The 143,541-nt window shown below is 46.5% G+C and overlaps 5 protein-coding genes across 12 annotated transcripts; 2 read left to right on the plus strand and 3 right to left on the minus strand.

Moving 5' to 3' along the window:
- Nucleotides 1-4,805: 4,805 nt before the first annotated feature.
- On the minus strand, nucleotides 4,806-15,877 carry LOC133344873 (mucin-5AC-like). Of its 3 annotated transcripts, XM_061555154.1 has the most exons (8): nucleotides 12,856-15,877; nucleotides 11,903-12,131; nucleotides 11,378-11,499; nucleotides 11,018-11,167; nucleotides 9,938-10,092; nucleotides 9,169-9,295; nucleotides 7,232-7,420; nucleotides 4,806-5,542 (listed from the first exon to the last, which is right to left on the minus strand). In XM_061555154.1, exons 1-8 carry the CDS (start codon nucleotides 15,698-15,700, stop codon nucleotides 5,523-5,525), a joined length of 3,837 nt encoding a protein of 1,278 aa, XP_061411138.1. In that variant the 5' UTR covers nucleotides 15,701-15,877; the 3' UTR covers nucleotides 4,806-5,522. The 3 variants fall into 3 exon arrangements, 2 of the variants coding, with proteins under 2 accessions (XP_061411138.1, XP_061411139.1); XM_061555155.1 differs by lacking the exon at nucleotides 4,806-5,542 and having other exon boundaries at nucleotides 7,247-7,420; nucleotides 9,169-9,345; XR_009755387.1 differs by lacking the exons at nucleotides 4,806-5,542; nucleotides 7,232-7,420; nucleotides 9,169-9,295; nucleotides 9,938-10,092 and having other exon boundaries at nucleotides 11,036-11,167; nucleotides 12,821-15,877.
- Nucleotides 15,878-17,346: 1,469 nt separating this feature from the next.
- On the minus strand, nucleotides 17,347-21,092 carry LOC133344525 (uncharacterized). Its single transcript, XM_061554499.1, has 3 exons — nucleotides 20,477-21,092; nucleotides 18,212-19,383; nucleotides 17,347-17,358 (listed from the first exon to the last, which is right to left on the minus strand). Exons 1-3 carry the CDS (start codon nucleotides 20,562-20,564, stop codon nucleotides 17,347-17,349), a joined length of 1,272 nt encoding a protein of 423 aa, XP_061410483.1. The 5' UTR covers nucleotides 20,565-21,092.
- A 643-nt stretch (nucleotides 21,093-21,735) lies between these two features.
- LOC133344875 (alsin-like) lies at nucleotides 21,736-62,160 on the minus strand. 4 transcript variants are annotated; one of them, XM_061555159.1, is made up of 33 exons: nucleotides 62,005-62,160; nucleotides 54,994-55,091; nucleotides 53,363-53,508; nucleotides 50,225-51,655; nucleotides 49,042-49,225; nucleotides 47,864-47,960; nucleotides 47,438-47,515; nucleotides 46,467-46,646; nucleotides 45,675-45,849; nucleotides 44,259-44,553; nucleotides 42,746-42,808; nucleotides 42,391-42,559; nucleotides 42,140-42,271; nucleotides 41,699-41,827; nucleotides 41,041-41,111; nucleotides 40,542-40,608; nucleotides 39,334-39,713; nucleotides 38,364-38,429; nucleotides 37,700-37,798; nucleotides 36,201-36,362; nucleotides 35,579-35,690; nucleotides 35,083-35,160; nucleotides 34,449-34,579; nucleotides 33,062-33,238; nucleotides 32,136-32,259; nucleotides 31,660-31,817; nucleotides 31,130-31,216; nucleotides 30,394-30,570; nucleotides 29,903-29,945; nucleotides 29,736-29,794; nucleotides 28,657-28,806; nucleotides 26,476-26,572; nucleotides 21,736-25,128 (listed from the first exon to the last, which is right to left on the minus strand). In XM_061555159.1, exons 2-33 carry the CDS (start codon nucleotides 55,017-55,019, stop codon nucleotides 25,090-25,092), a joined length of 5,382 nt encoding a protein of 1,793 aa, XP_061411143.1. In that variant the 5' UTR covers nucleotides 55,020-55,091; nucleotides 62,005-62,160; the 3' UTR covers nucleotides 21,736-25,089. The 4 variants fall into 4 exon arrangements, with proteins under 4 accessions (XP_061411143.1, XP_061411140.1, XP_061411142.1 ...); XM_061555156.1 differs by having other exon boundaries at nucleotides 42,391-42,562; XM_061555158.1 differs by lacking the exon at nucleotides 62,005-62,160 and adding an exon at nucleotides 61,573-61,604 and having other exon boundaries at nucleotides 42,391-42,562.
- Nucleotides 62,161-62,711: 551 nt separating this feature from the next.
- On the plus strand, nucleotides 62,712-73,898 carry KIF9 (kinesin family member 9). 2 transcript variants are annotated; one of them, XM_061555162.1, is made up of 21 exons: nucleotides 62,712-62,835; nucleotides 65,047-65,136; nucleotides 65,802-65,967; nucleotides 66,278-66,384; nucleotides 66,579-66,800; nucleotides 67,022-67,105; nucleotides 67,355-67,447; nucleotides 67,680-67,827; nucleotides 67,967-68,031; nucleotides 68,222-68,299; nucleotides 68,425-68,493; nucleotides 68,873-68,977; nucleotides 69,401-69,456; nucleotides 69,718-69,808; nucleotides 70,254-70,408; nucleotides 70,913-71,032; nucleotides 71,196-71,404; nucleotides 71,726-71,905; nucleotides 72,918-73,036; nucleotides 73,234-73,338; nucleotides 73,597-73,898. In XM_061555162.1, the coding sequence occupies exons 2-21, from the start codon at nucleotides 65,053-65,055 to the stop codon at nucleotides 73,708-73,710; spliced, it is 2,370 nt and encodes a 789-aa protein (XP_061411146.1). In that variant the 5' UTR covers nucleotides 62,712-62,835; nucleotides 65,047-65,052; the 3' UTR covers nucleotides 73,711-73,898. The 2 variants fall into 2 exon arrangements, with proteins under 2 accessions (XP_061411146.1, XP_061411145.1); XM_061555161.1 differs by lacking the exon at nucleotides 62,712-62,835 and adding an exon at nucleotides 64,138-64,348.
- Nucleotides 73,899-80,478: 6,580 nt separating this feature from the next.
- On the plus strand, nucleotides 80,479-120,946 carry SETD2 (SET domain containing 2, histone lysine methyltransferase). 2 transcript variants are annotated; one of them, XM_061555163.1, is made up of 22 exons: nucleotides 80,479-81,205; nucleotides 86,983-86,998; nucleotides 87,178-91,766; nucleotides 92,082-92,210; nucleotides 92,678-92,806; nucleotides 93,367-93,490; nucleotides 93,624-93,701; nucleotides 96,748-96,845; nucleotides 97,431-97,569; nucleotides 102,123-102,257; nucleotides 103,223-103,351; nucleotides 105,621-106,697; nucleotides 106,819-106,873; nucleotides 107,162-107,327; nucleotides 107,791-108,178; nucleotides 109,410-109,850; nucleotides 112,264-112,413; nucleotides 113,116-113,264; nucleotides 114,472-114,583; nucleotides 117,263-117,343; nucleotides 118,542-118,643; nucleotides 119,706-120,946. In XM_061555163.1, exons 1-22 carry the CDS (start codon nucleotides 81,171-81,173, stop codon nucleotides 119,868-119,870), a joined length of 8,487 nt encoding a protein of 2,828 aa, XP_061411147.1. In that variant the 5' UTR covers nucleotides 80,479-81,170; the 3' UTR covers nucleotides 119,871-120,946. The 2 variants fall into 2 exon arrangements, with proteins under 2 accessions (XP_061411147.1, XP_061411148.1); XM_061555164.1 differs by having other exon boundaries at nucleotides 107,791-108,127.
- The last annotated feature ends 22,595 nt before the right edge of the window (nucleotides 120,947-143,541 follow it).

Below are 143,541 nucleotides of genomic sequence, written 5' to 3' on the forward strand. Positions count from 1 at the left end.
TGTGTGTGTTTTAGGGCCCCTTTAGAACATATGCTACAGGCCCCGCACTAGCTTAATCCGGCACTGCTTCTACGGCCGTCTGGAATGCGCTTCCTTCCATAATTAGGAAGCTCCTGGAGCTATGCACGTTTTAAATCTAAATTGAAAACTAATTTCTTTAAAACTTCTTTTGTATTATTTTGTTGTCCTTCCCCTGCACCTCCGATTAGCAGGGTTGGCTACGTACGGTGCGAAAGAAGTTCTACATAAATACATGAGGATGACCTTGTGGCCTGCATCTCACAGTGAGCACCCAGTGCCGTCCCCAATTAACCACCAAAATGGCATCGATCATTAACAAAACATTAACGTTATTTTTTTGTTCCAGTTACAGAGTGGAGACGGTTAGTGTACGTTGAGAAATCTAACGATCACTGACAGTATGTATATCGGGCTTGGCTTGCCAATTAGACTTGTATATATAGATGAAGCCGATCATCAATCACCGAGGATGCACCTGATCTCCCAAGATCTCGGTGTTGAGGCTGGACGGTGCAAACCCCATCGGTAACAAGGCGCATCGGCTGCGGGGATGAGCGGCGGGCAGCAGAGGGCAGTGCAGTAAACTCAAACATGTGTCCATAATCCAAGTTTTTGTTGGCTTAGATCGCGTAAATATAAATGTGCCGTTAACCCCTGCCACAGCCAATCAGTAAGGTTTGTCACGTAAACATTAACAACCTGTAAATGTTGTGGATTTACTCTCCAACACACTGGTGTGCCGTACTAGTTAACGAATTGGCATGTTCTCTTTACGTGACACCCCTTACTAATTGGCCGTGTCGGGTGGTGGCGGGTTTAACGACACGTATTTACGCGATCTAACCTAAAGTAAGCCTGTATTAGGGATGATATTGGTAGCGCAAGCCCACGTGTTAAACCGACGAACCTTTATTTTGCACTGTGCCTCTACGTTCTTTGCTCCCCACCTTCACCAACCCTCACTGACCAGCGTGGTGAAGTATGGTCAGATAACCCCCACAACTAACATGGGGCATGATGGGGGGGGGGGCGCATTCAGCAGCCGATTGACACAGATCGACACGTACGCTTGTAATTACAACGAATATCAGCACGTTCACAATGAGTCCATTATTCACTTTTGCCGTAGAAAGAACCGAGCGTGTGGAATCTGTGCACAAACACACAATTTTAATACCCGACTTCCTGACCTTTGAAGCGAATTTTCTAAATCTTTGTTGCCATTTCCTGCGGTTGCCATCGGGGGGAAGGGGGTGGGGGATGGTTTATGACCCCGACAGCGTTTACTCTCGGCGTGTTTATACGAATAACAAGAAGCCACGTGAAGTTGCGTTGAGACGAAGCGAAGCGCAGAGCCGGTCTCCTGCCACCACCTCGCCCGTGGCACGCTCCGGTGAGCTTCCCTTGCAGCCCCGAAAAGCCAGGCGCGGGGGGGGGGACAGACGGCGCCTCGTGGAGGTTCATGTGTACGCTGAACTTCTTTCGCACCGTACGTGGCTAACCGTACCCATCGGAGGTGCGCAATAATCGCCGCGTGCGCGGCAGACGAGGCACGGGAACTGAACGACTGAACAAGCGGCTCCACCGCCATCTCTCTCCTTCTCTCTTCAGCACCGGCATCGACAAACACATTCCCGCTGCGGAGGGAGCTGGTAGGAACGTGTTGGGTTGCTCGGTCAATGGCCAGGGTCAACGGCGGCGTGGTGTATTCCGCAAATATGCCGACTGTGAGGGCGGGCACAAGCCGGCGTGAGTGGGTTAAACGTTGAGTTTTAAAAGGGCACCACGGGGTGACCAGCCCCTCCCCACCCAGCCCCACCCCTCACCCCTCCCCACCCTCCCCACCCAGCCCCTCCCCACCCTCCCCTCCCAGCCCCTCCCCACCCTCCCCACCCAGCCCCTCCCCACCCTCCCCTCCCACCCAGCCCCACCCTCCCCTCCCACCCAGCCCCACCCTCCCCACCCCTCCCCACCCAGCCCCTCCCTGCACGACAGACGGACGGACACAACAATCCCCTGTGGGCTGGTTGGGACCAGGTGGTTCCTCCCAGTATAATTATTATTACGTGCCTTCTGCCTGCGTAGAATACAATATTGTCGAGGGCTGTGCCTAATCGTGGTCAAATAAGACACGGGACATGCTGCTGCTGCTGCTCTTCGTGTCCGCGCACCTGGAGAATAAAAAAGGATGCCCATTTGCGAATGTGTCGAAGTGCAATCCGTTCATCGCTCGAGCGTGCACTGGCCACTCATTTCGCATCTTACACGGGGGTTGGCACGAGCGCGAGGCATCGAGCTGCCCCCGATGCCCTCGGGTGGAATTGCCAAGACTCAACACGCGCCTTTGGCCATTCTGCCAGTTGCTTTTGAAATGAGTAAGAAGTAAGACAGAGGAATAGCACAAGGTGACCCGCGACATTGATTGCATCTGGAGAACGAGCCACTTTATCCTCTTTCCAAATGGGAAACCGCCTTGGCTAAAGATCGCACAGCTCACGACATTGTGCAAAAAATACTTTGAGCTCTTGGAAGTTTCACTTTGGGTAGACGTAAAAGTGTCGCGCCACGAGCTGCCGGGATGCTGATATGATATACCTGGATACGGTAGAGTCCCATAGCGCATCGCAATCTTTCTCCGTCTGTATGTAAACTCCTTTGTCAAGGCGCTCTGCTCCTCCCACCCAGCTTAAAAATACGCTGCCAAGCTTAGCAGTGTTCATTAGGACGCTGTCTTTCCGACAGCTCTGTTTCTTCACGTGAGGACGGCTGATTGCGTTGTGGCCGAAACGTCGTGAGAATTTTATCATGTTTTATTTTTATTATTTCATTATTTCCCTTCTACGTGACTTTACCGAAAGAACCAAGAATATGAATCCCTGCAGTCACGAAAGCTTTACATCGAAAAAATTCCTCCGTCTGGATAGAATGTTTCATTCTATGGTAGCCGCTCCTGCTGTTACTACTACGAACATTCTTTTGTTATTTTACCAGGTAAGGCCAACTGAGCTAAAGAGCTCCACGAAGTGGCTTATCTCGTGGAAATGTATTGCAGCCAAATACCCCAAACGCATGTTTTTAAATGTCGAGGGGAAACAAACGGAGGACCCGGAGAAAAATCCACGTGACCACAGATTTGTTAATCCTTCGAATAGAAACAGGAAGCCGTTTCGTTTTTTTTATGACATACCTTGTAACAAGGTAGAAATGGTATATTAAAAGTAATGTTATGAATTCATAATTTTTTTTCAATATATCACATCAAAAACATACTTAATATCTTACTGTGTTATGACATCATATGCACACCGTATAGTGACTGAATAATGCAGCACGATTTGGATTAACAGAGCATCGAATTACAAGTGTGGTGGAGCGGTGGCGCAATGGTTAGCACATTGTAATATGAATCTGGCGACCTGCCTTTGATTCCAGCCAATGGCTACCATCAGTAGTGACATCTTAAGCGTGATAATTATTTTATGTTGTATTTTTATTATTTTATTACTTCCCTTCTACGTGACTTTACCGAAAGAACCAAGAAGACGTTTATGGGCTCTCCCCAACACGCCTTCACCAACCTGCACTGACCAGTGGTATGGTGAAGTGTGGTCGAACAGCCCCCACGACCAACACAGCGTTGGGAGGCGGCCTTCATTCAGCAGTGGATTAGACACAGTGCTGTGAATAATTACAGTATTTATAAATGCAACGGCATGAAGATGGGGTACCATATAAGGTGGCACGCACATCATGAGGGGGAAAGGTGGTATTTTATATGGAATATATAAATATAGATGGGCAAAGGAGATGAGACACGTCTTGAGTCTGGACTTGAACGAGGCAGGAAACCAACAGTCTGGATGGATAATGAGATCGTGTTGTGGCTTTTTTTTAAATCATCGTAAAGCAGACGCTCATCGTATGCATGTCAGACAATCTCATCAGATGTATGAACAGAGCAGATGTAGCAGATGCACTACTCTGGGTGTGATTTTACACGTTGAACACTAACGCAGGCTCCACTGCACACGATCGGTGGGAATTCTGCACTCTACATTCCCCCGCAGAATCAAAATTGCTCTTCATTCACGTTACGCAAGAGCGTAATGAGAAGATTGCAGGGAAAACAGTCGTGCTTTGACGCAGGAAGCCGCTGGTTAGGCGCCCGCAGTCGTGAGAATTCAGGAATTTCAAAGGCGTTCGCGCAACCATTGGTCAAGCAAGTCGCTCTCGTCACGCTCAGGGATGGATTGAGCTTAAAGGGGGGCCCCTAGGCAGTTGTAGTCTTTGGGACCCCCTCTTTGTACATTCAGTTTATTCCCTCTGCTGTTTCACCACCACTAACCACCACCACTGCCGCCCGTGGCTGATGCCAATCATTCCCGTTGTTATTCAATTTGGTTATTTCCGGAGCGTTTTTTTTTTTCAAACGTGATGTACGATTCGAAAATCTAAATCTAAGGACAAAAATTACGATCAAAGCTATTTTCATTTTCCGCACGTAATCGGTAGTAGTACACGCGGTGACACTACGGCTTTAATTAAGAAATGACACTGTAGGGATTACATCATAGTGCTACATTATTGCGTGTCAACTGTTATAAAGCAATGCATTTACAAATGTTTTCGGGAAGGGGGGGGGTCCTTCACAATCTGAGGCCTCATGTTGCAGCCCGTAAAGCCGCCGCGTGAATCCGGCTCCGCCGCTCACGATCGTCCGAATACCAGCGCCGACTCGGCTATTCCTTTCGTAGCGTTGACGAGTTGCGAACACAATATTTTTATTTTAATCTGTTTATTGGTCGCAGTTACACAACAACAAAAACCACTGGAAGTAAAGTGGTGCATAAAAACTCTCTGAATAAAACTGCACAAGACAAATAAATATCGGCTCATGTCTTTTTTTGGTTGGAGGGGGGTACAAGCTTAAAAAATAAATGACACTGTTAGGAAATGAACAAAACAGCTGATCATTTTCTTGCGTTAGTTCAATGCAGGGTTTGTGTATTTTCCCCTTTCAGCATATTTGTGTCATGATTTATTACGTGCATTTGAATGACGGTTTCCCAATACTGAATGTTATTTGCATTGCACTCGTTGCAGTAAAAGCCACTGACGGTGGAGCTAGAGACACGCGTGTGTTGTGTGTGTCCGTGTGTTGTGTGTGTCCGTGTGTTGTGTGTGTCCGTGTGTTCAACTTGCGTGGGGAATGGGGTCATATTGGTCCATGCCGCGCAATCCTGACTACCCAAGTTTAAATCCTTGTTATGTACAACACCGGCAACAACTGCTACGTCATGACTCTAGGTTGACTCAGCCCAAAATTGTAACCGCGTGCAGCGAGGTCCGGCAGCAGCACCTGGAGAAACAAAGGCAGCCAGGCGTGGTGCTGGCCCCTTGTGCTCGCTAACAGTCCTTGCACTGACAGTCTATTGTATTCGGAATGCGTGCGTGACACCACGTCACTTGTCAACGTCCACTTGTGCAGACAGCTGGCGAGTCTACAGGCCCCCGTCAGGATCTGGAAAAATAACACAAAATGGGGAAAAAAAAAAACAGAATGCGCAAACGGAATTATTCTTTCCAACGTCTTCTTCGATATCACCCATTACATACGTAGACCATTGCTAGCTTCACCAGAACACATTTCAGGTCGTTCAAATGAACAGGGGCGCCACGGTGGTGAGATGTTAACTACACCTCGCCCAGTATACAGGTCGTGGATTCGATCCCGACAATGACGCCTGTATATTTGGAGTTTGCAGGTCATTTTTCTCGGGGTCCTCTAGTCAGAGTATTTGGCTGCTATACATTTCCACTTGATAAGCCACTTCATTGAGCTATCATTTGTGGCAGCCAGGTCGCTTCTGAAAAACGAGCTACAGTATACATCTCAGTGGGCCTTACCTGTTAAAATAAAATAAAAATGTTAACGTTAGTTAACAGCATTGCAGTGCCAAATAAAACCACTAACAGTGCCTCTGGGGAGGGCACGCTCAGTGGCAGTGCAACACAAAACCACGACAAGCCCTCACAACCAACTCACGCTTGCGTCCCACGCCAAGAGAGAGCGCACACCCCAGACCAATGCTCCCAACTTGAGTTGTTCACACAATTCGTTTCCTGCAGTACTGTACTGTCTTTGCTGGAGTACTGTACTGTCTTTGCCACATGACAATTAAATGTTAAAACTTTCGTGACTGCAGGAATTCATATGCTATGGTTCTTTCGGTAGTCATGTAGATAGAAAAAAAATGAAAATAAAGTGAATAAAAAATAAAATATCACGACGTTTCGATCGCAACACAAGTGGTTGTCATCAGAAACACTTTTTTTTCATTATTTGATTGTTATTATTTTTTCTATCTACGTGACTTTACCAAAAGAACCATAGAATATGAATAAGTCTTCAAAGGTTAGCGTTTGGGTATTAATCTTCCGGTATATAACAGTGGTCGTGTTATTATTATTGGTGACAATTCTAGGAATTCTCACGAGCTCAGTGTAAACAACTAAGCCTCGGAGAGGCAATCAATGCATCCTAGCCAGACAAATGACACCATCCACATTCAAATCCACCAAGATAAATGATGGAACACAAAGTAAATAATATTTCAACAGAGTTGTAGACGTTTCTAGTTTGCCTCACTAAACATTCATTGGGCTTAAGGTAGATGACAACAATAACACATCAGACAGGTCTTGTAGATACAACCTCTGGGTGGTTTAATTCGCAGCAGTTGTGCGTTGTGTTAATAAGAACAATACGTAAACATGTGCTGCCAATCGCGGAATTATAGCGCCGTGGTGTTACATCACCGTGACATTATTCCTAATACACTTTATCAAAACGTAAATTCAGTGACGTCGTCGGAGTGAAAGCCTCTGGTGGGTATCCGCCGTCCGACTGCGTTCAATCCAGTCATAGCTGCTGGGTAAAGTAGAATTTGGGGGAGATTAAAGAAACTTGCCCCCATCACTTCAACCTGCCGTATCGCCGGAAGATCAAATTCAACCGACGACCTCGGATTGCAAGTCCAGCGTGCTAACCGTTTCACCGTGGCAGACAATCCGGCCCACGGGATAATCAAGGAGTTAACTCCACACGTGTTCAGTTTTACATAAATATAAACAAATATCCATTAAGATGGCATTTGTGTCGCGCCGTTCTCCCCAAGCATCGCTGCGGCGGTGCCCGTGAGGTCGTTACCGGCCCTGCCGCGGCACCGCAGCTTCCCAATGGTGTGGTAGGCCATCTCGAGCGGCGCGTCGCGCGTGTCCCCCAGGTGAAGGGCGCGCAGCGGCAGCGCTGCCCGCGACGTCAGCAGGCCCTCGTCCCCACGCCAGATGTGGTCGTTGGCGTCGCAGTTGCACGGCTTGCCGGGGGCATAGCAAGAGTCTGCAGCAGCGGCAGCAGACGTTGGTCAACGTTCACTGTTACTTTTGCATGCATGCATGTTGGACTTCTTTCTCACCGTGCGGAGCCAACAGTGCTCAAGGTTGAGGTTCAAGGGGTTATCAAGTCGTCTCTCTTAGTTGAAAACGCAGGTGTTCTTTTTTTGTATAGGGGGTCCCATATTAATGCGCCGGACTCATCCGAGTTGATTTTATTTGCAGGTAAAATAAGTTCGCTAATGAGGGCATGTCGACGCGTCGGCAGAAACAATAACAATCACGCACGACTGGCGATGTCTCTGGCCCTGTTCCGCACCGGTGCACACTAAAGTGTCCGCGGAGAAACGATGGATTAATTGACAAAACATTGAGCTGAACTGAGATAAGCCGATTGCCTTCAGACCACACAAACCAAGAGGCAGCCCCTGATGTAGATTGACAAACGAAGACCAAGAACCCCCGTATGTCCTTAACAGGCATCTGGGGCAAGTGCTGTTAGCACCTATGAAGGCCGGCATGGCGCACAAAGGAGTGGATGGCCAGCACCACGCTCTGCTGCCTTTGTATCCCGAGTGGCGATGTTTACACACCACACCAGGTAATTGTTAGAGACTAAGTCGACCTAGGGGAAGCACAGAACCGGTTCCGATAAACGTCACTGGTGTTGGCCGAGAGCTGGAATCAAACCCGGGTAGCCAGGTTCATAGCAAAGAACGCTAACCTCTAACACCGCTGGTGTCCCTACATTAATCCACCCTCCTCCCCCCCCCCCCCGTCAACCCTGGGTACAATGTCAGCAACTTTTGGGAATTTTACTTTGAATAGAAGTGTGTTAATGCATATGTGTTTGACTTTTGCACGGTTTTTCTGTCACTCAATGTATTTTCTTCATGTAAGACTGCTCATCTGGACACAATATTTAAAGTGTATTTATCTCAGCACCCTGTGGTGTATATCAGAGTCTCCAACTATTACTCACTCTCTTTGACCTCTCGATTATATTCTTGAATATGATGGCAACATCTTCAGGGGCTCAATGCCAACATTGAGATCTGCTAGCCACGAGTGGGCTTCAGGAGAAAGTTCGTGCAGTGTTGCTATTCCTCCATTTGAAGGAGCTATGACTCCGGTGATCCATTGTTTGGGTTGCATGGCCAAAGTCGCATTGTGGTTATCTCTCTGTTTACGTGCTACGAAAGAGGCCTATTGCCCGACACGTCGGCCATTATATTTTTGTTCACCATCAGGCATGCTCAATCCACTGATGTATGAAGACCTCACCAAACTGCAAACACCTCTCACAACCCTGCGATGCAACAATATATTCAGCAGCTACAAATTAACTGATTTCATTTATCCATCTCCGAGATGGACATCCCCTTGGACGCGTTCCATTCTATATGGCTGCCACTCCGTTATTATTCTTGACCATCATCCAAGCCCAACTTTTTTCCTTTTAGGAAACACAAATCACGGAAGATGCGGATACCGAATGCGCAAGTGGAGAATAAGACTCGATCTCCTGTGTGTGACTGCATCTACAAACTCCAATACATTGACCACATAACTTGACACTAAATATAAAATTGAAGGCCGTGGGTTTTTGCAGACAAACCAACTGAATGGCTAAATTCCTTAGAGATCATTCTCAAATAGTGGCTCTTCATTGACCATACGAACTCATAATCATCATCATCAGGGCAGTGTTATTGACGCACGCGTCGAGTCTGTGCGTCTGACGCTGCGTCTCACCGGTCATGCCGCACGCACACTTCCCGCTGCCCGGCTCGGCCCCTCCCCAGTGGAACATCCTCCGTCCGTCCCACGACACCCACCATCCCCAGCCGGCCCCCAGGAAGCGGATGTGGCGACAGTGGAGCTGCGACGGAGCGAGAAGGTTTCGCTCATCCTCGGCCGCTCCGCACATTGCTGGATCGATACGACGACGACGACGCGCGTGCATGTGTGTGTGTGCGGCGTACGAGCACCAATGAGCGGGAACGTGCAACCAGGAAGACCAAACTCAAGTTAAAATTGAGGTCAATACTAGGAGAGCCAATTCCACGGCTGTCCAGTCGCATACGGCATATCCGCCGTCAACGATTGACAAGGAAGGCAGCCGTGCGAAGAAAGCTATGCTGTTTATGGTGCGTAATATGTGACAGCCCGCTGCATGAATGCGGGGAGCAAGAGAGCGTGCAACACATTGTCTCTGTCTGTGAAGTGGGTCATAGCGTGCTGGGCGGACTCGTTGTCCTGCACGTGCTGGGGGCGGATGCTGTCACATGGCTCTGTGGCTACCTAAGTGTGCTGACGAACATTCGCATATAACACCGACATACATATGCGTTTATTGAATTATATATATTTTTTGTGTAGCTTGTGCTCCAACTGTATGAAAGTCACGCGTAAAAGTATTCGCCAAATAAAAATATGGAAAATAGAGGTGCGAACATTCGATAGCAGATGTCTCGTGTCTGGCGCTGGCACAATAATGACGACGAATTATTGGCGCGGTCACCTTGACGTGCTGCTCGCAGTCGCTGGAGACGGCGACGAGTGCTCGGATTTGGTGGAACTTGGCGTCGTAGCGAACGTCGCGCCGGTAGCAGCCGGCCTCCTCGCACGGGGACACGCGCATGCGCGCCTCACTATCGTGGCCGACCTCTGTGACCCCTGGTGGACGCACAGGCAATGGGGGATCCGAGATTTGAGTATTGGGTTAATCTACGTAATGATACGATTAATTACGTGTCGTGAACCCCTCCTCCACCCGACACAGGCGTTTAAATGCACCAATGATTATATTTATTATTACTGAGCGGGTAGAGTCAGCGTTTAAACAGCAGGCGACGTGACACCGGCTTAGTGGAGTGGTGGAGCAAAGTGGTGTTGCGCTTCAGACCATTTGACGCTACAGCACACGGGCCGAGTGCTGATAAATAGTTGACGCTGTAAATTTTGAAGCGGAACATGCGTGTGAAGTATTCTGTGAGGTTTCTATGAACCCTGTAAAAAGGGAATCTGATTCAGGGAGGCATGGAAAGAATAACCCCCTCCAGCAAACTGATGCATTGTCACAATTCAGAGTCTTAAAATCAACTCAAGAATTGATGATTGGTTTTTTTTTTGTCTCGCTTAGGGGTCAGCAACCAAAATAACAATAAGATTTAAAAAATTCGAATTCAGTAGAAAATGCTTGTGAATACAAGACGGTGGTTCTTGATAAAGAACGTGACGAGGCATGCAGCTGCGGAGCTGCAGCTTGCCGACCCCCTGGTCTTGCTTCGAATATTTAGTTTCGCATTTTTTCTCTAGTTTTTGTGCTTCGTTTGTATAATTTTGTTCCCTCGATTAAGCTGAATGGAGCATTACCGTATTATTTTTCCTATGTTTTGTATAAATTCTCAACAAATAATTCTCACAATCATTAATCGATGCGTGCATAGTGAGCGTAAGAGATTGATTAAAGTCGCTCAATTGATGTATCCTTACAGCCTATCTGCTCATAATTAAAATGTATTTGTGTGGTGGCAGCGGGCATCTGTCTGGGCTGAAGCATACACTCTGCCCACGGCTGCCCACAGTCGAGCACGGGCACCTGAAGCGGGGTCGGAGGTCATGTCACAGAACACCTCGAACGGGGCCGCCTTGCCCCTGGGCCCGTCCGGGTCCACGGTGTACCTCCCGGACAGCAGCACGCCGGCCTCCCTGAGCGCGGCACACGACTCCAGCACGGCCGGCCTCGGCCCTGAGATGGCAACGCGACACCACCGCATCACGCGCCGCCGCGCGCCGCTCGACCGCGCGCTGTGCCCGTTGCATGCATTATTTACGGCCGTCAAACGCCGCCGCCGATGCTGCCCCCCCCCCGCCCCGGCCTCCCCTCCTTCACCCCGCGCCCCACGGAGCGGCGGAGGTGGCGGCACCACCACCGCCATCGGCGTCGTCCCTCGCGTACGTTTCACGAGGGTGAGCTTGGCCGAGAAGCCCTCGTGCTCCACGGAGGCGTCTGACTTGAGCACGAGGGTCAGAGAGTTCCCCGAGCTGTGCAGCGGGAGTGGCAGCTTGAAGCCGCAGAACCTGGAGCCAGAGACACAAAGAGACACAACGAGACACAAAGAAACACGAAGAGACACGAAGAGACACAAAGAGACACAAAGAGACACAAAGCAAATTAGAGCCAGCAACGAGAGCCGAGGCCATTATTCCGTGACGTCTCCACAGCGCTTGTGCCAGGCTCGAAATAGATTAGAGGTCGTCACGTGAAGTGTCGAAGGCTGACAGGTCATGGGACAGACAAGTGCCATGGGTTGACTGTCCAGGACAACTTGCAGACGTGCCACCTGTGCTCCCGACTGTACCAACTCGCTGCATTTTAGCCACCCGGCCCCTCCACTCGTTGCCGTAAGCATCACTCCAAAAGACGCACACACGCTCGTGCACTGCACCGCCAGTAAGCGGCAAGTCGGTGGGTGGCGAGTACCTCCCAAGGAGCCTCCTGCCGGCCCCCGTGCCGTCGTAAACGCTGAGCGAGTCGTAGTCGCAGTGGCGCCGCTCCTCCAGACCCAACGCCTGCACGGCCAAGCGCAGCGTGAACTCCGGCGGCGCCCGCACCTCCCACGTGCAGTCGGCGCCGCTCGGGTAGGCGCGCGGAAACCCCGGACTGCGGATCTCGCCGGCCCGCGTCCAGGCCAGCACGCCACCACATGTGTCTACCGAGACACGGCCACCGTAAAATAATATTCGTTGCATCAAATTTGGGAAATTAATTACCGCGGCTGAGACACGCTGATTTTTCAGTTCAAGCCGGGTTCACGTTTCGCATGTAACACGTGCACAGGTCACGTTGTGCGGCCCTCTCGAGAAGGCGTCATTCTTTAGTTGAAACTTTGCAAGGTCAGCCAGAATTAAAGCATCACAGGAAAAAAAAAACCTGTGAAGTCAAACAAGGCTTAAGAGCTTAGCGAGTAAAGAGTAAATATTGGTTTTGTCATAACCTGCCGTTGCGCGTTATTACGCGTCACTTTTTTTCACAGCCCTTTGTCAATCCACTGCTAGATGAAAGCCTCTACTCACGCCGATGTGGACAAGGTGATTGTTTGACCATACTTCACCCTGATCAGCAGTGCGAGTTGGTGAAGGAAGGTTGGCCCAGGACCGGTTGAGATATCACCCGCCTGCTGATGTTATAGCCCAGAATAGAACTGAGGACGCCGGGCTAAGAGGACAGTGTGGGAAGCACTACGCCACCACTCCACCCCCGTTATATTACAATGCGTAATTGTGATACTGTCAGCATTATATAATTTATAGCGTCCAGTATTGCCAGCTCTTCTGCCATTTCGTGAGAATGAAAACAATTGTGCCAGCTCCCCCCCCCCCCCCCCCCCGAAAACCTCACAATGCGCACACGAGCCCCCGCCGGTCGCGTTATACCGACGGGGAGTGGCTCGGAACCGTCAGGCGGTGGCTCCGCGGTGCTGCCCAGCGGAGGCTCTGGATGCCCCCGGGACGAGTCCGTCGGCGCCGGCAAGGCGGGGGTCTGCGTGTCACCTCCGAGATTAGTGCCAGACTCCCAGCGGAGCTCCGCTCCAGATGTGCTTGAAACTAATTTCTCGGCGTCCGTTGTTGGGCGCGAGACGACAGCGGCGTGCCGCGTGCCGTGCGGGCGGCGGCTCGTGAGCGCAGTCGCGCTTTGTCGAGCGGTGGTGCCGAGTTCTCCTGCGATCGGGCCGGACGGGCTCGTCACAGGCGGCTTCCCGTGGGACGCGGCGTGAATTTCTTCCGTGGAAGCGGCGATTAGGTCAAGTTTGGTGCGAGTTCTTGGGAGACTGGTGCTCACCGCTCGATTCAAATGCGGCTGTAAATGTAGAGTGGGTTTGGAGGTGAATTCTGGCGTTTCCTGTGACCCCGCAATTGGTGTCCGCAATTCAGGCATATCTGGAGGCTGTGTGTTTAAATGCTGCTCAGAGAGACGTGGTTGAGTAGTATCCTGAGGGTTTTCTGGTCTTTCAGATCGCTCATGGAAAACACTTTCCTCCATGCGTGTAGCGAGAGACCCTGTGAGCAGCCCAGGTGTAGTAACACCGATCGAACTGTCCATGCGGTCCATAACATCAGAACTACTGTTTTCTATTGCGCCTGCAATCGGGTGGAGTGTGGTCTGCGATGCTCCACCATGAGCGGGACCGGCCGAAGCTGTTAGGCCGGGTGTCAGTGCCGCCAATGTCGGGGTCACGACGCTGTCGTGTTCATTCGTCGTGACCGCTTGTGCCTGCACCTGCGGGACGGAGCCGAGCGAAACGCGAGCCGTCGCGTCGTGCCTTGGCGCAGCCCAAACTTTCGATCCGCCTGAATAATTCACGTTGCCCCGAGGGCCGCCGGTCTCGAGTCGAGTTGCCTCATCCGCCCGCGCGGGAGCAGCAGCAGCAGCAGCAGCTGTTGTTGTTGTTGTTATGAGACGCGAGCTCGCCTGCTGCGTGGGACGAGGGGGCGGCCACACGCGTAAACGTGCGGCCGCGGTGCGCGCACTCAGCGATGCCGCTCCGAGAGACGTTTCATCGTCAGCGTGTTTCTGCGCAAACTGTGGCACCTCGCCGTCCTTTGCTCGCGCGGACGGCGTTACCGTTGGACACGGTGTTTGTGCACGGGTGTTCGGGGTCGACACGGTCTCACTGCTGTCAGTCGGCTGTGGTTTTTCTTGCGCCGCTGTTTGTGGGGTCGCGTGGCGACCCGCCCACGGCAGCGTCGTCGGCGCCGGCGCAAATGTTTTGGAAATGTTGCCGTGGCTGTCGATGACAGACAGCCGAGAGGCTGTGGGCTCAGACGAAGGTACAGTACTGCGGGGCGCTGTGCCACTTCTGACGTCCTGCCACGCGAGCATCCCAGGCCTGAACAAAGCAGACATCAAATGACCTCCCGTGACACGAGCAGGCACAGTGGGGTGTGCTTGAAGTGACCTTTGTTGGGTTGTGTTGTCTTCCAAAACATTACCCAACAAACGATCATTAGCCCCAGACTGACGGCTAGATGTTAAATGCTCATGGCCATGAGAGGTAATTAACAACTGAACTGACTGCGTAGGCTTAGAATCATCTGCTACTTGTAAAATCTTTGCTCCATCACTTAGCCCAAGGCGGGACTCGACGACACCCGCTGTCAAATGAACCTCGCCGTGTGCGTGCGTGACCTCGTCAATCGAGGCTCTTCCTCCGGGCCCTCCTGGGTGTTTGACCTGAACCGGCGCCGCTGTCCGTGACGGCGTGGCGGCCTCGCGTGCCACTCCGACCTCGTTCGTTTTGACAGCGTCCAAAAAAGACAAGCGCAGCTTTTCGTAATCGCTGGCAGCTGCTCGTGTGATTTCGCGAGCGGTTCCCCATAGGATATGTGACGTCTCCTCCCTCTTTGTATTGGCAGCAGCAGCTGCACCGCGATGCTCAGCCGACGAAGGCTGCGCGAGAGGCGCCGCGTCTCCACTGGTAAACGATGGCACCGAGGGCCTCCCCCTCTGCTCAGTGGCCACGACATCCCGCGCCGCTTGCAAATCTGCGTGCGATGCAGAAAAGGGTGACGTGGGCGGTACTTTGTAGATGTCATTCAATTTGTTAGTTGTGGGCACCGGGACCGTAGTGGTTTCGGGATCAGGCATTTCTTGACCCCATACATCCTCTAATTTTCGAGCAAGGGGAATACCAGCAGCAGCAGCAGCAGCTCCACTTTGCCCATCAGGATCTGGAGAGGCTACCATTGTGACTGAAGAACTTTCACTCGTGGCCCCAGTTGTGGCGCAGCACTGAGAAGCGTGCACGACCCTCGAGCTCTGACCTCGCGTCGGGTGCGGAGGTCCGGGCGGATTGTGCGATCGCTGCGCTGACGTTTCCGAGGTCGTCGAGGTTCGGTCGACGATCGGGACGGAATTACTGCGGCCCTGCTCGTCGCCACTCAAGAACAATCTCGCTTCCTCCCGAGCATCTCCCGGTGCAGTGAACGCGCGTAAATCTGAGTCACCGGTCACGGACAGATCCCGTGAGAATTGGGCCGGGGCCTGCACGCTGGTGGCAGGGCTCTCTGGGCCGAGCGGCTCAGTCGTTGCCGCTGATGGTTTGCGATTGGCAAACGTCTCAGGCCTACTGGAATTGACATCGAATCGGGGCTGCGGATCAACCGCAGTGAGGGCCGGTGGCAGTGACTCTGCGATCACTTGCTCAGCTCCCGCGAACATGGGCGAAGTGTAGGGGATGTCATCCTTAGGCTGTGGCACAATGCCTGGAGGCAGAACCATCACTCGGGGCAGGAACGTTACTGTCTCCAGCAATGGTTCTGTCACAAGCGATGGTTCTGTCAGCACTGATGGTTCTGTCAATAGTGATGGTTCTGTCAATAGTGATGGTTCTGTCACTAGTGATGGTTCTGTCACTAGCGATGATTCTGTCAATAGCGATGGTTCTGTCAATAGTGATGGTTCTGTCACTAGCGATGGTTCTGTCAATAGTGATGGTTCTGTCAATAGTGATGGTTTTGTCACTAGTGATGGTTCTGTCACTAGCGATGATTCTGTCAATAGCGATGGTTCTGTCACTAGCGATGGTTCTGTCACTAGTGATGGTTCTGTCACTAGTGATGGTTCTGTCACTAGTGATGGTTCTGTCAATAGCGATGGTTCTGTCACTAGCGATGGTTCTGTCACTAGTGATGGTTCTGTCACTAGTGATGGTTCTGTCACTAGTGATGGTTCTGTCACTAGCGATGGTCCTGTCAATAGTGATGGTTCTGTCACTAGCGATGGTTCTGTCACTAGTGATGGTTCTGTCACTAGTGATGGTTCTGTCACTAGTGATGGTTCTGTCAATAGCGATGGTTCTGTCACTAGTGATGGTCCTGTCAATAGTGATGGTTCTGTCAATAGTGATGGTTCTGTCAATAGCGATGGTTCTGTCACTAGTGATGGTTCTGTCACTAGTGATGGTTCTGTCACTAGTGATGGTTCTGTCACTAGTGATGGTTCTGTCAATAGCGATGGTTCTGTCAATAGTGATGGTTCTGTCACTAGCGATGGTCCTGTCAATAGTGATGGTTCTGTCACTAGCGATGGTTCTGTCACTAGTGATGGTTCTGTCACTAGTGATGGTTCTGTCACTAGTGATGGTTCTGTCAATAGCGATGGTTCTGTCAATAGCGATGGTTCTGTCACTAGTGATGGTTCTGTCACTAGTGATGGTTCTGTCACTAGCGATGGTTCTGCCAATAGTGATGGTTCTGTCAATAGCGATGGTTCTGTCAATAGTGATGGTTCTGTCACTAGTGATGGTTCTGTCACTAGTGATGGTTCTGTCAATAGCGATGGTTCTGCCAATAGTGATGGTTCTGTCACTAGTGATGGTTCTGTCACTAGTGATGGTTCTGTCACTAGTGATGGTTCTGTCAATAGTGATGGTTCTGTCACTAGTGATGGTTCTGTCACTAGTGATGGTTCTGTCAATAGTGATGGTTCTGTCACTAGCGATGGTTCTGTCAATAGCGATGGTTCTGTCAATAGTGATGGTTCTGTCACTAGCGATGGTTCTGTCAATAGCGATGGTTCTGTCAATAGTGATGGTTCTGTCACTAGTGATGGTTCTGTCACTAGTGATGGTTCTGTCAATAGTGATGGTTCTGTCACTAGCGATGGTTCTGTCAATAGCGATGGTCCTGTCAATAGTGATGGTTCTGTCACTAGCGATGGTTCTGTCAATAGCGATGGTTCTGTCAATAGTGATGGTTCTGTCACTAGCGATGGTTCTGTCAATAGCGATGGTTCTGTCAATAGTGATGGTTCTGTCACTAGTGATGGTTCTGTCACTAGTGATGGTTCTGTCAATAGTGATGGTTCTGTCACTAGCGATGGTTCTGTCAATAGCGATGGTCCTGTCAATAGTGATGGTTCTGTCACTAGCGATGGTTCTGTCACGATTGAAGGTTCTGTCAATAGTGAAGGTTCTGTCACTAGCGATGGTTCTGTCACTAGTGATGGTTCTGTCACGAGCGATGGTTCTGTCACGATTGAAGGTTCTGTCAATAGTGATGGTTCTGTCACTGGCGATGGTTCTGTCACTAGTGATGGTTCTGTCACTAGTGATGGTTCTGTCACGATTGAAGGTTCTGTCAATAGTGATGGTTCTGTCACTAGTGATGGTTCTGTCACTAGCGATGGTTCTGTCACTAGTGATGGTTCTGTCACTAGTGATGGTTCTGTCACGATTGAAGGTTCTGTCAATAGTGATGGTTCTGTCACTAGTGATGGTTCTGTCACTAGTGATGGTTCTGTCACGATTGATGGTTCTGTCACTAGTGATGGTTCTGTCACTAGTGATGGTTCTGTCACGATTGATGGTTCTGTCACTAGTGATGGTTCTGTCACTAGTGATGGTTCTGTCACGATTGATGGTTCTGTCACTAGCGATGGTTCTGTCAATAGTGATGGTTCTGTCACTAGCGATGGTTCTGTCACTAGCGATGGTTCTGTCACGATTGAAGGTTCTGTCAATAGTGAAGGTTCTGTCAATAGTGATGGTTCTGTCACGATTGAAGGTTCTGTCAATAGTGATGGTTCTGTCACTAGTGATGGTTCTGTCACGATTGAAGGTTCTGTCAATAGTGATGGTTCTGTCACTAGTGATGGTCCTGTCACGATTGAAGGTTCTGTCAATAGTGATGGTTCTGTCACGATTGAAGGTTCTGTCAATAGTGATGGTTCTGTCACTAGTGATGGTTCTGTCACGATTGAAGGTTCTGTCAATAGCGATGGTTCTGTCACTAGTGATGGTCCTGTCACGATTGAAGGTTCTGTCAATAGTGATGGTTCTGTCACTAGTGATGGTTCTGTCACTAGTGATGGTTCTGTCACGATTGAAGGTTCTGTCAATAGCGATGATTCTGTCACTAGTGATGGTTCTGTCACGATTGAAGGTTCTGTCAATAGCGATGGTTCTGTCACTAGCGATGGTTCTGCCAATAGTGATGGTTCTGTCAGCACTGATGGTTGTGTCTCTAGCATTGGTTCTGTCACAAATGAGAATTCTGTCAAGATTGAAGGGTCTATTACAGGCAATGATTTTGTCATAATCGATGTTTCTGTCAACAGTGATGGTTCTGCCAATAGTAGTGGTTCTGTCACAAGCGATGGTTCTGTCTCCCATGATGGTCCCAGTGATAATCCCGGTGATGGTCCTGCCCTTGGTGACGGTCTTGTCTCCAGTAACGATTCTGCCTCCGGTGATCTTGTCGACAACGGCATTGTCATCTGCAGTGACGGCCCTGCCTCTGTAGAAGTCTCCACTTCTGGAGATGGTTCTGCTTCTCGTGATGGTGAAGATGCCATTCCTTTCCCCGGTGACGGTCCTGCCACTGGCGATGGCCCAACATTCAGTGATGGTCCTTTCTCTTGCAACGCTTGCGTTTCCACAAAAGATCCTGTCCCGAGCAATGTTTCTGTCACAAGGGACGATCTCGTCTTCGCCGTAGGTCGTTCCGCCCCTCGTGATATAACTATTGACGCCGGAGAGCTCCTGGCCGGCACGTTGTCTGGCCGCGAGCTCACGTCGCTGACGGTTTTAGCTGTCGACGCGAGCCCTGTCGTGGCGGTCGATGCGACGGCCACCTCGTCGTCGTCGTCACCGCCACCGCCGTCGCCAAAGCCGTAGCAGAACGCGTCCCACCTCTCGGTGCTCGCGTTGCGCACGCCGTACGAGATGATTCCGGTGCGGTGCTGCCCGCAGCGCCACGTGGCATGGATCCTCGGGTAGGCCACCTCGCGCGATGCCAGCCAACCGGCGCGGCAGTCCTCCATGCCGGCGCGCAGGGCGGTCGCCAGCTGCTGGTGAGACGCCAGCTCTGCCCCAAACACCTCGGCGCACGCGTGCCGTGCCTCGGGGAAGCTCAGAGAGTAACGGCGGCCCTGGTCGTAGTGAAAGACGCCGGCCACGCGCCCTGCCGCACGCACACAGAGAGACACATCCGGACGGCTATTTTGACGAGGAAACTTCATGCGTAAGTATCATTGTCCTCTAGCAAGACGAGTTTCTCTGGTCTTGCAAACAGTGATTAATTTTATCCGGGGTCTATCCAGGTTAGAAAGCTAGAACTAGTCCACACGGGCACACCGCATCCACATTGCAAGGAAGACCGCAAGCAGGTAGTCATCTTCTCCCTGTTTTGGATTCGTGAAAATGTCTGCGTGGAGTTTTGAGTGTTCCACAGGTTTTCCGTTTTCCTCGTTCATGTCTAAACACTCAATAGATTCAGCCAAACGTCGCAATGCAGGACCCTCTTGAGAAAGTGTTTTGAAACTCTGAGGCTTTCCTGCATGAGTAAAGGGCATTATTATTATTATTATTTTTGCAATAGGCACTTGGCACCTTCCCTGGAGCAACGGCTCGCACGCATTTCTTTGTCTCGTCTTTAACGTTTTTTTTCTTTCGCTCATAAAAAATCATGAGCAAAGTTACTCAAGGGGCTATCACAATTTTAGAGCACTTAGCAGGGTTCAAATATGGGCACAGCTACCCACGATTAAAGGAGTTTCTCATGTGCAGCAATGTGATGGTTTCAGCCAGGTCACAAACTACAACACAAGAGCATGTTTTTCCTCTGTGCTTTGATATGCAATGAATATCCCATTTTCTGGGCATGTAAAGTTCGTCTCGAGTGTGGATCGAGGTCTATTATATTTAAGTGACTTCCCATTTAATGCTGTGAAGTTCTCTTCTGGGCTCATTCTGTCACAGGGTGATACACCGTTAGCTATGGGAGTTCTAAACGCAACTTCTCACAACATTATGCCAATAGCATGTCATTATAATGGTAACAAAATGGTTCTGCAAAAAATAAGTTTTACATTTCAGTTTAAACAACACGTTGTCGTAACTGACAAGGCACAAACGCATCATGCACATATGTATAATAAAAAGTGATCATTGTTCATGGCAATGGCGATGCATTTAAGTATATTGCAGCTCAAATGCAACGTTCCCATTGCACAGCAAAACAATACCCCCGATTTGTAAATGCACCCAGTCCTTACTTTTCAGGTAGAATTTTGCAGGCAGCGCCGCGCTCTCCGTCACGGGCACCAGCGCAGCCAGCAAAAGAGCACATGCTAGGGCACCCATCTCTTCGGCACCACCACCTCACGGCACCCGCACGCCGCTGATGCACACTGCTGCACGGGCGCCTTTACGGGTGAAAAGTTGACGGTGCCGCGGTGCGGTTTGGATGAGCACGTTTCTTCACAAACCCTCGTCACATCGACTAGCTTCCCGTCGTCAGCATCCAGCGCCGAGTACAGGCGAGCGGTTTCATCAAATCCCCAAGAGAGGCCGTTTGCGAACGACCGCTTCGCTGGGGAAGCATCAGAATTGGCGAGCGCCGCCACCACCACTGCACAGTTAAGAATTGTGAAGCAGTGCTCAGAAACTTTGGCTGCCCCCCTTCGTCAACTCGGGCTCCTACCCTGCGCTTACCTCATCGGAAACCCCTGCCAATGCAACAGCCACCCACGCAGAACAGCAGCACGCCACGTGGCCTCCGAGGAGAGGCTAAAACGCGCGTGCACACACACACAACATAAGGCACAGACTGAAGCAATTTGAAGACATGCGAGCGCTCGATGAGGAATGTAGCGATGCTGGGTTAAAACACAGGCGACTGTGGATCGGGGCTGAGACAAGCGAGCGGCAGAGCCAGTTCAAGTAACGCTTGTTTGCCAGCGAGGTGCTAATTAGGAGCTTTCCCAGAGCTGCGCGGCAGCACTCAAGGCATTCCATGCGGGTGAGAACAGAAGCCAAGGCCAGTTCACTGTTTTCGTGGGAAAATTCTACCGGTAACCATACATTCAGTCGTGTACTTTAACGATGTATTTATATACGTGGAAGCGCAAGACCAAAACCAGCTGGAAAACAATATCATGCAACGTTTTAGCGCTAACAGAGTGCGGCGCTCGACTCGGCGCTTCGGCGGCAAGGTTTGGGGGATCGAGCAGACGTGTTAAAATTCCCAAACTCAGTGAGCGAAATGCAACTGAAGAGGAGAGAGTCGTCAAGCAGATGGGCGATCTGCAAGACATTTGAAGGTTCTCGTGAGATTGACTGGGCAGTGTGTGGCAGCAGCAGTAGGTGCTACCTGCATCACCTCTTCACATAGGTGGTGCGCGCCACCTACACCTCTCCCAGATCCTGCGTCTTTACAGTAAATCCCCAAAGACTCTAAAGTATGACTCAATGGAGCAGGGACGGCAGAGGAGACGGACAATAACGCAAAAAACTTGAAAAGGTCAAACGCCGATGAGGAATGCCCACTGATTTATTGAGTCGAGTGTTTTTAGGGAAATTTTACGATACCATGAAGAAAAAAAAAACTTTACATTCAAATGGTTTTAGCAAATCAAACCATTGATAAATCGACAACCATAACTTCAAGCAGTTTTAACTATAACCCTGCATTCCAAACCAGTGGTGGAAACAAATGTAAACCTCCACGTAATGACTTGCAATGATCCCTTTTCTTTATAGGTTATAGACGAAGGTATGGATATAGTTCTTTTAAAATATTTTCTACTGTACTTAAATTTGAGGCAGCATACAGATAACTTTTTTTTTTTACAATTCCTTAAAGGGAATTACAATACCAATCTTTATGTCGAGATAGCAGCACAGGCATCTAGATTTCTTATCGTAGTAGTAAAGTTACTTAAGTTTAAAGTCACTTAAATCCAGCATCGTAAAATGATCATACACATCAAACACAGAGTAGAAATCAATGAACAAGGAGAATAATGCCGTTTGAAGTTTATAAGTTAAAAACAATAACCTGGCTGTGAGAACACAAAGTCATGATTTTTCCCTGCAATAGTACAAAAGAAAACAAATCAGTAGGATTGCAATTACTACAATACGTGAAAACATTGCACACAATCATCTAACTTGCATACATGTGAGATACATTCACGCGCTAGACATACATAGGTATGCGAGTGTTCTTAGGATGAGCGACGTATTACACCACTAGCGAACGTTAAGCAACACATACATGGCCCGCGAGAATTAACAAATAAAACGAGTTTCATGAATCCCATTCATCCCCAGTGACCCAGGTACCATTTATCCTGTTGACAGACATGTGCCTAGGGTCTGTGTTCAGCACCGTCCAAAGTAGAGTTTGATATGTTGTAAATGGAATAAAAGTACCTAAACATTATGGTCAAGTGTCGTCCTTCCCACGCGAAAGATGTTCAACATACATAATAACAAGTGTGCTGCAATAAGAATACTCTACTTGCATCGCCCCACTGATGTAAATCAAATAGGTGTGTCGATGGAGAATGATGTTACAAGAGGGCGAGAATGAAACACACTTGGATGTAGGTTTCATGTTCCAATTCACCAAGGTTCAAATGAGTGTCAGATAGTACGGGATGCACAGCGCAGGCACATATCTACACGAGCCATTTGAATGTCGAGTTGCATCACATCTGGTGTATGCCAACCTGCTTGTGGACTAGGAAGAAACCCGAGACCCATCAGAATGTAACAAAATCGATTACAGCGAAGGGCATTGTATAGTTCTCGGCGCATTTACGACGATAGCACTGGTTACAATTCCAGACCAGCAGTGCTGGGGAGAAGGGAGGAGGAACCAACATAGATTCAATCATTATCTGTTTTCACAAATCTCTTTAGATGTTGTAGAGCACATGAATTAAGCTTTTTTCAGAGCTCTGGGAACCCACGTAACCCCAGGCAGGACAAGAGGAATCTCTCGGGTGTGGGCCAAATGTTACAAAAATGTGCATTCGGTACGGTGCACGATGACACTGAGCAACTTGTCAAGAGGATACCAGACATGGCGAGTCAAATAATTGTCATCTTTCAGCATTGTGATTCGATTAAAAAAACACCCGACACAATTTAACACTGCAGTGAATTGTAGGCTCTAGAGCCTCCGGGGGTGGGAGTGATGTGAACCTATTAGAGATCACACGGGAGTCAAAAACAAATTCGTAAAAACACATGACACATCAAAATATTTTGTGAGATCAAGCGTCCATATTGCTCAATTAAATGGACCGGTCCATCGTTCCAATCCGAGGGTTGGCCACTCGGCACATGCTGCGATTCGTTAAAGCCAGGTATGCTGTCCAACAGTTTATCTTGAGCGGAGGCCGTGATTATGGAAGAGAGAAAAAGCCTAGCACCCCATCCTGGTTAAATCCACGCCCACCTAACACCCTGCCTCAACATTCAACTGTCAAGTAGGGAGGTGGTGCGAGTCACACCGCACCGGAGACTCAATTAACTGTCATGATTTAGAGTTTCCAGGTTGGAGTTGACAAGGGTCAATACGTTTAACATTGTGAACAATGTAGAGGCCTCTAGTGGCTGGAGGGTTCACATTAAGTCATTACATGCAAAATAATGCAGAACATAAATCTAATATATGCGTTTCGATGCGGATAATGCAAACTTAAGATATTTTTATCGATTTGTTTCAAGTATCGCTCTTTTTTTTATCCACTGCTGGATAAAGGCATCCCTACCTTGTGTGGGTCATGGTATTTGAGCATACAGCACCACCCTGGTCAATGAGGGTTGGTGAAAGTGAGGGGGGCACAGACGTTGGGGTCGAGTACAGTGCAACAACAAGACAATCTTTACCGCTCGAATAATTTACAAAAAGCACGATCGATCGACCGTCCAATGTTCCAGCTTTACAGAGTTTCAAGCTTGGTCCAAGATACGTTTTTTTTCTAAAAACGATTTGGTCAAAGAGACCAACTACTGCATACCAAAGGGTAAAAAGGGAACTTGACAAATAAACATCGGAACAATCAGACAAACATCACCGAGCGACGAGGAAACAACGATTACAGCAAAAAGATTGAAGCGCGTGCCCACGGAACGGCCACGCTTACGTTGCCAAATACTATTCGACAATGATATTATTTCTTATTATTACGCAGTCCAGTAGTGTCACACTTGATTTACTTTATAAAAGTCAAACATGATGATATTTTTCCCCACGCAACCCATCTTACGCATGACTATTGGGTTGCGCAGTTTTGCTTTGCTTGCACGCGGAAACAACTTTATACCGATTCGTGAAACAGCACACTTTGAGAATACAATTCAAGCTGGTGATGTGGGTTCTCCTCAAGAAACCTTGCGAGGATGGTGTCTTGTAACCTCTCTCCCACTGGCACATCCAAACCGCGCTACGGCCATGTCGGGCAGCCCGGCATGTTTTTCCACTGCATAAAGCCAGGCCGTGCCACCGACGTATGCAGACGACGACTTGGTCACGCCGTGTTCTTTGAGTGCACCGACTGATGTCCGATGCGATGATCACGTTCATTAGCCCCACCCTTGGCCATGCACGGCCCCGAGCCAGATTCATGTCTTGTGAGGCAAGTGTATCACGACATAGTTCTGGCTTGCGTTGGCAAATAGCCAGTGAAAGAAACAACCCATGATGAGAGGACCCTGCGCTGGTGCGGCTCGGATGCGCGAGGGTAAAAAGGGCATCTCGGCCCCCAGGTGGAGCGAGTACACTCGGCACGAGGACAGCAGCATGGAGGGAAGAGGAGGCAGGCGCGCTCACCGTCACCCTCCTCCCAGCCAGTGGAGCCATTCCTCTGCTGTCCTAGCGGGAGTTCTCTCGCTGGATCTGGTAGCAGCAAGCCTGTAGGGACACAGCAGCCATGTAACCGTCCGCCCACCCACACCTGGCAATTTCATTGTTACCATCCAGGGTTGAGAATCAATTTCAGTGCCTCGAAGTGACAGCAAAGGTCACATGAAGCTGTTCGACAAGGCATACGAATAATATATTCTCACACGCACAATCTGATGCATGTTCGTCGAGTGTAAACATTAATTTTAATTGACGAATCGATGCATGCACTCAGTAGCCTCTAGACCACGTAAATCCTCTACGTGACGAAGTGAACAAAATAATATCTTTGCCGAGGCTCAGTTTTGCCAATATCGCTACTTCCAGGCACATATTTTCTAATTGTTGGGACTTGCATGTAGAGCCAAGATAGCTAACTACTGGCACATCCAAAAAAGATACATCAACAAAAATCTGAAGGGCAGGTCTACAGAAATATTTTCCATCACGTTGTATCATTGAGTCGTGCTATTTTCAAGTACAATGATTGTTTGGTACTAAGCAGTTCATCACAAAACATGCAATGCAACTTTCTCCAGGTCATCGCTATTACATATGCATGTATAAGGATCTCATGTGTGACTGTCAATTCAGTTGACAGTCACACAATAATAAATGCAGGCCCAAGGTGGTCCCCAAACTTCGTTGTCACTATCTCCCTCCATGAAGTTTATTCTTTAACACATGGCCATATCGTCCGTGGCTCTCCTCTCTTCTGCTGCACTCACCTCCAAAACTCCATAAGCATCTCCCCTTATTTGGACAGCTTCTTGAAATGTGGTCGCATTTAGGTGCCATACAAATCTAAAGTTTAATGTTAACATGATAAAAAAAATCTATTTTGGATGGTGCCTTTCACAAAACAAATGTTCCAAAGCACTGTACAACCTGAAACAAAAAAACAATTACAAACCAAAAACACACGCAACTAAAAAATAATAATCTAACTTTAAAAAGTCTGAATACAAAAATTAATTTTAAGATTGAGATTTCAAATTACTGACGGTACGCAGAGATTCTAACAGCCTTGGAAAAAAATTCCAGTCTTGATGTGAGCAGAGGAACAGAACTGCTCTGTCACCCATGGAGCGAAGTCTAATTTTAGGAACAAGCAAGAGTCCAGAGTCTGATGAACGAAGGTCAAGTGTGGGTGCATAGCAGGAGAACAGATCTTAGGTACGATGGAGCCACACCATTCAGGGCCTTGTATGATAGTAACAGGCTCTTAAAATAAAACCTATATATCACAGGCAACCAATGTAAAGATGCCAGAGCAGGAGTTATATGATCATAGGATTTAGTTTTAGTTTGATGTGAACACAAGCAAGGACAGTCAGGGCATCACACCCCACATGCCTTGAGGGTGATGAGCATGATGCCCTGTTCCCCGTCTCTCAGGTGGTCATCCATCAGATCCTCAATGAGCTGCACCTCGGCCCCCAAGTGTCGGATCCTGTGCGCGCACAAAAAAAGACACTTGAAAAAGATCCCCCATATGGCCTTAACAGCCTGTCAGCGAACACCTTAGAAGGCTGGCCCCACACACGAGGGGGTAGGATGGCCAGCACCACGCCTGACCGCCTTTGTCTCCCTAGCAGTGATGTTTACACATTGCATCAGGTACTCATTTGAGATTGAGTCGATTTAGGGAAGGCCCATAACCGGTCAAAATAATCGTCACTGGTGTTGGCTCTGAACAGAAATCAAACTTGGGTCGCCAGGTTCGTAACATAGTGCGCTAACCGCTGCATCACTGCTCCCCACGTACACACACACACGGGTGGAGGCAAGGTCACCGGCTAAACATTAACATGAATACATGTGCATGTACAGCCCTTTTGTCAAGCCACTGCTAGATGAGGGCCTCCCCACAACATGCGATTCAAAGCGGATTATTTGATTTTGGGTCACCACGCTGGTCAGTTTGAGTTGGTCAAGGCAGGGCAGACGTGAAAGCATAGTACAGTTTAACAATGGATTTTTCTGCACTGCCTTCTGCTGCCAGCAGAGCTGTTTTGTAAAACGTGTTTCTACGTTCTCTTGCTACAGGGTGACCCAAAAAAAACGGGCCCCGTGCACACTTTATGTGATATCTCCTTTATTTATTCACCGATTGCCCTTATTTTACAGGACATGGCAGAATCAACGACCGTGAGTACACCAAGACCCCAGTGGGAGCTGGGACAAAGAATACACTGTGTTACATTTTACTACAAGACAGGCTCGTTTAAGAAAACCCAGGACAGTTTCATGCGTCAGTTCGAATGTGAAAAGGCTCCATCCAAAAGCAGAATTCAGAACTGGGTGGACCACTTCGAGAAGTATGGGACCGTGGAGAACCTCAACGCTGCCAGTGAGAACCGTCCAAGCAAGACGGAGCAAGTTCTCACACCTCAAACCTGTCCCGAGATTGGCTGAAAGAGAACTTCGGAGGCCGAGTGATCAGTCTCAAGACTGATTTTGAGTGGGCACCCCATAGCCCGGACCTAAGCCCCCCAGATTTTTTTCTTTGGGGCTATCTTAAGGACAGAGTCTACGCAGGGAAACCCAGAACCATCACGGAACTCAAGGAAGCCATCAGGGAGGAGATGAGAGCCATTGCCAATTCAGTCTGTAAGAACGTCATGGACAACTTCGTGCTGCGCCTCAAGAAATGCACGGAGCTAAATGGAGGCCATCTAGAACACATGCTGTAGAACGGAGAAAAAAAGGCCAAAGACCCTAGTGTTTTGATGTTTTGAATATAATAAACTAGTTATGACCAAAGTTTCATTTCATTCGGACAAAACACTAAGAAACGGGGCCTATTAGAGTTATTAGAGTTGGGGCCCGTTTTTTTTGGGTCACCCTGTATACAGGTTTACTATGTCCTGCAACCAGGGCTTAATTTCAGCCAGATCTGTCCAGGCAGGCGTTGAGGAAGATATGTCCACACCCAGAACAGCACATCCAGAAAATATTCAGTAATCAAAACAATAGCCACCGCGTACTTGGGCCCATGAGGAAGGCCCATGAGGAAATGTGCGTAGCATTGCAACATAATTGTTTTTTTATCCTTTATCTGGCAACAAAACTGACACCTTTTTTTACAAGGAGTCATGTTTGCATAGACCACAATACCTGCAGTCGTAATGCAAACAAAAAACACAACTCTGATAATGTATGCACTGTCCTTGAAGTTGATTGGTCCACACCCGAGACAGCTTTCCTTAGAGCCTAGTCTCACATGGTGTTGGACCAGATGACGCCAAAAGGCGCACAACTCAAAGACAATGCACCATCAGAGTATGAGAGCTCGGGGTAAGCATTTACACCATTGTAACCTCATGTTTCTGTGTTTGCTTCGTCTCAACAACAACAAAAGCCATTCACAACGATGCCCACGTATGTGCCCACGTATGTGCCCACGTATGTGCCCACGTATGTGCCCACGTATGTGCCCACGTATGTGCCCACGTATGTGCGCGCGCGGGGGCAAAGCGGAACGAAAGCAGGGCGAGCGTGGCCGATACCGGCGCTCGTAGTGGTGGCCCCCACCTTGCACGCAGAACAACGAACATGAAAACGGGGATGAGGTCGTCCATCGCCCACTTGCAGCGCTGCTGCCGGGCCTCCTCCACGGCCGCCGTGATGGCACGGAACGTGTCCCCCAGCACCGCCAGCTTCTCCCGCGGCGTGAACTTGGCACTGGGGAGAGCGTGGCGGGAACGCGGCACGGAGCAGAAATGTGAAACGGTGAATCGGCAGACGGGCCCTGGAGAGTCAGCGTGTTTAACGATTTGGATCTCCTGTGATGTAATGAACTATTAAGACTCTAATTCGTTTTAATCTCAGTTTTACTGCGTGGCCATGAATGTGTAACTGTGTTTCAGACACAATGCATCGATGGTAATAGAAATGTGACAATTCACCACACCCCAGCGATTTTGAGTCATCACGAGTCGAGGTCACAACTTTGAATCAAGAATCAATTTCAACCTGATAAAGAATGTAGCAACCTCTAGTGACTGCAAGGGGGTCAAGTGAACATACAACCGTGCCACATTTCCAATTAAGAAAATACTCTTGCACGCATAATCCTTGTTCCAGATCTGGCGGCAATCCATTTAAAATATTACTATGTGCAGGAAATGTCGGTACAGCGTGGAACACGCCTGTAATCCACAACTTTGCAGTCATATAGGTTTGTAAAAATCAGATGCACTGCACTGCGAGGTGACTAGAAGATGGGAGAACAGGAAATTGGTTAATAAATACACCGATATGAACGTTTCACTGTCATCGCCTCACATGCACTAAACACAGAAACATAAATTGGCCAGAAACATAAAGATCCAATAAAACTTTTCTGGATATAGGACATGAATATTATTATAAAAAAACGCACCAAGATGAAGAATTTTCCTGCTGTGCCGCATTGAAGGCAAAACGTTCTGCCATCTGGGACATGATTGTTTGATTTTTCCTTTTCGGCAAAACATTTAATTCCAGTCCGTTAGGAATCTCATTGACTGGCAGATTGTTGTGGAAAGCCTGCTCATGCAAGACTTAAGATCACAAACGCCTAATATAAACGATTGTGAGAAACACTTGAATGAGAAATACAAGTGTCTCACCTGATGAGTTTCAAACAAGTCACCGCCTTCCCAAAACACTGGTTCTTCTGCTCCTGCATCTGCGTGCAGCACAACAAAGGGAACGAGTCTCAGCTCTCTGCATTGACGAATTTAGACAGCCAGGTTTTTCAGAATAAAGTCAAAAGTGAAAATGAGGCTTCGTATACCTGTTTGTCTGCCTGCTGAGCATCGGAGAGTGGCCACAGCTTCCTGTAAAACAGGAGACATCAATAAAAATAATGTAGCCCCAATTAAACCAGCAGCGGAAAGATTGTGCAAAACATTTTTTACCAAACACACCTTACATTTATTTGCTAATGTAAAGCAACTCACATTTCATCACTAAAACTTCCCTGAGGAAAACTTCTTTAAAAGGTAACTTTTAAGGAATTGGCCATTCTTCATAGCAGACAGATACGTGCCAATGCCAGAAATGTCCGTATTTTTTTTACGGAAGTGTTAACGACAAATGTGTTGAGTTTGTTTTTTGTGCGGCACTGCCAACAATTTAGCTTTTTTTTTTCCCCAAGGTGATTCTTTCACCTACTTCTGAAAGAAAACCCTGCGAGTCCCCCACTGCACAACATTGCCTTTCCTAAATAAATCTCTTTGGGTGCCAAGTGTGGTCACGGCACAGAGGCACGGCGTTTGAGCGTACGGGTTCGCCTCGAGGTAGCGCAGCAGGGCCTGGTCCGGCTGCCGGTTGAGGTATGTGAGGTTGGCCCAGTAGCAGGTCACGCTCTCCTCGTCCTGGAGCTGATAGAGCGCCAGCAGCTGAGGGTAGAGGCCGGGCAGCAGCAGGGGCAGGATGAGCCCGTTCCGTGTCACCACCTCCCTAGGTACAACACGCACGCACACCGAAAAGTCAGCGATTTCTCGTTGGTTAAACAAGTGTTGCATGTGATACATTTCCAGAAGGGGTCCCGAGAACATTATCGAAATTCCACATGACTATCATAGTGACAAGGTAATCACAGAAGACCAGCTGCTGTAGCCTTACATATTATACACTGCATAATGTGTAAGGCTACACGTTATGCAGTGTAGCCTTAAATAGTGGGGATAATTTTTTGCCAACTAAAGGGATGGTTGGACCAAATCAACATTGGGCTGGCATATGAACTTAATACAAGCCTTGGTGCTCTACCCAATGAGATACATTTCTGCTATAATGTAGAAAGTAAACACACGTTAGTGAACGTTTATTTTAATCCGGTTTTTGCTGAAAATATAAACACGATACAATTTGGATTTGTATGGCATCTAACCGTGCAAATGGCTCCAGGACCAACAATGGGTGGGAATAAACAATAAAAATCAGCAAGGCAATGGCTTACGCCCACTTCATCTTGAAGATAAAAACACAGGGACATCTACCGATGTGCCTTCCTTACCAGGCCTCATCAGCACTGCCGTCAGGGTCAGAGGAATTCAATTCTACAACCCTGCTTTCTTCCTCCGGCAAGTCTGGAAACAGGAACCTTCACAAAACGACACACAATCACACTTTGATGAAGGGGGTCTTGGCATGTGAAAACTTAAAAAAGTCATCATCATCACAATCCGTGGGCAGATAGCCTGTAAGTGTCCACTGCACATTTCGTCGTTAGTTTCCACTTTCCTCTATCTTGTCCAATATGCTCAAGTAGTGCCACATCTTTCTGACACTAATCTCTTATGTCGTCGTTGTCGTCAAGCCATTCTCTGTTAGGTCTTCCACTCTTTCTGGTTCCTTCCATTTTTCCCGAACAACACACTTTAACATTTTCTGTTGTTGGCCATCCATCATGTGTCCAAATAGTGCCAGACATGTCCAAATAGTGGCAGATTATAATGAATGTGTGCAAAAAAAAATAATACACATTCATTTTTTTTTTTTAATCCACAGCGTGGCACAACAGTGAAAATTGCGTGTGGCACTTGCTGGATGATGGCGAATATGCGCTCCACGTAGTAGGAAATCTCGGCCAACGCAGTGCTCAGAAGCCGCCGGTCGGAGCCGATACCGACGTAGGTTGCTCGGAAGGCCGTGACGAGCATGTCGAGCAACCGGCCCAGTGGGTGCTGCAAGCTGCCGAATGCCTGGAAGGGAAGGGGGTGGGGAGGGCCAACCGTCGGACGTTGGGATTGAGTTGAGACCACATCACCTAAGTCAGCCCCCGCCCCGCCCCCTGCCGGCTCCCAATGTGATCCTCGCACTGACAACAAAACCGCACTGGCACCATATTTAAATCTCCGTAAGACAATGTAACAAGTAGATAACCCAAAGACAATACATCGCATCTGAATTAAAAGAAGACAATACAGCACTTTGATAACCCCAAGACAATGCTTCTAAATAATCGTAAGACAACACAAGGTGGAATTTGGGCTGCGATGGTCACACGCGGGAGCCCCTACCATCTTGAGGTATGCCTGCATGGCCTTGTAGTCCTGGAGAGTCATCATCTTCCCTTGCTGGTAGAGCGGCACTGTCTGCAGAATGCTGTTCTCCTCTCCATCCGACTGTGGCTCCTCCGTCATGCTGGCACCCAAAGGAAAGATCACGATAACAGCCAAGAACATTACACTCAACAGGGTGGCTGTGCATGTCTGAGCAGCACCACGCCCATAAGCTGCGTGAAGGGGGAAAAAGCAGAGCCCTTCAGACACATCCAGATGGCCCAATAGTAGCTGCAGTGATGGCATAAGAGTAGTGTGCATTATCATGCTAAAATCAGGTTTATAGTACGTGAAAGAAAGACTCGTACAGCCAAAGAGGGCTTCTCCGCAACCCATGTGTGTCATGGGGGTTATGTGACCGGTTGAAGGCGAGGGGCATATAGTATGTGGAAGCATGGAAGTAAAATACAACAATATATTTTGCTGGATTGCCATCTGCCGCTCATCACATAGCTCCGCAGCAGCCTACAACAACCTGGTGGTGTGGGCAGGGGCCCTTCTCTTAGTTTGAGACTGCCATGAAAACGCAATGCTTCACAGATGAGTAGTCTATCAGTAGTGTGTGTGTGTGGGGGGGGGGGGGCAAAGGGCTGACATGTGTACATATTTATTGAATAAAACGAGTCGGAAAATGGGTGCCAAGTATAGCAGCCCATGTGCATCAGCCCATGTGCATCAGCCCACGTGCAGCAGCCCATGTACATCAGCCCACGTGCATCAGCCCACGTGCATCAGCCCACGTGCATCAGCCCACGTGCATCAGCCCACGTGCATCAGCCCACGTGCAGCAGCTAAGATGAAGCAGACCGAGCGCATCAGATCGTACACAGCAACCCACACCCAGCAGCTCGCGCACAGCAGCCTACACAGCAGCTGGGACGTACATCGAGCTGTTGTGAGTTCTGTCCATGGTGTAGGACATGACGATATTTTCCCAGGCACGGTGCAGGTCCCTGTTGCTAGGAGTGGCGCAGCCCATCTGGGCCCAGCACTCCTGGAAGATGCCGCTCCACTTGTCCCGCGCCGGCACTGCGAGGGACAACACCCTGCCGTTGGGCGGCCTGGGGGACGAAGAGACGGTGGGCAAGCAGAGGTCATGCGCTCAGGAGGCATGCATGCGCTCACAAATACGCAAGCAAGCACTGCGGTCACACTCGCCGCGACATCATGTGTTGCTGAGCTTGTTAAAAGTCACACTCCCTGTCAAAATTAGACTTGAGGCTTCAATCAGCTCTCGATTTATAGTTCTTTGTCAATCTACTGTTGGATGAAGGTCTTCCTACATCTTGTTGGTTCTAGGGAGCATCCAACCTATTTCTAAAATTAAGGTCCTTTCTTTCTTGCAAAAAAATGCAATGGCTAAATGTATGTCTAAAATATATCTAGAATTTTGACTCTTGAGTAGGTGGTTTAGAAAAAAGATGCGTGCATTCTGGTAATGTTGTAACACATGACGGATGGTTAAGATCACACCTTTCGCAGCCTAGAAATCACGCGTTTGCAAATATTTAATATTATTAAGGTGTGGTTGCATTAATAATATAGGTTAGCGCCTCTCGGCGCTAACCTATGACAAATAAATATTGAAAGGGTGCACACTGTGAAGACTGCCAAAATATTAATGCACCAATCCTTTAAATTTCGATTTAAAGCTTTCGTGACTGCAGGGATTCATCTTCTTGGTTCTTTCGGTAAAGTCACGTAGAAGGGAAGTAATAAAATAATAAAAATAAAACATAATACAATAATTCTCACGACGTTTCGGCCACAACGCAAGCAGCCGTCCTCAGGTGGAGAACAGGTCCGTCAAGTAGACAGAGTCTGAATGGCACGCTCCAGGCTTGGAGCGACTATTTATGCTGGGATGGAGGAGCGAAGAGCGTCTTGACAAAATAATTTGCATATCAAGATTAATTTAAATATGCTAAAACATGCTAAATTCCTCTTGATATGCAAATTATTTTGTCAAGACGCTCTTCGCTCCTCCATCCCAGCATAAATAGTCGCTCCAAGCCTGGAGCGTGCCATTCAGACTCTGTCTACTTGACGGACCTGCTCTCCACCTGAGGACGGCTGCTTGCGTTGTGGCCGAAACGTCGTGAGAATTATTGTATTATGTTTTATTTTTATTATTTTATTACTTCCCTTCTACGTGACTTTACCGAAAGAACCAAGAAGATGCACCAATCCTTCTCGCAAAGGCCGAGGGAGAGAGAGAGAGACCTCATCGCGCCAGCAGGAGGCAGCAGTGCCAAGGGGGGGGTCACTCACTGTGGCACGCCGTAGTCCACTGAGTCGGACGGAGGCGCCGTCTGGAAGGTGCCGCTGATCTTGATGCCGCTGCCCCACTCACCGGTGAAAACGCCCTCGATGTAGTCCCCGTTGGGCATGGTGAGCACGCCCTGCAGGTCGAATGGTGGACGTCACGCCGCGGATCAGCAACGGCGAGACTCGAGAAACGACGACCAAAAGCGTTGGAGCGGTTACAGCCAAACGCGTCGCGCCAATCGTGCGCTCCCGATTGCTTATTTGGACGCTTTGACCATGGCAGGCGGTGTTATCAAGGCAGCAATTTATGGAAATGTATTGCTCAAGCAAACATTTGGCTGGAAGCAAAAATCAAGGTGTGTGTTAATGAGCAGCGCAACCATTGTTCGGGAATAATGTACCCTTGGAGAAAGCATGCACCCAGCGAGAGATTTTCCTAAACAAATCATCGGCACAGTATCTGGAAACTGAAGCTGAAGCCAGAGTCACCATTGGGTCCAGTAGGAGGCTTCTGTCAGCGAGTCATTGTTTGAGGTCAACCGAGATTGGCAGCGAAATAGGAGCCTCGGGCTTGGCCTCAGTTTCCATTTACTCACGTGCAGCTCATTGCCTTTCTTATTCACATATCACCCCTTACCTTCCCATTGAGAATGCGCTCATCAGAGAACTCCCCTTCAAAGAAGGTGTCGTCATCTGTCATTAATATGCCCGATCCCTGCGCGCACAATACGAGGTCGTAAACAACTAAGTACATATATTATTCGGCAATGCTGATTACATAAGAAAATAATTACTATTACTAACGTAATTGTGCTCACAGGAATCTGGCATACTTTTAAAATAAGTTGCAATAACAATTTCATGACCATCTCGGATTTTTTCTACTTGAAACATTCATTGCAAAATGTACATTCCCGTCACAACGTTTGAATCAAAACAAAACCTCCACCTTTCAGGTGGTGGGGCAAGTGTGTTACCAGCGTGATGTTTGAACCCCGCGTGCATCGGTTTAACGCCTTGGCACAGGGGTCTGGTTTCACAATGAGACACTCTAATAAGCCCCCCCCCCCCCTCCTGTGCCTCCCACCCCCCTGTGCCCCCCCAGACCCCCCCCCCCCAACCCCGAAGCGTACCACCATCTTGTTGCGGATGAAGGTGCCCTGGTAGACGATGCCATGCTGCGTGATACAGAGCCCATTCCCGTGCCGCGTGTCGTCCTCCCACGTGCCCATGTACTTCTCGCCCCTGCACGTGCCAGCCACACGGGCAAAGTCGCATTCGCTCGTCTCTGTCGCCCCCTAGTGCACACTCGTGTGCTCAAACACAGGTCAAGTTGATTTTGTATAACCAGTTGGGTTTGCTACAGTGGCATGGGGCATGGGACAGACCCAGGTGTTATGGGTTAACGGAGATGCAAAACCAGTGTTTTAGTCACACATACAAACACAAAAATCCCCCGAATAACCATAAAAAAATGTTTGTGCATGAGGAGGTGGTGTGGCCAGGACCACACCCAGGCACTTGTGTCTCCCCATTGTTGATGTTTACACACGTCACCAGGTACTCATTTCAATGCAAGCAGACTTAAGGATGGCCGAGGACCAGATCAAATAATCACAACTGATGTTAGCCGTTTGCAGGAATCGAACTCGGGTCGCTGGTTGGCAGCGCAGCGCGTCGACCACAACATTGCCGCTCCCCTACACGGATATGCCCAAGGCATGTGCGTGCGCCGTTGGTTCGTGATGGACAGACCTGCTCACATTCTCGTAGACGCCGTAGCCGGCCCTCTTGCCGGAGGCCCAATGCCCCACGTAGACACCGCCGGCGTGTTCCCCCTTGCTGCTCAGCAGCATTCCGTGGCCGTGTCGTACACCGTCCATGAGGTAGCCCTCGTACACCTCCCCATCCGTGTGTCTGCATGCCCACACATACACACATACTGTATATCCAATGACACCCCCCACCCCTCCCGCCCCGTTGGGGAAAATGCTGTTAGAGAGCACCTATGAAAGCCACCATGGTGTACAGAGGAGTGGTGTCGCTAGCATGACAAACCACTGCCTTTGACTTCCTTATGCTGATGTATACTTATTTTAACGCTGAACAGACCTAAAGGCGGCCGAGGATTGGTTCTGCTGTCACTCGCCATTGATGTTAGCTATGGCCGGGAATTGAACTCCGGTTTCTCATGTACATTTAGCCTAATAGAACGACCAAGACAATGCAAACGGGACAGTAAAAACAATATAAATAAGACAAAAATAATATATCTTGACTTAAAGCTTTCGTGACTGCAGGAATTCATATTCTTTAGGTCTTTCGGTAAAGCCATGTAAAAATAATAAAAATAATAACAATGTCACCTGATGACGATTGCTTGTGTTGCGATCGAAACTACGTGGCTTTACTGAAAGACCTAAAGAATATAACATATCTTGAATTTAGTAGTAACCCCGAATCAGATAATACATCGAACAACCAGGTGGGTAAATATGTAATACTAGCTTTTTTGCCCGTCCAAGGACAGGTGTATATTGCAGTAAATCAGAAACATTCAATAGAAAAATTGTTCAGCTCCTAATTATTAATGAGGGGGGGGGGGGGAAGGTTGCACCATGTGGAGTGACGTCACCCGCTAATTGTTATTAGGGAGGGGTGCGGCATGTGGAGTGACGTCACCCCCTCATGGTGTAAATTTTTACGCGGGCATGAATATTAATGAAGGGGGGGGCCTCTTTTGCAGTTACGTCACACACGGATGTAGCACTGTGCTGCGTAGATTTATTTTTTACCGTCACTTTCTGTAAATAAACGTCATATTTGAAGCGACTTTGCGTAATAAATAATTTAATTCAGCTCGACCTTCCTCTGCGTTTGTGTAAAAATCCACCCACTCATGAATATTAATGAGGGGAGGTGGGCTTCATGTGGAGTGACGTAACGCGGGGGGGGGGGAGGCCTCATGTGGAGTGACGTAACGCGGGGGGGGGGGCCTCATGTGGAGTGACGTCACGCACGGGACGGACAGACATTTCTGGGTGATTATAGTAGGTAATGCCTCGTGCCTGACCCACCACAAATCTTGACATTTCATTTTTTAATAAGTCACAATAGCAACATTCATTCAAATGGTTAATTCAGTCGAGAATGACGGAACTTCATGAACTGAGTAACATTGTTTACATGCAAAACTACTGAGATCTGTTCATATTGACACGTGCGGTATACGCTGGACGACAAGACCCCCGTACTTGTAAAGGCCGTATCCGTTAATCTTGCCTTCTCTCCAATCCCCGCAGTACTTCTCCTTTTTCCCCGTGCTTGCGTTGACCACCGTGTACTTCCCGTACCTGCACACAGAAGCAGCAGCTCACTCGCACCCTCGCTCGCACTGGCTTTTGCAGAACTGCAACATGTGGGCGAAATTAACGACTGCCCTAACTCTAAAAGATTTACTTACACATGAACAGCCCTTTTGGTAATCCACTGCTGGATGAGGACGGTTTCCGCATGTCCATCGAGGAGGCTATCCGACCATACTTCACCACACTGGTACAGTGCGGGTTGGTAGATTTGGGGGGCATAAACATGGCAGAATTGCAGTTGCAATTGACTCTGCTGCACTGCCCTCTGCTGCCCACAATGTAGATCAACAAGCCCCGAGTTATGACGATGTATGCATGTTGAACTTCTTTCACACCATACATAACCAACTGTGCTCAATCGGAAGTACAGGGGAAGGTCACAAGTTCGCCCATCAAACCATTACCCAGGCTCAAATCTGCTTAGCTTCCAACATCTGAAAGACTGCACATTCTAAGTGATTTGGTCATAAGCCTCGGAACTACATTGCACTGAGAATGCAGCAAGACTCAAATGTTAATCATTAGCAGCGCCGGCAACGACAGGACTCACCCATGCTCAGATCCAAACTTGAAATTTCCTATATACGTCCTCCCATCAGGCCATGTCATCCTTCCCCTAAAGGGAAGAACACAACTGTTAGTACATTCCTGGAAGTGCTGCGCTAAAACTATAACACAACGTTGGACATAAAGTTGTAACTGAAAATCAACGAATATCTCTGATGTGTCAGACGTTAGTACTCTTATTGTCATGGGCAGTTCAACATGAGATTAAAGCTTTTGTTAACAAAAACAAAACTTTAAAATTGCAAAGAAATGTAGGCGGCCAGAAGGATCAGAGGTAAGCAATATTGAGCCAGCACCTCTGAGATCCTGGCTTCCAATCCAGGAGCCATCCCCTAATAAAACCAGGCTCTCAATTGTAGCCAGTTACAACTATAAACTAAACTATATTTTTTTATTTTACAAGGTAAGACCCACTCAGCTATATAGGTCTCTTTCAGAAGCGACCTGGCCACAAATGATAGCTCAACAAAGTGGCTTATCACGTGGAAATTTTACAGAAGTCAAATGCTCTAAACGCAAATGTTGATGTGCTCAGCCCCGTCAATCGATGACTGCATCAACATTTTTTTCTAAAATTTGGTTTTGCACTTAAATTTGGCTAAATTTCAGCCCTGAGCATTAAAACTATCGGTTTGACTGTTGTGTGACAGAGTTAAAGCAGAGTGTGTTGGAATGTGTGACTTCCTCTATGTAAAGGATAAAGACCACAAGTATTGTGGTGAATGCAGACGTGATTCCTTGTAAAAGGTTTCAGTTTGGTGTTTAAATATCTTAACACCTGTTTTGTTATTCTTGGTTCTTTCGGTAAAGTCACGTAGATAGAAAAAAAAATCTAAATTAAAAGCAAAAAACCCACGACGTTTCGATTGCAACACAAGAGGTCTTCTGCCAGAAAAAAAGGGGAAAACCTATTCTCAATTTCAGACAAAGCAATGAAAGCAGATCTGCCTTACCAGCCGTGGGGTTTCCCATCGCACCACTGGCCGTAGTAGTGTGCACCGCGGAGTTGGGGGAGCTTGCGGAACGTGTATCCACAATCCGTGCGTAGGGAGAGGCTCCCATGACCCCTGTGACCTGGGCTGTCCTGTGGCGATGAGCCCGAGGCTGTGCTCGAGTGCCCAAGGCTGAGCAGGCTGCCTCTCCGTGAGTTCGCTGGGCTCGGCTGACCCACACTGCCCAGGCTTTCATTCCTGGAGAGAGCCGGGCTGCCTTGGCCCGCACAGAGCAGGCTGCCCTTCCGGGAGGCCAGGCTGAGCAGGCTGGTGGCCCCTCCGATGCTGGGTTGCCCAATCGACTCACGGATGACCCTTTCGAAGGTATCTCTCCAAGTGTCCTGTGCGTCCATCACCCATCCACAACGTCCGTGATAACATCCAGGCCTATGTACTTTTTACAGCCCTTTATCAAATAACTACTGGATGAAGGCCTCTGCATGCCAAGTCAGACCCAGGGGGTTGTTTGACCATACTTCAGCAGGCTAGTCAGTGCAGGTTAGTGAATGGGGGCAGGGGCAATAATGATTCAATTTTCACTCGTCGCCACCTATTAGCCGTGGCCAGGAATCGAACTTAGGTTGCCTGTCTCATAGTCCAGTGCAAAACCACTGTGCCACCACCACTCCCCATCTATGTCATTTCCCTATTTAATGTTAAATTTATCACAGCAAATGCTTTGAGGTTTGTAAAGTTTGATAAGCTACTGCACTCATGGAAGGACAAGACGTTTGGAAACTGCTACTAGAATAAGCTATAGATTGCTGCCACGTAACAAAAACAAATTAATTTACAGTCCTTTCTTAAGCCACTGTTGGCTGAAAGACTCCCCACACAATCGGGTCATGGAGGCTGCATCACCATATTTCATCACGTTGGTCACCGTGGGTTGATGAAATAAGAGTCCTCAGGACTGATTCGGTTCGCACTCATCACTGGTATTAGCCATGGCCTGGCATCAAACTCAGGTGACCTGGTGCAGAGTGCAGTGTGCACTGCTCCTACCATACCACTGCCCCATTACCACCACTGCCGATCCATCAATTAATTCATATTATATAAGAATCCCTTGAGACAAAATATATCTTTGTCGTAGGACAATGCTCTTGTAAATGGCACATGGCACACTGCATAACGATAAATAAATTACGAGCCATGCTGGAATGTACCCTGTTCAAAGCTGTTGAAGATGCCAGATGCAGCTCTTCTTCAGGAGTGTAGACCCTTAGGCCATACCTGAAAAAAACACAAAGAGCCACAGGCAATGCACGAGGGTGATAGCAGGGAATCTGTCATTAAAATGCTAAGATGCCATTTAGTTATTCACGCTATTCATGAGCTTTATTGCCTGGGACAAGCATGGCTTAACCCTTTAATCTCAAGAAAACCATAAGCATTCTAAGTTCATCCGAGTGCATGCCTGCATGTGGAAAACGCATCCGATTGAACGGTCATTGTGAGACGCAAGCTCTCCAATGTATTTATGGGCATACTGTCCCCGATGTTTCACTTCAAGTACCAAGAGCTTCTTCATATTCAGTTCCTGAAGAAGCTCCCAACACATGGTGCGAAAGGTTGAACATCATGCCGAACAACACGCGGTACAGCGAACACCGATGAGCTGTACTACAGCACCAGCGCGAAAACCGGGACACTGAATGAACGTACACATTTTGGTTGTTGTCGTTGAGCGTTTCCACCCATATGGTCGAAACACAGTAGACGGTTTGTGTGGCGCCCTGCACACGGCACATCAAATGGCATGTGAGAGATGGAACAGACGCGGAATTCACAGTCTCAAATCAGTCATAGGCTGGCCTGTGTTAGTCTAACGAGAAACACCTGTGGGAAACTGCAAACGCATGCTTGTGCAACGTCCCACAGAGAATAATGCCTGACTGTTGGGTATTAAACCGATCACTTTGTCTTCACCCTGAGCAATGTGAGCATTGCGCAATAAAAATATATTTATATTATGATCACGTATCATGTTCCGCTTCAGTGAACCTATACATAAAATATGAAGTTGATTAAAGCAGGGATTTTTTTTTTTTACCAATACTGAGTGGAAACAAATATCTTGACAATTTAACCAAGTGGTCTTCTTAAGGATGTATATATTAATGAATGACCTCTTCTCTATAATTGCTAGTACTGTACAGGCAAAGTAACTTGATAAAGTGCTATGGTGCGGCACTGTGCTTGTTCAAATCCACCAAATACAATCAAACACACTTCCATCGCTAGGCATTCATGCGCAGGCAAAAGCAGCGACACTGTCGGGCCTTGGTCAGTGCTGCACACAGCAGACAACTCTCCATCCCACCTTTGTGTGCAGGAAGATGTCGTTAAAGAGGATGTAGCGATGTGTGGCGAATCGAGAGGTCTTGACAGGCGATAGCGGAAGCGAGATGCTGTCCTTGATGACCCGACGAGTGGGCACGCACAGGTTCTCCTGGAAAAAGTTGATGTTGCGTTAATGCAGCCACCTTCTTAAACAACCCCGCAGTGTTCAAATTACTGGTCGTTAAGGACAAGTGCAGGGAACATTATTTATTTGACATATGCATTGAACGATCATTTGAAAACAGCAGACTGCATTTATCAATATTTAGGATTATGATTTGCATTCATAGGGTGCTTAAATGCATTGCAACTCATCTCATCTCAACCATTTCAATTCCCTGCTGCAAGTCTAGCCAGGGGGATCATCCCCGATGGAAATTGTCCCTGTGTGGCACAAAGTCAGAACACACATTTTCCATACCAGGCTCTTGCTGGTCTTATGAAGCCAGAACTCCCTGGTGCTGTACGCTTGTTCGATAAGGTTCTTGACATCATTGTAGAAGGTGTCCCACTTCAGGCTCACGGCCTTTGCCCACTCATACTGCGGTGACTCCTGCACAAACACGGCCCCGTCCGATCACCCACGTCACTCTCGCCATCCAAAACCAAGCTGATCCACGCATTCCGTAAGAGCGAGCGTGAGCAGGGAGCGTGTGAGTCAAGACGACGAACCATGGGGAAGCACGTAAGCAGGCAGGTGGCGAACATGGAGTAGTTCTGCATGTGGGTGGCTGGGGCCATGAGTATGCAGTAAAGTGTCTCCACCACGCCCTGGCTGCTGCCGAGGGTCTCCATGAGCTGCGCCAGCTCCCAAACTTTCTTCTCTTGTTGCCGATAGTAGCTGCTGTTGAGACGACAAGCAACAAAAGGTAAAATTCCTTCTGTACAGACTTAAGACTGTTGGAGCAAGTTCTGTTTGCGAGCACCTAAGAAGGCCGCCATGGCGCATAGCACCTGTAAGTATAACAATGAAAGGTTATAGGATAACTGTCCCAATCAACAGAATAGTGAAGTGAACATTGCATACCTGTTGCTGTTGATGCTTTCTAAACCCCTAATGACCAACAGGTTAGTCAACGCTGAAAAATACCTGCAGAAAATAAAGGTGATTAGGTTTCATTGCATAACACATGAGTATTTTCAGTCACATTATTATACAACTTCACACTGCTACGGACTTGTAAATTCCTGTGAATGTGATTAGCATAATACATGACACACAATGCTGTATTCAAAATAAAGCAACACGTTGAGTCTGTGCTTGATGTTGATATCCTTCTCAGAAGAATAATCTTGTCAGACTGGATTTATATTTAGATGTTATTTGGTGCGGCTGTGTTGGCAGTGATGCACTCGCGCACGAGCACCACTGCCAATAACACTGTGGTCTTAAAAGTTAAAATTAATAGGCACGATTCTGGCAATGGTTCTTCTTCATAGAAACGTCAATGACATATGCATGTTATATGTATGTACATACGTAATTCATTTTATCACTTCAGCTAACAAATCTCCTTATATACCTGCTTAAATGAGGGTGGGTTTTCACCCAATTCCACTAATGGCCCTGGGTCAGTGGTGAAAATTCCACATTCCTATGACAGGCACTAGTCTCTTCAAGGAAATATAATTGCCCAAATGAGTACTTCTCACAATCCAGCACTCCTTTGATCAACTGCATGAGATTAACACGAGTCCCCGTCGATCGTCAACGACACATGACGGTGGCATGGCCGAGTGGTAGTGCGTTTGCCGCTAGTTGCAGAAGTTCATAGTTTGAGCCCAGCAACTGCCTTGGTAAGTAGTGTGGGTAATTATAGATTTGAAGCTTTCGTGACAGCAAGGATTCATATTCTTAGGTTTTTTCGGTAAAGTCACGTAGGTAAAACATCAAAATTAATGAAAATAAAATAAAATAAAAATCACGACGTTTCGGAGGCAACACAAGTCTCCGTCATCAGGTGGGACTGTCACAGCCGGATTAGCTGCATCAAGTGAGGCAGGGATTCAAGATGTAATCCCTTAAAAGCGAGTTGAGGGGGGAGGAGAGGGGGGGGGGAGCTCATCAGAATGTGGTAGCCAATGAATGGAACGTATCGGGAGGGAGGGGGGCGGGGCTCATTAATTTTGATGTTTTACCTACGTGACTTTACCGAAAAAACCTAAGAATAGTATGGGTAACATAAATCAAAGAGAATGCAGTCCTTGACAGTGGACATGAAAGTTCTGGTCAGGTTATATGGCAATGTGTGTGTGGTTAAAATCTTCCAAGTAAAAATATTTATATCCATATCCTGAAATTACTTAATAAAAAAAAAACAATTGCAACATCGGCTCGTACCGTCACACTAATGGCCACTGGCCGACCAGTGGTAGGTTCAGCTTATGCTGCACAGGGACAGCCACCACCGGTGATCACCTTGACTACAACAGGACGTTTGAACGAATGAGAGAAGATGCGACGCAAGGTGCTTTTGGGTTTCCGGGGCATTTAAGTGCCCCGGTGTGCAATGCAAACCCTAAAGCTACCCTCATCTTACTCTGAATAGGCGTCCTGAATGGCAGTCTGCTCCGTCACCACATGCACGCTCCGGATGTGCACGTGACCCGCAAAGGGGTCCTCCGTGGCCGAGGTCGATCGGCCTAATGGCGACGACGTCATGGGCTGCGGAGAGCTGGACGACACCTCCGAGGTGCCGGGCCGGGCGGAGGCCTTGAGGCTGGAGGCCATGGCGGAGAGCGCGTTCTCCAGCATGGACACGAGCGAGCTGAATCGGCTGAGCAGCAGCTGGACGGACGTGGCCACGGCAGGTGGCAGCGTGCGGTCTAGCCCACCTGCGGGCAAGGACACGAGCACGAGCACACCAGAAATGCGACCGCTTTTCGTGACGGTTGATCGTAGTTCCGAATTTCACATTATCTTCATGAACAAAAATAACCACCGAATGAAATGTCCCTTTACCACATACAGGTACATGTATGTGTTTCAAAACAGTGACAATATTTACATTGTGCAGAGTATGGAGATTCGAACACCTGAAGATTTGTTTATTCAGCTGTAAAGCCATTTATACATATTACTGATGGTCAGGATGACTTAACACGTAGAGTTTCGCGACCAATATCATCCATAATATTTTTTTTGGGTTAGATCGCGTAAATATAAATGTGTCGTTAAACCCGCCACCACCTGACACAGCCAATTAGTAAGGTTTGTCATGTAAACAGAGCATGCCAATTCGTTACTGGTACAGCAACACCGGTGTGTTGGAGAGCAAATCTACAACATCTACAATCTTAGTACTTTTTGGATAGTAAATATTGTGGATTTGCTCTCCAAAAGAAAACTGTCTCTGGTGTGGACCAATCAGTTTCAAGGACAATGCATATATTATCAGAGTATGTTTTTTGTTTGCATTCTGACCACAAGCATTGTGGTTAATGCAGACGTGATTCCTTGTAAAAGGTTTCAGTTTGGTGTTTTAACATCTTAACACAACTGTTTTGTTGCCAGAAGAAAGGGGAAAAACCTATTATCATATTTTGGTACTGGCAAAGGAGGTCCCATGATGTAGAGAACTACAAAACCCATTACCAATATAAACATTTCAAGAGTTAACAAACAGTGTAACAATTTTAAACGTAACTTTTATTCCAATAGGGAACATTTTGCTGTGATATCCTCAAGGCCCTTTCGTATTTATCGTGAGAAGAAAGGCCGGTGGCCAGGTACCACTTTGGGTTGGCAGGGGACAACTGCATGTGACAGAGCATTAGCAAAGCACAAAGTCCAGCATGGACAGCACACAAATTCATTATTTTAAACACAGTTGCTGAGCATAGGTCCAGAGGCGCAGCATGTCAAGTGGCCAGCAACAAACAGCACCATCGAAAGTTGCAATAGATAGCGGTTAACACGTATTTGTTGTAATGATGGTCCCACGGACAACATTCACCTTCTTGCAGCAGAGGATGGAAGACGACATCCTTCATGCGGCCGAGAACTTGCACGTAGTCCCTCTCGCTCTTGAAGAATTCATGCAGCAGCTGCGAGTACGGCGGAGGTGCAGTCTGCAGGGCGAGCACCAGGCTCTGCTCACCGCCCGCCTGCACCTGGGTCACCTGCAGCTTCTGTGATTGAGTCACATCAGTGGCATTCCGTGTCAAGAGGATGACTGCACTCGGCTCAATGGGCTCTTCCCTCCCACGACAATAGCACTGTAAAACTTACAAGCCACGGTGATGTTCAGTTGATGCAGTGAGATGAGCCAATGCAGCCTGAAAATTACATCCTGTCCTTGGTTAAAACAGTTGCAGGATTTACATATGGCAATAAAATCATGCAATAAGCTGGATTATATAACTGTTCCCCACATATGCAGCTGCTTTGGGAAATAATGAAATTGTAGAATGGAAACCGACAGGTAGAATTCTTCAAGAGCGAGGTAGACCTTGTTTGTGTCTTCAAGTTTGTTCAGGTTGGCTGCTTTTCAATAAAGTCACGAATAGCAACAACTTTCGAATACAGATTTGGGCAGAATGCGATTATCTTTACAAGAATTGTAGGAGGACACACCCCTCCCACCCGAGCGTTATGCACAGACGGAGCTAACGCATGAATTATTTCAACCTCAGTTGCAAAGTATTAAAAATGAGGTCATGTTAAGTATCGTATTTCTACATCTACCCCTCTTGCTGCTGCTGCTGTTGCTGCTGTTGCTGCTGTTGCCGCCACCGCCACCACCTACCTGATTAGGCAGGGGCAAATGGACGATTGGAGGACCCTGCATTTCGTCCGCCCCGGAGCCGTGCCCCGCCAGGCGGCTACAGTAGTACACACGGCTGTCGTAGGAATCCTCGCGGTTGATCGCAAACAGCGAGTGCTCCTCCGCCGCTGCCACGTCCAGCACCTCGCCGGCCGGCAGAGTCTGTCGCGCACACGGGGGAGCGACGTAGAGGAGCACAACGGGAAACGTGTTGTCGTGTTGTTATAAATACATTGATTACGCATTGATGCAATCCAATATGGGAAAATAGCAACGAACCCTGCAATCTGAATTTTATTTTCAACTATTGGCCGACATCGGCGGTGAGTGATATCCAAACCAGCTTCTGAGCACCACCGCCTGACCAACCCACGCTGTCCGGCCTTGCAAAGTAAGGTTGAATAACCCCCCTGTCTGAGACGGTGTGGAGAGGCCCTCCTCGTTCACAAGTGGATTGACAAACACCTGTGTTTGTCTTCTTGTTTCTTTCGGTAAAGTCACGTAGAAGGGAAGTAATAAAATAATAAAAATAAAACATAATAAAACAATTCTCACGACGTTTCGGCTACAACGCAAGCAGCCGTCTTCAGGTGAAGAATGAGACACTACCAAACTAGGAGCTTATATATAAGCTGCATTGGGGGTTGAAGAGCGCCTTAACAAAAAGAATGTGCATGTTAAGGCGCTCTTCAACCCCCAATGCAGCTTATATATAAGCTCCTAGTTTGGTAGTGTCTCATTCTTCACCTGAAGACGGCTGCTTGCGTTGTAGCCGAAACGTCGTGAGAATTGTTTTATTATGTTTTATTTTTATTATTTTATTACTTCCCTTCTACGTGACTTTACCGAAAGAAACAAGAAGATGAATCCCTGCAGTCACGAAAGCTTTAAATCGAAATTTAACCTGTGTTTGTGTCTGCGAAGTTTAGTTGTTTTATTTGTGCCACGGGTACCTCCAGTAGGTGCGGCGTCAGACAGCGCAGCTTGTCGTGCCCCAGCTGTCCACTGCGGTTCCTGCCCCAGCTGTACACCTGCATCCAACATCACACCGCCCATAGGGCACAATTTACAAGTACACTAATGCCCAGTGCCGAAAGTGTTCAAATATCTAAGGACAAATTAAATGTGTATATCTTCTATTAGTATAATGAATTAAATTTGTCAAAATATGTTTCATGGAGATAAAGAGTTTCAATAAAGATTGAGGTCAAAGCTGAAATGTAAAAAAAAAATTCCTCTCTACAATTCACATTTCACACAAGCTTTTGATTTGCAGCTATGTAACAAAATGTTCACCAACTTGTAAAATAATAAAACGTTTATTCGATAATCAAGTTCACAAAGTTCAAAAGCAACAATCAGAGTAAATGAGATGTTACCTTTGAGGTGCTGGTAAGTGCGAGGGAGTGGAAGTCTCCTGCCGCCAATTTGATGATCTCTTCACCAACCAAACTCTGAATACACTGAGGCATCAGCCTTCACAATGACAGTTTCAATACAAACACATACACACCCCGTACAGTGCATCGTCATTCACGGTGTGATGATAGCTACCGTGTAAAACATTCGCCGGTTTCTGAACAGCTACGACACATCCAAAAACACAGGCCGTAAACCGATACTTCACAAATAACTGTCCCATACCTACAGTCTATAAACAGTACATGAACCGCTAATCCTTGCCTGGTTTACTCTTGTTCATTAACTTTGGATCTGTTTTTATAGGGCAGAGTTGTGCCGTTTTCTGTGTGACCCAACTCCCTACACAGCACTTGCGCCTGTGGTGTCTGTTTATTTTTATTTGAGCTCCTGCGAGGGGTGTCCTCTGCGCTTGTTCTGAACACGCCAGGCACATGGGGGGACATGCCTCAACTACTTTACCGTGAAGCCTGCATAGATCAGTCGGTGCACCGTATAATCAGCTCAATAATCTTCCCTGGGAAACGCACGACAAATATGGTGCGCGCATATAGAATGTCTGCCAATCTGGCTTTATTCCACATGGAAGGTGCACCCGGTCTGGCTTTACAGTGCGCTGGTGTATGCTATAAACGGCACCCGCCATGCTCTCTCAATAAACAAAATGCCAGAGTTACACGTGCGCACACACACCATGCTTCTCTCGGGAACAAGAAAAGCATGTTCATGTGTGCAGGATAACCACGTTCACAACTATGGTGACATTTTTACGAGCACCACAGTTTGTGCACGTGTAATTACGCAAGTCAACAACTCTGAAGCCTTTTGTACAGGATTATCCATTCATCCCCGACTACAATAACTTGGACATAGATTGAAAATGAAGCATTGTATTTAAAAGCCTCTATACATCTCCCACCAATCGCAACACATGTATTCAATCATGGAGCTATGGCTTTCACGACATTCAATCAGCTATAAATGGATCGGCCTGTATTTCAAGTGTAAACAGCTCGAAGCAGCAGCAACCATTATTTTCAAACACCACAAATGCTATCGTCTGCCAGCACAACAGGTGCGCCCCCCCCCCGTCAGTCCACGACGAGTGCGTGTCTCACGCCCCCGAGCCGCATCCCACCTGGAGAGGGTGTCTCCGAGTCCCAGCTGCCCGTCCTGGCCGTCCCCCCAGCTCCACACCTCGAGGCGCTGCCGGCGGGGCTGGGTGCTCGTCGTCTGCCACCCTCCCTCCCAGTTCACAGTAGTGCTCGTGGCGCTAGGCGGGCTCTCACCGGCGCTCGCCGCACCACCGCCCGCCGCGAAGCCTGGCAACAGCGTTGGCAAATCGTGTAAACCGTACAAACCGCTTCACACAATGCGCCGCGTCGTTCGTTTTACGAGTTACACAAATGTGGTCAGGCAGTGAACGAAACAGTTATCATTCAGTTAATGAAAGCAATCGGTCTAACATTTCCCTAACATTTAAAAGTTTCTGGATAAAATAAAGTCTAAATTAAATTGGTGTTTTTAAACTGAATGCTTGCCAATGCTTTCCAACTAGGTTGAAATGTTTCCGAAATAGTTATATCCAAATAACAAATACGTATTATAAAGTGCTGTTTCTTTTAGGAACTCAGCCGAAATTAAAAAAATGCCAAATTAATCAAACCATTTCCCAAAGATGGACAAAAAAAACAAGCACCAAAAGGACCTGCTTCGGAATTCTAGGCCTGCTGCCAGCCGAGGTGCACACGCCCTCCCCGTCAAAGCAGCTGCGCCCCATCGTCTCATTGTGGTCTACAGACCATAGCACTATTAAAGATGATCCAATATGGAAACGCAACCTTGTGCAGCTTAAATATACAGTACGCTCCAAGCCTGGTGGTGTTTCATTCAGACGCTGTCTTCCCGACAGACCTGTTCTTCACCTGAAGACGGCTGCTTGCGTTGTGACTGAAACGTCGTGAGAATTATTTTATTATGTTTTATTTTTATTATTTTATTATTAACCTTCTACGTGACTTTACCGAAAGAACCAAGAAGATTTACCTTGTGCTATTAGGGACTTGCCCACAAAAAGCGCCAAGTATATCATCAGGTCGCCTTGCTCCCTACCCGGCAGAGCCACTACCTGAATCGCACTGTCTCATCGCAGATACACTGCTTTTTGTGCACTTGGCACGAGCACTAGCAGTATTATCGCTAATTAAATACATCAGAGGACAAACACGTGTGGGATATCATTACTGAAGCCATGCACATTTGAAACTAATTGTGTTACAATAATATGACTGTTGACGATCCACCGACGTTATAAAACTTACCATGATCAAGCTCTGGTTTAAATTCTTTGGTGTTGCGATTGTGCCCGAGCTGGTTCGTGTCGATGCTCGCAGAATTTCTGCACTCCTCTGCTTGTGCACCTGTCCTCGAGGCCGCTGCGCATTCTGCCGGAATTGCTGGCCTAACCGCGGGGTTATCGGGGGTGACCTGCAGCACATTCATTCCCCTACCCTTCAAGCTCTGACTCCGTGGCACCTCTGGCTGCCTTCCCATTGTCTCCTTCCTCCTGGTGCTCCTGTGGCGAAAGCGCCTGATGTGCTCGTACACAGGAGACATCTGCTTCTCGGAGACGCTGTCACTCGAGAGAAAGTGCTCAGTGGATGAGTCCAGTGCTTCGGAATCGAACGCAAACACAGAGTTCGCCGGTGCTACAGCCGGACTCACTTTCTTCTTCTGTGAAAGATGCCGGACGCACCTCATCACCGCGACTTTGCCAACTTCTGAGACCTCTTGGTCAGCTTCATCAACATCGGCCACGTTGACTTTTTTCGGGTTCACATTATGAAGAGGCTCATGGATATTTTTCTCAATGTTCAAATCATCGTCATCAGATAACCAGATATTAGTGTCAATTTTCAAATCATTCATTTTGAAACTATCCTCGAAAGAACTTGACAGGTCATCGCTCACAAATGTCTTAAGGCGCATTCCTCTATCGCTACGATTTGAATTTTTACGATCCTCTTTGGCCCTGTCTTCAATGCGAATGGAAATCCCTTCCAGCGCATCCTCAGTTAAACTCATCCACTCACCGCTTGCAGTAAAATTGTCACTACCAGCCGTCACGTTTCTTGACAGCACGGGTTGCGCCGCAGGCGGCTGAGCAAGCCCTGGTGCATGGTTCTCATGGAGCACCTCCACGAGGGCCAGGTTGTGCAAGGCTCCACACACGAGCTGCCTCACCTTCACCCCCACAAAGTGCTCAATTCTCCGCGGCTGGTACTGAATGCGGCTTGCGGAAGCGGCCGGCGGGTCGGCGGTGGCGGCGTGGCATAGCTGCGAGCTGTTCCCCCAGCCCCACATCTCGTCAGACGTCTGCGACCAGGCCAAGGTGTGCGTGTGCCCGCATGCCAGCAGGGAGACGTGCAGGCGTCCCCTGGAGCCGGCACAATTCCGGGGCGATGCGGACGGCTGCACGGCTGCCCCAGACGCGTCGGGGTCCCTGTTGGGCTCGAACGCCACGAGGGTAGGTCCCTGCACCTCCTCGGTGTCCCTCACCGCACACTGGCCGTGCAAATTGCTGCCCCACATGTACACGTCGCCCAAGCTGCCGACAGCCCCACTGTGACGGGCTCCGGCGGCAATGTACACCACCTCCACTCCCGCCAGTCCCATCTCCCGACGGGGCTCCTGCGCAAAGACATACGCTTGGTCCTGCCAGGGCTGCTGGCCAAAGCTGTACACGGCACCATCTGCAACGCAAAGGCATGGCCTGATTACGGTGAATGAGCAACTGTTATTTATTCCAGGTCATGCTCTTGGATTTTATTGCAGGATAATTGTATTGATCATTATCGTCATCTGTCTGCCGGGGTCTGTCATCTGTCTCGTCGATTGTGTTTTGGCCCAGATAAATCATAATCTGCTTAGCACACTGGAATGTAGCCCAGAAAGCGATAGGAAATGCAGAAATGTCTTATAAATTCTACGGGTGTCCATTGTCTCCATTTAAAAAAAAAATTCACCCAAGCTAAAACTGCCGAGTAAGAATATTGTAAACACACGCAACTAACATGCATCTGATTTGTTTCAGTTCATGCTCTTGGATAAATGGTAACACTGTATAGAACATGATGATCATCATCTGTGCCTATCGTGTTTTGGCTCAGAGAAACCATACGTCGCTCATACCACTGGAGTGTAACTCAGACACTGTAAAAAATACGCATAATTAGTCAAGTGTTGTAGGCTGTGGACAAAAGGGAGACATCAAGTTAATGTGTACATATTAATTTGTTACATCTTCTCGTGTTTTACATGTACAGCTCTTTGTCAATCCACTGTTGGATGAGGGCCACCCAATGCCGCATGGATCATGGGGGTTATTTGACTCCAGTTCAACATGCTGGTCAGTGCAGCTCATACCAGTTATATTACCGAGCCGCCAAATAATATCCACCAGCTGCAAATGTCCTGAAATGCGACTACTGCACAATGCATGTAGCTAAATATTTCACACTGACTAGACGAGTAAACTCCGTGTGCTCACATCACCCCGCCAGTTCTGTGTTCGTGTGTAGCGACTGAGATTGTCACTGTGTTTGTGCCGGGCTTACGAAGCCACGGCGGATAATGTGTTGATATGTGTAGCCCGCTTACGGAGTGTAGTACCAGCCCTAGCGGGGCATGGGTGAGCGCTGGTCAGCGCGGAGGCACCGCGAGCAGTGTGCGGTGCGGGCTCCCGGTGAGGGAGCGAGAGGGAGCGTCAGCCAGCCAGGGTAACATTGGGGCATGATACGCTGGTTGACCTGCTGACACGTGACCGGATGATATTGGAGGGGGGCCACTGGGCGGTCACGTGGTCTAAAAGAGCTCTCGGGAGCCTTCGAGAAAGAGCGAGAGATCTGGAAGGTGGGCGGGGCGGAGCCAGCCCCAGCCCAGGGGGATATAACGGGGCCCGTGATGAGCTCGAGGTTCTTCGTGTGCTGGTGTGAAGAAGATCCACGTCGGGGAGAAGAAGCCTCTAGCCACGCGGTCCGGGACCCAGCTTGTGGTCCGGGCCGGGATAGCAAAAACGTGTCTAGTTCTACGGTAGCGTGGTTAGATGGGCATTCAATACCCGAGTGTAGATTGTGTAACGTTATGTTGAAGTTGCTAAATAAAGTGTTTCTCCCAAGACAATGTCTGCAACTCAGTTGGACTCACTACACGTGCACATGTGCAGCTCATTATCGATTCACTGCTAGATGAAGGTCACCCAATGCTGCATGGGTCATGAGTTATGCATTTTTGAACCCGTCCATAACCGACCCACAACCAACTAAATGTTTGACACCACGCACTTATCACAAAAAAGCATCAATGCACAATGATGTCAACATTTTCTGCCTACCCAAGCAGAACACAGCCCTGATATATGGGGCTCAAACACGGTACGTGCCTCACACTGAGTAACTCACCGCGAGTGAGGAGCAGGGTATGCGACCAGCCCAGTGCAGCTTGCACCACCGGTTTGCCGGACAGAGATTTCAGCAGCCTCGGCACCATGAAGGGCCCTGGTCCCTCCCACACCACAGCCAATCCATGCTGCTCCTCCACATCCTCACTTGCAGGGGGTAAAGAAAGCAGAGTAGGGCCAACAGCATAAGCAGCTGAGAAGCGGCAAGTGTTGGAGTCTTCCATTGGAAAGTGGGAAAGATGGGACTACATCAATAGATTATTGATTCTGTGCGAGGTTTTGGGTGTCTTCCCAGGCAGGTACTCTGTGGTTTTCTCTCACATGCTAAATACCTTGGATAATCGATTATCTGGCTGCTTCGGGGGGAAGCGGGCGCCAGATTATCAAAGACGCCGGATAATCACCTCGTTATTTAAAATAGCTTATTTTTGCACGTTCTTGTATAACATGTTTTTAGGTGTTGTGTATATGTATTTTGTGTTTTAAAAATGCGTTTACTATATGAAATAAACATATGAATAGACGAAAAAATATCTGCATTAAAAAGTTACTGTATTTACTGTACCGTACTTACCACTCCAATCTCGAAGACTCTGCATGGGGTGATGTACATACTATGCTCTTGTTTCAACAACATGTTATGGGCGATCGCCGGACTGGTACAGCCCTTGAAGCGGTTTTGCCGGATTGGCCTGGGAACGCCGGATAATGTTGGACGCCGGATAATAAGCGATGATCAACTGTACTTGTTAAAAAAAAATTGTCGAGACATTCCTATGCAGCGCTCTCCTATAAAGTGTTGAGACTCAGCATGGCTCTCATTAGGTCAAGAATTGGTATTATTATTGTTATTATTAAAGGTCACGTTTGCATGCACAAGCATCGTATTTATATAACCTCAGGTGTGGTTTTGATATGCATTCCTTGAAATTTTCATCTAAAAACACTGCCGGCCAGAGTGGAGATGTTCATGTTATTTTAGAACAGTTTTTTATCAACGAATTGCTTGATGTAAACCTCCACCTCATGCCATGTCAGTCATGGAGTTATTTTACCATAAAATGCATACATGCACAGCAGTGCAGGTTGGTGAATGGGGGTGCCCAGGACCAGTTCAAATCTCTCACCACCGATGTTAGCCTTGGCCAAGAATAAAACTGGGTTTCTGGGTTCACGGTGCAGCGCACTAGCCATTGTGCCACTGCGCCACCGCTCAAACAACATAATCTTGGCAACACACCTGGAGGGAAAATTACATGAAGGAATCTCTTGGGATAGTGAAGGCAGCATGCTGGGGCATGTCCAGGGAGTTCAAATAGGCGGTGAGTGTTTGGGCATATACATTCTCTGCATCTTCCATTGGGCGGTCCATAGTCCCCATTTACAACCACAAACAGGTTTTTCCCCATGCCAAATGTGAGCACACCACAGCAAGCATCATGCATGATTATCTCATAATCAACTACTCCCTCCCATTGGCACCTGCGGTTAGGAATGTGGAAAATCCAATTTATCAGCAGACTTCTTTTGTTGGGTCTAAACAAAGCAGAAGCACAAGTCTTGTGCATGTATATTGTCCCATAAAGATCACTGTTGTGTAAATGGCCACAGTCTCTGGTCGCATGTTCTTACCCATCTGCGCTGGCAAAATCTTCCATCCTCCGTGATGTTCAGGCCAAATGCTTGCTCCCAACGGTCTTAATCGCAGCCCATGAGTATATTATGATTGCCTAAACCAAAGACAAGCGACGTTATTATACAGCATAAATGTGGCTTCAGTTGCTATCGGTGAAAGAGGAAAGTAATGCAGTCAGCCAAAAATGTTAAAATCATTATTATCATTACAAAATCATGCATAAAGAATGTACCCTTCCTTGATGATCAAATGACAGTGGACAGACTGTTTAATAATTCCACGACCAAATTTGCACGATTTTTCAATTGGATCACGGCAAAATATTACGCAGCAATGCTCACAATGTGCGCAGTAAAAACACAATCGGTGACACGAGTCAAATTATCAAAGCGATCAAGATGTCGTAAACTCCTGTGTATGTTTTTGACATTTGTAGCTGCACATTTCTCCAACGTGTTTTCAGGTTGTACCGCATGTTTTCGGCATGATGTTTCGAGGTTCAACCAAATTCAGTTACGGAAGAAGCTCCCACTCGCAACACATGCAGCAAAACGTAAGATACCATGAAGGACAAAATAAGCAAGCACGTGTTCATGACACACACAATCATTTTGCAACCTCCGATTAGCACGGTTGGCTCTGCACGGTGTGAAAGAAGTTGTTCAACACACAATCATCCATTAGGTATAGAGTACAGTTAGTGGTATGCAGTGTATTTACACCACTATTACAAAAAACGCCAATGCAGCTTAATATGTAAGTTTGTCAAATAACACACTTATCCACGGCAGACACCAAACCTGTTATGGTGTTATGGCCATTAGAGAGCACGTCTGAAGCTGAACACACTTGCCACAACAAGCACGTTCGTTCCTGCCTCCCCACAATTAATAACGCATTAAGTTGCGCCCTTCATCAAAAAATTCGCTTCTGGGCCTCCACTCTTCATGCTGGTTTCACAACAGTCACTGGCAACTACCCATCCACACACTTTCAAAGCCTCGCCCACTGCTGTACAAATACACACGGTATTTGCATTAAAACACACACACACAAAAGAGGTGAGATAATTAAATCAATTCCGTGTTCTTTGTTCAAATTGTAAATGATCTGAACCTTTCATATATATGTTAAATAGAGAAGTCGCCAGCTGGCAAGATTTGGGGGGGTGGGGGAGGGTGTTCGCGTTTGTACACAATAAGGCGCTCTATATGATGATGATAATGTCCCACATGGGGGAAGTCAGCTTCCGATTGCTGTGAGCGCAGCATCGAGGTCTGAACACAATGTGCAGACATAAAGAGACGCGTGGCAGTGGTTCTACGTGTTCTTTCATGCATTGAACAATACACTAATGCGTTTGGAGTGAATACTTTTTTCCGATGTATAGTACTACAAGTATTGTCATTCTAGAGCAGTGTCGTCACTCTTGAGGAGTGTTTTCTCAGTTTTTTTTGGCCCCCGTAGACCACTCAGCCAAAGCAAACATTCCCACGGACCACACACCCCTGGTGATACAACGCATTCACTTCTAAATACCACAGATACAAAATTATTCATTACCGGAATAAAAAAAAAAGTTATTTTTCTGGGGTGGGTGGGGATTCGCATACCTTATCAGTGCCTACCCTCTTATGACAGACCAATTCAGACTGTATTGGTCACCCCGTGCCCTTAAAAATCTCAACGTTCATCCTACAAAGTCCGATCACAAAGGAGAAACACAAACAAATAGACAAAAATGCCCTTTGCCCGCATTGAAACGGTTGTACGCCGTATGAACATGAAAACTCAATTTCCCTGTACAAGAATATGGCTAATCCGCATGTATTGACAGGTTATGTGTTAGGGTAGTTTACCTAGATTTTTTTAATTAAATATCATCGGTAAAATATTAATTGTTGTCCTAAACAAAAGGGTCAACCTGCATTTGCATCACAACCCACGGCCCACCGAGAGGGCCGTCGGGGTCCACTTTGAGAAGCACCGCTGTAGAGCCAATTAAATTATGAAGACGATTACGCACACAACACAAATTATCTACTCTGTTGCCAGATGGAGATTAATACAGAGTACGAGAAATGTAAACTGAGGACCACTTTGTTTAGGTCAGTGGTTCCTTTATTGCAGCCTGCATCCCCCCCCCCACCCCCTTTGGTTCTCAGAAAGGCAATCTAGCACCCAGGTTCAGAACCCATGGTTTGAAGCTTTCGTGACTGCAGGAATCCATACTCTTTGGTTCGTTCGGTAAAGTCACGTAGGTATAAAATAAAATAGATCACGACGTTTCGGGCGCAACACAAGCGTCCGTCATCAGGTGGGAAAGCATGGTCTGCTGCTGATGCAGACTGTGTATCTACTCTGTTGCCAGTCGGCCTCAGCAGCAGTCCATGCTTTCCCACCTGATGACGGACACTTGTGTTGCGCCCGAAACGTCGTGATTGATTTTATACCCACGTGACTTTACCGAAAGAACCAAAGAGTAAAGAACCACTGGGTTTATGTGATTAACTGATTGTTCATTATGACTGCCCACTGGCTCATGGGTAACACTAAGCAAGAGCCGAATGGCTCACAGGGCTATACCTAAAAAATGAAACTTGAAACATGCACAACCCCCCCTCCTACTCTTCCCAGTGCTATCAACGCATGGCACCTTTACCTTTTCACTGCCAAGACCGTTCCATGTACTGTATAGTAACCCCTCCTTTGTGATGAATGATTAACCGTAGATCAACAGACGACAAGTGGCCCAAGGCCGCCAGTTTTCTTGCACACTGACGACATGTGTGTGTGTATTGCTCTAACAAGGCTCCCATTGGACATTTTTACAAGGACGTTGATGGCAACATTGGCGGAGGAAAAAATGTCACACTCGGCAAAGCTTGAGCGAGTTTTTTTTTTGAAGATCACTGTATTACAAAGGGTGCGGTTCTGCATGGGATGCTATTACGTCTGTTGGTAACCTCTGTTTTGGCTCAGTCACGGTGCTTAAGAATAACCTGAAAATGTCCTCTCCTCCATGCAGCTTGTGTCGACTGTTTCTGTCAAGTGCTGTTGGCAAGCACCTATTCAGGCCGGTACGGTGTAAGAGTCAGCACCACTCCCCAGACCGGGTTCGTCTCCCATCTGCTGATGCTTAAACACCACACGAGGCACACTCATTTCATTCAGTCTGAGTCAACTTGGAAAGAACCTGGAGTGGTTGAGAGGCATTCACCACTCATGATGGCTGTGGCTGGAAATCAAACTCGGGTTGCCACGTTCATTTTAAAGTAGGCTAGCCACTTTTCCACCGCATTCCACAATGATGCTTGGGAACAGCTCGAACACTGAATCACAATAGACCTCGTCACATTTACTGCCAGACTTGCTTCACAGGTTGTCTTTCGGCTAATACAACACCGCCCCATTCTCAGCTATGCCAGAATAATGAATGTCCTACTACTGTACAGACGAGGACAGCTGCAAATACAGAAGTGCTCTTTGGGAGAAAAAAAACACATCCGCATGGGAAGTTTTGCGTTTTATCAAGTGCGAGGAGAAAGGGAAGTCACACAAATGCCCTTGACGACAGCATCATTTTCGCAGTCACCAACAAATGTAAGTGTATGTACGGAGCAGACCGTGCTAATCGGAGGTGCGGGGGAAGGACAACCAACTTAAAAAGATGAACTAATCAAACAGATGTGGGGGGGGGGGGGGGGGGGGTCACTGGCACATCATAACTGTTGGCAAAGTTAACCGAAACTTGTAGAATTTATGTACATTACATGGTGTTAGGCAAATATTTCTGATTTCAAAAGAGGTAATAAGCTGATCACAATGAGGTAATGTGTAGCGAAGTACATGACTATTGCAAATATTACATTGACAAAAATATTTATTTAAGGAGTAATCTGGGTTGCTCTGCTTGAGAAAATTTATTTTCTTTTTTACAAATAAGAGAAGTTATACATTGGAGGGAGCATTTATTTATACAATTTGTGCAAAGTTGGAATAACAGCCAGATCGTATTGCAATTTTGTTTTTACGCAGCGTTCGCGTCACTGCTGAGAATCTGTATGAAGACCATTCATGGGGGGGCTCCCATCTAATCCCATTGGAACATTGTCACAAACGCATATCATTACACGTGGAATGAGATTAGCCAGAGCAATTAGAGTGGTGGCAGACAAGTACACACCCCTTAACAATGATGATCTTAATCCAATCAAATGTTTGCGTAATCCACAGAGCGATATCTACTACTTTGTGTGGCCTGGTCATCAAAATCAAGGTCACCGCACCCAATGCAGTCGACATCACCACACCTCTCCATAAATCCCTTCTGCTGGAGCCGACAGCTGTTGCTCAGCCGACTCACAAACTCTGCTCTGAGATTCAACATGTGATTGTTGCTCTTACCCTTGGTCTGCAAACTCTGGGTTAATGCATTCTCGAGTAATCACCATGCAGATTATGGGGGGGGGGCGAGTTCACAAATCACATGCAACTAATGTTAACCATGGCTGGGAATTGACCGCAGGTCACCAAGTTCACAGCAAAATACACTAACTCGATGTGCCACCACTCCTAAGAGGGAAGACATCAGTGAAAAAACTGTACGAGATTTGGAGGGAACACAGCAGATGTCGCCCCAGTTTCTAAGAATGTTCCTAATGTATCAATAAAATGTTCCTAATGTTAGAGTCTTGTTCTCATAAAGCCGTTTATAAATGTACTCGTTCCAAAATTAATTTTATTCCGACACATATAAGCCCTGCCTCACCTTTTACTAAAGTTCAAACATAAGAAAAACTGAATTTCAATAATAATAATAATAATGTTTGTTAGATGTAAGACAAAATTATTATCCTTTGTGACGATTTAAAAAAAACAAAACACTTGTACAATAATATCCTTAAACACATTACGTGACTACACTCTTGAAAATGTCACGACCTCGAAAACCTCGGTAGTGTTTGGCTTGCACGTATGCAAAACCTGGAAAAGGAATTGAAAAATAAGTTGTGGTAATTTTACAAAAATAGATCATGCTTTTCATTCATTACTTGCCATCAACTGGCTAACTTCATGTTAATAGCTGGAGATGCGCACAGGTCGTGGTGTAGGTCTACATTTGTATGAAAGACGTGGTTCATGTGAACTATACCAATTAAACGCTTGAGATGTATGGTGACTCAAAGCACCCACGTTGTCTCAACAGTAAACACCAATTCTTTACATTCTGTAAATGTGCTCCCTACCACGTTCCCCGTGCTTGGAACTATATAGTATTGAATCTCGTTTAAGTCAAGTGCTTTTGAAGCATACATATTACAGCATTTAAAATGTATGACTAAAATTGTAGTATTTTTTTACTTTACAGAGATTAGTGGGGTTTTTTTACGTCTTGTATCCCAGGGTTTTATTAAAATTACTTTATATTTCGACACTATACTGTGGCACGATGTATGAAGCCACCGACAACGTGAGTTCGATTCCCGGCTCGGGCTAACATCAATGGCTAGCGATGTGTGCATGACCCAGCAAACCCAACGACCAGATACAAAAAATCATCATTATTATTGCATTAGCTTAATACAAATGTATACTCTACTGTTTACATTCTAACCACAGCTCTCCCTCGAGAGACTTGAGTCTGGAGGGTCCCCCATCCGGTGCAAACAAAGGATAAGTTGCATACATGTAGAATGGCAACATGTGGTGGTGCCAGCTGACGTCAACAATCAGGTGAATACGTTTTGAAAACGGGATTTGGTGGCAAAAGTCGGTTCAGTATAAAAGGATTACACCAATCCTATCATAATTATTTGGCCAGTGCTAAAACAATTATCCATTGCTGCACGACGGCGTCTCCACTCCGTGGTGGTCATGATGGGGGTGTGTTTGACCATACTTCACGGAAAGGGGGGGGGACCTCCCAGAACCAGGTATCTAACTCAGAGTCCCACGTTCCATAGCGCGCCAATGTTCCAGTTGAATAATTTAGGAATTACAAAACGTACTTTTTGGAATATACATGTTGGTCCAAATGTCTTGCGTCCTTTAATTAATTTACCCCTAAATGGCGGTCACAAGACATCTGGACCACCCTGTACATAAAATCGTTTTGGACGACCTTTGAAATGCTCAGTCCGTCGTTTTCAAATACAACTTTTTACTGCAAACACTATTGCAAACAAACGCACATTGTGCGATTTAAATATATTATACGGAATTGTATACAATAATTAGATACAAAAGTCTCATAACACCAAGCAATTGCAATGTTAAGGGTTCCACGTCAAATAACGTTAAAGAGTAATGTGTATCCAGCCTTACGAGATCACAACTTGAGAAAAAGTCCCCAAGAGAAATGGGAACATAAACCTGTCCGAGGTTTACATACTGAAATAAATGCTAATTGTTTAAATCAGTCTGCAAGGCGGATATGCTGATGGACTAAAAACTTATTTCGTGTTCATGGACATTCGCTTTTTTACCATAATAACTTGGGTTTCACGTAAGACATAGATAAAAAGGCATTTCGTTTTTAAATGATTCTTTAGACAAAGAAGTGTGCCTCCTACCTTGCAGGTGACTTGAACAGACGTTCTCGCGGACGACACAGATACGCGGAGCACCCAACACTCATCCAGACCACTTTGCGCCACTCAAATGTACCGGTTCGCGTTGATTAGAGCGCATGGAACAATCAGATGCAATCGCGCACACGTCAATAGCCAATGGTTAACACGGCGGCAGCACAGCAAGTAGGTCCTGGGGAATACAACCTGGCCAAGTAAACACTACGCCATCAACGTCACCACTTCGCAGTCGTAAAAATACAACACAAAGAGCATATATCACACCTGCACTCCTGGTTATTAACGCATAATTACGGTGATGACTGTGATGACTGCCAATCCAGCAATTTTACTCTGCTCTTACAGCCACCCCACCCACCCACACAGACGTCGACAACACTCAAGTACTGTGGTGTAGAAGCCTCAATAACTTACACACACAACAGACGAGGGACCCCGTCTATATAAAGATGCTGCTGCTGCTGTGGTTGTCACACGCTCCACTCGCTGCTACTGCTGTGGTTGCTGTTGTTGTTGTTTGGTGCCGCGCTCGGTGGCACCGCGCGGAGCGAACTCCGCGCCGGGGGGAGGAGACTCGGGACCCTGCCCCACGTCGGTGGGGGGCGTGGGGAGAGCAAGGGGGGTCGGGGGACGGGGGGCGGGGGGGACCGGGGGGTGGAGGGAGGGGCGAGGGGAGGAGCGGGGGGAGGAGCGAGGGGAGGGGCGAGGGGAGGGGCGAGGGGAGGGGCGAGGGGAGGAGCGGGGGGAGGGGCGAGAGGGGGAACGGGGGGAGGGGCTGGGAAGACGGAGGGACCGGGGGACAGGGGGATGAGGGGAGGGGCGAGGGGAGGAACGGGGGGAGGGGCGAGGGGTAATACGGGGGAGGGGCGAGGGGAGGAACGGGGGGAGGGGCGAGGGGTAATACGGGGGAGGGGCGAGGGGAGGAGCGGGGGGAGGGGCGAGGAGAGGGGCTATGACGGGGGGCTATGACGGGGGAAGGGACAACGGGAGGCCGGTACCCAGTGAGGGGTGGGTATCGATTCTCAAATAATCGATTGCCAATCGATTCAACAAAGTAGTTAATCCATAATCGATTCAGGATTTGTGTGTGTGGGACCTTATTGTTTGTACAGGGACCGTTTGAAAGTGAATTGGAAGTTGTTAGTCTGCATCTGCATCAGCCATACGAAAGAGGACGTTTGTACAGAAGTGTCTCTCGATTGCCTCCCACGACTCCACCTCTCCCACCTCGTTGAGACACCGAAGGTTGGTATTTTCCTGGTAGGAACCTCCTGGTTACACCAGCCCACAGGGGATTATTGTGTCCGTCGTGCAGGGAGGGGCTGGGTGGGGAGGGAGGGGCTGGGTGGGGAGGGAGGGGCTGGATGGGGAGGGAGGGGCTGGGTGGGTAGGGGCTGGATGGGAGGGGTGGGGCTGGGTGGGGAGGGGCTGGATGGGGAGGGAGGGGCTGGGTGGGTAGGGGCTGGATGGGAGGGGTGGGGCTGGGTGGGTAGGGGCTGGATGGGAGGGGTGGGGCTGGGTGGGGAGGGGCTGGATGGGGAGGGTGGGGCTGGGTGGGGAGGGGCTGGGTGGGGGGTGGGGTTGGGTGGGGAGGGGCTGGGTGGGGAGGGTGGAGCTGGGTGGGAGGGGTGGGAAGGGGCTGGGTGGGGAGGGAGGGGCTGGGTGGAGAGGGGCTGGTCACCCCGTGGTGCCCTTATAAAACTCAACGTTTAACCTACTCACGCGGCTTGTGCCCGCCCTCACAGTCGGGCATATTTGCGAAATACACCACGCCGCAGTTGACCCTGGCCATTGACCGAGCAACCCAACGTTCCTACCAGCTCCCTCCGCAGGAATGTGTTTAAAATTGATATTTAGAATTGACCGTGGCGTTGTTATTAATAACGCCTGTTTAAGCGGCGCGAACACACAGGGGGGCGGGTCACATTGCCCCCCCCCTCGATCACCGCTCAGCCAATGGGGAGGCGCAGAGACGTTCACTTGGGATCCTTAAATCAAAACACGTGTCAGTGTGTGTGGGTTCCTCGATAACGCTCGGCGCGTGTTGCCTTCAGAGGAGCAGATATATAATAAGCGACGTTTCGGACGATGAGCCTTTATTGAGAGCACATAAAAGGACCATTGCCCGAAACGTCGCTTATTGCATATATATATTTTTCACTTTTAAGGACTCGCACAGAGTGTGTGATTGACGACGAACGTGTTGATAGTTTTGATTTAAAGCTTTCGTGACTGCAGGGATTCATATTCTTGGTTCTTTCGGTAAAGTCACGCAGAAGGGAAATAATATTGTTTTATATTTTTTATTATTTTATTATTTCCCTTCTACGTGACTTTACCGAAAGAACCAAGAAGATGTGTTGATAGTTGTTTTTATTATTGTCGGATTTTTAAGTTTAGACTTGCACCCTTCGGCGGGGGGTGGGGGGGGCTTTGATGACGTCACGAGAGGGGCGAGGGGTGGGGGCGAGGGGGTGGGGGGGGGTTTACGACAATTTTACGACAGATCGCTTGAGGGGAGGGGGGCGGGGCACGTTTCTGCTGCTTTACGGCAAACCTCGCGACGCCGGTGGTGGTCGCCGTGGCGACGCGGCGGCTCCTAACGCGGTATTTGATTTGGTAGCGACGCAAAGTTGTTTTGTTTTTATTTTCTCCACATGCTCTTGGTTTTAAGTAATCATACGATGAAAAGCACCCCTTAACTCCGAGCAGGAGTAACTTGTCAATAAACTGCGCCTATCACGTGTCGGATTTAAAGGTAATTACTTTCTGTACATCTTGATTTAAAGCTTTCCTGACTGCAGGAATTGATATTCGTTGGGTCTTTCGGTAAAGTCACGTAGGTCTACGTGAATTTACCGAAAGACCCAAAGAATATACTTTCTGTACGTTTGATAACGCACTCGTGGGAGTCTAAACTTTATAGGCGTTATATCGAAATGTATTGCGCTATGTATACCTTTCAGAAGTTTGCTAAACTAATTGTGTGAATTGTTACCGCTATCACTGATTAAACTTCTGCAATAAAAGTCTGTAACGTGGAATCTTTCCCCACCGATTCCAGGACCAGCAGTGGAGGTGAGTATCATAGCAGATTATCAATACATTGACCTTTTAATTCATATTGCCATGTGCAGTGAATTGTTTTAAGGACAAGGGTTTGTGAACCCGTATATGTGCGTACATTTGAGCGTATCTCCTGGAATGCCGAAAGGATTTCTCCGCTTTCCTCCATTCAAAACGCCAATTTAAAGGGAATTGATTAAAAATCCTCTTGCAAGAAGCATCGAGACTCTGTGAGGCTTCCAGGATGATATATGCCATGGGATTATTATTATTCATCGCTCGTCAAAAGTGAAATGCTGAAGTGTAAAGTATCTCAATTGACTGCTGTATTTGTTTTGTGAATAATTAATAGTGGAGGTATCACCATGTCTGCTTTGTTCCACTTCGCAGTGCAATATGGGCTGTGTGCGGGTCGTTTTACGCACTAAACCCTCGCCAAGGTTTGCCGAAAGCCAGATTGGCATAAACCCAACTGATAAGGTAAAGTATTACATTACTCATACAGCAGCCAATCCACTTCCCGATGAGGGCTCTCCGCATGCCGTGGGGGTTATGTTACCATATTTAACCATGCTGGTCAGTGCGGGTTGAAGGTGGGGAGCATACACGGGAGAACATTGTACAATACAACACCGCCCTCTGCTGACAATATATCCCAGCATAAGCCTACAACACACGTTCTACATGCATGGTTGTTGCTCGTACATATATTTGCCTTTCGACACACTCCGGATGATTTAACCATAGGCAAATTAGTAATATTCCTAACGTGTACATTATTTTGACCAAAAAATACATCCATCCAACCAGATAATAGACAGTCAAACATTAATGTTTAATTTACTTATCCCAGATAAATAAAAGGAGATTGAGAGCAGCATATAACTCGGCATCATTATCTTTCATTTTCTATCCACTGCTAGATGAAGGCCTCCTCAAGCCATCATCTCTCATGGTTCTCACAATGCAACAATCCATCTAGCTCCTAGACTGAAACACTAGCCATTATCCCTTTGAGCAGCGTGTCCTGCCCAATTCCATTTTTCTTAACATTCAAGATATTGCTACCCAGCAAAATAATATACTCAGACATCTATATAAAAGTGATATAAATTTTAGCGTGTTTTATGCTTATCTGTGTGAAGACGGTAAACATCCGCTTGAAGGAACACAATCAAAAGGAGATTGTGAACAATCAAGTCACAGAATGGAGCTTCAAGTTGGATGGAAGTCTTCACAACACCAACCAGGAAATGGTGTACAGAGAGACGGCGCGAGAGGTTGTCACGCGGACACTGGATGGTTACAACGGTGTGTGGCACCACTGACGTACCGCAGATCTATAAGCTCATAATTATTGTATGAGAAATCTTATAATTGTCAATGCCAAAATACAATTTTGCTACTTGTGTAGAATGCTTTTAAGAATATGAATATATTGCACAAAGGTAATAAGTATTTTTATTGAGGTATAATTTTATATTCCCGTGACACTGTATTTCATGTTGCGTGATGTAAAATATGTATGACAAACTACTAAAGTGGATTGTGCCATTTTGTAAAAATGCAGATTTTAACTAGTGTTGTAAATAAAATTTGCCACACCACTCTGAATTCTCAGGAACCATAATGTGCTATGGTCAGACCGGCGCAGGGAAATCATACACAATGACTGGAAGCACGGAAAATTTCTCTGAGCGAGGCATCATCCCGCGGGTTCTTGAGCAAGTAAGATAAAATGAGAATTTTTCCAGCATCTCCCTACCAACTTTCAGTGAAATTAGTTTAAGTCTAATATGCATGTTTTTTTTTTACAGTAGTTACTGTGTATCTTTCAGGAAAAAATATATGTGCACGTAATACTGCTGTGTTTTGGTTGTTGTATTCCAGGCATAACAAGGAATGTACTTTATATTTGTTAGGTCTTTCACGATATTGAGGAGCGTGTGGAGCAAGACATCACTGTTCGCGTCTCCTACTTGGAGATCTACAACGAAAGTCTGTGTGACCTGTGTGCCATGCCTGCGTGCCAGGCCATCGATAAACAACTGTCTATTATGGATGAGCGTGGTATGGTTTCTGTCAGAGGTCTGACTTGTCAGTTGGTCAGCAGCCAAGAGGAGGCCCTCAACAAGCTATTTGAGGTGCTTAACAGCAGTTTCATACTTTTGGGCAATGTTATAAATTTCGAATTTTCTATCTGATAAAATACATGCGAATGTTACTACTGTCTAGAATGGCTATTGATCAGTATAACTAAGTATACGAAATTTTAAGATATATTATTACATTTTAATAGTTAATGAGTAAACTACAGTATTTGTATTTTAGTTCAAATTTGTTGACATATGTTTTACTCTTTTAGGGTGAAATGAATAGAGCAGTTGCTTGCCATACGCTCAATAAGAAGTCTTCAAGATCTCACTGCATATTCACTCTGTACATAGAGGTAAGAAACTACACAATTGTTTGATAAGCTTTTAAAATGAATAGTTTGTTTAAAAGTTGCCATAATATTTCGCTATTTAAAGTAACTTTGTGCCATCACATTTACTTAGAATGCAAATTGCATATAATGCAACAAGCATTGGATATTTTACATTTTCGTCGCATATTTTCGATGTTTACATTTATCTAAATAAAGCTTATCTGGCTTTGGTATGCGCATGTCTGATATTGGTCATTTTGTGTGTTCCAGTCCCGCTCGAAAACAATCACAAATTCTAAATACACGATGTCTAAACTCAACCTGGTTGATTTGGCTGGCTCTGAGCGTCTGGGAAAAACTATGGTTTGTTTTAATAGACACACTTTCACAAATGTTCTTTATTACGCCATTAATTGTGCTATATTTGCATATTATTGCCATATATATTTTGCACTTGTGACTAAAGTTGACATCCCCGCGCAGTTTGTAATACCATATTACTAATGAAATACTGTAATTGTTTTTAAAATGAGAGTGAGCAGAATAGAAATTGGTTAATGTTTAATTATGATGGGGCAATGCTCACCTGTTACAGTCAGAAGGACAAGTGGAAAGAGAGGCAACATACATTAACAAGTCGCTGTCCTTCCTGGAGCAAGCTGTGATCGCACTGGCAGATCGCAGACGGGAGCATGTCCCTTTCCGTCAAAGCAAACTCACACATGTTCTTAAGGATGCCATCGGTGAGTCTCGTTTGCCAGATTAAACGGTACACAATCCACAACACTACACATGGAATACAGCATTTGCAATTTCACTATCTGACCCTATTTTGCACAACATGCTGAATTTATATTCGTTTTTTTATTTATACCCATTCAGGTGGAAACTGCAATACTGTGCTCATTGCCAACATCATCGGGGAGACTGAACAGATAGAAGAAACGGTACTGTTAAATGTCATATTCACTTAGACATATAATCTGACTTTAAAATATGTATAATTGTCTTGTGTTTGTAGTGTTTGTTGCTAAATTAGATTTTTTAATATATATATGATTATTTTATGAATGCTCACCAGAACTGGTTCAAGTTATGAAAAAATGTTGTATGACGTGTTGTCTGTACCCCATACAGCTCTCCACGTTGAAGTTTGCTGCTCGGATGGCCTGCGTTCCTGTGAACGCTGTCCCCATTGAACTTCATGACCCACAAGTACCCGCCTAATTTTAATCTCATAGTCAAGAGGTTATATTCAATGATGGCTACCACTCATGTTTTATTGCGCTGTGCTATAAGTTGATCGAAGGAAGCTTCTAATGCTGAGCCTTTCTCCACAGCGGACAGTGAAGGATCTAGAGAAAGAGATCAGGCTGCTGAAAAATGAACTGGCAATGCATGACATCTTGGTATGGAAAAGTTCTGTATTTTTGTTGTACAGTATTTGGATACTTGCAACAGCAGTTCGGTCAACCTTCCACATGTGGGTCAAAGCTGGGAGCATTGCATGTAGTTGCACTGGCATGAGAAAGTTTTTTTTTACACATTCTAATGTTATTTAAGGCAAGGTTAGAAAATTCATGGCAACAAGGTTTGTGAAAATAAAATGGACTTTGAAGTGGCAATAAAGGTTACTTAACATACGTGAAAAAGTAACTACAGTTGTAACACGTTCGAATAAACAGTGCTCTTTTATGTTTTTTATTCAGCAAAATTCTGATCAAATTAAGTGTAAGTATTTGTATGCATGTGTATTTACTAAGGTTTATGTTTGATTGCATGTGGCAGGCAAACCGTAAGAAAGTGAGCTATGAGCCACTTTTGGAACATCAGGTGGCTGAGATTCAATCTCAAGTGCGCCGCTACTTAGATGGCTCACTCAACGAGATCACCGTGAGTTGAATGTCGACTTCTCTTCTGTGATTGTCAACAGTTTTCAACAGTAGAACTCTCAACGTAGCATTGAGTTGTTTCATGCCAGTGTAAACCTGCCTCCTGCCCAAACCTAGTCTTCGAGAAAATGATTTATCTTCTTAAGTTTTGATTCCTCAGTGAGATGAATTTATTTTTGCTGTGGCTGGCAATACTCTTAGAAAACGGAATCCAACAAAAAAATGTGTCAGTTTCTGTTGCAATTTTTAAATTAGGGCCCAGGACAATGAATGCCAGGTACAGTATTCTTATGTTTATTGGTTTATAAACAACACGCAGCCTTTACTGCAAACATATTCCTTCCCGCAGTACAATTGTGGATTTGTATAGGTGTGTGTACATTGAGTGGTCACTGTGGTAACTGCTTGTTTGTCTCTATTGTAGTTGGCCAACGTAAGACAAATTCAAGAAGTGTTTGCACAATTTAAGGTGATTTTCCTGTAAGTATACTGTATTTTAATTATTACTGTGGCAATATATTTATTAAACCTTCTGGTAAATGGCAGTACATTGAGAAATACTACACAGATTATGATGATGGTGACACAAATATGCATAATATAAAAAGCACAACTCTGCAATTGTATAGTTGGCATTATTAATTACTGCACGTTGAATTTGCAAGCTTATGGTACAATATGGCATGCTGGTATGAATGGGAAGTGTACTTGATGGCTGCTTACTATTTTAACTTTATTCAGTCAGAAAGAGGAAGAGGTGGAGGCAAAACTAAGGCAAAAGTTCAGCTTGCAAGAGAGGAGAAAGGAGCCTTCTCTAGATGTAATTCAGAAGGTACAGTTGCCCAAGCTATGCACAATGTAACACGTAAACATTGTGTAGCATATAACCCTCCCGTGCACATCACCATTTAGTGTCACAAGACATATCAATTGGGCTCTTGCCTGGTTTTAAAGGACTTACCACTATAATCTGTTTAATTTATTAATGACAAACATTATCTTAACTCTGGAAAATCTCCGAAAATCGCAGTGTTTTGTTTGTATCATCGTTGTAAGAATTGGTTCTTTTCTTACAAACACCTGGCTCAGCTTATTGCTAAGCCCCTTGGTCAAATAAATAAAAGTTCATTAGATTCAAGAAAAAAACATAATCAACTTGTACTTCAAGGGTTTACAATCTAATGCTTAAGTATATAGTGTTGTACTTATACTGTTTTAATTTGTTGCACTTATGTTAATGAAGTAATCATATTTCATCCAATTCCTAACAACCTCAGGCTGGCTCAACAGAAAATGAAGTGGTTCTGGCTGGAGAGTTGGAGCGCGATGGATTTGGACTTGGGTTGGTGCCCACCTCATCCAAGCTTTACCTCTCGCCCGTTGTTACTGCCAAGAAGAGTAGGAACAAGAAGTCACTTAGGGATAGTGCCAGGTAGTCATATCCATTATTTTGATGACTGAAATAATATTCATTATGCTGTACATGTACGACACTTTTGTGAATCCACTGCTGGATGAGTGCCTCTCCACACCATGCAAGTCGAGGAGGTTATTTCACCATATTTCACCTTGCTGGTCGATTTGGGTAGGTGAAAGGTTGGACATAGACGTTGGAAAATTGGGAAGTAAAACAATGGATTTTGCAGACTGCCTCCCGCTAATATTTCGATAGAATAAAAAGTTTGTTGAATTAAAATATTAATATCACTGAACTATTGAGGACTGATGCATGGAATTTAACACTAAAATATATTTAAACCTTTGCAGTTTTTTGTGAACTTCAAGACTGTTGAAAATATTTGTCTACTGCAGCATTTTTATATTGGATTAAACTCACAAACATGTATGAAATGTTTATTAATGCAGTGTGTCTCAGATTGCAACATGTTGATTATGCTTATCGCTGACTGGTGTGTTCTGCCAACTCCATAAGCAGAAGGGAGAGGCCAGGAAGCCCACAGCTCCGAGAGTCTCCCTTTGTGGGAGAAGGTGGCCAGAGAGAGCATGACGTGACCAGCGTAGCCTCAGAGGTCTCTGAACAGCTAAACCGTTCAAAGTGAGTGTTGAAAACATCAACCTGTTTAGCACCTACTCTGTCAAAACACCTTAGCACACAGGGATCAGATGTGGCCTATGGGTTGACAATAAAATACTGCAATGTTCGTGGAATGGAAATGTTCATTGACCTTGATATATGTTTGTTATTGTATCTATGGCAGCACTCCACCAATGCCAGTTGTTGCATTTGAGGAATTTAAAGCAGAGCGAGGCAGTGAGATTAACCGTATCTTCAAAGAAAACAAATTGATTTATAAGGAGAAGCAAACAAAAGCAATAGAACTGGCAAAACACATAAATACTTTGAAGCAAGAAATAGACGTTGCCAGAGAGGCACTGGAAGCCAAGACAAAAAAGAGACAGGAACAAGGTATTAGTGTAATGGCAACAGCTGTGTTTATAGCAACTTACAATTTAATGATAAGTACTAGCACATATAATGAAACAAGCTGATGTATTTAAAACCATTAAACACCATCAGGCTGTATATTAGATGCAACTAAATTTTCAAATATTGTACACTTTATTTCAACAAAATCACAAGCTTTTTAAGTTAACTGCAATAAATATAATATCCAGTTAAATATACACTCGACACCTAACGTGCATATGCCTGCATGCGGCACTTCTGCTAATTACATTTACACACTGTGCCTAATGTCGATGTGCTTGTGTATGGCATTGATGCCAGGTGAATTTATGAGCAGCGAGGGCCAGATGGTGATTGACGAGGAGGAATATTGTTTTCTGCTGCGCATGCGTGAGCTCAAAAGCCAGTACCGTTTGCACTACGAGGAGCTGTGCGACATAAAGGCTGAGGTGCAGTGGTGCCAGCATCAGGTCAACCTGTGCCGCCAGAGACTCGTCTCTGGTATGACCTGCTGCCATGTTACATTTTTCATTGCACGCACCATTATGAAGGCAGGGGCACCATATGAAAGACTCCATTTTAATACAGATGAGCAACAGGAAACAGCAAATAAGAACAAAAAAATATATACTCTTAGGTTTTTTCGGTAAAGTCACGTAGGTAAAAAATAAAATAAAAAGTATTAAAAATAATAATAAATAAAATAATAAATCACGACGTTTCGGAGGCAACACAAGTCTCCGTCATCAGGTGGGACCGTCACAGCTAGATTTACTGTATCAAGTGAGCCTCACTTGATACAGTAATCTAGCTGTGACGTGATTTATTATTTTATCTTATTTCTATTATTACTTTTATTCATTTTTATTTTATTTTTTACCTACGTGACTTTACCGAAAAAACCTAAGAGTATGAATCCTTGCAGTTACGAACGCTTAAAATCTAGAACAAAAAAAAATTGTCCTTCGTTGTAGAGGTGGCTGGGCGACATGAGCTGACTGTTGTTGAGATTTTAAGTTCAAACCCAGGCAGTCATGTGTGATTAAATTGGGTTCTCAAGTATAGAGTTGATTGTCTCAACCATGCCACCATAATTGCACAAACCACGTTAAATTTAGTTGTGCACTCAATTTTATTTACAAATATGGTTGACTGCCATATGACAAATATTAATCTTATTTGCAGTTGGTGGAAACGTGATGCCCTCTATTTTGGGATCTAGAGGCCATATGAAGGGATTTCAGAATTAGCTCTGGTTTCTGCCTCCAGTGGGCCGTTCTGTAACATGAATGGTTGAATTGCTTTTGCAGGAATGACACTGATAGCATAATCAGAGTAATATTAATGAAAATGTACGTATTTATACTGTTCATTCATTGAAATGGTTTTAGTAATTGATATACAGTTTAGACACAATGGAAAAGTTAATTTGCAGTGGTAGATTTTTTTTCTTGTGTTACATTGAGTTGAATGCAATTGTCATATATGTGATCTATAATCTGTGTTTTTACAGAATTTGAGACGTGGTATGCTGAAGCATACCAGGTGCCTTCAGAAAATGTGCCTGCTAATTCCATGACTACAGCCACACCTGTGGTCGCTCACCCAGCTGTTGGCAAAACCCAGCCATTGGTAAATAGTCCGCTAGCCAGAGTTATTGTACTAATGCTTACTGAAAGTGTATTTTCTAGTCTTTAATTGTAAACGTTCATTGTATTTTTGTCGATTTTTATATGGAAGAAAAAAATGCCCACTGACATAATAGGCCATATGTAGAAAAGCTTTGGTTCTCATAGGCCCTAACCCCCATGATTGAATATGCTCTCCAGATGGAAGGAGAGCAAGAAAAGCTTGAAAGAATTAATATGGAGTTCATGACTGAAAATCCTGATGCTATGGCCTTTTATGAAGCCAAGGCCCGCATAGAGAGAAAGGTAAGCGTTATTAATGTATATAGTACAGAATTGCCATTTAAAATAGTATGATCATATGTTGTATTTATGGCTCAATTGTTATTATTTTCTGTGATTTTATGAAATTACATTTTATGCCTTTTAAAAATAACATTTGGACAACTATTTGAAGTCATCCAACATCTAAGTTTCAGGGTGTGTAATAAAATTAAAGAATGTTTTCACAGATACTGTATTCAAGAAGTATATGTGCTAATTGCCATTGTCTTTGGTCTCTAGCACAATTATACCAAAGCCGCTGCCCAAAATCAAACAAAAAATATGAAGGAAGACAACATACCCGCATGTGCAGTTGGAAATAGACTGCCCAAACAGATGATGGTGCCATATTAGTCATATCCATGCAAGGCATTTCTCCAGCACTACTTTACATTAAAACAATGATTTTTGCATATTTTGGAGTAATTTCACAAAATAAGTAGTATGACATTGTACAATGTTTGCAAACATATCTTTATACAATTGATCTGTAAAAGCAAAGTATAATCAAAGTTATTTTTTATAAAGTGTCTGTGCATCTTGATGTTTGCCCTGGCCACAATTCTCAGAAATGTGTTTTATGCCATGCAATGTTACCATGTCCAATTGAAAACCTTCAAAAAGCTACCAGGGCTATATTATTATTATATGAATTAATGCAAATGTTGTGAGTTCAACTGAGTCGCAGACTTCCTCTTGGAGGCAACACATTTAACACCAACACACGGGGTAACTGCCCCTTAATAGAATAACCTATGGTGGTGACCACCAGGCTAACTATACTAATTACGTAACTCGCTACAACGGACCGGACCACAGCTCGGCTCCAGGTCAACGTGTTGGAGACTCGGTAGAACGTAGATGAAGGCTTCTTCAAGATAAACAACGCCGGTCCCTCTGGGGGACCCGGCTTATATTTTCTGCGGCGTGGCTGGCTCCGCCCTTGGCCACGACCACCTTCAAGAATCTTCGAGCAGGATCTGGACCCCTACTACGTGACCACCCCTAGCCCCCACTTGGGGCCCCTTTGTAGACTAAACCGATCACGTGTCCTCTCGGGTCAACCAGAGTGCCATGGCCTTTAGTAACCACGGTACACCGACACCCTATCCTGTAGGGCTGGCACTGCACGCCAAGCGTGGTGCCATCCAGCGCTATCAACCGGCGCTCACCGAGCCCCTCTAGGGCCGGTACTACACCCACATCATAGTGGTGTCCGCGATGTTGTTACATCGCACTAGGGCCGGCACAGCACAGTGACATCCCGTGATGTCACTACACAAATATAAGAAAGAAATAACTCGGAAAAACTCAAGATACATAAGCTCATTATTTATTGCAGCAAACAAAGACCGGAAAAACCAGCAAGGTTCAACTTCGCAGGATAATCTACCGAGCTACATATACACTACACACACACAAAGATGCCAGAAACCATGCGATCACCGCAGCCTAAGTTGCTCATAAATCTCCTTGAGCTTGGCCGGTGCAGTAAGGCTTCTGAGAAGCGAGTAATGTCTCATATCGATCATTCTATCGAGTGCAGCCGTCCGTCTTGTTCATCTTGGTTGGTTGACAACAAATAACATGTTAACAACTCTCTACAATGGAGGGAAAGGTTTCTGTCGATTAATTAAATGACACTATGGTAAACATGAAAATGATGCAGCCACCTTTGGATACCACAGAAAATATAAAACCAAAAAGAAATCATTTGGTGATTAAATACAATTTTGATGACTACCAGGATAATACATTGTTGCAATGATAAGTGAGGATCTGGCGAAATCTATATCCCATACTTTTCTCCAAATTTCCTAGTGTCCAATGGAAATAAGTCGGCACAACACAGAGACAAAAGCACATGGTTTAGTGTAATAAGCAGAACCCAGAACAACCTTCAGGGTTCAACTCAGCAGCACAATTGGCCTATACGGAAAAACGTTACAGACAACACCAGAAAAACCATAGCCCCGTGCCATGCAATACAATAAGTAATATTTAAAAATACTTTTAAAAAACACGCTTTAATGAAATGTACCGTACTCGTAATGGCAAAACTCAACGACTCCACGAAGTGGCCCCGAAGCTTGCCATATCGTAAGGGACCATGGTGATTTATAGCCAACATCAGTTGAGTGTGGACAATTAGACCCAAGCCGGAACATAACATGTAAAAAAAGGTGGTTGAAACATATTTTAATTTTTTTTATTATAGAATATAGTATTGTCATCATTATGACGTAAGTATACCAAGTTTGCAGTCGATAGCACATTGGGAAGTGGGTTAAAATCAGAGGTCGCAACCGGGTACCCGATACCCGGCTACCCGTACCCGGCTGGGTACGGGTACCCGTTTGCGACCCTGGTGCGGACGGGTACGGGTACGGGTAGGCCGTGAGTCACTGGTGAGTCACCGTTTGTCACTCATTTCCCAACGTTTTGTCTCTTCTCACAATTCAAGTTCCTAGAATCAACCCACCCGCGCCTACAACATGGCTTCATCCCAGAGGTCGCAATCGGGTACCCGTACCCTACCCGATACCCGGCCGGGTACGGGTAGCCGGGTATCGGGTAGGGTACAAGTACCCGTTTTCGACCCTGGTGCGGCCGGGTACGGGTAAGGAATCAAAACCCGTTTGCGACCTCTGGTTAAAATTGAGTTGCAAGATTTGAGGATACGACAACAACAGAGTGAGTTTAATAAAAGCGTGCCATAATAAAAACCACACATTCCAAACCAACCACTTGCGCATCTGGTAACTTACAAACATGTTTGCATCCTGGTCGTCCATACCTGTCAACCCCTTATCAGTGCCTACCATGTTCCAGACCAATTCAGACCTTATAAATCTTAACACATTCCTGCGGAGGGAGCTGGTAGGAACGTTGGGTTGCTCGGTCAATGGCCAGGGTCAACGGCGGCGTGGTGTATTCCGCAAACATGCCCGACTGTGAGGGCGGGCACAAGCCGACGTCAGTAGGTTAAACGTTGAGTTTTATAAGGGCACCATGGGGTGAGCAGCCCCTCCCCACCCAGCCCCACCCCTCCCACCCCCCACCCAGCCCTTCCTCACCCCCCACCCAGCCCCACCCCTCCCATTTTTGGATGCACGACGGACGGACACAATAATCCCCTGTGGGCTGGTGGAACCAGATGGTTCCTACCAGTAACATTCATCCTACAAAGTCCCATACCAAAGGAGAAAACAAATAAACAAAACAATTGTTTGCCCCCTATTGAAACGCCTGTACGCCGTATGGACATGAAAACTCAGTTTCCCTGCACAAGAATACGGGTTAACCCGTGTGGGTTGACACGGTATGTGTGACTGTTAGCAGGAGAGTTATCTTGTAATGTACGAGCAGGAACCCGGTAATACTTGGGCGGTAAAAGGAAGGCGAATGTGTGTGTTGTAACAGCACTCCCTCTACACCTCACCAATGTCGCGTGACGTCTAACCAGCCCCCTCTCCCCTTCACCACCAATGCACATGTATGTTGAACTTCTTTCGCACCGCACGTAGCCAACAATGCTGATCGTGGCGTCATGACGCCTATGCTCCTCACCAGTGTCGCGTGACGTCATCTTCCCTCTTGTTCCGTGACGTCATCAACGCCACACCCCCCCCCTTCACAAATTCACCCCAATCTTGCGTTGACGTCGGTACTCATCTCCCCAAGAGCCGAGTGACTCTGAGGTCATCGGCCCTCCCCTCCACCTCAGCCCCTCCCCTCCACCCCAGCCCAATCCAACCCCTCCCCTCCACCACAGCAGCAGTGTTCACCACCCGGCCAAACTTTTGTGTCTGATTTCCCAGTGTTTTTGGTGCGTTGCAGACAAACAAACAAGTGTATTATTATTATTTTCATAGAAAAATGCATGCCCGTATCCAACAAAATGCATGGCCATGTGCAGTACATCGTGTTTGCAAGTTGCATTTTGGGAAGTAAAGTAACAAATGCACTTTCCAGTGGTTTGACATTTTATTCCGCTTGTTTAGCCGTGCCTGTGGACTTGCACCTTAATGTTCTCGTTGTTTTAGATTTTAAATATGTAACTGTTCTGTCAGTGATTGGCTTAATTTTAAAGGAACATAACATACACGTTTTAAAGTGGTCCAAATAAATACAACTAAGGAAAAAATGTAATACTATTTGTATTGTGTTGTAATGATTTGCAGTGTATTATGAATGCCGTTTGGAATTTTGTACAGGTGTTTTTTTTTTTGCTACACGTGCTGGATAATGAGTGGGATGTAGGGTTAATAAATATCCAATAACGTCTTACAAGAATACTATTTCAATCATTATAGGCCAGTGACTCAACATTGTGGTTGTTATGTACCCCCGACCGGACGGATCAACTGTCTATTTACCCCACTTGCAAACAGGTTTTGTACATATTTTTTAAGTACACCTTTATTGCATTTACAGTACACGTAATTTCAGTTTCATTTTCAGTTTCATTTATTAGGTATAGCCCTGTGAGCCGTGCGACTCTTGACTCGGGTGCAACCGCAACAAACAAAAACATTAACAAAGAACATCTTAAAGTGACTATGCGTAACAGAAAATCCAGGAAAAAATAGCAAAGTCTTCAAGAAAAAACCCCACCGTATATCAACGCTGTATGCAAAAATCCCAGTGCGATGCAAGTCAAACAATAACCATAAGACAATTTAGATTAAAGTTATCAGGCTAATTCTGTACTTCAACAAACAAACATGGCGAAAGCATACGTTTTCTAAATCACCAAAATAAATCTATAAAAACAATGTAACAGTGATCATAGGAACTGTGATTCAAATTTAACAAAAATAGGATATACATAACAAGTACGACCAAACTTTGCAGCCATAGCTGGCATGCATGAGTCACTCCATAACAGCAGGAGTATCAAAAAATGTCAATGTACCTTTAAAGATCAGCACACTATAATCAATTAAAACACTACATTGTGTTTACCACTGCAGAAGGCTGAATATATTTTTCTGATGTTGAAGAATTTAGATACATTGTATCTGTAAAATAAATGTGACAGAGTAAATGTGAACAAGAGCAAACAGCACATGGATGCCCGAGGCAACCTGGTCACATGACCAAATATACCTCGCGGTGCAGTTATGGTTTGGACGAGGTTATTTATAACAACATTTTCATTGTCAATTTATCTTCCTCGTGAACATGAGGTTTAAAGTCGAATTACACGTCTTTGGAGGTTGTATTTTAGTCATATGACAGGGGGAAGCCAATTACACTACAATTAAGAATATATACGCTGGGAATTGTCTAATCACAGGAAAAGGCTATTCGGGTCCAAGGGAATGGGTTGTAGGGGATAGATCAGAGAGTCACGGTTGGAGAAAATGCGAATTGAATCCCGTAGGAAGCCACGGGCTGCCTCCCTTTATATAAAAAAAAAATTCGCTAATAACACTGCATTAAAAGAGGCATTAATTCTTGACTAGAAGCTTCGTCGTAGTTTTTTGTTATTTTCTTTAAACCTATCTACGTGACTTTACCGAAAGACCCAAATAATAAGAGGCATTAAGGCAACGTTTTGGGGAAAGCATCTTATTTACAGGGTGCTTCAAAAAATGTTAACACTTTTATGTGACTGTCGTTTTTAATGGAAAAGGAAAGATAAGGGGCCGTCCATAGAAGACGTCATGCACCTGGGGGGGAGGGGGGGTCAGACATTTGTGACGATGTGTGACAAGGGGGGGGGTTGAGAAATGTGACGTCACATCAGAACCATGTGCTTTAGAGCATTTTGGCTGCTATACCTTTCCAAACGATAAGCCACTTTGTTGAGTTATCATGTGTGATAGCCAGGACGCGTCAGAAAAAGAGCTACATTAGATAATTATCTAATATTTCGGAGGGGGGGGGGGGGCGCCGGATTATTTTAACACGTTCCTGCGGAGGGAGCTGGTAGGAACGTCGGGTTGCTCGGGCGGGCACAAGCCTGCGTGAGTAGGTTAAACGTTGAGTTTTATAAGGGCACCACGGGGTGACCCCCGCCAGCCCCACCCTCCCCACCCAGCCCCTCTCCACCCAGCCCCTCCCCACCCTCCCCCACCCAGTCCCTCCCTGCACGACGGACACAATAATCCCCTGTGGGCTGGTGTAACCAGGAGGTTCCTACCAGTAAAAGGCCGGATATCGCATCATTATTTAAAATAGCTTACTTTTGCACATTCTTGGATAACATTGATTTTAGGTGTTGTATATGTTTTTTTAAATTTGGTTACTATATGAAATTGGCATAAATATACACAAAACAATCCTACCTACTGTACAAAGTGTATTTACTGTATCGTACTTACCACTCCAATCTCGAAGACTGCATGGGGTAAATGTATATATACGTGCAGTATTTTAATTGTTTAAGTTGTATGTAGTGTATAATGTACTGCGCATAATATTTAACACCCAAATCTAAAGTTAGCTACTTTTTTGTTGGTCACGCCAGATGGTGCCCGATCGCATTTTGGAGCGGTCTTGCCGGATTAACGTTAGAAGCGGGATAATCGATGACCAGCTGTGTGTGTGTATATTGAGGCGGTGGGTGAGCCTTTCCATCGGTGAACAATAATAATACAGCTCCGTCGAAGTTTTAATTGAACCATCCCAAAAGATTTTGATTTAAAGATTTTTTTTGCTGTTGATTTCACACCTGATGATGATTTCTTGAGTTGCAGTCGAAACGTCGTGAGAATTTTTATTGTTTATATTTACATTATTTTATTATTTCCCTTCTACGTGACTTTACCGAAAGAACCAAGATTATGAATCCCGATTTAAAGCTTTCGTGACTGCAGGGATTCATCTTCTTGGTTCTTTCGGTAAAGTCACGTGGAATGGAAATAATAAAATAATAAAATAAAACATAATAAAATTATATTTTACTATGTTTTATTATTATATTCTACGTGACTTTACCGTATTTTATTATGTTTTATTATTATATTCTACGTGACTTTACCGAAAGAACCAAGAAGAATCTGAATCCCAAAAGAGTGTTTGGTTAGTTTGGTGGTCGCCTGTGACGTGCGCAGAGGAATTCCCGTGACGTCACCACAGGGTCCCGGATGCAGCGTGCGAGCAGCTGGCGACCGCCAGGGCCTCGTGTGGCGCCGCAGCCCCCCGCTCACCACCACCTCCACCACCTCGAATCTCTCGCTCGCTCGCTCGCCCGCCGTGTAGCTTCCACCATACTTCACCGCAATTGACCTCGACATCTCAGCCGCGTTTGTTTCTAGTTGGGGGGGGGGGGGAAGGGGGGGGTGTAATAGTTCCTTGGTTGAAGAGAGGGCCCTTAAGCGATTCAGGGCGAGCGCGTGTGTGTGTGCTTTTAGATTTAAATAAAATTCCCTCGAAATCATTCAGATCCTTAATTACCATTTTAAACAGACTGGAATATATCGACGCCCTCTTTGTTTTTTTATTAAATCGTCAGCAATATACGCGTGGCGCTCATTGCCATTGGGAGCCCGGGCTTTGTGTGCCGCGGCCTAGTTCCTGCCCGTGAGCCTACGGTCTTGCCTAAATTCCTCCCCGGCGTTGCGCTCGAGGAAATCGGCAGGAGAGAGCGAGGAGGCTCGCGCGCGCGTTTGCCGGAGATACTGGGATTGGATCGGAACATCATCATGAGACGGCGCAGCATGTGAGCCAACCCGGCCCGAGTCATTTGCGTCCGGGAGATGCCACGGAGCCGGGCCGGGAACCCTTCGTGCCGCCACAGCCACGGGGAGAGGAGGAGTCCAGCCCCGAGATCCGAGCAGTAGGAGGCGCGGGAGGGCAGCAACATGGGGGACATCTACGACCCCCTGAATCCCACGGAGTAAGTAGTGCGCTGGGGTGGTGGGCGCGCTCACGGGGGCTTCCTTGCAGGTACAACAGCAGTGGAAGCTGTGGCATGTTCGGCAGCAGCTGTGGCACCGTCAGCTGTGGCACTGTCTGCCGCAGCTGTGGCATGTTCGGCAGCAGCTGTGGCACCGTCAGCTGTGGCACTGTCTGCCGCAGCTGTGGCATGTTCGGCAGCAGCTGTGGCACCGTCAGCTGTGGCACTGTCTGCCGCAGCTGTGGCATGTTCGGCAGCAGCTGTGGCACCGTCAGCTGTGGCACTGTCTGCCGCAGCTGTGGCATGTTCGGCAGCAGCTGTGGCACCGTCAGCTGTGGCACTCGACAGCAGCCGTGGCACGTTCAGCAGCAGCCGTGGTATGTTAAGCAGCATCTCAACAGCACCAGCAATGCAACAGCTCAATGCCAATTCCAGCAGTTGCATGAGCAAAAGCAGCTGGGGCAGGAGAAGTAGCAATCGCAGCAATTCCAGTCGTGGCCTCAGTATCTTCAGCAGTGGCAGCTGCTGTATAGAAAGAAGATGTGCACCTTTGTGTTGCAGTCATGTTACTTGGCAGCAATCGGCACCTTTTTGAGGAGCTAAGTCTTCACGTGTCGTCTAGAACATGTCTTGAGGAATGAGGCCTCTCAACGTGTCTCTCTTAAGCTGTACGTGATCGCATCTTATCACGGCCACCACGACATTTCATGGTGCTCAACACATGAACTTAGCGTTCCCTTTCTTAAGTTGCCATTTAACCCAGATTGATGCTACCCCTGAGCTCGGCTTCGGGAACGGATTTTTAAATGGGACCTTAAAGACTCCATGTGAGTCTTTGCTCGTGGAGAAGCTGGGCTGGCCGAGTTGTGTAGCATTACCAAGGGAGTGTTGTAGTGTAAATGAGTGCGAATGTGATGTATGTACGAGTGTAAATATGCGTAGATTGCGTGTGTATGTTTGTGAATGGGGTATGCATATAGGTTTGCTTGAGGGTTTGAGTCTAGGTGCATACTACTGAGTATTAGTGTGTTGCCAACTCGGAAAGCTGAGTTTGTTTTTCAGGCCACTTAAGATCATTGGCGACTGATAACTGCAGCGGTTCTGGGCCTCCCTTAGGTGGACACAGCCTTAAATTAGTAGCAAGTGCGATGTTTAAACCTTAACACTGGAGTGCTGGCTACACCATCCCCTAAGCGCACTGTTCCGCCCTTAATAGGTGCTCGCTAACACCACTTTCCCCTACAATCTACGACTATAGGAGGGGGATCTTCGTAATGAGTGTTCGGAAATAGGCTAAGTTAGTCTTGTAAAACGCTCAATTCCACCATCTCTAGAACAACTTTATATTTTCAACTTCAAAAGCATTTACCTTTATTATTTTATGCTTTTTATATAGTTCTTCCACCAGCATCTCTGCATCTACACCACCAACATCTCTGCATCTACTATTCTGTCTGGGTATGCGTGTCATACGACCAGTACATCAGGATCATGAGCCTGATGTTATCAACACATTGTTGGTATTTACGTCTCGACAACAACAACGACGATTATTGTGTGCCACTCGCTAAGGATGAGACAACGAAGCTCACCCCGCCTATCTACCCCCCATGCCATTGATCAGCAAAAACAAACTAATTGATGCGCTGGGGTCACCGCGCATAACTGGAGGGGGGTTCATAGAGAAGGGCCCCCCACGACCTTCCAAGCAAAGCGGCGATCCGTCTCCTGCTGACGACGGTCGTGGTGGTGGTGGTCGTGGTGGTGGTGGTTGATGGTGGTCGTGGTTGGTGGTGGTCGTGGTGGTTGATGGTGGTCGTGGTTGGTGGTGGTTGGTGGTGGCCGTGGTTGGTGGTGTGTCCAGAGCCCTCCTCACCAACTCTCCCACCAGTCCGGCGCTTGACTCTACCGCGGCGGACACGGGGGACACAGCAGCAGCAGCCGTGCTCGGGATGGGATGGCTGGGGGTGGGGGGGGAGGCTGCTGCTGCTGCCCGCCTGTGTGTCCCCTGCTCGGCATGCCGGCCAAGTCTCTCCCCGTCCTCCCTTGCGCCTCTCACCCCCCACCACCACCTCCTCCTCCACCACCACCGGCGGCGCAGCCAACATGGCGCTTGCGTGGCCATTACGCGCGGCTGCTACTGCTGCTGCTGCCACTTACAACTGGTACTTCTGCAGCTGTTATTGCTGCCGATGGCATCTGTAGGGAACTGCTGTGTGGTGGAGTCGCTGTTGCGACGATAGCTGTTGTCGCCGATGCCGCCGCTGTCGTAAAGGTGCCGCGTGGGCCTGGAGACTTGCGGGCCGAGAAAACAAACAAAAGGCAGCGCGCCCGCTGCTGTTCTCCGTCGGCCATGCCCCCCTCCTCCTACCCCCCCCTCTTACCTCCTACCCCCCCTCCTCCTCCTACCCCCCCCCCTCTTCTCTCCTACCCCCCCTCCTCCTCCTACCCCCCCCCTCCTCCTACCCCCCCCCTCCTCCTACCCCCCCCCCTCCTCCTACCCCCCCCCCCTCCTCCTACCCCCCCCTCCTCCTACCCCCCCCCCTCCTCCTACCCCCCCCTCCTCCTCCTACCCTCCCCCTCCTCCTACCCCCCCTCCTCCTACCCCCCCTCCTACCCCCCTTCCTCCTACTCCTACCTCCTCCTACCCCCCTCCTCCTACCCCCCCCCCTCTTCCTACCCCCCCCCTCCTCCTACCCCCCTCCTCCTACCCACCTCCTCCTACCCCCCCCTCTTCCTACCCCCCTCCTCCTACCCCCCCCCCCCTCCTCCTACCCCCCCCCCTCCTCCTACCCCCCCCCCTCCTCCTACCCCCCCCCTCCTCCTACCTCCCCCCTCCTCCTACCCCCCCTCCTCCTCCTACCCTCCCCCTCCTCCTACCCCCCCTCCTCCTACCCCCTCCTACCCCCCTTCCTCCTACTCCTACCTCCTCCTACCCCCCTCCTCCTACCCCCCCCCCTCTTCCTACCCCCCCCTCCTCCTACCCCCCCTCCTCCTACCCACCTCCTCCTACCCCCCCCTCTTCCTACCCCCCTCCTCCTACCCCCCCCTCCTCCTACCCCCCCCCCCTCCTCCTACCCCCCCCTCCTCCTACCCCCCCCTCCTCCTACCCCCCCTCCCTCCTACCCCCCCTCCTCCTACCCCCCCCTCCCTCCTACCCCCCCTCCTCCTACCCCCCCTCCCTCCTACCCCCCCTCCCTCCTACCCCCCCTCCCTCCTACCCCCCCTCCTCCTACCCCCTCCTCCTACCCCCCCCCCCCTCCTCCTACCCCCCCTCCCTCCTACCCCCCCTCCTCCTACCCCCCCTCCTCCTACCCCCCCCCCTCCTCCTACCCCCCTCCCTCCTACCCCCCTCCTCCTACCCCCCTCCTCCTACCCCCCCCCTCCTCCTACCCCCCCTCCCTCCTACCCCCTTCCTCCTAACCCCCCCCTCCTCCTCCCCCTACCCCCCCCTCCTCCTCCCCCCCTCCCCCCCCCTCCTCCCCCTCGCCTCCACACGCGTCCCCTGTTCTTCATCCCCTCGCTCCTCTTCTCGCTGCTGCTGCCCGCCCAACCTGCTGCTCGCCGTTCATTCTCCTCGTTAAGTCCCCCGGTATAATTATCACCGCGCACATCGTGACCTCTGGTAATTTGTTGTTTTTTCTGTCCGTCCCCTTTGCCCAAAGGCCGTTCGACCTGCGTGTTCACTTCTTCGTCTTCCCCTTAACCTCGCGGTTATCCCCCCCCCCACGCTCTCTTCATCCCCTCGGTGTGTATCCTATCTTGGACCCCGTCCCCTCTTCATCCCCTCCCTCCTCCTGCTCCGCTGTTAATCCTTCTCAATCATTCCCCTTCGCAGTCGGACCTGCGTGTTCGTCTCCTGCTCTCATGCAGGTACCCCTCTAGCACACCTCGAGGTGAAACCGCCCTCCCTGTTGATCCCCTCGCTGTTCCAGCCTCCCCCTTCACCCTCTACCCCCTCCCTCCCCCCCGTTGATCCCCTCGCTGTCCCAGCCTCCCCCCTTCACCCTCTACCCCCTCCCCCCGTTGATCCCCTCGCTGTTCCAGCCTCCCCCCTTCACCCTCTACCCCCTTCACCCTCTACCCCCTCCCCCCGTTGATCCCCTCGCTGTCCCAGCCTCCCCCCTTCACCCTCTACCCCCTTCACCCTCTACCCCCTTCACCCTTCACCCTCTACCCCCTCCCCCCGTTGATCCCCTCGCTGTTCCAGCCTCCCCCCTTCACCCTCTACCCCCTTCACCCTTCACCCTCTACCCCCCTCCCCCCGTTGATCCCCTCGCTGTCCCAGCCTCCCCCCTTCACCCTCTACCCCCTTCACCCTCTACCCCCTTCACCCTTCACCTTCTACCCCCTCCCCCCGTTGATCCCCTCGCTGTTTAAATCCCGATGTGATCACGTGGGGCGGACAGACTCCATAGTTGCTGCTCGGCATGGCGGCGCACGCCACGGACGCCCTCGCCAGTGTCGTCCACCCGGTATTTACGATGGTGGCGATCCCGGTGTGGTATCGGTGGTGGTGATGGTGGCGATCACGGTGTGGTGGTAGCGGTGGTGGTGATGATCATCACGGTGTGATCGTCGTCGTTGCCCTGCCACTAGCGCGGGCCTCTGGAACGACGTCGTCGCGGTGTGCGTGTATGTGGTCATTGCACTCGTGTAAGTCTTTGTTGTTTGTGCGGGTGTTGGTCGTCCTTGCTGTTGTGCTGGAGCTACGCTCGCACGGTCTGCCTCGCTCGTGTTGTCCGCGTGGTTCCGTGACTTTATGGCTCATTATGACCGTCGCTCCCTCCTCGCTCGTACAGAACGATTTTTTTTTTTAAAACCGAGGCCAGAAATTCGTAAGTACAGCTTCTATGGCATACATCGTGTAATGTGTGTACACGTTTTAATTAACTGATTACACATTCTGCGTTTAAACCAGTACCGTATATATGTATACACGCACTTATGGCCACGTGTGTGTACAGTATACGTATGGTCAGAGTCGGTTACTGCCTTGAACCTGCTCATCCGGGTTAGAAGCCAATTTGTATCACTGCCCGCTGATGCATTTTATCCTGAGCCCGTAAGGGCCCCTCACTTGGGTTGACACAGCCTAAAAGCGTGTGCATGGTGCATGGTCAACACCAGCACTGGGAAGACAAAGGGGGCTGGGCGTGGTCGTGGCCACACCTTGTGTGTTTGTTGCTGCATCGCTGTTAGTAGGAGCTTGCTAATTTGTACATGCCTAAATGTGGTTGCCCTGGGATGCGGTTATTGTGTATGTTCTCTAGGTTAAGATTTGGTGTTTTCCATGGTATGTACAGTACGTTCTGCGTACCGGAAATATAAAATAAATGTGACTGCAGATACAGTATACTGCATGCACTGTGTACTGTGTATGATGGGTGTTAAGATGTACATGTGAATGTGGTTGTGTACCCCATGTTTACATGTACTGCTCTGTTAATCCACTACTAGATGATGACCTCCCCATGCTGTGCGGGTTCTGTAAGTGCTTTGACCATACTTCACCCACGCTGGTCAGTGTGAGTTGATGAAGGTGGAGAGAATTCCCATTTGATACTAAACTGTATGCTGTACTGGTGTACCCTATACTAGACTGTATACGAGTTTATAATGTGATTTTACCTGCTTCTGTATGAAATATCTGTTGCTATTTTTGTCATACGTGTATGACGTTGGATTGCCCTTGAGCTGTAACTGCCTGTATAGTTGATCTGCTCATATTTGTCTCCCTTTCCCTTGCTCCTTCCTGGTTGCTGGATGTGGTTTAGAGAAGACGATATAGAGGTAACCACAAACTCAACTGTCACTTTTCACATCCATACACACCCTTCAAAAATTCGCTTAACATGACACTGCAGGCTTGATGATTTTTAATGATTGTATTTTTTTGGTGATAAATTACTGCTCTGTAATCATATGTTTTTATTGTATCCTGCCCCTCTGCACCATTGCGAACCTACCAGCTATCTCCTGAGCCGACGCCAAGTGTGCCTGTACAGAGCAGACCGACACCCGGGCTTCAGTCAGCCAGCCTTCAAGCACCTCAAAGGACGGGTGCAGTGCGGAACTCCAAAATAGATTTGAAAAACAAGAGCCGACAAAAGATCTGCTTCAGCATCGCGCCAAACAAGATCCTGAAGCTGCGACCTCTCGCCATCGCCAATGAAGCTGAGAATCTGTGGGAGGAGAAAAATCTGAGCCACTCGACTCAAGAGGGTTCTGACATGAACGCACCAAGCACTTCATCGCAAGCGCCCGCGGTGGGGAGCGAAGGGGACCTCCCGAGTCCTGATGCTCAGTTGAGCCAAAGTTTTACACCTCCAAAAGAGTTCAAAATTGAATGGAACAAAATGCATTACAAGAAGGCGCACCTGATTGGAAATGTTGCCAGATCGGTTGATCAGAAACCTGATGGTTCGAACGCTGGTTGCGTGGATGTGAGTGGTGGTGACGATGAGACTTCCAAAGCTGTCGTTAACACTGAAGCAGCCGAAACGGGTGATAAACTTGTGCTGGCTGAAATATCTTCAGATTCTGAATTGACTCCAGTGCAGCCAGTGTCCAGTGTCGTCATAGCAGCCGAGATTATAGTTAAGGACCCTCCAGATGCTACAGAATTAACATTAACCACGAAGGAAAGTAATTCTCAACAGACTGGAAATGCTCAGAAAAGCGGTCAAATAATAGAGGTTTTACAAAACAGTGAAAGGTGCAAAATTGTTTCTTATAGGAACATCAAGGTTGATGTACAATCACAAAAGGTGAAACGGAAAGCCAGTCGATGGGACATACCAAAAGATGCTGAAAAGCCTGGAGAACAGACCATAGATAGTCCCTTAAATATAGATGCTTTGAGCTCAAACGTTTTGGCACCAAAAACATCTGACAGTTTAGTGGGAACTATGCAGTCTTGTTTGCCCACCACTGTTGTAGACGCGAGCATTATTGACGAAAGTAAAGAAGCAGTGCTTGATTCTGCGCCCGAACACATTAAGACAGCCAGTGTAGCTTCTGCATGCTCGGATGTGATTTCTTCATCGCAATTTGAACAGCCTACGGAGGATCATGTAATTTCAGAAGAAATGTGTCTTTCGATTGAGGAAAATAATGACACTTCACTAAATCAACCTGTGCAATTTCAGATGAGTACAGAAAATGATGTTCCTCCTGAGCCGCACGTTAGTGTAACCGAGAGTACAAAATGCAATGAACAGGCCGATGATGAGAAAGATATGACAGAGTCTTGCTCAAGCCATTCTCTCTCGGCCAGTAGAACGTCCAGCCCTACACGTTCTGCTCAAGCTGACCCCACGCTTCCTTCGGCTTGCAGCATGGATGACGAAAGCACGCACAAATCTGATACAGAGTCCGATTCAGAAGATGAAAGCGATGGGGAGTACAGGTACCCCAGAGTGAAGCTGCAGTCAGTTGTCGTCGTTCCTGCAACCTCACTAGCAGCTGCTGCCGAAGGTGACAGTCGCACACCTTCCATTGTGCATCAGAGTGATAGCAGTTCCAAAGACAGCAGTGACGTGGATGAAATGCACAAGACGTCCGATAAGGTGACCGAAAGTGACTCTACAGATGGGGGCGAGAGTCCTGAATGCCAACCCACAAACGATGAGGTTGCTGAACATCACTTGGATAGCAGCAAGGCAGACACTGAGCAGACTAGTGAAAACAAAGAAATGCACGGTGTTGATGTTGAGGAACCTCAGAATAAGCAAGACAAGGGAACGTGTGAACCCGATAAAAATAATGACACCGTCGAGAAGTCTCAAGAACAGGATCATGTTGAGTTAGAGAAAGAGATAAATGAGGATGATTTGGAAGATACAGAGATGCCTGACGCATCTGATGACGTTTCAAATGTTGAACATACTTCCGTAATTGATGATGAAAAAACGAAATCCATACCGGATAAAGAGACTGTTCATGTTAATGAAATATCACCACCTCCATGTGTTACCAAACAGACCTTAGATGTGGAAAATAAGGAGCTGGCTACTTTAGAAGTGAACATTTCAACATCAGGTGAAAATGAGTGTTTGACTCCAGCAGCAGATGAAAAACATGTTGGGCAAAGTACAGAGGTTGTAATTGGAAGCATTGATACATCTGGAAATGATCCTTCTGTTGTTAAAAGCGAATCCATTGATATTGTAGATGAAGCACAAATTGACCCTTTGCAAACGTCTAATATTGGTACCTTAAGTCATCCTATTAGTGAAAAATGTCAGGAAAATAAAGATGATTCCAAAATTGTAAAATCACAAACGCAAGAAGTTCGTAGTAAAGACGGCCTGGAAATCCTGCACAAGTCTGTGTCAAAATCTGACACGAAGTCTGAAAAACAAGAGACATCCTGTAAAGTGTTAGGAACTGTAGAAAAAACAAATGTGCAGGGTAGCTCAAAGGAAAGGTCAGAAAGAAGTGGCGATGGAAAACAAGGGTCCAGAGACGTTTCCAGCAGGCAACGCAACTCACTTGATAGGCAGCGAAAATCACAGGAACGTTCATCTGGACAAAGCAAGGCCCAAGAAAGTGTAAGCCAACGAGGTAGCTCAAAAGAGAAGTCTGATGCACATCGAAGGTCAGACCGCAGTCGATCGAGAGACTGCACGGAGCGGAGTAGAGATCGCGTACGCAGACCTAGCCGATCAAGAGAGCATGCAAGCCGGCGCAGCAGATCTCGAAATCGAATGGAAAAAAGAAGTAGATCCAGGGAGCGAGCTAGCAGACGCAGTAGATCGAGGAACCGCTCGGACAGATCCAGAGATTGGCAAGAGCGACGCAGTCGTTCCAAAGACCGTCCAGAGAGGCGCAGCCGATCAAAGAATCGATCTGACAGATTGAGGGATTGGCCTGACAGGCGGAGCCGGTCAAGGGATCGTTCAGACAGACGAAGCAGGTCCAGAGACCGTTTGGATCGAAGAAGCAGGTCCAGGAATCGGTCGGACAAAGTCAGAGATGTGGTGGACAGGAGAAGTAGATCCAGAGGCCGTGCCAGGAGGAGTCGGGAGCGCGTGGAAAGACGTAGCCGATCGCGAGACCGTTCAGATCGCCGAAGCCGCTCAAGAGACCGAACTGAGCGCTTGGACAAAAGAAGCCGTTCTCGAGATCGTACTGACAGGCGGGGTCGGTTTATTGAGCGGACAAGAGGACGTTCTAGAGATCGCACTGACAGAAGAAGTCATTCTCGTGATCGTAATCCCAGGGCACACTCGAAAGAACGAGGAGGGGGAGGAGGCAGAAGCCGATCGAGGGACCGAGGTGATAGGCACACCAGCTTCAGATCCGAAAGAAGGCAAAGTCCCACACATCATGAGCCTAGTAAAACATCAAGCCAATCTTCACAGAATCACGCAAGAGATGCCCCTGAAAAACGCGACTCGGGAGATAAATCAGGACACCCAACGTCATCCTCATGTTCTAATTCCGCTGCAGAAAATCGTCACAGTAGTCATAAGGCTTCGGAGAGTTCAAGTTCTAAGCAACATTCAGCAAGCGGTGTAAGTGATAGAAAATCAATGGAAGAAAAATCAAGCAGTCACATGACGACAAAGCAAGAAGGCAGTTATAAAACTCAGTCTTGGGTTCCAGAGAGTAGACATGCTCCACACCAAGAACAAACCGGTGCCAAAACTAATTCTGGGCCAGCTTTTGACTCTCAGTCGGGTTTATTGAAAAGCCATGAAAGCAGCCATCAACAGATAAATAACCCAACACAACAAGCTGGCAACTTGCTAATGCAGCCAGATAGGTGGAGTACAACCAAACCAAATCAGGATTTCTTTCTAAATTCTCAGAATGTGTGTCAGTACTCAGAGGTAGCCTATCAATTTAACACACCTTATTGTCAGACAGATTTTCCTGTAAATCACATTTCCCAAGATGAGTTGTATTACAACCAACAGTTGGGGTTGAACATGATTAACATGCATTTCCAGCATGGACCTGGAATGGCTGGAGGTAATAATGCTTTACTTGCTGGTCAGGCTCATCCCCATCAAGGACCCATGCCTTTTAATCAACAAATGTTGCACAGCACACCATCAAATAACTTTTCACACAAGACATTGCTGCCAAACCCTCGGGGTAACAATTTAGAAGTTCCGTCCTTAATTAAGGAAGTCCCTTCTTTAATTAAGACCGAGAAACCCAACAGTGACTTGGAGTTGTCTTCCAAAAGAGACAAATGTAATGAAAATGAGCAGGACTCCAACAAAAAGGATAATGAAAATAATTTTTCTCGTGACACAGCAAAAAAAGAGGTGAAAGATGAGTCAAAATTGCAGCAAGGCAAAACTCCAAAATCACGCCGGAGAAGAGTTATCTCGGATTCTGAATCTGACAGCGAAACCGACTCTGGAGATGCGAAACTAGATGGCACCACGGATAGGGAGATCAATAAGCAGACGGAGGTTTTTGAGGAGCTCAATTGGCCAATGGAGAATTTTGAAGATGCTGCCAAGTGGAAGGCGATGGCAGCTGAAGGAAGAATGCCTTCATATTTCGACATTCTTGGAGAGAACCATTATCTGTCGGAAAGGTATTGAAAATTATTTATCTTCTCGTTCGGTTTATTTGGACTCATTACACTGGAGTTGTAAATATATCACTGCATATTTTCGCTTTTATATGCTGGAATTCATATTTCCCAGTTAAGTACGTGATTAGCTCTGACCTGCGTTTTATACAGTAATGTTTGACGATTTAATTCTAAAAGTTATTTCTCCTGTGATAACAGCATTGCTTTTATTTACACTTAATGTGGGCTTTTTGGAAAGTCCTGGCAGTCTTATTTTTTCCCTAGAATAGCACGATGTCCATGTGTCTCTAATTGTAATTAATATTTTAAAACCAGGAAAAAATCAAAATCTCATCGAGACATCAAGAAAATGAAGTGTGAATGTTCCATGTCGGAGGAGGAGCGAGAACAGGGACTGGTTGCGTGCGGAGAGGACTGTCTGAATCGCCTGCTCATGATTGAATGGTGAGGACATTTATTTTATCTTATTGACACTCAGACACAAAATGTTCTATTTAAATGAGTGCTCTGAATATTTATCTTGACTGTTTTGAGAATTGTGGCTTTAATAAATTCACGTTTTGTATTTCTATATACCCTATTTTTACGGCCTATTAATCCACCGTTAGATGAATGCCTCCTGTTGGTTATGGTGATTGACCATAGTTTTCCATGACGGTCAGTGTGGATTGGTGAAGGGGCTGCCAAGTTCATGTATCATCCCCCCCCCCCCTCCTGATAGCTGTGCTTGGGCATCGGAACTATAGTTAGTTGCTTCATATAGCAAAGTATGCTAACTGCTGTGCCGCTTTTGACAAGCTGTAAATAATTTAGTAATGTAAGCCAAAGTTCCGAAAAGCCTCTTGCACATTGGTGTTCATCTGGAGGATTAAATTGTTGAATATGTTGTCATGGTGTCTTGTCTGGTGCAGCTCATCACGTTGTCCAACGGGAGAGTTGTGCACCAACCGGAGGTTTCAGAAGCGCGAGTATGCCAAGGTGGAGGTCTTCAAGACGGACAAGAAAGGCTGGGGCCTTCGGACCTCCGTGGACCTACAAGCGTGAGTAGTCCATAAGCAATCAGATGTTTTCGTGGTGAACTGGTATTGGGTGACCCTAAGACGTAGGTTTTCACAGCCAGTATTGATGTTCTTATAGTTAGGACATGTAGCAATCTGGTTGCATTTCAACCTTGAGACTCTACTACACGAAATATACGTAACATTACATGGTCATCTGTACAAACGGTTAATGAGCCCACTATTGTTATTTCAGCTCACCAGTTCAAGAACATTTCTTGCAAACAAATGTAGCAATTAGTTACGTAATTTCTCTTGAAACTACTTCAAGCATTTTCAGGTCCAGGAAGTCAGAATGAAATAGAGGAAATGTGTTTAGATCTTTTCGTGACCTAAATTCCAATATCTGTTGTGAATTAAAATAACAAGTGGTTCAATAACTTAATGAAACAAACACAATTACATTTATCCTGTATATAATTCAGGTTTGTGTTGGTAAGCTGATATATGTAGTATTTTTCCCACCGCGTGAATAGTGTCAAAAGGCTATGAAGTCCCCCCCCCGATATTCACCAATGGTTGTTTTGTGTTGTAACGTGCAGAGGCACCTTTGTTCTCGAGTACTGCGGTGAAGTTCTTGACTACAAGGAGTTCAAAACGAGGGCCAAAGAGTACGCGCGCAACAAGAACATTCACTTCTACTTCATGGCCTTGAAGAATGAGGAGGTAACACTGTCGGTTCTGGTGTGCGCCAAGACAGAATGTTGCACACAGTTAAGAAAATTCAAGGCAATTGTGAGCAAATACAAAGTGTTACAGTGATACCTTGTATCTTTACTCGTGTGTTTCATGTTCACAGATCATAGATGCTACGCTGAAGGGAAATTGTTCAAGGTTTATGAATCACAGCTGTGATCCCAACTGTGAAACACAAAAGGTATGCATATGTTTGAATTGTGTAATACTTATTTTTTATAAGCCAGCTATGATGATGTTTTACAATATGTTATGTTTTTGCATGCAAAATTGTTTCCTGCCAATTTGTTATGATATATCTAGTGACATCGCGGGATGTCACTGTAATGCCGGCCCTAGAGAGGCACTGTGTGTGGTTTATTGACATCGCAGACACCACTAGGATGTGGGTGCAGTACCGGCCCTAGAGGGGCTCGGTGGGCGCTGATCGATAGCGCTGGATGGCACCACGCTTGGCGTGCAGTGCCGGCCCCTACAGGATAGGGTGTGGGAGTGCCATCCATTAAAATGGGGTTACTAAGGGCCGTGGCACTCTGGTTTACCCCAGAGGACACGTGACCGGTTAAGTCTACACAGGGGCCCCAAGTGGGGGCTCGGGGTGGTCACGTGTCAGGGTTGAGATCCTGCTCGAGGATTCTGGAAGGTGGTCGTGGCCAAGGGTGGAGCCAGCCACACCACAGAGGATATAAGCCAGATCCCCCAGAGGGACCGGCGCTGTTGTTCATCCTGAAGAAACCTTCGTCTACGTTCTACGTCCTACAGAGTCTCCAACACGTGGACCTGGACCCAAGCTGTGGTCCGGTCTGTTGTAGCTAGTTATGATGTAATTAGTATAGTTAGCCTGGTGGTCACTACCATAAGTTATTCTCTTAAGGGGCAGTTACCCCATGTGTTGGTGTTAATAAATGTGTTGCCTCCAAGAGTATGTCTGCGACTCAGTTGAACTCACTACATATCCACTAGCAGGTACCCACGGAAGTTCTGCGAGGGTTTGGGCAGTCCTTGATTTTTACGAAGGGGGTCTGTTCTGAAGACACAGACAAAGATCCCCTGTATAGCCTTAACAGACTGTTGGGGTAAGTGCTGTTAGCGAGCCCCTATGAAGGCCGGCACGGCACACGAAGGGGGTGGGTGGCCAGCACCACGCCCAGCTGCCTTTGTCTCCCCAGTGGTGATGTTCACACACTGCATTGGGTACTCGCTTTAAGCCGAGTCGACCTCGGAGGCGTAGGGAATCGAACTCTGGTTGCCGGGTTTGTTGCGCAGCGTAGCGTAACCGCTGCACTGCTGCTCGTGACACGCACGCATACACACTCCAAGCGGTGTGGGATTGTGCTAAGTATTAAATTATGTTAATTAATATAGTCGGGCTCCCCGATTGGTTGCAGTGTGTGACGTCACCGCGACCAAGCAGCAGAATGTTACAGGAGAAAAGCGTCTTTGCGTATTATTACATAAGATGTTACACGGTGTGTACATGAAACTAACGACTTTCATAACTTTAAGAAATTTGAATGCTTGTGTGTGCTATATTAAGCGTGGGGAGTGGTAGTTTCGTTTATTGCGCACTGTAATGAACCTTGCGACCCGAGTTCAATTCTCTCTCTTCAGCCACCATTGTTGAGGAATATCTGAACCGTTACTGGGCCTCCCCTAGGTTGACCCAGCCTTAAATAAGTTCCTGGTGCGGTATGTAAACATCAAAACTGGGGAAATGTGGCTGGGTGTGGTGCTGGCCACCCACCACCTTGTGCTAGCTGTACTGGCCTTCATAAGTGATCGCTTAACAGCAGTTGCCCCAACAGTCTGTTAATGGCATTATGGGGGATCTTTGTAAAGAGTCAGTCTTTCATAATACTGGTAGAGAACAAAAAGCAGGCATGCAATTACATAGTAACTTTATACATTTCGTGCCTTGCTTTTAAGCCCCCACCCAAAATGATTGTGATAAGATGATTTGCATGACCTTGATGTGAAGGTCAGCAGGTTGGGTCCAAATGGTTCTACAGGAATATCTTGCACTTTGTATGGTTAGGGACCAGAACATGGACGAATGTAAAAAAATGGACGAATGTGAAAGCAGCACCTTTATTTAGCCTTGCTCTGGAAGTTTGATTGTCAAGCTTTTCCTGCAAATTGAAGACCTTATGGGTTCATCTTCTTGGTTCTTTCGGTGAAGTCACGTAGAAGGGAAGTAATAAAATAATAAAAATAAAACAATAAAATAATTCTCATGACGTTTCGGCCACAACGCAAGCAGCCGTCCTCAGGTGAAAACCAGGTCGACAGACAGCTGCTTGCGTTGTGGCCGAAACGTCGTGAGAATTATTTTATTATGTTTTATTTATTTATTATTTTATTACTTCCATTCTACGTGACTTTACCGAAAGAACCAAGAAGATGAATCCCTGCAGTCACGAAAGCTTTAAACCTTATGGGTTCTTTTAGCTTTACTATCACCACACTTAGGACCCATTATGAATATATTAAAGCACAAAAAATTGTCAGTTTAACACGTAGGCTTTCGCGACCAATATCCATAATAGAGTTTTTTTGGGTTAGATCGCTTAAATATACGTGTCATTAAAACCTCCACCACCTGACACAGCCAACAATCAGATGGTAAATATTGTTGCTTGGCTCTCCAACACACCGGCGTGCTGTACTAGTGATTAATTGGCATGTTCTATTTACGTGACAACCCTTACTAGTTGGCTGTGTCGGGTGGTGGCGGGTTTTAACAACACATTTGCGTGATCTAACCCAAAAAACTTCTTGTGGACAAAAATAAGTATTTTACAGTAATCACAAAAATAAGCACAGTATGAATACTGTACACGTGTTTTATAATAACCAAAATAACTAGGAACGCTGTAGTATGATACTGTTATCACAAAAATAACTATGAATTGTTTACAGTATAATCACAGAAATAAGTACAGTATAAATATATGAATAAACGTAAATATAAGAGATGCTCACTGAACGACTTATATTCAAAGACTCAATAAGAAAGATGGCGCGTGGCGCGAACGTCGTGGAAAGTTTGGGGATGAAATCGGACTAAAGAGGAAAGCACGTGGTCGAAATTTGAAATGTGGGTATAATTGAAAACGGCTGAAAGAGTGAAGCGACGAAAATCAAGGTATCGCTGTATTTAGAAATAACGATTGCAGTGAATGAGCGAGCAGATGTTTGATGGATGCTCTGTTGTTGCCATATTGCAGTGGACGGTGAACGGTCAGCTGAGAGTTGGCTTCTTTAGCAGGAGGTTAGTCCCTGCTGGCACGGAGTTGACCTTCGACTACCAGTTCCAGCGATACGGGTACGTATATTTGCTTTGTACAGTGTATCCCTGAATTAATGTGTGTGGTTATACCTTCTGCATATAATGTGCTTTTTTGGGGGATGCTTACGAATTGATTTATATAAAATATTTTTAATCCGATTCTCAAATCTCCAAAGATTGAACCACATTGAAAACAATGCTGACCTGTTAGCTGTCTCGATGCTGCAAGGAACATCACATGCCGGGTGCTTTCAGTGTAGTACTGTACAGTAACTTCTGGAGCATTGGATTGTGCAATCCAGAAGTGTCCTTTGTGGCTTAATTGGGGGCCGATTATAAGAATAGGAAAAAAATGTAAATGAGTTTTAGTTGATCTTCATGGAAATGACAGGGTTTTGTTAAGAAAATATCAGAATAACCCACCCCTGAATTCGTAACTACAACTAACATCAATTGGGAGTGATATCTGAAACTTTTTGAGGCCTCATTCAGAAACCTGTGTGGTCAAACAATTCATTTGACGAACACGGCATGGGGAGTCCTTCATCCAAATGGCAGTCAGTTAATTATTGGGAAGGTGTAGGATGCACACGACTCATGAGGCCATTTATCACCATCCAGGAAAGAGGCCCAGAAATGCTTCTGTGGCTCCGCCAACTGCCGAGGGGTGCTTGGCGGGGAGAACCGCACAAGCGTGCGTTCATCCGTGGGGAAGGGTCAGCGGACAAAGGAGAAGGATCGCACGAGGAAAAAGGACTCAGTAAGTATCGCTGACATGAATGTAGTTTTGTTTGGCTACACAAGGGGTGTGCAACCTTGTTTTAGTACGAGCCACATTGAGATGGTCACGTGGAAGCTTGGCGAACGTGACGTCACTTTAGCCGAAGTGACACCAACGTTCTTGCAAGTATTGCGTCGTATTGGTGAACACGACGTTGTTTGGGAGCAAAAGATGGCATGGTAGCGTGTACGTGGCAAACCGTTCACCGAGTTGTTGCCAGGCGTTCGTTTACCCTCGTTCGCAAACTGGTTAAAACCTTTCCTTGGACCCTTTCCAACTAGTAGAACCCAAGGTTGCACACTGCTGGGCTGCACCGAGTATTTGACGTTCTGCAGGTGGTGGATTTGTATAAGCAGCGCTGTAAAGCCTTGTGATCATGTGGCGCTGATGATCAGAATTTAGGCGTTTTGTTTCTGCGGTGTTTTTCATGTTGCCCATCTTTTTGTGTACGATTCAAACCTTAAAAATAAGCACAAAGCAAAAGTGACTTACTTATAAACAATACAGTAACGTTTAGCTTACATCAACACACACAGATTATGATACTTCAGTGTTTTGTTAGGTAACTAAATCAGCTTGTTATAACATGCCAAACCAAACCATTACCACCTAAGTTAATTTCAGTACAAGGTGACTTGCCATAACCCTTCCTCCTTGCTATGATTATTTCGTGTTTTTTTTTTGTTGCATTTTCATTGGCATCAACAACATTTCATTTCCCCCACATTTTTTCGGACCCTTGACCTCATGAAAGCAAAGCATGTGGTAACGGGTGGAGCCAATTCCATCGTTCGTTTAGGCTGAGCGTGCGCCGTCTGTGTCTTGGCTTGCACGTGTTGCAGAACGCTCACGGCAAGATGCCTTTATACATTGTGCCTGCGGAGCACATGAGGAAAAGCACGCTCGAGAAGCACTGGGAGACTACCGTACCCAAGTACAAGTTGGACCAGTGCGAGCAGGTCGAGGGCCCCGCGATGATAAGCGCGCAGCACATTTCGGAGGTGGAATTGGCAAAGCGGAGGGAAAAGGAAACGCATCGGCTGGAACGAGTGTTGCAGCTCGTCCAGGCGTTTGCCGCGGCGAACATTCCTCTAAACAAAATGGACCACCCGGTTTTGCACAAATTTTTGGAGCAGAACCTAAAGATTGTTGGCATTATTCCGCAAGCCTCCGCGTTGAGGAGCATGTATTTACCAAAAGTGTATGAATTTCACATGAGGGAACTCAAGGAGAAACTCGGCCAGTACCGTCACATTGCCATTGTCACCGACGAGACAACAGACATCGATGATCGCTATGTATTAACATAATTGCAGTGCCTAGCTTATTGAGTGAAGGTACCAGCCTTGTTGACGAGACCGAGTTGAAGGCCTACTTGATCGAGTCTCGTGTATTAGAACGAACCAACTTCAAAACCGTTAGTGAAGCTGTGCTCAGGGCGACACAGAAAGCGAGCATCGACTTTGATAAGGTGTCTGCGTTTGTGACGGATCACGCCACCTATATTTACAAAGCGTGGGAGAGGAGTCTGAAGGCAATCTTTCCCAATGCCGTTCATGTGACATGCACAGCCCACATATTGAGCCTCGTTAGTGAGATTTGGCAGAACAAGTTTGAAGAGGTCCATCAACTGATTGTGGCTTTAAACAACACGTTTACGGTCTGTCCGGCACGCAAGTTCCGCTTCAGAAATTTCCTAAAAGGTAAAGGTGTGATTCCAACAACTCCACCAGTCTTTGTTATGACTCGGTGGAACACCTTGTTCGATTCCGCCGATTACCTTCGCGAACACCTTCACGATTGCATCGAGTTTTTCAAGTGCGAGCAGAAGACAAGCGGAAGCCTTGTTATGGAGGGAATTATCAAGTTGGCTCAGAGCCATACCGTGCAAGAGCAACTTGAAATGCTGGACACATACACCACCAGGCTGAGACAGACGCTCGCAAAGTGCGAGAGCACTCGGAGCATGTCGGCGTGCGTGTTTGACGAGCTGCGTGATCTCGCACTGTGGGCACAGACTGTCGCAGAGCTGGCACCCACGACGGCAGCCGATGCCCTCTTCGATTCGGCCACTCGGCTTCGGCAGTACCTGGACTTTGAAAGCCCTTGCTGTTTTAGTCAGCCCGCCGCTCGCTTCCTGTCTGCCTGCCGTGTATTTGACCCGGCCAAAGCCAGGGTCCTGCCAATTGATTTGAGAGAAATCTGTAATGCTATCCCTTTGCTGGAGGATAGCGTGGCAGGTCACACTCAGCTCCGCTTGTACCTGGATAACCTAAGCAACTTTGTGCCGACCGCTCCAGTTTTGTTTTGGAGGAATCTGTCCAACACGTTCCCTGAACTTTCGCGTGTTGCCTTGGCGTGCCTGTCCATTCCACTGAACAACGTCGATGCCGAGAGGAACTTTTCTAAGTACTCGCACGTTCTAGTGTCAGAAGTTGCAGTGTGAAGGAAAAGGAGGAAGGTGATAATTGTTTTTTTACCCTTCTATCTGGCAACAAAACTGACACCTTTTTTTACAAGGAGTCATGTTTGCATAGACCACAATACCTGCAGCCATAATGCAAACAAAAAAATAACTGATAATATATGCACTGTCCTTGAAGTTGATTGGTCCACACCCGAGACAGCTTTCCTTAGAGCCTAGTCTCACATGGGTTGGACCAGATGACGCCAAAAGGCGCACAACTCAAAGACAATGCACCATCAGAGTATGAGAGCTCGGGGTAAGCATTTACACCATTGGAACCTCATTTGCCAGTAAAAAATATGATAAGTGGTTTTTTACCCTTCTATCTGGCAACAAAACTGATACCTTTTTTACAAGGAGTCATGTTTGCATAGACCACAATACCTGTAGCCATAATGCAAACAAAAACACAACTCTGATAATGTATGTGCACTGTTCCAATGGTGTAAAGGAGGGAAGGTGTTTGCCGTTGTTAAACGTGTGCACATGTTGGCAGAGGTGGCATTTTAATACGTTCATCAACTTCCTCTTGCACATCACAACACTGATTATTGTCCTGCTGCTGCCACGCACAAACATTTTTTATTTAACATATTTATATACGTGTATTTCAATTCTTATGAAAATGCCATGACTAACCACTGGCAATGTAATGAAGGCGATTTTGTGTTTGTGCATTGAGTTACCGTTAACCGTTTAGAAGTTATGGTTTGCAACCTTGCAACTTCTTCACGTTTTATTTCGGTTTGCCGCCAATAAGAAGTGGTGTAAGCAACTTCCTCATTTCATATCTACATTTTTTAAATTTAATTTATGCCAGTTGGAATTTTTGCACTTGACGATTGTACATTGTGCAGTCCAAGCTGTATAAAACTGCTTATCAATCAATTGCTAGTAGCTTATTGATCATTGCTATAGTCATTTGAATCAGAGATGTAGATGGATGTTCCCCTTTTTGCATAGGGTGTAGATGGATGTGTATTGTGTTTACGAAATGATGTGTTTGTTTTAGTGCAATTATGCAAGTGGACCATAAGACTTATATTAGTACGTAACATTGGTCATTTGTATTTGTTGAATGTGGTCCAGTTAACTGCACAGTATTTTAGCATGTTGTTTTACAATGGGTCCAGTTGCGTGTTAATGCATTACAATGAAGTGATGTCGGACATTTTATCTGGCACGGTGAATGGTCTAGACGCGTCATTAAATATGCAGAATCTTTTGCCTGTGCATAATGAAGATGTCTGAATATGCAGCTGTGTCCTATTGCAGTCATTGGAGTGTTTTATTCAATATTGATGCTCAGTACACACAATAAATACACAATTAAACCAAACTGTGTCATTGGCTAAATATACCAAATGAAATGTGCAAAATGATTCGTATTGTTTTGTGATTAAGATCTTGCTTGAAATAGTATGTTGCCAATTTGGGAATACCTTCAAATGTACTGCATATACGTATTAAAACGTTAAGAAGTTGCCCTCGTGAACTGGCTTTAATTGATATTTGCCACTTAAAATTTTATATGAATTTTGTGAATCTGTGCTTTTAAAGGTAATTCTCAAAATTGAAAGGCAACTAATTAATTACAGAGGTTAATATATTCACTGGAAACTTAATCTATATATACTGGAAACTACAATGGTATTCCAGAAAAAAGTGAATACTAAAATTACACACATTTTGTCCAAGTGAGCTTTACATTATTGGTACTGAAATGATGTGAGCATGTACCCCCCCCCCCCACTGCGTGTCGGTTGCATAACATGACATACATTTTATTTCAATGGCTATATAAAGCACTTGCCTTGCAACAGAAAACCACTAGGGCATGTTCATGGCACTGTGACCACATGGGTGTTTCTAACATCTGGATGTCTTCACCTAAGCTAACTGATATTGAGCATTTCAATGATTAAGGTGAGATACATTTTTAACTGTCACATTGTGTTAATGTCGTGCTACCCGAACATTCATGTGCAAAAGCTGTAATGTTGGTGATTGTTTGACACCGATGTGGGGATTCAATTATATGCTAATTGTTGGATGCTTTGCACAGCTGGACGAGGAGCTGGAGAGCCTGCAGGAGAGCGGAGAGGGCCTGACTCACCAGCGGGATGTGCTGTGCCTCTTACGGCTCATGGTGCGCACAGAAACCATGGAGCAACGCCACACCTGTTTACAGATCCTGCAGGTGAGGTGGTCTTCACGAACTCTTAGTTTAGTGGTAACACGGAGATTGATTCAAACGGCCCTGGGTCAGGAACCTGCAATATATTTCAGCACCTAGTACAACACTTACAGTATACCTTGAGCTATGGGCTGTGGCTACTAGTCACATACTCCACCTACTCCAGTCTATCAGCAGCCTGGAAAATATTAGGCGAGAAATTAAGCCCTGGCAGTGTATCTATCGTTTCCACCATTGCGAGGGCAATTGTTAGTGGGAGTTGCTAAGATTTAATTATAATGTTTAAAAAAGCCTAGCTGGCCAATACATTTTACAATGTTTTTGATGTGGAAGGAAACTGCAGTGCCAGGAGAACCCACACATGTGAGGGGAGAACACTGTAAGGACCACACAGATGGGTTAATGGGGCTACCTGCTCTAGTTTCAACATCTGGTTACCTTGCACGCCAGAGGGTCTCGCTATTGGGATGCACCAACCTTTCCATATTAAATATCGAATTACCGGCATGCGCCGCCATGCCTGGCTAAATACCATGTGGCACCGTGCACATTGCAGTTTAAGTCTGTGAGAAAATAAAATGAGAATTTTACAAATACAGTAAAACCTTGGATTGCGAGCATAATTCATTCCGGAAACGTGTTTGTCATCCAAAGCACTCGTATATCAGTTGTGATCACGTGACGCTCGGCAGACAAAGCGTTTACACGTACTACTCGTATTGCAAGACCTCGCTCGTTTATCAAATTAATATTTATTTAAAAAATTTGCTCGTCTTGCAAAACACTCGCAGACCAAGTTACTCGCAATCCAAGGTTTTACTGTACAACACATGTTCTGTTACTTTCTTTAGGGCCACACAGCAATAGCTGGACATCTTGTAAACTTGCGTGCCAGGCTGCGTGATAACCTGCCGCTTCGCCAGACAGGTATTAAACTTTGACGCGAACGCGTGGCTTTGTGCGCGCAGAACACACAGTCACAAGCTTGCCTCAAGCACTTCCTGGAATACCACGGGCTGCCGCTTCTGTGGAGCTGGATGGCGGAGGCAGGGGACATCCGAGGCATTTCCAGCACCATCGCCAAACTGCAGATTGAGGTGCGCCCCAACTCCACGCTCACTTCCTGTTTATGACTTTACTTGCCATTACACTCGACTCACAATTATCTCTGGGTATTGTGGGAGAGGGGAGGCCTGGATAAAACAAAAACGCAGATCATGTAAACCAAATGTAAATTAGGCAAAATACTGCTTGCCTATGGAGAATGTGGGTGAAGCCGTGTCGCCTTGTTGTTTCTTAATCCGTGGATTTGCCGACATTTTTGTGGTCATGTGGGCACTGACTCATGAGTGAGGAGCAGAAAATAATAAAACTTAGCATGTGTAACAATATTTTACTTCTGTTTTCCAAGTACAGTTAATTCGCAAACCTGAGTAACCAGCCCACGGATAATTGAGAGTTATTCGTTTAGCATTGATTGCAATTACGTGATGGTATTTTTCAATTTCCCAACAAGATTCAGTATGCTTACCCAGAGGAGTGTATAAACATGGTATCACTCACACAGGGGGTGATATCAGAAAAGCTGCAACATAACATCCATATTGGTGTAATTATACACCGCACTGAGAGGGAGTTTTTTTTTTGACAAAGCAGAGTGGTATAATTTCACATGATCAGTAATGTTCAAGTTGGATTAGTTTAACCAGGTAAGAACTCAAGAGACAAGGATAATCTCATTTGCTATAGTGACCTGGTTACTACTACGGGGTAGTTGACTGCAGTGCTGCATTACATCACAGTAACGGTGTAATGTAGGGATATTATGATGGGTCAATTACTCAATTAAAATTTATTTTTACACTCACGACATGCGTCAAGCCGTGTGCGCAAACATCTGTCTCTGTTCACTCTTAATTTATGTTGTATGTAGTTGGTGCACATGGCCCTTCCAGTTACTAGAGACCAGAGGTCGCAAACAGGTTTTGATTCCTTACCCGTACCCGGCCGCACCAGGGTCGCAAATGGGTACCCATACCTGTACCCGGCCGGGTACGGGTACCCGTACCCTACCCGTACCCTACCCGAAATGAGTGACAAACGGTTACTCACCAGTGACTCACGGCCTACCCGTACCCGTACCCGGCCGGGTACGGGTATCGGGTAGGGTACGAGTATCGGGTATCCGGTTGCGACCTCGGCTAGAGACCACTACATTCACCACAATGTAAAAAAAAATAATCTTCGAATCAAAATGCCGAACTGTGCAAATTAATTGAATGGTGAGGGGGGGTAGATTGTAGCACCTCTACTTCGAAGGTATTGGCAATAATACAGTGTAGTTAAATGAGCGCAGCTGAACAGTGTTGCATTAAGAAAAATTCCGGAAGAAGGCACTATGGTACTTGTATTAGTGTACATACAGTCTCATATTTGATCAAGAGTGAATGTTAAATGAAAGTACGTGATGTTAATGGCATTACAAGTGAAGTAGAGGTGACCCCCGCACCTGTGATATAATTGGCTCCTGGATGACGTTCTCAAGTCGAGCTGTGTCGCTAGTCGGGGGTTACCTGTACTATATCTTAGTTTTATACACTGATTGTAATTTATTATTTTTCGATTTAAAGCTTTCGTGACTGCAGGGATTCATCTTCTTGGTTCTTTCGGTAAAGTCACGTAGAAGGGAAATGATAAAATAAAATAAAACATACTTTTATAATGTTTTAGTTTAATTATTTTATTATATAATTTATTAAATGGTGCATGTCATCTTTGCATTTTTCAGCCCTTTTAACAATTCAATGCTGGATTGAGGACCTCTCACCGCCGTGAGGGAATTGGGCTTATCTGAGCATATTTCCCCACGTTGGGCAATTTGGGTTGGTGAAGGCGGGGAGCATAGATATACAGTACTATAATAGATTATGTTGCACTGCTGTTTACTGCCCACCAGTAAGCCTACACCATTCAGCGCAATCCAGGCTCAACCATACTTAGCATCTGAGATCAGACAGGGTAGGGTGCATTCTGGGTAATTTGATCATTTGGGTCAAAACAGGCTTCCCTCGCTTTCTGCGGGTTCGCCTAGATGCAGCTAACCTATTTCTACCCAAATTTTACACTTATATGGGGTCGGACGTGGGACATCATTCTGTGGATTGTATGCGCTACTTGGCAGGCAGCTGTCTCATGCGGTTTCGCTTTGTGTGCACATTTGTTGGAACGCGTCGACTCCATAAAGCGAGGGAAACCTATAACATATTTATTCCTTAATCACAATGGTTCAACGGTGTCTCTCTTGCATGTTTAATCTACATACAACAAATAAAGAAGCTGTTCTGCGCATGTCGTGGCACTTTGCAGATCATCAAGACGTTGCAGCACCTTCCCATTCCAAACCGCACTATCCTGGAGAAGAGCAAAGTGCTGGGAGTCATTGAGCGTTGGGCCAGCTGCAGCCCGGGCCTGGCACCTGCGGCAGAAGTGGACGGCTACTCAAGCGAGAACGCGTCTCAGGCCATGAGCGCGCGCAACAGCCCGGCACCGCTCGAACTGAGTCGCTCGCAAGAGCTGCGCAAGACACTCGACGCCACGAGCATCGCTGGCAGCCCCGTGCAGTCAGAGGCCGGCAGGGCAGCCGACGTGGCCAAGCCGACGGACCAAGGCCAGGGCAAGGCGCCCGACGGCAGCAAGGCGATGGATGGCAGCCTCAAGACGCGGCTGTACCGGAGGCTGAAGCTGTTCAACGAGAGCAGCACAGACAGCGTGGCATCCGACGTGAGCAAAGTGTCTGACGGAGAGGAGGAGCCGAAGGACGTGGCAGAGGTGGAGGTGGAGGTGAAAGGCCAAGAAGCTGTGGGAGGAGAGCCAAAGGAAGAGGAGATTGAGTCGGATGAAAAGGAACCTAAAGAAGAACTTGAGCAAAAAGTTGCGGAAGTTGAGAAAGTTGAGAATGAAGAAACAAAAGTCAAAGAAGAGAAAGAGGAGGCTGAACCATTGCAGCCAGAAGAACAGGCAGAAGTGAAAGAAGTGAAGGAGGAGGTTGTGTCTGTTCCAGAAGAAGAGACTGAAAAAGAAGATGAAGAAAAAAATCCTGTCAAGAAGGAAGAGATGAAGGATCAAGGGGAGGCTGTCAAGATGGAGGTGGAGGTTGGTGAGGAAACTCCACCTCAGACAGTTACTCCCTGCCAGGAGAAGGAACTCGCAGCCGTCGAGAACCCTGAAACAACTGCAGCACCGGAACAGCCGTCGGAGAAGGAAGACGGTGCAGAGAACGTGGACGCCCTGGCGATAGCGCCACTCAGGGAGATTGGCTCGCACGATGAGGAGGAAGCTGGCTCGGATGTAGAGAGCGAGAGGAGTCAAGAGCCCGACCACCACAGCCCCGTTACCATCGCCCAGCTGGCCGCCAAGCTGCTGCACAGTTGGAAGGACCTTAAGGTACCAATAAATGTAATCTTATTGCTTCATAATGCTCTTGTCTTTCATTCGTTTAATTTTGCAGTTCGTGTATATAACCAACGTAATGTGTACGTGATTGTTGCTTTTCATGTTTTGGTAGGAAGTGTATAGGATTCCCAAAAAGAGTAGACCGAAGTCGGACCATGGAAGAAAAGGTAACGTGAATTTTGGTATACCGTTGCATTCATATGCTTTGAGGTGCTGATTGTAATCCATTAAATTGTAAATTTGAGTGCATTATTGTACAGCCTTTTGACATTTCGCTCCTATGCCGTGGGACATTATTTGATCTCACCACACTTACTAAGTGCAGATTTGTGAGGGTGGGGAGACTACATGGGAGCATAGAAGTAGAATACAACAATTTAATCTTGCTGCACTGCCTATCTGTTGTCCTCCACTTAGCATTGTTAGCGAATGTTAATCATGTGAATTGTCTGCAGCGCATGGGAGAGATGGAACCAGCAGCCGGGACCGAGAAAGCACATCCCGAGATTCAGGTGACAAGAGATCGACTCCAAGAGAGAGGGAAAGGGAGAAGCGCAAGGTTCAGACACCCTCCTCTTCCTACGACAAACTCGGGGTCAAGAGGCAGCACTCCGCAGAGAGGTATAGTTGATGTCATCATTGGCGTCACTTGTGGCTTTCTTGGACATCGGACCTTGTTGCGTTGTCTTGTTGCATGTATGCTCTTCAATTGCTTAATTTGGCAAAAGTCTGATGTGGTTCAGATTGAATAAGGTAGGTTTATGACAACGATTCCCTATATACAAATATAGAGAATTGTTGTCCTATCCAAGAATCTATTTTGTCTATTGTTTCTGATTTTTCCTGTTATTATCTTGTTCCCTCCATCTGCCTAATTGTAATATGTGCATGTCATTCGCACATTATGCGTAATTTAAATTAATTCTCACGCGAATAGTTCGATGCAAGTATGGTAAGCACAAGAATACATTTTATAATCTGAATTGATGCAATTACAACACTCGGCACATTAATGGGTTTAAAATGCGTGCATCTGCGCACCCTTTCCAAAGAGGTAGGCATTGTTTTTTTTTTATATCAACAGGTACGACCCCGACCTTGGAACCCCTGCCAAGCGGAAGCCGCCGCCACCTCCGAACGGGCCCAAGCTCACGACGGAAGAGCGGCGCCGGCTGTTTGAGCAGCGGGCCGCCGAGGAGGAGGCCCAGAAGCAAGTGGTTTTCATGCAGCAGCAGCAGCAGGCGGCGGCAGCGGCCATGGCTGCCGCGGGACTCTTCCAGCCGTGCGACACCAACTTCATGACCTCGTACTCGCCCCAAGTGCTGCAGCAGCAGCAGCAGCAGGCGTTCCAGCCCGGCTACGCTCACGGCTACGCGGTGCACCCTCATCTGGAGCAAAGCCAGCACGTCAACGCTCGCAAGGTGCTCCTCCCCACGCCCAGCCCCACGCATGTGGACTCTGCGGGCAATCCGGTGAGCTCACCGATGATGTCCTATGAATTCATCGAGTAGACGTAGAGCCCTATTTTGCTGGGCTGGGCCCTCCACTGCCCATAATGTAGCTCTATAGTCTATGAGACATCTCCTTTACCAGTGGCAAAATATAGTAATAGGTTTTTACCCTTTCAACTGGTACAAAAACTGACACCTTTATACAAGGCATCATGTTTGCAATAACCACAACACAAGCAGGCATAATGCAAACAAAAAGAAACAACTCTGATAATGATAATGATATGCACTGTCCACAGTTGTTTCTTTTTGTTTGCATTTTGACTGCTTGTGTTGTGGTTATTGCAAACATGATGCCTTGTATAAAGGTGTCAGTTTTTGTACCAGTTGAAAGGGTAAAAACCTCTTACTAGCTATAATCTGTTCCAGTGAGGGCACAAACTTCATGTACAGGCCTCCATGGTGGTCATGTACACAGGCCCCCATGGTGGTCAATTAAAACAAAATTAAGGACAGTGCTGCGTGTGTCTTGTGCCCTGTAGGGATGCTTGCCTCTGGGATCCCCTAGACTACACTGCCTCAGGGTCATTCAGTGGATGTGATGTATTTGAGATACTCGAGCAATTATTGATGTAATTTATAATGCGCACAATATTTTAAGAACATAAATAGCTGCCTATTAATGGCAGTCCACTGCTGCATAAGGGGCTCTCAATGCTGTCTGAGTAATTGGAGTTATTCGGCTCTGCCTCACTGCGTTGGTCAGAGCGATTTGGTGAAGGCAGGGAGCATAGATGCGGGAGCATTGAAGTGCACTCCATGGCAGATATATGCTGTGTTGTGTTTCATTTCCACATGGACTGGTGTTGCTCTACTTCGAATGCAATGTACTTCAGCTGCTTTTAATGGTTTTCTCATTGTTGTGGTTGTAATGGTTACTTTGCCACATTGCAATTTTATACATTGGTATGCACCGGTATGTATAGCGGTAAGATAACAAAAACACGGATGGGATGACATACTGGCAAAAGAACAAAAACACAATGAATATGTCTATTGCACTATAATACATAATGTATATTTAGTGTGACTAAAATACTTGTATTAGAATGTGTATATCGAATGCCTTTTTATTCTGTGTATACCAGCACATTTTTCAAACCACTTCAAACACCGCGATGTTGAATATCAGGATGCATGCGGTGAAATAGAACCAGCCAGGTAATGCCTTCCTGCTTGTCTTTGCGTGCAGGTCCTTGTGTGCTACGAGCAGGACCCCTCGGTGATGCAGGTGGCTCAAGATCCTATGGACCTCACTCGAGTGGAAGCCCTGGCCCAGCCTCTCCCCGTTGTCATGCAGCAGATTCAACAGCAGCAGCTTCAGCAGCTGCAGCAACAGCAACTGCAGCAGCAGCTCCTGCAACAACAGCTTCAACAGCAGCAATACCCGAACGCGCAGGACACGGCCACGTTGCTGGCCATGGATCCCGCCATCCTACCGGCGGCGATGGCGGGTGGCGTGCAGGTGCAGGCGACGGCGGCAGGGTGGGACGCCGCGTATGCCGCCATCCCGCAGCAGTATGTGGCGGCCGGACAGCCACAGCAAACCATCGTGTACCAGGCACAAGCCGTTCCGCAGCAGCAGCCGGCGTACACCGCCGCCACGCAGTTTGCTCAGCAGCAGGCTGTACAGGTAAACATGGGCAGCTGTTTGTGATGATTGCGTGATTAAGTATGGTCAAATAACCCCCATGACCCGCACGGAGTGTTGATGCCCTCTTTTGGTGTCTTTACAAACGGGGCCCTCCGTGTACCTACTTGGGAAGCGTGCAACTGGTTTTCCCTCTGGCCATTTTAATGAATTGTCCTGATTTGGATTTGCAGTTCAAGAACTGATTATTTTGCCGGTAGTGGTGCATGTGGGACCTCTAGTGGTTGCAGCAGTCGCGTGAACAAATTGCAGTTAGATATTTTCAACTTGTTTGCTTGTGAGAAAGCTTAAGTGCCTCGGGAAACCCACGTATATATGAGAGAATCAAATGCTCAAACTTTCGCACAGATATGTTGCCAATTTAGTCAATACTGCTTTTATATGCTTGTTGCCTTGGCCACGTGGGTGTCACGTGCGAGCCCTACTTAAACACCAACCCCTGGTTGTGAAGTGAGGGAAAAATAGAGAGAGGGGCTTGTTCGTTCACCACACCTAGCGGTGCCAAAAAAAAATCCATACATTGTAATGGGTGTCGTTCTTGATCTTGGAATAAAATATTTGTTTCTGTTTCTAACAATGCACTGATTCAATATCTGAATGAAACTTTTAGGGAGCATAGAAATGAGCACTACTGCTGTAAATTCTAAATGCGCCCATTAAAATGGCGTAAAAGCATGTGCTTTTAATGCGCGTGTAATTCGCAGGAACAAACGTTGCCTGAAAATGTAGTTCCCCTCCTAAACCCACGTGGGTGTCGGGTGCTTATGTTGGCCTCGGTCCTGGGTTTTAACAGTAATCTCTCACGCCTGCTGGTCATGCTGTGCAATGTGATATGCCCAAAAATTGTCCCAGTGGGTTATTGATGCAATTACAGCATGTGGATGTCAAATTGTTCCACTGGCTTGGGTACGAGTACACACTCGCAACACTACTTGTTCTCTGCAGCAGATGGCAGTTCGATAAGCTTTGTGTTAATTGATAATTGGTTTTTTACCCTTCTATCTGGCAACAAAACTGACACCTTTTTACAAGGAGTCATGTTTGCATAGACCGCAATACCCGCAGTCGTAATACAAACAAAAGACATAACTCTGATAATGTGCACTGTCCTTGAAGTTGATTGGTCCACACCCGAGACAGCTTTCCTTAGAGCCTAGTCTCACATGGGTTGGACCAGATGATGGCTTTTGGTGACCAGATGACGCCTTTTGGCGTCATCTGGTCCAACCCATGTGAGACTAGGCTCTAAGGAAAGCTGTCTCGGGTGTGGACCAATCAACTTCAAGGACAGTGCACATTATCAGAGTTATGTCTTTTGTTTGTATTACGACTGCGGGTATTGCGGTCTATGCAAACATGACTCCTTGTAAAAAGGTGTCAGTTTTGTTGCCAGATAGAAGGGTAAAAAACCAATTATATTTTTACTGGCAAATGAGGTTCCCATAAGCTTTGTGTTGCCAACAATTATCATTTTCACAAAGCTCCCCTGTATAGCCTTTAACAGACTGTTGGCGCAAATGTGACTAGAGGGCACCTATGAAGGCCAGTACAGCACCCAAGTTGGTGGGTGGCCATTATCACGCCCCCACCACCTTTGTTTCCCCAGTCTTGATGTTTACGCACCGGGTCTGTATTAAGGCCGAGTCGATCTAGGGGAGGCCCAGGATTGGTTCAAGTTTACGGCACGTATTACACTGGTCAACACACTTTTTTTGGCATACGGTATTCCAACTGTTTTAAGGTAATTTTGGGGTGCTGATTCCAAATCTGGCATCAGTTTTTGTCTATCAAAGATATCAAATATTGCATTTTCAATAAAAACTGCAGAAGAAAAATATTAAATAAATGTGGATATCTACATAAAATGATTTTATAAACACACTATCCTAAAAATACAGCACCATATTTTAACACTAAAGCAGTCGCTGACTCGCAACAACTTGCAATCATCAGTGACAGTTAATTTCGGGTAAAATCAATGAAAATGGGGTATGCCGATAGCATAAAAATGAGATGTGATGGAGCAAATCTCAGATCATATTGGAATCGGCACCCTGAAATTAGTCTAAAACAGCTGCAAAAGTCCAGGCCAGAAAAAAATGTTTTTTTTTTTGTTGACCAGTGTTATCTAAGCGAGAATCGAACTCGGGTTGCTGGGTTCGTAGCGAAGTGCGATCAATCACTGCACTGCCATTCAAGGCACACACACTGGCTGGGAGGGCACAGTGCAGTGTTTTTTTATCCTTAGAACATAGTTGCGCGCATCTCACGTTGAGTGCTATTTGCATACCCCTGTGTGCGTCCAGCCTGGGACTTGCCAATGCCAAGATGCGGTTGCCTGTGTAAGTTGTACGATTCCTCAGCACTCACACAGCCACCCCTCTGTCCTGCACAGGCCACGTATGTGCAGACGGGAGCAGGCTACGTGCAGCAAGGCCAGCAATACTACCCCGCCACGGCCCAGCCTGTGGTGCAGGCTGCCCCGGGGGCGCCAGCCGTCGCCGTGGCTTACCAGCAGCCCGTCGTCATGGAGACCGTTCAGCAGGTAGGGCTGGTGGTGGGCCTTGCGTGCTGCGAGCAGTAGTTGCATTCCATCCCAACGATTGCTTGCGGCATCACGTTTTTTTAAGTTTTGCTCTTTGTCATTTCACTGCCGGTTGCTAGTTAAACGTTTGTACGTGTTAACAAAGCATCAAAAGGTGGACCTTGAAATATATGGTATCAGTCAGGCGCGAGCTCATTGAGGTAATGTGTTTTTATGGGGATTTCTTCGGTTTAACTCAAAGCGCACTAAGGTGTGCACACTACTCTTTGTAAAGCACACAGCATTCTGGACCCGGGAACCCAAGTTCGATTCTTGGCCATGGCCAACAGCGGCAAGTGATATCTGAAATCTGAACCAGTCCTGGGCCCCTTCCCCACCTTCAACTCGCACTGACCAGCCAAATCCAACGACCGACAGCGAAGAGAAGCTTTCATCTAGCAGTGAATTTACAAAGGGCCGTGTAAATATATGGACACATGCAACTAAAAAGCAATAGGTACTTTCAGGCAATGACACATCCTCATTTTTATATCTGCCCCCAGTAGACCGAAGTAGCAAGGAGGTTACGCGTCGCTGGGCACTTATGATGGATCACCATCGCCGTGACTTGTGATCACGCCTTGAGCGCTGTCGCGCCTGCTGTGCGTGGCGCGAGCGTCGCCCGCGGTGACTTGGGAGTGTCTCCACCTGTTGTTGTCGCAGCCGACCCAGACAGCGATGATAGCCACGTGCAACGTCATGGAGCTGCCGCCGCCGTCCCCGCCCAAGCCCAAGGTCATCAGCCTGCCGCCAAACTGGAGGACGGCCACCGACCAGGAGGGCAAGATCTACTACTACCACGTGGTGTCGCGGTGAGTGTCGCCGGTCGTTACGCCACGCTTGGCCGTGTGCTTTAGATAGAGAGGGCGCTTTTATTGTACCACCGTTGTGTTAAGCTGAACTTAAGTATTACAGCTTTATCGAACTGGATTTTGTTCAAGCAAAAAGAAGTACATGTTCTTTGGGTCTTTTGGTAAAGTTCCGTAGATAGGTTCACTGAAAACAAAAACTACGACGTTTCGATCACAACACAACCTGGTCGTCTTCAGGAAAACGATCGAAACGTCGTAGTTTTTGTTTTTCTTTGAACCTATCTACGTGACTTTACCAAAAGACCCACAGAATATGAATTCCTGCAGTCATGAAATCTTTAAGTCAAGATTCAAAAAGAAGTAGTGCACTTTTCAACCGTGTTATTGGTGAGATGTGTAGAAAAAAAAACCATTCAGAATAACTACCTGGGCTGTGTATTAGAGTGAAACCATTGAGAAGCTTAATACAAAAAAAAATATTTTTTTACACGGGTAAGTGTTTTTGTGGTCAGGTGAATATTTTATGGTCAAATAAATTATTGCACAGTGACTCCCACACCTTTTAAAATGTCACCACAATGACATCGCTTGAGGGCTATATGACAGCATGCCTAACCGTAATTTTTTAATGTTATTTCTCACTGACAGTTTAAATTGCGTGTCACGGCACACCTCCGAAATCTAGATCAGACCTTTTTGTATTTTGGGTTGCATCTTCATCTAAGATCGCAGGCGTGCACATTTCCAACAAGCCACCAGTGTCCTACCTGGCGTAATTTAGCACGTATTGTGGAACTGTCGGTGTGACATGAGGGATCTCCGGCTCGTGCGGTCAAAGGTACTCTTAGGTTTTTTCGGTAAAGTCACGTAGGTAAAAATAATAATAAGAAGAAGAATAGAAAAATACTATAAATAAAATAATTATTTTATTTTCTAATATCTTTTCTATTATTTTTTATAATATAAATAAAATATTTATTTTATTTATATTATTTTTCCTATTATTTATTATTATTTATTTTTTACCTACGTGACTTTACCGAAAAAACCTAAGAGTATGAATCCTTGCAGTCACGAAAGCTTCAAATCTAGAACAAAGGTGAATTGTGCCATCGCGACGTTGCTGGGGATAGGCCGTAATGCCCGGTGCGTGTGGATGCCCGCATCGCATTCGCGTGCTGACGCTGTGCCGTGCCCCTTGCTCCAGGGTGACTCAGTGGGACCCGCCGGCTTGGGAGGGCGACTCGGACGAGGTGGGCGGTGACCGCGAGTCGGAGATGGACTTGGGGACGCCCACGTACGACGAGACACCCACCAAGGCAAGGGCCCACTCCTCCCTCCTCCATGCACCCACATGGATTATGGAAAGATTTAATATATTTGTAAATTGTCTTATTTTTCCCCCCACTGGATTGTTTTTTCAAGTTTTGGGGAATTTTTTTTTATCAATTTGCCTACTTTTCAAGAGGGTTAGGCCTCAATAGCAACGCAACTTTAGAGGCTCAGTCGGGAAACTCCCAGATAATTACCTGTGTTAATATTCATTTTGTCAATTATTTACCCCAAAAAATTCTCACTGATTCTCAAGACTCTTTGAAGGAGGGTCCCTGAATTGCGTTGTTTAGCTAATAATGGTTATTTATCATGTTGGGGGGGGGGGGAACTGGATATGCTGGAGAAATCCCATCCATAATTGGGGATAACACTCAAAGGTTCGCACATTCAATTCACAGCAGACCCAATAGATGCAATCTGTATGTGGACTGAGCATATGTATTTTATTTTAATTTTATATTTTACTCCTGTTTCCTTATGACTTAAAGATGATGTTTTAAATTACAGTAGTTTTTTTACCCTTAGGTCATTATTAATATTCGTAAAACTTTGTACAACTTTTAGTATGATTTTTTTTACATTTCTGGGAGCATTCGTTTTGCATCTTTGAGTTTCTAATTTTAAATAGGGTTTATATTATTTAAATTCTCCACTTCTTTTGGAAATTCCTGCAAGGGCTGATGCACTAGCCATGTGATTTGCATTGTGCTAATGTTACGGGAGGCTAAATGCCAATAAAGGCTTTATTTGTGGTTTTTTGTGACCTTAAATCGAAAACACATTTATCAAGTGAGAATAATTGCAGCAAACAGCACTGAGTGGCACCCCGTCTACATTCCCAGACATTTCATACTGGGGTAGAGCTCAGCAAATCTGGCCGATCTGTATTGGTAAAATGTCCGGCCCGCTCTCTGCTGGTGTTCTAAAACGAGGCTTTTAATGAAATATGCATGCTCCACTCTGAGCATCTGCATGCCACATTGATATTGCCCAAGACGTCTTCCCACCAGTTAAGCGGAGCATAAGGGAATAAGGGGGACAACATCAAACTTCGATTGTTGTAAAAAGCCTCAATGGTGATGTTTTCTCTTTAAATATGCAGCAGCAACAGCGGATTCTAGGACCTGGCTATTCCATCTGTTTTGCCTTCACATTTGAGCGTATAATTTTTTGACCTGCCAAGACTAGGCACAACATGTCACCGGCAGTGGTGGTGGTGGTGCAGCTGTGCAGTGTGGGAGCCCACAGGCTGCTTGTTTCCCTGCTGCGAGTTACTGAGAGCACTCGCTGAACCCCTTGGCAGACATGTGGTTCAAAATGGGGGGGGGGGGGGTAATTTTTACGGCTTGTCGTGCTTATTTGGGTTGTTGGTCTTTTGGTATTCTCGAGAAAAGCATTCTGCACAAAAGCCCCAGGTGCAAAGCAGTATAAAAAAATTAATAGACAACTTTTTCAATTTTCTTAGGTTTTTTCGGTAAAGTCACGTAGGTAAAACATTAAAATTAATAAAAGTAAAATAAAATAAAAATCACGACGTTTCGGACTCAACACAAGCTTCCGTCTTCAGGAGGAACTGTCGTGGCTGTGACGGTTCCACCTGAAGACGGAAGCTTGTGTTGCCTCCGAAACGTCGTGTTTTTTATTTTATTTTACTTTTATTAATTTTAATGTTTTACCTACGTGACTTTACCAAAAAAACCTAAGAATATGAATCCTTGCAGTCACGAAAGCTTCAAATCTAGAATGAACTTTTTCAATGTGTATTTGTTTAAATTAAAGCCAGGGTGTCAGAAAGTAAGCATCGTGGATCTATTGGATTAAGATGCGTAGAGCTTTGGGCCACTGTCATATATAGCAAAATTAACGATATCGAGAGAAAAGAGATGTCACCATCTCAGACAAGCTGAACAACAACCTGGATCACTAGAACATGTCGTAAAAAGAGAGGGAATCCACCTAAAAAAAATTGTGGTGCACATGGGAGCACAAGGGTTGGAGACCCAGAGGCAGCCCTCGCGAAGTTGGTTGCAAGTGATGAACCAGTATGTGAATTGACTCTGGGATAGACATGGAGAAGATGGCCCAGGACAGGAATAGATTGAGAGAGGATCAATAAGGAAAACCCCGCATGAAAGGGAAATATGCCACGAATAAGTAGAGAGATGTATTCAACAGAGAGTTATAAGTGAGAGAACGGAGAAAGATGTAATCCGAAGAGATAAAAATACATAGCTTACAGCACATGTTTAAGGAACTTAACCCACCATGCTGCAGCGCTTGCTCCCCAGACTCACTCCACAACCTCCCCCACATCTTCTCACTACAGCAGCCACATATTGACCAAGGCGGCTCACCCTAATGTATACTTCCAAAACGACATTTCACAACATGTATTCGGAAGAGCTCGCTGGAGTTTTCAATATGAAAAATTCCATCTGACAAGACATTCTGGAAATGAGAAAGTGAATGAGACACGTTAAGTGCAATGCGTGCATGGAGTTTGGTGAGAGCAATACGCTGAATTTCATGTTTTCCCACAACTGCAATCTTCCTGGGGTCGCATGCTCTTTTATAAAATATCTAATCTGGCTCTCATTTTGGTGAAGGTATTTTTGAGCCTCCGCTGATGTTTGCTAATCTTTCATTGTTTGTGTTCGTGCCAGGCATCAAAGAAGCCCAAGACTGCAGAAGCAGATACGTCCAGCGAGCTGGCCAAGAAAAACAAGGAGACCTTTAGGAAAGAGGTGAATGCACAAGGGTTGTGTCATACTAGCACCTCTTGTGTAACTCTCTTGGCCCTTGGAGCCTTCGTATGAAGGTGCTTTTATTGCAGTGTTTATGAGCGTTGCTTATTGTGGATGAACAATCTAGAAGTTACCGGTTCGATCTCCCGGCGTGGTAGTAGAAACAAATGTCTTGAACCCCCTCCCTTCTTCTGTCAACCCAGTAGTATACATGGGTGTACACCACAGTCAATCGACAGGTCGTGTGTGGCATGATAAAGTGTGGGTCCTGGTGCCTTTTCCACGACATCTGGCCACCATGGTAGACTCGTCCTCGAGCTTGAGGCCCTTCCAAAAAGGGGCGTGGGCGAGCACATTTCAGGGCTGCACCGTTAACAACTTTAGAGTAGTCCATCGTCTAATGACGTGCCCCAGCCGTATTCATGCAACGATGCTTACCTGTCCACCTGGCTGTCACGCTGCCATCATGTGGCCCCAGAAATTAACTTCTTGTTTTCACAGCAACATCAAGAGAGCCTGAGCTGTGTCCTATTTTCTAGTCCTATTTTAAACACATTCCTCCTGCGGAGGGAGCTGGTAGGAACGTGTTGGGTTGCTCGGTCAATGGCCAGGGTCAACGGCGGCGTGGTGTATTCCGCAAATATGCCCGACTGTGAGGGTGGGCACAAGCCGACGTGAGTAGGTTAAACGTTAAGTTTTATAAGGGCACCACGGGGTGACCAGCCCCACCCAGCCCCAGCCCCATCCAGCCCCTCCCCACCCTCCCCACCCAGCCCCTCCCCACCCAGCCCCTCCCCACCCTTCCCTCTCCACCCAGCCCCACCCCTCCCATTTTTGGATGCAGGACAGATGGACACAATAATCCCCTGTGGGCTGGTGTAACCAGGAGGTTCCTACCCTTATGATGCTTTTAGTTTTCCCACTTGGTGCGCTGACAATAAGTGAGCAAACCCTTCCATTGAACCATGACATGGCTTGCAGTCCTTTTTGCACATGTGGCTTAATGACAGTCAAATTTTTCACCAGATTAGGCTAGAAATACCTTTTCCACAGTTTTGGGCCATATCCCCATGTGTTGACCACACTTCCCTGGAGAGATGTGCTAGCACCACTTAAAACGGAAAATATATATATAAGATCTGAAATGCTGGGGCCTTAACTCCTTTTTTTCTCATGTTTTTTTTGTGCATTTTGGCAGCTGTCTCAACTTATCGTGCACTGCCTCAATGCATTCCGCAAGCCGGACTGTAAAATAGGAAAAATCACAAATACCGAAGATTTCAAGTATCTGGCCCGCAAGGTACGACATCTTACATTAATATGAATAAATATAATTATGTTTGCAGTTACTTCTCATGTGTTTGTGCAACAAGATGTGATTTGTTAAAGTATACTCACAACAAGGGGAATCCGTGTATGGCTACATTTCAATGTTTTCTATTTTATGCATTAATTTTCAATACATAGATTAAATCAAATCTGTTTGGGTAATTTTCTGCTTTAGGCCACTTCCCATGCCTTCAAAATCTATTGCATATTCTCAGTTATTCCAAGGCTAATAAACCCCTTGTTTGGTGATGTAGGCTTTCTCGCCCAATATTATTCATAATAAAGGTTTTTTAGTTAGATCACGTAAGTATAAATGTGTGGTAACCCTCCATCACCCGATACAGTCAGTAAGGTTTGTCACATAAACAAAACCTGCCAATTAATTACTACTTCAGCCCACCGGTGTGTTGGAGAGTAAATCCACAACATTTACAAATTAAGTAGTGCGATGTTTCGCTGGTAATTACATCCAGCATCATCGGGCGATTTTTCATAATAGTGAAGCAATCCACCTGCTTCTGGTCTTAAATAGTCATTTGCTGCCATCTCCTCAGTCTTCTGTTCTCTGCCCTCTTCATTTCTACAATCCATCCCTTCGGCTTCCCCCAGCATCAGGATCCTCAACTTTTTTCTCTCACCTGAAGATGATTGCTTGTGTTGCGATCGAAACGTTGTGATATTTTTTTTCTATCTGTGGCTTTACCGAAAGACCCATAGAATATGTATTCCTGCAGTCAAGAAAGCTTTAAGTCAAGATTTTTTCTGATTAATTTCACTTTAATTATTTCGAATCTTCTTACGTATCAAATCATCTCCTTGTAGAATGTCCAATCCAGCCCTTCTCTCTCACCCTGCTGATGACTTTCATATCATTCTTCTTTATATGTTGCATATGGGAATATACACGTAACAGTAAAGTAAATAAAATATCAGTAATTACAAGCAAATATTGTCTTCTGCCATAGTCGTAGTCACAATGACTAGCTTTCAGTTCAGGCACATTAAAATTGTGTGTGTGCTTGTGTGTGGACAGCTCACCCATGGTGTCATGAGCAAGGAGATGAAGTTGTGTCAAAACCCAGAGGACTTGGAGTGCAACGAGAACGTGAAACACAAGACAAAGGAGTACATCAAGAAGTACATGACCAAGTTTGGGGCCGTGTACAAGCCGAAGGATGAACCTGCTGACCCTGAGTGATAGCGCGCGCTCTCATTTTTCAACAATATCAACTGGCTGTCAGTAGGGTTTGGTTGGATAGTGAAGAGCAATTCATTTTCCCCATGCTCTTTTGATCACTATGTGCGCAAGGGTTTTAACTTGAGGTTTCTTCATGTCAATTCCTTTTTTTTTACAGGGTTAATGTACATTGTGTACAGGTGCAAGTCCCAAGCAGCAGCATTGTAACTGTAGATAGGAAGCCCTTGCACATACGCTGTAAAATAAATGCAATTTTAACATCTGGTTTGTAATAAGAAAAAATATTTTTACAAATTATATCCTTGGATTTCTAAAAATAATCCTTTTTACTGTAAACTAGCACGCAGCGAGCACGACGGCGGCGTGTCGGTAACGAGAAGCCCGTACGTGTCCGGTCAGCGTACGGCAAAACCACACCTGTCCGTTTGTGGTGCTTGCCCGGGATTGGATATAGGGGGCTCCTCAGTATTACACTGTGTCCTTAAAGGATTTCTTCATAGGCACTGTTCCCATTCGCCTGCAGCGTGTAGCTTACGGAGAGCATTGTTAATTACAGGGGGTGGATAAGTGTACAGATAACAGAACCATGTGTCAATTAAGATCATTTCCACCAAACACTAAGTGTGTTGAAGGAAATTTTTTGATTTCAATGCGCACATTTTTTTGTAAATTCATAGGCCGTAACGTACCCGCTTTGGCAGGCTTAACCATCACATGACGCTTGTAGTATAATTCTGATGCATCCGTATATATGGTGTGACTGAGAAAAAATAATTTTAATTCAATCAGGTATCCATGAGATTTTATTTAAGATCTACAAGTTTTAAACTTAGGAAGCATTTTAACTCAGTAATTTGTGCAAACATATAAACACATTCCTTGGCATTTTTGTTTGGGAAGTAAAATTCATGTAAGTTATTTTACTGGTTAATCCTGCTTAGACTTGGTGCTGAAAAAGATGAACTGTTAGGTGTTTTTGTAATGGATTGTAATATTATTTTTCAACTGGCCTGTGATTTGTACAAAACCTTGATGTAATAAGATTTAAATAAAAGGTTTGGGGCTCTGTCTTAATAGCTCAGTGTATCGTATTGAATCTGGGAAGTGGGGACCTCAATTCGGAGCCAGGCAGGAGTGTAATGCCACGTTTCCACAACCACTGGGAAGAGTTGCTGGCTCGGTTTGCAAACTGGGCTCGCTGGTTCGGCCCCAATTCTTGCAGCAGCCCAACTGAGCCAACACAACGCCAAGAAGGCTTAGTGAGTGGGTCCACGAGTCAACGTGGATCAGAAAGCAGCACGTAAGAGGCCAACGTGACAGTGAGACTTGCATTCAATGGCATACCTTCAACTTTAGGGCTGTGTTTTTGTTAAAAACAGCCTGGCAGAAATGTACGAAAATACATATTGGCTTGGGATAGACTTGATGCAGTTTAGCATTTTTTGTTTAAAGATTAGATCCAGTTGCAGGAGGCCGAGAGGGGGGGATGAGGCATACCTGGCTTGCAGGGCCGCGTTTGTGGAGCTTCACAGCTGATAACGTGGAGAACCCTAATCTGTGTCGTGCTGTTAATCCCAGAGCAGGTGAATGGACTGTTACTGGACAATGTCCAGCACGCTTACTAATAACGTTGTGGAAATGTGGCATAAGAATAACGACTACCTTTGCGAGTGTTTGTAGTGCATGGTGATTTTTTTATTTCAATACATTTTCATTTGTCAAATCATAAATGGGTGCTACCACAGGAAACAATTCGACAACATCAAATGGTACTGAAATTTGGAAAATGTTAGACCCTAAAAGATGTGAGAGATGGTTGTTTTTACGCTTGATGTTGGATTTATTCCAATGAAATGTAGAACATTGTAAATTTTGCTTGCTTTTCAATTTTTTCGGTTTGCTGAGAAAACCATATCAATTGGGCATGTCTGCCCACGTGACAATTTTATTTTGATTGGCTCTTTCGGGTGATTGGCTCAGATCGGGATTAACAGAAAAAGAAAATCACATCTACACATCATGTAACCCAAAATAAATTAACCCGGAGTCATAATATTGGCCATGAAAGCCTTCGTATAATATGAGATGAGTGTTGAGTCAATATGTCTAATTGCAACGATTTGCATGTCCACTTTCTTTTGAAGACGCAGCGTTATGGCCGGTTGTTTGGCACCTTGTGGTGGATGGGAGTTTGGATTGTTATTGGTGGATGGATGAGCACGTTGAGTTTTGATTGAAGAAAGAAAATGGCATTCCATGCTTGATGACAGCTAACTGAAAAATATTCACTTGTGTCCACCGTCTGGCCACAGATTTTGTGAACCACAAATTTATGTTATTTGTAATTGATTTATTTTGGGTCCTGTCGCGTAAATAAAATATCGTGAAAACCTCCTCCACCTGACAAGTCAACACAGTTGTCACGTGTGAACAAACATGCCAATTTAATACCGATTCTCATTTAAATGTCAGATTGCTCTCCAACACTCGGTGTGTTGAAGCAGTAATACATTTGCACGTTCACGTGACAATTGTATTAATTGGCTGTGTTGGGTGGAGGAGGGTTTATGACACTTTATTTATGCAACCTGACCCAAAACAATATTGATTGCGAAAGCCGACGTGTTAAACTAAATTCTGTGTTTAAAGAGGAATAAGGTGATTTCTTGACCTGATAATTACGTTTTGAAATTTGTCCAGTTTTCACAGAAGATATATATTATTATTACATGAAACATACGTTTAACAAATTGAATGTGTGTGCGTGTGTGTTTTGAATCAAATATGAAAGACAAAAAAATAAAACATCAGGAAGAATTTCAAACATTTGGTACTTTGCAATTTGCATCACATAAACATTTCAATAACATTTGCACGCTTTTGTATAGGTTACATTGTACGCCACTACAATTGCACACGTGCAAATTCACTTGCCGTGGTGAAGCGCCGAAATTGCATATCCTCAGTCGGGTCAATCAATTCTTGGAATTTCTCTCACTTGATACAGCTATCGTGCTGTGACGGTTCCACCTGAAGACGGAAGCTTGTGTTGCCTCCGAAACGTCGTGATTTTTATTTTATTTTTATTTAACTTTTATTAATTTTAATTTTTTACCTACGTGACTTTACCGAAAAAACCTAAGAATATGAATCCTTGCAGTCACGAAAGCTTCAAATCTAGAACGGGTCAATCAACCCAACTTTTCACCAAAAAAAAAGAAAAACAGTATTTTGCCCCAGGTATGGCCCAATGAGCTATGTAGTTTTTTTTCAGAAGCGACCCGGCCGCAAATGATAGTCCAATGAACTGGCTTATGATGTGGAAATTTATAGCAGCCAAATACTCTAAACGCAACGAAGAAAAATCCACGCCGACATGGGGATAACATGCAAACTACAAATATACAGGAGTCCGGGTCGGGATTGAAACTACGACCTGTATATCAGGCGAGGGAGTTAACATCTCAAACACCTGAGTTGTGTGGTTGGCAGGTTGGCCATTTTCCAGATTTGCAGATGGGGCACATGGTTCGTGGTGAGTTACCCTTTGACGGCTTTTTTCTTTTTATCTAAAAGTGTTTTCATGTTTGCGTCTGTTGCCTGGCTTTCGTGATCACTGTTGTGAGCCAGTGTCCCTTGTCTCCGCAGTTAAGTGCCGGTTTATCTGATGGTCATTCCACTTTTGTTTACACACGCGCAGTCCACGGCTTGCTGGGCCGCGGCACTTTTCTTTTGTAAGCAAATTCGCCCCCCCCCCCCCCCCCCCACATTCGAAGTGCGATAAATTGCAAAGTAGTATGTAATCTCTCAAATGTGTTTTTCGGCTTGTAGTGCGGTCACCAGGATATCCTATGTTCTTTCACATCTCTGGATGTCTTATCAGGAACTGAGTGGAGCAGCTAAGGTGTCTTCCTTGACTATGAAGTCGCCGACTTGCTACTGGTGTTTTATGTTGGCTGGCCATTTGCTGATTTTCAGTTTCATTGCTTGTGCATACAAACTCATTGTGCATACGTGGTGAAACTGGAGACCGCTCACCCTCGTGCATTGGAGAGAAACGTTGGATATGGAACCAAGAAACACGAGGTATGAAATCTGGAAACTTGCTTTGCTATTGTCTGCCCTCCATCTGCGCAGCATGAAAAGATTTGCACAGATGTCGCTCTCGAAGCAAGCGCGCACAGTGATCGTGAAGCTGTCCGCAAGAAATATTAAGGGGCGGATTTCGCCGTGGAATGCTTTAAGTTTATCCCATCAGTTGTTGGCGTAGACCTGCATATGTATCCCCGTAAAACCTGCAGACTCACCTGGAAGTGCTTTTCCATCAGCCCCTCATTAGGGCTTGCTTGCTTCCTGTGCACATTAATAATACGCGGCGAGAAGCATCTACAAAGGGATCCTGTACCCGTGCGATCGTGTGGTTGATGTGGATGCTTTGTTAAGAGCCTCCCTAGTTTTGCTTCTGATGTCGATTTGTGGCCGTAACCACAAACGACACAATACGAATATGAAACCCTCTGAGTGAGTTCGTCTCCATAGTCTACTCGCAGTAGTCCTCGTTGAGAATAAGCTTTAATCGTTGTACAGTATTAGTCGAAAGTTAATTCCTGCCCAATTGAGCGTTGTGTGGTGCTCATCTATTTACAGTCCCAAGTTAATAGTGGAAATTCCACATTAATATGGCAGGAGCGTGGTTCTCAATAGAACAACTACTGTTGACTGCAGCACAAAATGGTACTAATTATAGTAACCCACGGATGGTGGGCTGAGGCATAATCCCAACCAGAGTTTATAAACTCGCAACCTTCCGATCGCGAACCGCTCTCTTTACCCCCGAGTCACCTGACATTTGGTACAATCCTGTTACGTCTCTGACAGTGTGTGGTGTGCTTTAATTATGAATGCATTTCATGCAATGCCATTTATTTTTTGGATTACGTTCCTACATTAGCGGCGTGAAAATTGTGTTTTTGCTGAAGGAAATGTTCCCCTTTCCAAGGGTCCACGCCCAGTAAATGTGCAAGGAAAAAATACCGTACAGAGGTGACCTTAGCTTCCACTTTTGCACAAAGGTATGGTTTAACATCAAATATTTAACGTGACATTCCGCTTATCTTGGCTTGAGACACATTCCTGATTCATGGTGTTGATATAGGAGTTGCACGGGGTCATTGCACCACATCAAAGTGTTTGTGCAAGCAAGCGGGGCCGGTCAAAGAGAGGAGGAGTGGTCAGAGGGCTTTTTTTAGGGGGGGCACAGGCCGTGCCCGCAGGTGCTGTAATCCCCTTCCCGTGAAAACTGTTAATTACACGTAATTTTTACAGCGGTTGCTGGGAGGCGGGGTGGTCTGTGGAGGCTATAAACCGGCGTCCGTGCTCCGCTGGTTTTCCCAGGGGGGGGGGGGGGGCTCTCGCCAGCTGTAATCAAAGGGACCCCACCGGGACAACAAGCACCCCCACCTCCCCTCCTGCAAGACAAAAGAAGAACAAGACCCATCCTGAAGTTTTATGACCGTCACTCCAAAAGAAGGGGGAGGTGTACGGAGGTGGTGGCGGCGGTGGTGGTGGGAGATCAGGGGGGTGGTGGTGGAAAGCAATGCACTCCAGAAACAAATTGCATGACAAAAGATGAGCTCTCGTAGTGCGAGCTTGGAGGACATCTTCACGTTAACGTTAAAGGAGAAACGCATTCCTCTCAAAGCGCCTTGGCCCACGCCCGTCACTTTAATCAGAGCCTCGGGACGCGTTCCTTGCCGTGTAGTTCAAGGACCCACCTACTCTGCAAGATATCGCAAACATCTAATAACACAGCCAGATGTCGATGTTCGCATACGCGCGCGCATTGTTCTGATACAATTGTGCTACTTGGTTGTGTTTTAATGGTAATCAACTCACTTCAAGCAGCTAGATTTTATATCTATACTTTAAACAACACTAAAGCGGCACACCTTCATGTTTAACAGATCGGGGATAATGCACTAAAACTGCTCTTGCAATGCAGTATCCCTCTGAGAAAACGTTATCAGGTGTTGTAAGGCGTTTCAAGGAAATACCGGTTATAGAGGAGATGGTTAAATTGCCCCCAAATTATAGGGCTACGCGCTGCCAAGTGACACGTTGAATTGCCAGGACAGGCGGTACGTACCGCTCACGCAACCCCCAGGGGTGAACTCGCCACTCGCACTCCTTGCCAGCGGTGGACAGCTGGTGGGTGTCGTGGACGAGCACACACCACCACCACCACGTGGGGGGGGGGGGGGGAGGGGGGGGAAATACACCGACAACATTTTGGAACAAAAAAAAATCCGTGGCGTTGTTTTTTGAGTCCGCGTTTGTGCTGATGATGCCGATTAGCGAACCTTTACAAACACCCGAGTACACGAACGGGCGGCTGAACACTGAGCCAGTGGTCACGTAGATCTAATATACCCGATTCTTCGGATGTCCGAAGAATAATATGGTAGGCGCGCCTGCGTGTGTGTGTGAGACCAGATTTCGGTAACGTTTTTTGGACGCACACGTTTTGAGAGCGTCTTACTTTCTGGAGCATCTTATAACCCAGAGAATAAAGGAAAGAGTGCAGTCGCACTCCTCTTATCCGTGACGAAAGTTGTGGAGGTGGGGGGGGGTTACTTTTTATTGGACCCTCCGTTTAATGTAACCACTAAGGACCCCCCCCCCTACCCCCGTTCCACAGTGCCGCTGTAGCCTTACCCCTCACCCCTTCTCAGAAACAGCAGGATGTCCCTTCCCTTAGCGCTCCGGGCAGAGGGTGGATGCTGCCAAGCCGTGCGTAATAATGCTCACGGAGGGCTTTTCACACGGACGTTGAGGTGGTGCAGAAGGGCGGGGGAGGAGGTGGGTGGGTGGGGTGATCCCTCACCGAGACTTGCATTGAATGGGGTCGGGGGGGGGTTCAGAAACACAAGCGTTTGGTGCTTGGCTCAATCTGTCCACGCAACTCGAGCGCTGAAGGAGCGAGCAGGGGAAGCAAGCGAGGCGTTGCCAGTTGTACCGCGCGTGTTCAGTTCAGTTCATGTATTAGGTAGAGCCCCGTGAGCCACTCGGCTCTTGACTCGGGTGCAACCGAAACAAACAAAAACACGAACAAGAAACATCTTAAAGTGACTACGCGCAACAGAAAAATCCAGGAAAAAAACCAGCACAGTCTTCCAGAAAAGGCACCGTACATCAATGCTGTGTGCAAAATCCCAGTGGGATGCAAGTCCACGCGTCGAAAGCCGCCCGCGTGGACACACACACGCACGCACGCGGTGCGTTGCGCCTCGCTTGTATGTGTGAGTCCACGCGTCTAGAGCCGCCCGCGCGCACAAGTCCGAGGTCCGAACGGCGCTCAACAGCAGCGCTCACGGCTGGCCGGGAGCCGCTTTAAATGTGCACGTCCAGAGACGCGTTGCCGCTCACGTGGAATGTCACAAACGAGTTGGGTCGGCGGTGTGGGGTGGTCGCCTTCCACCGTGCAGCTACTCGCAGCCGCGTTCACTCTTGGCTTTGACGTCGCTCTCCAAGAGAGGCGGCTTGCTTGGTGCATTGACGGCGATCGTGTCGTTTCGTCGGTGTGTAGCACGCGACTTAAAGCAATGTATCGTCTTAGGCTGAGCCCGCACTATGAATTAAACCAATCGGTGCTTGACAAAAAATTAAGCACACTAAAATTGATGACCAAATTAGAACATGTGGTTATTTGCAACGTTCTAGTTTTTAAGCATAGACCCATATCAGCTTTCTAGCCATTCTACAATATGATTATTTTAACCAGTCGCTCAGTCAACATCATCTCTTTGCATTAGATTAGTTTGGAAGCTGAAAAGTGCCGCAAAACGAATTTGCCTCTTATCACGTTATGACTCCCTGGGTGACGACGTGATGCCTCTCGAGATAGTCAAGGGGTTCGGGAGTTCGAGACCCATTGCTGCCGGAGAGTCGTCAAGCCGCGCGCTGTCCCCAGAGGGCCATTAATGGCAGATTGCCCACATCTGTTAGTCCAAGCACACATACATCCTATAAAACCCTACAGCCTGGCCACTGTGAGCCAATATAGCAAATCATTTACCCTCGGGTCCTACATGCTCCAATCCAAATCCAAAAGTGGGAACACTTTATTGTGTTTTTTTGGGCTGCGCTGAGTGTCTAAAGTTTCGTTCCGTTTGCTGGGAGCTTATACAGGAACTGATTTAGTTCCTATTCTTTGGGTCTTTCGGTAAAGTCACGTAGATAGGTTCAAATAAAATAACAAAAAACTACGACGTTTCGATCGCAACACAAGCGATCGTCGTCACGAAAAGGGGTTTAAGTTCTGTAAACGCATCAGAGAGCTGTGCAGCGCAACGGGGCATAACCTACTAAGCAGCAAAGGGTGGGTAACTGTTTAAGCATTAGCGCTGCCGAGCTGTCCTTGCGTAACTTGATCCCCAAGTTAAGTAAAAAAAAATACTTCCAGAAATATGCAAAATAAACGAGTGTGAAATGGTGATTTGAGAGTGGAGCAGCAGCCTGCCCGGGATGCGTGCTGTCGCTGTCCATATGGCAAGGCTTTACAACATCAAGAGGAAATGACCACGCACGGGTGATTTGAGAAGATGCAGGGGGAAAAAAACGGGGGAGAGGGCAAGCAATTTAATCAAATGGGACCTTTAAAACGACAGCGTGGTCGCGAGGCGAACAGCCAAGCGGATCGAGTGCTCAAATGGACGCTGCCTCTGGCGAAGTTGTGTGGAAATGATTTGAAGGAACGTTGTGTGTGTTTTTACGAAGAATGCACTTCTGCTTTTGCTGTCTGCCGCCCGTCGCGCCGTGTAAACCGACAGTTACCGTATTACGTGGTCGTCATGATGATGAGATGCGCCCGCGTTAGCTAAAACTCATTGTCACCGGGAGCTTCACTAAAATGACGACAGAGGCATCCGATTTCATCGTTGGATGTAATTTTCGGTGGTTTAAAATGCCTTCCAAATGGCCGCAGTAGTGCATTTGTAAGAATATTTTTTTTACTTAAATTACTAAAAAAAAATTTTTTCGCTGAAACTAAGCCACGTTCCAATTGATGAAATACATTTAATTATTTCAAGACATTCTTAAAGACCAGAATAATTCAACCACAGGCTAGAATGCGGAAGAGAACCTAATTGCACCCACAGTGCTTGAATGCTTGTGTTTATCAATATATTGCAGATGTGGATATTGTTTGTATTAACTGAATGACAAATTACATCTGAACCGTCGCTGATCTCACCCCTTTACCAACCCGCATTGGCCAGCGTGGCAAAGTATGGTCAAGCAACCCGCATGACTATCCTGGAGACCCCTTCATCCAACAAACAATTGACAAAGGGTGTTTCTTGTAATCTGTATTTATTTCTGCAATATACACGGCGTGATGGCATTGCCGTTTTCCTTCAACTAAAGTTATCCACGACACTTGGACATTTCCCTCGTCAAGTAAGAACGTCGCGCATATTCCTCACCAAGTGTCGTTTCCTGCCACTGTTATTTGACACTCCACGCCACGGAGGTGTCAGCTGCTACGCCCCTCCAACCCCCCACCAGGGGTTTTGCTTTCACGGTTGCACGCGAACGAGGCTTCCTGCCTTCTGTGCCTCTGGCCGCTGCCGCTCTTGCTGCGCGACACGCAGAGACGGGGGCACCGCTGGCTTTCCCAGATGGCCTCCCGTGGCATTGTGCACCTGTGGTTACACATCAAGGGCATCCCCCCGGCACCAGAACGTTCGGCTGTAAATGTCACAAGTTGCGAGCGCATGTTGCGCGGCACGCGGTTGTTGATTTTTAAAAGCATCGTTTCCGCTCCTGCATGCGTGCACACGCACATAAAACGCAGCGATCGAAATTGACATGAACATGCTGTTGTTCAGATATATATGGTTTATAAAAAAATGTTAAAAAGCCAGCCCCTTTCCAATAAACTTTCATTCATTTCTTGAGGTTGAATGGAGCGGTTGAAGATGGTATGCTGCGTGCCTATCGGATCGTTAAACGTGTTGTCTCTACTGACTCATGTGCTCACTATGGTTTTAAATGTTTTTAAACACGAACCAGTTTACACTTGCAAATTGAGCCCACACATTTAATCTGTGAAAAAATAAAGCTGCTCGGTTTGGAGTGTGGGCAGCCTGTGATCTCTCCGATTCTCTCCCCTCCTTTGCAGCACTGACACAAACACCGTCTGCCATTGTCAGCTCGCGTCCCCGTGTGTCTCTGATCCTGCCACTGGCATTCACCCCCAGGGAGACCGCGGTGCTTTGAGTTATGGTTCCCAGATGGGATTAATTTCACTGAAGTTGAATTCCTTTATTCATTTGGCAGGGCAGATCAATGATCTGTGTTTGTGTGCAGATGTTGAGGTTTTGTGCTCGTTTTATGTATACTCTGTAGTCTATACAGTATTTTTCTTATTTTTAAATGTTTTTGGTATGAAGTGTTGAAATAGAATAGCATACAAAAAGGATGAATTAAAATATCAGATTGCTACAAAATCTGGCTTGAACTTTTAAACGTACTTGTGAATGCAGTGGCGATTTTAACAAACTTGGGTTGGTAACATTTCTTACATCGGACTAAGCATTGGTTACTGGATCACTGTCGACATGCACTCATGTAGTGCTTCACGAGTGTGTATATGTGTTATGCTATGTATTATCCATATTTTGTCACTGATATGTTTCATGTGAAAAAGAACAGTTCACCAGAAGTAGAGGAATTTAGCAGACCACAGCTTATTTCACTCGTAAATGTTCCCTTCAGATTGAATGCAGTGCCTGATGAAGGCCTCTCCATGCCATGTCAGTCATGGGGATTGTTTGACCATACTTCACCACTCATGTGAATGCGGGTGGCTTACGGGGTGCCCAGGACCATTTCAATGTCACTCACCAACTTACGTTGACAGGGAATCCAACTCAGGTCACCAGGATCATAAGCGCATATTGCGAACCATTGCACCACCGTGTTGTTCCTCTTCTTGGTTCTTTCGGTAAAGTCATCACGTAGAAGGGAAGTAATAAAATAATAAAAATAAAACATAATAAAATAATTCTCACGACGTTTCGGCCACAACGCAAGCAGCCGTCCTCAGGTGAAGACCAGGTCTGTCGAGTAGACAGCGTCTGAACCATTCAGACGCTGTCACCTGAGGACGGCTGCTTGCGTTGTGAGAATTATTTTATTATTTTTATTTTTATTATTTTATTACTTCCCTTCTACGTGACTTTTCCGAAAGAACCAAGAAGATAAATCCCTGCAGTCACGAAAGATTTAAATCGAAATTTCACCGTGGTGTTGTTATCATGTTTCGCGTGATTTAATGCATGTATCTTAAGCTTAAGGATCTACATTAAGCGATTCATCTATGCGTCATTCCACCGCTACCAAAGGGCACCACTTTTACCACGAGCATGTACACACCACGTGTACCCCACGGTGCCACTGGCCTCATCACTGGTCTTGTTGTACCGAGCGGAGGGCACTTTTCACAAATGGCCACACGCAGGTCAGTCACAGTGGACACATGCGCCTTCAAGTGCTTCCCTCTCTCCTGCCGCCACGTGTAAGACGTTCATGCGGAGTTGTGTGGGTTTTTGTTGTTGCTGTTGCTCCCGCGGAATTATTAAGGCCTCGGGATATGAAAGCCTGCCCTCGTGTGTTGCCTTTGTGTGCTCAGTCTTGGGGGCTGAAGTGAGGGCAATGTGACGTGCCGCGCCCTTCCGCACACAACCCGCTCACTCCTTTCATGTCCGGCTCTCCGAGCGCTCTCCGACTCGCCCTCTCAATTGCCCTCTCTTATCCCGATCCACAAATACGAAGGCGACATCATCACAGAGATACACTATTCCGCTGCTCCTGACGCGGTTATCCGGCTTGACCGCCTGAATGTGAAATTTTAGGGGTTTTTTTGGGTTAGATCGCGTAAATATATAAATGTGTCGTTAAACCCGCCACCACCCGACACAGACAATTAGTAAGGTTTGTTACGTAAACAGAACATGCCAATTCGTCACTAGTACAGCACACCGGTGTGTTGGAGAGCAAATCCACAACATTTATAATCTGAGTACGACGTTTCGCCAGTAATTCCAACTAGCTTCACATTTATATTTACGCGATGTAACAAAAAAGCCCCTATATTATGGATGATATTGGTGGCGAAAGCCTACGCGTTAAACTGAAATTTTAGTTGTTTTCTTAGGACAGAAGATGATCGCTGAGTGCCAGGCAGATGTGGATTGGCGTGGAGACTTCAGACGGCCTGAATTATGTATCCCTTATCTCTTTCCTTTGCTCCGTCTCTCCCGTGTGTTACATTATAGGCGCATTACACAATGCAAGTTGTTGTTGTTTTTTATTGAAATGTGAGAGTGGAGTCTAGGCATGGGCATGTGGATATTTTCACGTTTTAGTTTCTACGTTTACCCAATTTTATCTCGACTGTGCTCTCGGCGACACGTCACCAGACCAAGTGTGCTTTTGGATTTCTCGCAGAGCAGTGCAACCAACCGCTTCGTATTTCACGATGGCCCGCAGAACCAAATATCACAGCGCTAACTCCTGAGGTCCCTTCAGGTGACCTTTGATCCACACAGTAGGGAGGGGAGATCGCGTTCCCACCAGCTCTTCTACTCAAAATCATGTTCGTCGCTTTACAAGCAAACCGATATTTTAATTCACAAAACTGGAGTTCAGCTAAATCAAATGCAAAACCACATTGCATGTGATGATGATGATGACGGTGATCAGGCTGAGCCCATCAATTCACTACACTTGAAAACCCAGTTTATTCACCGGTGGACGCTTGGATTCAATCCTAGGAGCTCAGCTCTGACCTGTGAGCCACCCGGCCACCCCCTATCTGTACTCTAAATGAAATTGCCAGTATTAGTTCCTAAAATACAACAAAGACAAACATAATCTGTATAGCCTTAACAAACTGTTCGGGCAAGTGCTGTTAGTGAACAGCACCTATGAAGACCGGAATGGCACACGAGGGGGTGGGTGGCCAGCACCACGCCCGGCCGCTTTTGTCTCCCTAGTAGCAATGTTTTTACACATCGCACTAGGTACTCAATTGAGGCTGAGTCGACCTCGGGGAGGCCCAGGACTGGTTCAGATAATCGTCCCCCACACACACAGACATCTGCCTGTGTATTGACACACTACATTAACAACAGCATTGTGGACACAATTCTCAATGACGGTGCTCTCTGTTGAGTCACGGTGTTTACGTATTAAACGCACCACTCTGTGCTTGTTTGTTGCACGTGTTCCTGTTTGAGTGCATGAGTTATAGAGCCCATATGATGGAACGGTGGGGTGGGGGGGGGTCCTGGCATTGCAGCTCCCTTCCCTCCCTCCTCCTTCAAAAACACGCACACAAACCCCAGCTGCGGATCCAATCGTGGCCACATCCTCATGCCTCCACAAACGATCGTGCGGAGATAGCCTTGAAGATACCTGTAGCTTGCACAATGAGCTTTGATTTACCAATCACCGAGGGGGGCTCTGCTGCCTTGGAAGCATTTATTTTGTATCCACGTTTATTTTTTGAAATTTTTCTTTCTTTCTTTAAGAAGTCAGCAGGGGGGTTGGGGGGGGGGTCCGGGTTCTTGATTTGTGGATGTCCCCAGCGTTTGCGACGTTCGTAAAACGCGTTGCGCATTCTAGACTCGACTTGTGCCCTGATGGTTCATTGACGGAATGTAAATGTGTGTGAGCGAGTGTGAGTGAATGCATGTCTCTCTGTGCGAATGTCTCTGTATGTCCGTGAGTGAGTCTGTCTCCGTGTGCGGGCGACCCGAATTCGAAGCCCGCTCACGGCCAACACCAGTGATGATTATCCGAACTGGTCCTGGTCCTCCCTTAGGTCGACTTAGCCTCAAATAAGAACCTGGTGCGATGTGTAAACATCGCTACTTATGAGACTGAGGTGGCCCGGGCGTGGTGCTGGCCACCCACCCCCCCGTGTGTCGTGGCAGCCTTCATAGGTGCTCTCTAACAGCACTTGCCCCAACAGTCTGTTGAGGCTATATGGGGGGATCTTTGTCTTTGTGTGTTTAATATATACCTGGGTGAGTATGAGTGAGCACGTGAAGGTACCATCTGCTTGCCTCTTGACTGTAGACCCAAACCCCGATGCCCTTCCAGCAGCAGGCCTCATTCTGCGTTGTCCCGGCCAAACAGGTCCCAGTGACAGATGACAGTTGATGTCAAACAAACTTAACGGTTGAGGTGAAACCGGCCTGCTCCTTTACAGAGCACTGTTTAAAAGAGAATGAGGCGCTCAAACGCGATTATCATCGTCCACTTGGGACGTTTTGATGCCGATGATAGTTGTATTTATTGTACACGATTACTCATGCACATTGCGATGGGGAGAAAAAAACATCTGAGTAACCTTTTCAAGTTTCGGAGCAAAATATCCGTCATTGTTTTATGATTTATTTGGTCATGACACTGAAACACAGCGGTTCATTATAGCGAAGGGTGGTCATCCAGAGGACCCTTTTCATCCATGCGCGAGCCAACGGGACAAGTGGCCTAATGTCCCCCCGTGTGATAGTCGGGGTACTGTGCTGCCTTGTGTTGCATCTCCATTGATATTAAAAACCGTAAACCCGAGGGCGTAAGCCAATGTAGCTTTTAGTCAACGTTGAACAACACCCTTTGATAATGTGCATTAAGGACAACAACAACAACAACAACAAAACCGCACACGCTAAGGAATGTGCACGTAAAGCGTAAACACACGACATTATTTGTGAAATGCTAAAAACTAATCATGGGGAGAGCGACGTATAAAGACAAACACAGGAAAAGACTGGGACAGGAGGTTGTTAATTTACTTGTTCGGCTTAAGACTGTCTGCCTCGACAAAGTAACTGCACCCACTGATTTTTCGTCCACCGTCTTGAGAATTGGGCACAGTTCGACGCTACAATATGAATCCAACTAGTATTGTAATTTATAAACATGATGAGGTTTGTGCTGCCTCGTCTGCCTCATTCGACTCATCCTGCCATGAAGTCATCTCTCTCCCTGCTGCTTTAAGGTTTAACAATGTGAGCCTTTCCTCCAACATCTGCCTTCCGAAGCGATGCACATTTTAACAATTTATTTACCAACATACTCCCCAACTGCTCTTTAAAATAGCCCTCCAGATGAACTAACACGCAACTCTGAGCCAGACTTCACACTTAAGAATATAACGACCTCTTAAATTCCTTCTTGCTACTTTTTTTCCACTCTCCCGTTAAATTAGAACGTGCCCCCGCATTCTGACCGGTTGTGCGTCCGATTGAATATCCTCGTGATTGTAACTTCGAATGAAAAAGGTTTAAGGTTTTAAGGAAATATGAATTTGCCTCCCCAAGCTTTTTAACTGCCATGCAGAGACTTCACTTTCTCGCGCCTCTGTGAAACTCGGATTTAAAATCACGGGAACACTGCCGGTTTTGTCCTATTTGTGTTTTTCTTAACAAAAAAAAAACCTCTTTGTGTTTTTTTTTTAATCGAAGCTCAAAGTAAAGCTCCGTGTGCGAGAAGACGCCAAGTGAACACGCTGCAGGGAGCTGCGGTGCACGTTCTGTGATTTTGATCTTGATTTCGGTTTGGAAACCTTGCATTTTAAGTCACGCTTCACGGAATTAAACTTCATATTCTTTCGGTAAAGTCACGTGACTGCTACCTTGGCTGTCCAGACGTTTCCAGTGAACCGTCAACTAATGTCCTTAAAATTCATTTTATTCCAAACCTCCCACAACCACCATGGGGCAATCTCTAACACGGTGACCTACGCCTTCAAACAAAGTCACTGTGCCAATGCAGGATACTGCATTCGATCAGTTGGCCTTGCGGATTCCACCAAGAGCCGCTTATGAGCCACTGGGTCGAGCATTGTGTTGTCGCATTGACTCGAAAATGCTCAAGGCTCAAATTCTTCAATGAGCGCTGTTGTTGCAGTATTCCCCAGTTGGAAAAATGTAAAATCATGTGTCGTTATACAAAAAGTAATGGATGTCGATAACAGAAAATGTTTACATCATCAGCCATGATCTATCCACTGCTGAATGGAGGCCTCTTCCAGCCATTGCCGTCCCTCAAGGTCTCACGTTGAAATGATATTCACTTGGGAATGTCTCTTCCTTTGACTGTGTCACTCCATCATTCGTCTTGACCACCGGCTAAACTCTCTTCTAGCAATGCGTTTCTGCCCCAAGGCAACTTCATTGAAATGATGCAGGTGGTCGTGCGCTCTCGTTGTATATTAGTAACAAGAATAAAGCACAGATGTTGTGACATTCACCTTCGTCAGCTTTTTCCCCATTCTCAAACTGTCCATTGCTGGCACTTCTGAAAGAGCCACTGAAGATAAAAAAAAAATCATTCGCATCGTCAGTAAAATTAGACAGGGATTGAAATTAACCAATTTTTTTAAACATTTAATTTATTAAATGCAATGCACTGCAGAGAGGAGCGGTGCACAGATGATTACACTCACGTTACGAACTCAGCGACCTGAGTTAGATGCCTGAAACAAAGCTAGCATCCAGTGATATCTGAACTTATCTTAGCCACTCCCCATTCACTATCCTGCAGTGACCAATGTACATTGATCAAGTATGGTCAAGTAGTCCCCATGACTGACACGGCGCGGAAAGTCCTATACCGAAACAGGAATTACCGTAGCATTGCGTAGTTGGCATGAAATGGGGCCCCCTCTCGAATGTTCCGCCTCTTCATAGCCTCGTGCCTGGGCTCCTGTGGGCCCGTGGGTGCCCAGTGCAGTTGCACCGCCTGCACACTCGAGAGTTGCACAAACGGTGGGAATGACAAAAGGGCCAGTGAATTATTTATTGGGGCCCCACAGCAGCAGCTCTACACGGGCCCCTTGTCACGAACTAAAAATCCTGCCACGTTTAACAGCCGTAATACTCCGCCTGCTTTAAACACATTTCTCTTTTACATGTTCCACTGGCACGGTGGAAGGCAAATGCACGTTGATCCTTTGCATGAATATCCCGCTCTCTGTGTCTTATTGAAAGCCTTTTGTAAAGTCTAAGATAAATATTCTCTTTTCCCCCTTCCTCCTCCTTCTTCTCTCTCTCTCTCTCGTCTGCCACAGCGGTGACATTCACACAAACCTTCCATTTACATAATGCCAACAAAAAAAACCCTTCCTGACAAAAGATACAGTATTTGCAGAATTATAATGAACCGCGCACAATTTAGTTCAAATAAACTGCTTTGGCAGAATGTCACGGCATTGTGTAAATGTGAAGCGGTCTCTGCAGAGTGAAGGGGTTCGAGTTGTACCACGTGGTGTTCATGGACACTTTCAAACGTCATTTGTCAAAGTTTTCCGAGGGTCGTGTGGCATGCCCTGGGTATTAAATTACATCAGTACTACTTAAGGGGGTGATTATTCCCCAGCGTTGCCTGACTCGGGACTTTGAGAGCAAGATGCTGTCCAGATCTGCAACCCTGTTCTAAGGTCAAGGAAGAATAATTCATTGTCATATTTCATGGCTTATCATACTCGGATAAAATGCAGAATTTATGAGCCTTTCTCTCTCTCTCTTACACAGACACGAAGATGTATGGTCAATGAGCAAGCTGAAATATAGCTTCATATGTGACCGTACCGGAGGAGTAGAGTCACGACTAAATTGCAAAAAATCAATTACTATTAGACGAGGCGGTATGAAGAAGTATAATACAAATAGTAAAAATAAAGCACCATAAAAGAGATGAAAACGAAGTTAAAAATGAAACAGTGCCAAGAGGGAATAGTGCCCAATGCGGTATAAAAAGCCAACATATTAAATGCAGACGAGAGAGACACATTGCCACGATGTACTACGTACGGTGCGCAAGAAGTTAAAAATACAAACATGCGGTGTAAGAGTGGCTAGAGAAACAGCCGCACACATCAGGGCTGTACTCACCTCTCAATCCAGACAAGGCGGGGGCCAGGAGACACTAACAACATCCAAGCAACATTATTTTGTTTTGCATTATTGATTTCCATAATTAATAGTGCAATGAAACATAGTAAAAAAAATCGTCAGCAATAAAATTGGCCAACAGTAATAACAACAGGTACATTAAAGACTATCATTGTCAGTTTTCGTGGAAACGATTAAACGAGTCGCCCAGGGTTGTAATCGTTCCGGCTCTCGTATGTATGTATATGTGTAATTAAGTATGTCTCTATCTATGTATGTATGCATTTATTCATACGTGTGCTGTACACGTGTGTGTATCTTTGTCTTTGTTCACGAGTTATGGTAGTGTAGTGCTCAGCACACTGCGCTACGACCCCGGTGATCCGAGTTAAATTCGCGCTCACGACCAACAACAGTGGCGAATATTTGAACCAGTCCTGGGCCTCCCTTAATTCGACTTAAACGAGTACCTGGTGCAGCGTGTGTACAAATCATGCATCAGCCAGTCATCTCAGTCAGTCGACCCGTGGCACCTGCTGGGTGTGCCCCGTGATCTCCTGCCAGCGGGCGTTCGACACTTCACGTGGCCTCAAGGTGCACATAACCGGGCACAAGCGTCGTGGTGACGTCACCGCCACTTAGTGGCGAATCGCGGTTGTTGTTGTTGTACACATCAGCACTGGCGAAACCAAGGCGGGCACCCACTCCCTCGTGTGCCTTGCCGGCGTTGATGGGCGCTACTCGCAAACAGCACTTGCCCCAACAGTATATCAGGGCCACACGGGGGGATCTTTGTCTGTGTACATGAGTTGCATATGTATGGTAGTATGTGCTCGTGAGCCCGCGACGACGAAGGAACACATGTTGCATTGTAAGTATGTTGAACTTCTTTCGCACCGTACGTAGTAGCCAACCGTGGATTGGGAGGGCACTCAAACTGTGAAATTTCAGGGTCGTTCTCTTGTCTTGGCCCAAATTCCATCAGCTCGTTATCAGAACCCCTTCAAACAATCTATAGCGTTGTTTCTCACTATAACACACAAGTGTCGTAGTAGTAGTTTACGTGCCCGTGATAATAAGTAAGGGATTGTTTGAAAGCTCTCCGAGCGAAGCGCTCACGAGGGTGACGGCTAATTACGCCGTCATGCGCTCAGTGAGTCACAGAGATGATGGCATTGAACAAGTCACTTGGAACTTAATAGGACGATGGACAATTGCCCTGGCTATTCATCGGTGTAAAACGCAGCCTTGTACTCCGAATCTCATCTCTCTCTCTCTCTTCGTTTTGCTCTCGTATATATTTTTTTATATACATAAAGCATTACAATGGTTCTCTTCGAAACTTTGAACGCAACTCGCTTCCTGCAATTGTGCGACACGAGTGCCGTGACTTGATGAGCCGCAGCTTTGAGGCACGCGACCTCTGACGGAGATGGAGGAGGAGGTAGCACCATCAGCAGCACAAGGACCTCTCTGTCACCATCAGAGGCGCGTGCCCGGCAAGGGGAACAAACGGGAGCGTAGCCACTCGGCGAGATGTTGAGACGGCCGTTGTATGCCAAAAGGCATTCTTGAGGTTTTTGGTTTGTTTGTTATGAATGTAACGCAGTAAATTATTCGTGTGTTATGGCCGATGTGCGTGGTGCATTTACATCCATTTAATGTTACGTCTTATTAAATGAAAAATATTTTCACGCAATTCATTTTTCCGAGATGATTCTCCCCCTCGCCTCCCTCCCTCCTCCGCCACCGCCTCTGAAATGTGTACCCCCTGTATCTTTCAAACTTCGAAATGTTTGCGCCTGGGTTGTGCCACCGGTCGCCATTCACATGCGTGCGTGCAGTTGGAGCCGAGTCGCAGCGCTCACCTCAAACACCGTGACCATTTCCTTCCTTTGGAATGAATTTATTTGGAATTCATGTCATTCGTGCTCACGTATTCGTCTTGGGCTTTTTTGTTTCTCCTTCCCGTCTCTCTCCCAGTAGTACTCGAAGCGTGTGTCGGTTATATTCCGTGTCGCTTTGGAATGAGATGAAGACATTTTCAGTACAAGCTGGTATTTCACACAATTAAGCTCGCCGTCAAATCGCTAGAACTTGAGAACAAAAATGTAATCACTGCTCGCGGCTGAAACTCGGGTTCGAACCCAGCATCTCAGCTGTGCAGGTTCCGTGCCAGTGGCTCGCTCAACCAACCTCGACATGTGAACATCGAAACGATGAATTTCGATTTAAAGCTTTCGTGACTGCAGGGATTCATCTTGGTTCTTTCGGTAAAGTCACGTAGAAGGGAAATAATAAAATGATAAGACAGCGTCAGACGCTGTCTCCCCGACAGACCTGGTCTTCACCTGAGGACGGCTGCTTGCGTTGTGACCGAAATGTCGTGAGAATTATTTTATTATGTTTTATTATTTTATTATTTTATTACTTCCCTTCTACGTGACTTTACCGAAAGAACCAAGAAGATCGAAACGATGCTCTCAGTATGTATGCGGACATATAAACGTTTCTGTACGTATATCACTGTATGTTGAACTTCTTTCGCACCCTACGTAACCTACCGTGCCGATGGAAGATGCGGGGCGAAGGACAACAAACTAAACACAATCAAAAAGCAGCTCGAAAGAAATGAGTTTTCAATCTCGATGTAAGAGTGCATAGCGCCCAGCGGCTTCCTAATCTCGTCAGCAGGTTGCCGATCAACTCCCTCGCCATTCTAATGAACGAGTTTCGCTGACACAGGTAGTAGCCAAATGGGCCACCCGCTGACCTCGTGTTCACACCTCTCACTCCCACTGATGAGAGTCCTAATGGGCAAATGTGCTCGCGCGCCTTACGCAGTGACGAGCGAGTGGCGTGGCGCGGTGGATGTTGGATTGAAACGACCTGTTCGGCTCGTTCCATTTTGGCCTTCAAAAAAAAAGATACTTGTATATCCTGAAGCAGAAGATTGATAGTGCTGGATACGATCACAGTTGCGAATGTGATTTGTAACGCTGATCCTCGATAGCTCAGTTCGAATGCGCAATGTTGTTTTGGTGTGGTCTGGAACTCTTGATTGAAAGCTTTCGTGACTGCAGGAATCCATACCCTTGGGTCTTTCGATCAAGCCACGTAAGTAAAAAAAATAATAGACCACGACGTTTCGATCGCAACACAAGCAATCGTCTTCACCTGAAGACGATTGCTTGTGACTTGGCCCGAAAGAGCCAAGAGTATGGTCTGGAACTGTTTTTGTTGTTGTTTTGCTGCTTTGCCTAAGCTTGATTTTGGTGTTCAAAAAATCTACAGGAAATGGATGTACTTGTGCAATTAATACTTGTACACTTTTTTGATATTTATTTATTTTAGGGACTTGCTTACCTCTTCGCTATTTTAGTTGTATTGTATGTTGTTTTAACTCGCTGACCCGCCTCTGCTAGACATCTGTGAAAAAGAGCTTCATAGCTCATCGGATTCCTCCTGCAGTCAAAATCATGATTCTGATTCTGCCTTCTCTTGTCAAGATGTCTCGATCTTTAGCGCTTTCGTGAGCAATCCCCCCCCCCACCAGCACCCCCCACCACTATCCCCACACCACCACCCCCCACCACTATCCCCCCACCACCACTCTCCACCACTATCCCCCCACCACCACCCACCAGCATCCCCCACAACCACCCCCACCACTATCCCCCCACCACCACCCCCCACCACTATCCCCCCACCACCACCCCCCCCACCACCACCCACCAGCACCCCCCCACAACCACCCCTCCCCCCACCACTATTCCCCCACAACCACCCCCCACCACTATCCCCCCACCACCACCCCCCACCACTATCCCCCCACCACCACCCCCCACCACTATCCCCCCTACCACCACCACCCACCAGCATCCCCCACAACCACCCCCCACCACTATCCCCCCACCACCACCCCCCACCACTATCCCCCCACCACCACCCACCACTATTATCCCCCCACCACCACCACCCACCAGCACCCCCACTCCCGTCTCGAAACTGCTGCAGCCTTCGGCAGGCTGCAGCAGTGCCACCGACACGATGCCAGGTGTGGGTCGTCAGGTATCTAAGGAATGTGTGGCACATGTCAAATGATATTTGTGTTTAGTTTGTTGTCCTTACCCCCGCACCTACCTCCAATTAGCACGGTTGGCTACGTACGGTGCGAAAGAAGTTCAACATGCATACATTGGTTTGCACGTTCAAGCACAAATCACCACAATCTGGTTTTTTTCAACTCTTTATGGCATGAAGAGTCATCATCTCTGAAACGTCAGCCTACTGTACAATGGTGTTGCATATGTTTTCGTATAGTATTACACGCATGCACCGCTGACAACGCAAAGCTAAACTCTTGTTTAATGATCACGTTTATATAATAGGTTTTAACTTTTCTGGCAATAAGAAAGGGGTTAAGATGTTAACACACCAAACAGAAACCTTTTGCAAGGAATCCTGTCACTGCATTAACCACACATAGTGTTGTGAACATGCAAACAAAACACATGCTCTGGTAATTGAAAATGCATTGTCTTTGAAACTGACTGGTCCACACCAGAGACAGCTTTCTTTAGAGCCTAGTCTCAAAGTGTTAGACCAGAGGACGCCAAAAGGCGAACACGAGTTATTATTATTATTTTGATCAGAGCCATGTTTTTTGTTTGCATGTTCACCACAAGTGCGTGTGCTGAATGCAGTGACAGGATTCCTTGCCAAACGTTTCTGTTTGGTGTTTTAACATCTTAACCCATTTCTTATTGCCAGAAAGGGTAAAACCTATTCTCATATTTTGATACTGGCAAAGAAAGGTCCCATATTGATCACGTTCATATTTCTATTGTTATATGTATACAAATATTTGTGGAGGTGGGGGGGTGAGGAGGGAAACATTCATACGGGGTATTAAATCAAATAATAGGGGGCAGCTTAAATAGCGGCCAGGCCGCCGAGCTTGACAGCACTGAGCCACTCAACACAATGGACACGGTTCGGGTCCAGGTGCCGGTGTTTGATCATTATTCCAAGCTCGGGTCCTGGTGTTTGATCATTCCAAGTTTCGTGGGAATTTCCAAAGCGCGACGTCTGCCGTCCCGTTGGGTGGTAAAGACCCTGCACCGACATCATCATCACCACCATCGTCATCATCACCATCGTCATCATCATCACCACCATCGTCATCATCATCATCACCATCGTCATCATCATCACCACCATCGTCATCATCATCATCATTACCATCGTCATCATCATCACCACCATCGTCATCATCATCACCACCATCGTCATCATCATCATCACCATCGTCATCATCACCACCATCGTCATCATCATCACCACCATCGTCATCATCATCATCATCAACATCGTCATCATCATCACCACCATCGTCATCATCACCATCGTCATCATCATCACCACCATCGCCATCATCATCACCAACATCGCCATCATCATCACCACCATCGTCATCATCATCGCACCACTCAGCAGTGTGCTGGTGTCATCACCAGGGCCAGATTTAGGTATCCTTGACACCCAGGGCACCAGAGCAGAAAATACCTCCCCCCCTTCACTCACTACAAAAACAAAGATCCCCTCGTATCGCCTTCACAGAATGTTGGGTCAAGTGCTGTCAGCGAGCACCTATGAAGGCCGGAACAGTACACGAGGGGTGGGTGGCCAGCACGATG

This window comes from Lethenteron reissneri, chromosome 20, assembly GCF_015708825.2.
Source record: "Lethenteron reissneri isolate LAM-NWPU_2019-01 chromosome 20, ASM1570882v1, whole genome shotgun sequence".
Classification (NCBI taxonomy): Eukaryota; Metazoa; Chordata; class Hyperoartia; order Petromyzontiformes; family Petromyzontidae; genus Lethenteron; species Lethenteron reissneri.

Excerpts from the sequence above, each read along its gene's own strand:
- LOC133344873 (XM_061555154.1), bottom strand. The coding sequence starts at position 15,700 with ATGGTTCTGCCTCCAGGCATTGTGCCACAGCCTAAGGATGACATCCCC. Across the intron at positions 10,093-11,017 it reads GACCTCCGACCCCGCTTCAG|GGGTCACAGAGGTCGGCCAC; the intron begins GTGCCCGTGCTC and ends TGCGTCCACCAG. Across the intron at positions 9,296-9,937 it reads ACTGCGAGCAGCACGTCAAG|CTCCACTGTCGCCACATCCG; the intron begins GTGACCGCGCCA and ends GCTCCGTCGCAG.
- LOC133344525 (XM_061554499.1), bottom strand. The coding sequence starts at position 20,564 with ATGGGTGCCCTAGCATGTGCTCTTTTGCTGGCTGCGCTGGTGCCCGTG. Across the intron at positions 19,384-20,476 it reads TGCAAAATTCTACCTGAAAA|GGCGCGTGGCCGGCGTCTTT; the intron begins GTAAGGACTGGG and ends TGCGTGCGGCAG.
- LOC133344875 (XM_061555156.1), bottom strand. The coding sequence starts at position 55,019 with ATGGAAGATTTTGCCAGCGCAGATGG. Across the intron at positions 34,580-35,082 it reads AGCGCATTCTCAATGGGAAG|GGCGTGCTCACCATGCCCAA; the intron begins GTAAGGGGTGAT and ends TTCGACCTGCAG. Across the intron at positions 31,217-31,659 it reads CGCATATTCGCCATCATCCA|GTTCCTGTTTCCAGACTTGC; the intron begins GCAAGTGCCACA and ends CGTTTTGTGAAG.
- KIF9 (XM_061555162.1), top strand. The coding sequence starts at position 65,053 with ATGGGCTGTGTGCGGGTCGTTTTACGCACTAAACCCTCGCCAAGGTTT. Across the intron at positions 68,032-68,221 it reads CTGAACAGATAGAAGAAACG|CTCTCCACGTTGAAGTTTGC; the intron begins GTACTGTTAAAT and ends TACCCCATACAG. Across the intron at positions 70,409-70,912 it reads TCACTTAGGGATAGTGCCAG|AAGGGAGAGGCCAGGAAGCC; the intron begins GTAGTCATATCC and ends CTCCATAAGCAG.
- SETD2 (XM_061555163.1), top strand. The coding sequence starts at position 81,171 with ATGGGGGACATCTACGACCCCCTGAATCCCACGGA. Across the intron at positions 91,767-92,081 it reads AACCATTATCTGTCGGAAAG|GAAAAAATCAAAATCTCATC; the intron begins GTATTGAAAATT and ends TTTTAAAACCAG. Across the intron at positions 93,702-96,747 it reads CCAACTGTGAAACACAAAAG|TGGACGGTGAACGGTCAGCT; the intron begins GTATGCATATGT and ends GCCATATTGCAG.